At 42.6% G+C, this 133516-nt stretch overlaps 8 protein-coding genes across 10 annotated transcripts; 5 read left to right on the forward strand and 3 right to left on the reverse strand.

Annotated features, from left to right (window-relative positions):
* Positions 1 to 9379: 9379 nt before the first annotated feature.
* LOC139338848 (putative neuropeptide Y receptor type 6) lies at positions 9380 to 19369 on the forward strand. Its single transcript, XM_070974125.1, has 4 exons — positions 9380 to 9786; positions 12045 to 12384; positions 12427 to 12657; positions 19220 to 19369. Exons 1-4 carry the CDS (start codon positions 9380 to 9382, stop codon positions 19367 to 19369), a joined length of 1128 nt encoding a protein of 375 aa, XP_070830226.1.
* rem2 (RAS (RAD and GEM)-like GTP binding 2) lies at positions 19294 to 44021 on the forward strand. Its single transcript, XM_070974876.1, has 5 exons — positions 19294 to 20033; positions 22591 to 22927; positions 25141 to 25214; positions 33773 to 33950; positions 42375 to 44021. Exons 1-5 carry the CDS (start codon positions 20022 to 20024, stop codon positions 42701 to 42703), a joined length of 930 nt encoding a protein of 309 aa, XP_070830977.1. The 5' UTR covers positions 19294 to 20021; the 3' UTR covers positions 42704 to 44021.
* Positions 44022 to 49360: 5339 nt separating this feature from the next.
* LOC139338934 (nucleolar protein 9) lies at positions 49361 to 58630 on the reverse strand. Its single transcript, XM_070974289.1, has 12 exons — positions 58580 to 58630; positions 57442 to 57746; positions 56386 to 56622; positions 56079 to 56279; positions 54889 to 54996; positions 52236 to 52377; positions 51941 to 52133; positions 51707 to 51847; positions 51413 to 51532; positions 51024 to 51236; positions 50617 to 50722; positions 49361 to 50502 (listed from the first exon to the last, which is right to left on the reverse strand). Exons 2-12 carry the CDS (start codon positions 57665 to 57667, stop codon positions 50348 to 50350), a joined length of 1842 nt encoding a protein of 613 aa, XP_070830390.1. The 5' UTR covers positions 57668 to 57746; positions 58580 to 58630; the 3' UTR covers positions 49361 to 50347.
* Positions 58631 to 64029: 5399 nt separating this feature from the next.
* Positions 64030 to 81370, forward strand: tgm1l1 (transglutaminase 1 like 1). The gene is made up of 14 exons (XM_070974210.1): positions 64030 to 64149; positions 67668 to 67960; positions 68058 to 68249; positions 70665 to 70916; positions 74876 to 74994; positions 75239 to 75346; positions 75685 to 75862; positions 76489 to 76627; positions 77116 to 77308; positions 77676 to 77829; positions 78152 to 78436; positions 79688 to 79848; positions 79979 to 80115; positions 80208 to 81370. The coding sequence occupies exons 2-14, from the start codon at positions 67669 to 67671 to the stop codon at positions 80350 to 80352; spliced, it is 2355 nt and encodes a 784-aa protein (XP_070830311.1). The 5' UTR covers positions 64030 to 64149; position 67668; the 3' UTR covers positions 80353 to 81370.
* Positions 81371 to 82714: 1344 nt separating this feature from the next.
* abhd4 (abhydrolase domain containing 4, N-acyl phospholipase B) lies at positions 82715 to 86924 on the reverse strand. The gene is made up of 8 exons (XM_070975114.1): positions 86773 to 86924; positions 85590 to 85675; positions 85286 to 85390; positions 84882 to 85170; positions 84077 to 84264; positions 83882 to 83993; positions 83593 to 83779; positions 82715 to 83391 (listed from the first exon to the last, which is right to left on the reverse strand). The coding sequence occupies exons 1-8, from the start codon at positions 86814 to 86816 to the stop codon at positions 83302 to 83304; spliced, it is 1101 nt and encodes a 366-aa protein (XP_070831215.1). The 5' UTR covers positions 86817 to 86924; the 3' UTR covers positions 82715 to 83301.
* A 559-nt stretch (positions 86925 to 87483) lies between these two features.
* Positions 87484 to 89120, forward strand: dad1 (defender against cell death 1). Its single transcript, XM_070974563.1, has 2 exons — positions 87484 to 87790; positions 88941 to 89120. Exons 1-2 carry the CDS (start codon positions 87580 to 87582, stop codon positions 89069 to 89071), a joined length of 342 nt encoding a protein of 113 aa, XP_070830664.1. The 5' UTR covers positions 87484 to 87579; the 3' UTR covers positions 89072 to 89120.
* A 4857-nt stretch (positions 89121 to 93977) lies between these two features.
* Positions 93978 to 98130, forward strand: pigr (polymeric immunoglobulin receptor). Of its 3 annotated transcripts, none has more exons than XM_070974224.1 (8): positions 93978 to 94074; positions 94658 to 95002; positions 95108 to 95189; positions 95372 to 95598; positions 96673 to 96775; positions 97275 to 97363; positions 97501 to 97571; positions 97690 to 98130. In XM_070974224.1, exons 1-8 carry the CDS (start codon positions 94026 to 94028, stop codon positions 97759 to 97761), a joined length of 1038 nt encoding a protein of 345 aa, XP_070830325.1. In that variant the 5' UTR covers positions 93978 to 94025; the 3' UTR covers positions 97762 to 98130. The 3 variants fall into 3 exon arrangements, with proteins under 3 accessions (XP_070830325.1, XP_070830324.1, XP_070830327.1); XM_070974223.1 differs by having other exon boundaries at positions 93990 to 94074; positions 96670 to 96775; positions 97690 to 97889; XM_070974226.1 differs by having other exon boundaries at positions 93990 to 94074; positions 96670 to 96775; positions 97693 to 97889.
* An 11428-nt stretch (positions 98131 to 109558) lies between these two features.
* lrrc24 (leucine rich repeat containing 24) lies at positions 109559 to 125363 on the reverse strand. Its single transcript, XM_070974293.1, has 5 exons — positions 124970 to 125363; positions 115498 to 115692; positions 113462 to 113740; positions 112957 to 113125; positions 109559 to 111649 (listed from the first exon to the last, which is right to left on the reverse strand). Exons 2-5 carry the CDS (start codon positions 115657 to 115659, stop codon positions 110406 to 110408), a joined length of 1854 nt encoding a protein of 617 aa, XP_070830394.1. The 5' UTR covers positions 115660 to 115692; positions 124970 to 125363; the 3' UTR covers positions 109559 to 110405.
* Positions 125364 to 133516: the final 8153 nt, after the last annotated feature.

Genomic DNA, 133516 nt, shown 5'->3' on the forward strand with positions numbered 1-133516 from the left:
GGTTGCATTATAGCAAATGCAGCATCATTGGAGCTTGACATATACCAGAAGCTACAAGTCACAATTTCTCAACCCTTTGTTGCCTCAGTTTGAACCATTGTTTCAAAAAAATCTTTCTCCTCTGCTTCCCCTAACTTTATGGAAGTCCAATACTTAATTGGTGGGGCACTAAATAAGAGTTTCCCTTAAAATTTGAAAAAAATAAAAGTTAAGTAAAACTTAATTGCTAAGTGTAATAGTGACACAGGTGGCTCATTTTGAGCGTGTCTGACAGTATGATGACCCCTGATCCACCTTTTGTTGGATTGTTCCTGTTTCTGAGCAGCAGATGGCAGCAGAGACTGAGCGCCCCTCCAGCCTGAAGGCGCCTGCTCACTGCTCCGATGACATGTCGCTGCCAAGTCATGATGTGCTGTCACGACCATGGTTCTCAGCAGCAGTCGCTGTATTAATCAAGGCAGCGCATGCACGACGACACAGCTGATGCGATGTTGATTTTTGCAAATGGGATCGTTTGAAGGTCTTGGGGAAGCTCGCTAATGAGATCAGCACTTAATTGGCAGTATAAGCATGCTCCTTAATCATTCCTACCTCTGGCATGTAAACAGCAGATTAGGCGTGTGCAGGAGGCTCTCCCTCTGTGTTGCGTGCTCTCTCTGTCATGCATGTGTCACACAGGTGTTAACAGGCCTGGATGGTTCATCAGTTTTTCCAAACAACGCTGAGCCTGTTTATCTTGTGAAAATGAGAAGCTTTTCATTCCCTCCATCCAGTCACCTGATCTCCCACGCTGCCAGGACAGACCACAGCCAGGGGTGTTGCACTCACGTTCACCGGGTCACCGGATGAGCTCGGTTCATTCTTTCCATCCACACACAGTCCCACACACCATATGCTCAGCTGAATGTTTCATTACAGTGTATGTAAACCTACACGCTTCACCCATGCGTAAACACAGTGTCTCTTGAACAAAACTACGTGTGAGTGTGTGTGCATATTATTAACAGAGGCCACTCCAGCTTATTCATCTTGATGCATATCAGATGGTGTGAGGTGTGTGTTCAGTTATGTGTTTCCAAGCTCATTCATATCTGCAATATTTGTGTGTGTTCCTCTGAATGTGTATGCGCGTGCATGTGTGTTGCTGTGTTGGTGTGAGTCGCATGTGTGCAGCACCAGCAGATGGGTCAGCAGCAAGCCATTTGACTCGCTGTGTCAACAGTGGATGGCTGGTAATGAGTTTATATGAGCCAGTGCGCTCCACCGCTGCACCTACTGAGCAGCACAAAACCAGGTGATAAAGCCTGACACTGCATGTGCATGGTGAGGCTTCTGTGTTAGGTAATATAATAACACCAAAGAAAAAAGACGTCAGCTCAGTGTCACCACTATTATTCCAAACACCTACATTTTACCTGCATGCAGGTATTTTTATTGGGAGCATTTAACCAGTAATTTAAACACATCTATGTGCTCTGAAGGATCCTAATCACGCCTATAAGGAGTGACCCTGTTAACCGTAAAGCACCTGTCCTTATTCAGTGCATCCCATGTGCAAAAACTATGCTTGAAGTATTAGAATGCAAATGCCAGCTGACGTACGGCTAAACCATCACGACTCAGAGTTCATTATATTTGTGGCGTTTGGAGGCAGGTAATACTGTGAGCAGGAGCACGGCTGCAGCTTCACTTTGTTTAGCTGCTGACTGGTTTTGTTTGTGTTGTTTGTGTGGCTTTGCTCTTTAATCTTCCTAACCCAAGTCGAGCAAAATAGTCTTCAGCTCGATGAAGGTTTGGAGAAGTGGGTGAGTCAGTAGTGGAGTAGTGTCTTTATTAATCTAGAGGTGTGGACTTAATATAACACATGCAGATCAACAGACCTCTGATTGTATGATTATATGTCTGACTCTGGACTTGAGACCTCTATTTTATCAAATGAAATTTCTTCTGTTTAACCAAGAAACCTACTCAATCTACAGTAATATGAAACAAAGAAAAGCAGCAAATCTTCACATCTGCAAAGCTGGAACAATCATGCATTCTGCATTTTGCTTGTTGAGGGACTTAAAAAAATTAATCAGAATCATAAATTGTGCTGCAGAGGTGGGACTTAAAGTGCCAGTTAGTAGCATCTGTCAGCTGTAAATTGTAGAGGTACTTGTTTACTGTATAGAAGAGCAGATTAAATCACAAAAAGTTATTTAAAAATCAAACTGCAGAAATGAAGACCAACAACAACAACAACACAGTTAAACTGAGTTTAGGTTTAAACCCACTGTGCTGTAAATCATCTCAGAGGCAACAACCAGAGCTTCAGGTGAACCAGTAAACCCATAAACTTTACTGTTTCCATTTTCCTGCCACAGCTGAGCTTCACACCTTTATTTCTCCTTCAAAAGAATGAGCACGACGCACACACTCGACGCCACACACTTGGATTCCTCTGGCTCCATCCTGAACTCCGAACGACTCAGACATCTCCCACTGACGCAGCTGTCGCTGTGTTTTTCCTCTCAGGTTCATAAAAGACTTCTATTCAGTTTGCATCCATCTTTACGATCTGAGGAGGCGTGTTTGACACTTTCCACGCAGGCCTCGGTGGAAGCAATCATTCACCCTCCCTCCTCCTCTCTGCATCTGCCTTGTTCTTAATGCTCTCTCACCCTTTTCCTCCCCCCTGCTCGCTCCCTCTCGTATCTGTTTGTTTTCCCTGAGAACAAGGGAGCCTCATAATACCCACTGCCGGCAATTAGTGGAGATTAAAGCCGTGTGTGCATGTCTAGGTGTTTCCGCACTTGCGTGGGAGTTTCAATGTGTTTGTGTGCTCTTCTGTTAAGGTGTGTGTGTCAGTTTGTGTGAGTGAAAAGAAAGTGATAGTGAGGTCAGTGTTGGAGGAGCTGAGGCAGTGTTAGGTTTCGTGGGAGTGAGATATTTTGTAGACAAATAAATACCTAGAGGGAGAGAAGCCAACTGAGGTAACCAAGCCGCAGAGGGGAGGTGGACTTTCAAACTTGAAGCTGTAGAGTTGTATTCGGCAGATACACTATGTGGCCAAAAATATGTGGACACCCTGACAAAACACCATTGGTGAGTTCCATAGTCATGCTTGCAGCGTCACTTTAAGGATGCTGAAGTCTACCTGTCGGTTCGCTCAGTCAAATGCTTTGGTCTGCCAAACATCTTAACAGCTATTGGATGGTGCACGCATTCATGTTCCACAGATGATGAATCTCAGTGATGTCGGTGACACATTTACTGTACATTTGTCCAGTACTTTGGTTTAAGAGCAAATGACTGGAAACCAATGATATTCCCATCAGCCTTAGCTGTACCTTTTGCCAGGCGCAATTAGCAAATGTTAGCATGCTAACACGCTAAAGTAAGATGGTGAATGAGGTAAGCGTTACCTCCTGAACATCAGCATGTTGACATTGTCATGTGGGCATGTTAGCCTGCTGATGTTAGCATTTAGCTCAGCTAGCAGCTAGCATAACTGTAGACTCATAGCTTTATTGAAACCCGCCTGCAGTGATTTGCACCCACACAGCCACAGGAGCATTAGTGGAGTCAGGCGCTGATGTTGATTAAGACCTGGCTCTCTGTTGGTACTCAAACTTATCCCAGATGTGGTCGATGTGGTAGTCAGGGCTCTGCTGCAGGCAAGTTCTTTCACAGCAAACTTTGAAAACCTTTATGGATCTTTTCTCTTTTTCAGTAAAGAGAGGGTCTCCCATTGGAAGCAAGATCATAGTGTGCTGTGGCCTTGAGATTTCCTATTCACCATATAGTCATGTAGTGGACAGAGGTGATGCTGAATTTCTCTTCATTGATATGTTCAGCTGCTCATTGGGTTGGTACCTTTTCATTATCCTGACACTTTGGGTAGAGAGAAAACAGTGCAGTCTCCCTCACTTTCACATCACTATCAGTATACTGTATGAGTGTGTGTGTGTGTGTGTGTGTGTGTGTGTGTGTGTGTGTGTGTGTGTGTGTGTGTGTGTGTGTGTGTGCATGCGGCCAAAGGGCAGCATGTTAAGTCAAGAGGAGGAGGGGATACAGGGAGGAACGCAGGTGTGTGCCCTCTCTTTCTCCTCTTTATGCAGCACATCAGCTGATGGTGAGCGGAGGTGCTTCTCCCTTGAGCCGGTCACTCTTCACAGTAAGTGAGGCACATACATTTAACCTCTTTATGTTTCCCTGGGGCTCTGCGGACACATTTCAAACCTTTGCATTTGCTTTTATTTTCTACCTCCGGTCCACACCTGGGTCACACGGTTGTTGCACAAAATTCTCAGTATAGTTTGACTGTTTTATGGTGGTCTGAAATTTGTATTTTTTGATATTTTCATTGGATCCTCTTGTGAACTGCTGACTGCATGACTGTAATACATCTTTGAGTTACACTTGTGCACTTATTCATATTAAAGTGTGTCATTTAAATTCTGATAAGGATGTCCTGGCACACGTGAATGTGATTTTGTGATTATGATGGGACCGGTCATCTTGTTATGTAATTTCCCTGACGTGGGTATTTGTGCTGAGGAAGACTTAGTGCTGGCTTGAAATGTTGCCAGTAAAGCTGAAGGGAGGTCTGATATCAGTGTGTGCAACTATTCTATTGTATTTTTTTTATTTTTATTTTTTATTTTTTTGCATCCGGCGGCACGGTGGAGCAGGAGGTTATGTGCGTGCCTCACAGCAAGAAGCTCGCCAGTTCGATCCCCGAGTTGGGTGTGAAGTTTGCATGTTCTTCCCGTGCATGCGTGGGTTCTCTCCGGGCACTCCGGCTTCCTCCCACAGACCAAAAACATGCTCATTAGGTTAACTGGTGACTCTAAAATTGGTGTGAGTGTGAGTGTGAATGGTTGTTTGTCTCTATATGTCGCCCTGCAATCGACTGGCGACCAGTTCAGGGTGTACCCTGCCTTTCGCCCAATGACAGCTGGGATAGGCTCCAGCCCCCCCGCAACCCCGAAAGGGATAGTTGGGTATAGACAATGGGTGGATGGATCTTTGCATCCTGCATCGCCTCCACTAAAGTTTTGTGGGTGAGCCCATGACTGCAGTTACCAATGATTGCATTATCCAGTGTAGTTGAGCTATGAGCCATTAGCTTGATCTATTTAGCTTTAGAAAAGAACAATAAAGATAAAGCCATGTTATAGCCTATGTGAAGGCCATTGGACTCATTTCTGGTTTAAACTACTGGATATGAAATTATGCTACCAGTGGATTTTTTTCTGCTTTGATTTGAAATTCTTTATGGATTAAACATTGATTGTGTAAAGGGTAATATGATACTGACTGTTCCATAATAAACCTAAATTAAATTGCGTGCCTCTCAGTCCAAGCTGTGACATACTGATGGGTGAAAAATCAGGCGACCAACGAGACCAAGAGTCTACAGTCATGCTGGCCGCTCCGTGAGGCTGCACTTACTGTGGGCACAGCCAAGTTTGAGCTGACATGAGCATGTTAAGATGCTCACAATGCTAATACTGACAAACTCATGTTCATGTGTCCTAAGTAGCAAATGTTAATTAGCACTAACATGCTAAATAAGATGATGGTGCATTAGTTTTGCTGTTTTTTTGACTCGTCAAGGGATCACTTAAATTTGACATGAATGCATGTACTGCATTTCAATTTCATTCAAAATTACAAATGTCAGCCTCATAGTGGCAGTGAGGAAAAGTCAGGGGATCACCAGTGTCAGTCGGACTCACCCTCTGGGGACCATGCAGGTTAATCAGGACCAATGACCAACTGATTGCTCTCCCTGGAGCCATGCTCTGTCTTGGAAGAAGAGTGTTCATCGCTCATTCCAAACCATATTCCCTCATTTGGTGTTCTGATGATTGATTGTGGTGGAGAGTGCTGACTAGCGGTCGCTCCAAAGTCTCCCATAGGTGTTCAGTGGAGTTTAATTCTGGTCACTTTAAAGGTATGAGTCATAATATTCATATACCAACCATCAAAAGATCCATTATGCCCTGTATTGAAGGATCTTCTTTCCTTATGTTTCTCCACACACTGATTCAGGGTTTTCCTTTGTGTGGCTCATCTGTAATTTTGAATTACATTTTTCTCCCTACTTTCTGCTTTCCTCTGAAATCCTGGTTTGATTGATTGATTTTCATGCTACAGATGTATGTAAATGCACACTGTGGCCAAGGAGTTAAAGCGGTTGCACTGAAAATAGCCTGAAGCCGGTCACAGCGTCTAAAAATAGCGAATCGGTTCAGCTGGAGGCCAGTGTGTCGAAAATGAAACACAATTAGTTGAGCCTTGCATTGCTCAGTTTGTGTCTCTGTACCTCCCATCACTTGTGTTCTTGGCTGTCTCTCCTCATCTGTCAAGTTACATCTTTCCCTTTTAGCCCTTTTCTATGACTTCTGCTCTTCACTCCTCATTCAGATGCAGTTGTGTTAATAAAACCAGAGCTGATTTGTTCTATCCCCTCAAACAGTAACAGTCATGTAAAGCCTGTATTCAACATAGACATTAATAGTTAGTGATGACTCTTTGTTCAAAACTCCAACTGAGCTGCCGCGCTGACCTTTTTGCTTTGCGTGTAAAGCCACACTATCACCCTCCCCCAAAGATGAAATTTGGACATGGATGTTAAACTTGAGTGAGATACTGCATGAAAGGGACAGATGGGTGAAGGAATGAACAAATGTTTGTTCATTTGTTTGCCCATCTGTCCCTCACACGCAGCATCATGGACACAGTTGATCAGGTTTTGACAAAAGTGGGAGTAATGATGCATCCCACCACCACATTCTGGCATTTTCAAGTTACATTGATGATGATGTCACAATTAGCACAATTAATGGTTCAAGAGCTTATGGAGCGGAGAGAAAATGACTGTTGTCAGTAATAGAAAGTAACTGAGTACATGTACTCAAGTGCTGTATGTATGTACAGTTTTGAGGTACTTTACATGAGTGTTTTCATTTTAAGCTGCTTCCTGCTTTTTAGAAGGAAATATTGCACTTTTTACCTCACTACATTTATGTAACCACTATAGTTACTTATCATTTTTCAGATTACTTTTCAGAAGTTTCTGCACAGAGTATGTGATCAGGTTATAAAACATGACACCACCATCATTAGAGCATCATTACAGATTTAACTGCTTAACAGTCATTAAGTATGAAATCCCTTAAATTAGTTCCTCCACAACCAAATACAAAGTGCCACCTACACATGCTTCCTGTCTTTATCCAGGTATCAAGGTTTGTTACGCTAATGTACGGAAGCCCTGAAAGGCCATGGATCAACATATTTTTTCGCTCCGTTTACCGTTATAACGGGATAATATTCCACCGTTTTATCGTAATAACGACATAATATTCCACCGTTTTATCGTTATAACGGGATAATATTCCACCGTTTTATCGTAATAACGACATAATATTCCACCGTTTTATCGTTATAACGGGATAATATTCCACCGTTTTATCATTATAACGACATAATATTCCACCGTTTTATCGTGATAACGACATAATATTCCACTGTTTTATCATTATAACGGGATAATATTCCACCGTTTTATCGTGATAACGACATAATTTTCCACCGTTTTATCATTATAACGGGATAATATTCCACCGTTTTATCGTGATAACGACATAATATTCCACTGTTTTATCATTATAACGGGATAATATTCCACCGTTTTATCATGATAACGACATAATATTCCACTGTTTTATCATTATAACGAGAATTTTCCGGTGAGGTAGGATGTCAAACCAACCCGCCAAACCGGACGGTGCTCTGCTGCCCTGAACACCACCGACTAAAGCCAGGCCTGGACGTGTTCTCCTGCAGCTGCACACTTAGTAAGTTAAGCATGTTCATGTGTTTGTTTGTACTTTTGGCAGGTTGGTTTGACATCCTACCTCACCGGAAAATTAACTCCTTCTAACGATAAAACGGTGGAATATTATACCGCTATCACGGTAAAACGGTGGAATATTATGTCGTTATCACAGTAAAACGGAGCGAAAAAATTATGTTGATCCGTGGCCTTTTAGGGCTTCTGTAGTAATGTGTGTACAAATCGATTTTCTTGTTGTTCTCTTACAAAAACAGCAAATAAGCATATTTTCCACAGGCTTAAACTATTCTTTTAATGATCTGTGCTTGCTATAACTTCTTGATTTTCCAGCCGCTGTCTTAGCTCTTACAATCATTCGTGAGGTTTCTCAAAACGTGTCAGAGTGAAAATTGGATAATGTTCGAGAGTCTAGACATTTCAAATGTCTCAGCAGACAACTCCCCCGGTGTTTTAAAGAGCCTTTAGTTTAATCCATCTTCAAAGTGCTGTCGTTTGTTTTGTTCAGGATGTTCCGGTGGGATGCAGTCGAGACTTGCTTGATCGACCCATGAAGCCATCTGTAACCGCTGAAATTCGGTGCTGTCCTCCTGTTTGTTTCATCTGGGGTAGAAAATCCAGGCAAACGCTGGACATTCTGCACAGACATTGATGTAAAATCAATTATTGAGGAAAGCTTCCCAAATGTCAGTGCGCAGATCACCAAGTCATCTCTTTAACAGCACATAAATGGCTTGTTTGCTTACAGGGATAAGTGGTTTGTTTACTTGCGGGCCTTCACTCTGGTCAACTGCCTGCTCTTTACCAAAGACGGCACTTTTCCCTCTGCACAGCTAGTCTGTGTGTTTTGTTTATCCCCGCGGGAACAAACAAGCTAAGCTCTCTTCTTCTGTCTGCGTGATGCGTCTGCCTGTGCTGTGTGCCCGCCGAGGTGAGTTGTCTCGTTTCTGTCATGATGCAGCTGACTTGCTGATGTCATGAGTGTTTGCAGCTTAAGCCTCCTGAGAGAGAAGAGGGAGGACTGGAGCGTTTCGTGTGAATCATCAGGCTTGTCAGTCACAGGAAGAGCCTGGTGAGCTCTGAATTGCAGGTGATTCAGGTCCCAAGGAGTGACAACTATTATGAACATGAATAATGCATGAGAGATGGTTGATTATTAAAATGAGTTTTCAGAACTATAATCATGTCTCTCTAAATTCCTGATTTTGTCTACCTTGCGCTCACAGTTGTCGGCAATTCGTCTCACCTCTAAGTATCCTTCTCCCCTGTTCACGTTCTCATCACCTCTGGCTGCTCCTGTCTCATCTCATTTGGAATTTCTCACATTTTTTCTTGCATTTCCTCCTCTCGACCTCTGCATCGCCTTCAGTGCATCTCTTTACCTGGATTTCCCTCTTCATCCACAATCTTATTAAGTAGAACTGCTCCAATTTTTTTGTCCTTTCTGTTTTCTTCTCTCCAGCTGTTGAGCTGTCCTCCCTCTTCTTAGCGTCAGTGTGCTATCATACCTGCTCGAGCCACACCTGCACCATGCCTGCCATAGTCAACCTCCTCTTCAATGTGGTCTCCACCAACACCACCATCGCCTTCACCGTGGTGCTGCCCCTGGTCAGCCTGGTCTCTCTTGTGGTCGGGCTTGGAGGCCACCTCCTGCTGTGGCTGGTGCTGGTGAGGAACCCCCGCAGTCGCTCCAAGCCAAGCTCCATCCTGCTCCTCAACCTCAGCCTGGCAGACCTGGGAGCCCTGCTCACCCTGCCCTGTGTCCTCCTCGGTGCTGGTTTCCAGAACTGGCAGCTTGGTGGTGGGACCTGTGTCCTCCTGGGGTTCATGACTTCAGTGACAGCGGGAGGGGAAATCTTCAGCCTGGCAGCGCTGTCTGTGCTGAGGTATCGTATAGTTGCACCACGGAGGAGAACGTCTGCTAGCCTGACACAAGTGTGAGTATGACTTTGCATACAGAAGTGGAAAGAGAAGATAGGTGATATTATTTATTACTGTTAAGAAGAGCTGGAGACCCCTCACAGTCCGACAACCCTGAAATAAGTGCTCCTGAGCCCATGTAGTAATATCCTTATATACCCAATTGTGATACTATCACCTGTTTTATTTATGCTCTACACAGACTGTATGAAACATGTCCACAGGCATCTGAGGAGCCGTTGTAAAGCTCAGTGACAGCGACTCCAGCTGTCACCATCTTGGTAGTGTCTTTCCTGTCTTTCAACAGTGCTGGATATAAGTGTCAGCTAATTTAAGTTTTAATGTTAAAGTCTGCATAATTCTACGCAGTAGATAAGTTAATGTTATAGACTTATTGTTTGCTCTGTACCTTCAATATTTGAAGGTTGAATGATGACAGCCTCCTTTGTAACATCCTGGGAACCAGCACCTACAACTTTGGGTAACTGGTGAGCTTCAGCGTGAATTCATGAATTTTATCAATACTTATGATAAAGCAGCAAAGATTTCAACGATAAACTGTTATGTCTGAATGAAACAAATTCCCACAAATGCTGATAACATTAGTCTATAATAATTTTTTTAATTGTATATTTTGACATTTTTAATACACCAAATGATTGTACATGTGTGCAGTGTGTCTTTGACATTTAATTAAATGTCATTCAACAACAAAGCAGAAATAACAATAATAACAATGATCATTATGAGTAATAATTAAAGTGTGGCTCATGTTTTGGCAACACCTTAATAAAGTGGTGGCATATTGTGGTGCTTATTGTTGTAAGCATAAAAGCACAAAATTGGCGGCACGTTTGAGTCTAAAACAATGGGCCTGGAACTGCTGCGTCCTGCACTGCAGGGTCTGTCCAGCCCAGCGTGTTGATGATATTGACAAAGCTGTAACCAACAATACTGAAGGCCAAGCTGTCGCCCCATTCCCAGGTAAACACGTTTTGAAGAGGCACTGCACAAGCTCCATTAAAAGCATTAAAGCAACAATGAATTGCTCCCACTGACCAGCCTGGTACTATACTCACTGGTGCACAAAGTGTGTATTAATCCACGGCTGAAAACAGTCTCATAAAATTGCACTCTTAGGAAATGTGTATCCAGCTGTCTTAGGAAATCATACCTTATCTCATACTTTAAATGAGTCTTCCACTGATTTAGCAATGCACTCCTATAACTCATGACGGACAGTTAAAAAAGATCAATTGATACAGCAGAATGAGAAATATTGCCTTTTATTCCAGGCATTCTTCTTCTTAGTCAATATCTGGCACCTACGTTACCCATAATGCAACTTGACCACCAACAGTTTGGTTGGAGTTTTGCATGTATTCTGTGAGCAGCAGCTAACGTAGCCTCGAGCAGCCAACCTCTTGCAGAGATGAGGAGTGGGCTGCAGAGGTTCGGTAAGCTCACATCTGTTCACACATAATCTACAACTGTTGAGTTTGAATCTGATGAGGTTGAATGTCAGATGTCTTGCAGCTTCCTCTGTAGCCACAAAACACTTTTTCACAGAGTGTGATGTGTCAAACTTTGCTTCAAAACAACTTTATGGGTGAAATTATTATGTTTAGAGTTTAGCTCTGGAGTCTTTTTCAGCACCTTCAGCTCATTTTTCTGTTTTTACTGCCTGCAACGTTTCTAGTTCTGTTTTAGCTCTGATAAACCCGCTGGCACCAAGCCAGTGAATCTAGAAGAGCATTTAGCAGCTTAACAACCAATGTGACGTGCATGGCTGTTTGCAGTGCCTTCCCTTGTACCGCCACTGAGGGGCAACAAACATTCTCAAATTCTATGCATCATGGTTTTAGAGACTGAAGCATGATTGTGGCACAATAAACAACACAGACAACTATCTCAAAGAGCTGCCTCTGTGCTTTTCTCATCTAATCTGTTGTCGGCATGCATGTGAATAATCTCATTTTACATTACCGTCAATTACTTTACAACTCAGTGCAGTAAAGGTTAAATAAAATAGGCCAACAAAGAGTAGCTCACAGCAGAATATCCCAAGGATGCATAAGCCTTATATATCACAGGTCAATGTAGACATTACAGATTAATGCGGGAATTGCTGGCTGATGCCATCAAATCAAACCGTCAGCATCACTCCATTCAGACTCAGGCCTGTGTATCCTTGCAGCATGTAAGTGACCTATTTTTCTGAGCACAGATGTGATCCTCCTGCACAACACGTAAACCTATGCTCTGTCTTCCACAGGTTATGCACTGTCATAGCCATTTGGTTGGTCTCAGTAACCATGGCAATACCTAAGGTCACCTACATCAACTTTGAAGTGGGTTGCACATGGTCGGTGGGCCAAGACGAGTGGCTCTTCTTCCTGGTTCCTGCTTTCCTGGTTTACTACGTGGCCCCTCTTCTCTGTATTGCCGTCAACTGCGGCCTCATCATCTCTCAGCTGCATGGCTGCAGGGGCACTCTGGCTGCCGACAGGCGCAACAAGAAAGCTACCGCTCTGCTGATTGCTTCGACACTGGTTTTCGCAATTAGCTGGCTGCCATATTATGCACTTGAGTTCGTCAATGTTATGTCCCCTTATGTCAGCACAGCAGCTTCTCCCATTAGCAGATTTGAGCATGAGCTATCTTCCACTTTGCCTCCATCGCACGTGCCATCCACCTCGCCCAGCCCAAATGAGGAAACACAGATAAGGGTGTCCTTGCTGTGGGAGGTGGCGTCTCTGACGGCCATTTTGTTGGTGTGTCTGGCTCCATGCTGGAACCCGCCGCTGTACTTCCTGCTGTCACATCCGGCGGTGCGTCAGCTCCGAGCCCTGCTGCCTTCCTTTTTTCATAAGCACTTGGGGAAAAAAGTGCAGCGATGGCGTATTTTTCCTGCTCCTCCCCCACACCTGCCACACCCTCAGCCTCCTGCACATTCACTTACTCACCAAACTCTGACACACAGGCTGCCTCAGTAAAGCACACACACACACACACACACACACACACACACACACACACACACACACACACACACACACACACACACACACACACACACACACACACACACACCGCAGCCTCATGACATACCATTCATATTTGCAATCATAAGAAACGCTGTACATCCAAATACATGAGTCACAACACGCTTTATATACACATGCTATGCTGTTTGTTTAAATACTTTCTCGGCCATATAACATCCCATTTGCTTATGCAACATTACAGTAAATGCACAAAAAGGCTCCAGGCAACAGTGTGTGAGCCCCTCAGACAGACGACAGTGTATCATAAACACAATGCATTATGTGCCATAAAAACACTATATTTACACTCCTTATCAATTCCAGAGTCACTAAGCAGTTCACAGTCCTGCCAGTACGAAGCCTGCAGGGAAGAGCCTCCAATCCACAACTATTTAAGAGGAAATTTTATGGTAAAACAAAGGAGTTTCTCGTTATATCAAAGAGCACATCACCTTAAATAAATCCAGGTCACTGAACTCAAAGAGACGTCTTTACAGAGCCCACGTGGGACCTGAACAGCCCTTTCTAGGGACTGAAGGACGTCTGCTGAGCCTACATTGACGGAAATGAACCACCCAAGCAGCCATAAAGCAAATTCCCTGTGGAGCTTTTAAATAACCCTGAACTGCAATAAAAAGACTGTCTGATAAGTATGACATGTAGCATGTGCACAGTATGAAAAGAGCTTTGCCTGCTTCAAGAACCCTCCATAGGATGTCATTACACTGCATCTGGTAGATTACAGGCTACACAACTTTGTAACCTTATTGCGAAGCCATCTGACAGAGAAAAAACACTGCAAAGCTCTTGCAACATTATCTAAATTCAGTGTCATCTTAATAACCTGGTGAAAGGAGACCTCTTTAATTTATAAGAAGCATTAATAAAAGCTGGCTTGTTTTGTTCTGAGCGTGAACGCAGAGAACTGCTTATTAAATAGGGATTTGACACAAAGGATCACATCAGAAGATGACTGCATGGGAAAATTGCTTCTTAACAAGAGGAGCCCATCTGCATCTGGAGTGGTTTAATATCACAATGTGTGACGGGTATGTCATGTGCACTGGTCAGGGGCTGTGTTCGACAAATTGGCTGAGGATGGGTAATTGGAGTTTTTGTTGTCAGGGTGTTCATGCTAACCGATGTAAAGCAGCGATTCAAATTTAATGAGAAGCTGGAATCACATGAGCTGCCCTAAAATATTATGTAATGGGTTTATTCTGCAACTAATATAGCGATTGCTCAAATTTGACACATTTAAAGCACTACTTCAAGATCTTGGGAAACATGCTTATTGGCTTTCTTCCTGAGAGTTAGATAAGAAGAATGATACCACCTGTATGCTAAATATGAAGCCACGGTCAGCTGGTTAGCTTAGCTTAGCATAGAAACTGGAACCAGGGGGCATCCAGGGGGCCTACCAGCAACTCTTTTAGTGAACTAATTGACATGCTACATCTTGTTTGTTTAGTCCGTGAAAAAATAAAGACGATAAGAAAGACTATTTCTTGACTGGGTGCAGTAAATATCTGGGTGCTCCACTGCATGTCTGCCTTGGCAGACAAGCTGCTCCCCCTCACTTTCTTTCTTTATGCTAAGCTAAACTAGCCCGCTGCTGGCTGCATACCTTCATATTTAGTGGACATATCAGTTTATCTAAGCTATCAATGTAGAAAAATACCTATAATATATATGACAGTTGTCCAGAACAAATCTTCACATGCTCATCATAGTGATATTTCATATCATCGGATGGCAAAAACTAATCCACTTCCAGTGGTGTCATTAGTATGACCTGTGGATGGCAGGCATGTGACAATGATAAACGCAGAGTAATCTGTGACCTTGCGGGTGTCATCTCTCTGGCAGCCATAAATCCTACCTTGGTTACCTCTTGACCTTGTGACATCCCCCAGAGTGCACTGCTGCACATTCTGCTGACAGACTGGAGTGTTTCCATTAGCAGAGAGCGTGCGGTTTTCTGTCGATACCATCTTGGTGACTAATGAGAGCACTTATCTCTGTCATCTCTCTGCACTATGATCCTCTCACACAGTGCAAGGCACGAGCGAGCTATGATGTCCTGGTGAGACTTAATTAAGTCTGCAGATTAGTGACAGCTTAAAGTATAAGTCATTCTCAGCAGGCCCATTGAGAGGATCCTTCCTATTTTCATTCAGTGTGTTTACTGAGGCCCTGACGTGTCCAGAGGCCTGTTGAAGTTTTTGAAAACACTGTGAGATCAGTCAGCTAAGACCAGCGGTGAGCATAATGGGCTTCAAAGTGAGGAGATTAATATCCACGGGAATCAGGGGATGGTCATTATAATGGAAGGGACTTCTTATTTTCTCAATGGGCACTGCGGAGAAGTATTGATTCTTTGAGGGTGACAGCAAGAACGAACGCTCACCACCTAATAGCCTTCAGAGGATGTCACTGTCGTTGTACGCTATTTGAATCCCACAGAGAGGATCTGTTGAAAATGAAGAGCTATAGACAAGAAGTAATTCACAAATAAGCTTTTAGCCAGGCCAGCATGTTCCCACAGCATGATCGGCTCTGTTCCTTTCAGCAGCAGGCTGCTGCTGAGAGGATGGGGGTGGTGCCGTTCTCCTTGTTGGAAAAATGACCAACCAATATGCACCCCCCCATGTTAACCTGCTCTCCATCGTCTAGCAGAGAGTGCGGAGACAGAGGTGTTATTTAGTTGAATATGATAGTCTGGTCTGATAGCCTGATCCACTGATCCTTTATCTGACTGAGTTTTGTGTAAGTTCGAATCTATAACCTCGATGACAGCTCTGAGTATCATCTGTGCTGTGTGTTGACAAATCCATGGTGCTGTCCATGGTGCTGAAGGAGAAGACAGATTTATAATTGCTCTCTTTCCTCTTAGTACTTCCCTTCTGTCACTTTCAACTTGGATCCATAATATTCTCTGAACTACATACTATAAACCCTTAATTCTATTCTATATTGTAGCCTATACACTCATCATGAGTGAGACAATCATAGAGACACACTGCTGTCTGTAGTGTTCCTCTAATATTCCTGATGATCATTCAGTAGCATCTGTGCTGCTGAAGATACACGACCACACCAAACCACCTCTAGGACAAAATAGGGTCAGGGTAACTATTAAGATCATTTCATGTTTGCGTCCTTGGGACAAAATAAATGTATATAATGCATATATCCTTTTATTGGAAATTTCAGAATTTTTATGTGCTTCCTTAAAAGAAGCTGATCTTGCTGGTTTAGTGTCAAAGTCCTTGAATCATTAGGCTGTTACCTTAAAGCCTGTTAGCGTTAGTCTTAAGCAGTTTTAATTTATGGGTTTTTGAAATGGTAAACAGAATTAGCCTGAAGCTAAAACTTGAATGGCGGTGATGCTGGAGCTTGAATTTCACAAAACAAATGACTGATATTACATTTCCCTTTCAAAGTCACATCAACATGCTAACTGGCTAATTACTGCTACGGGCTATTTGGTCTCCATAATAGTTGTTTGGCCACTTGGGTGCAACGCAACAAGCACTTGACATTTGATCATGTGATAAAGTTGTCATGGCGAATGTGATAGCAAACAGTTGGCCGTTAACACAGCCTGAAAATACGGAGAAACTTTAGCAAATATTAATTTTAAGTGTGTCCACCTCATGATTGTAAGTCACACATTCATCTCTTTTAGCTTTGTTCTGCTGTCTGAGAAAAGCTTGCTCTTTAGGCCGTTGGGTGTACTTGCGTTAAACTCTGGTAAGGTTTAACCAGCATACTGCTAATTAACTCTTTCATTCATGTGCCTTTATTTGGCAACTTTAGTCTCAGAGTAGTGAGCTCCTCAATGAAACTATTAAAGAAGACAGGCAGAGGTTGTGAAGGGTCATAAAAAGTAACTCTGAATTAATCAATTGCTCAACTTATTGATTTTTTCATTCAGGGAACTGGCTGTAAAACACACTGCCCCACAAAGACATTAAATATTCACACTGCAGCTCATTGAAAGTCATCCTAAATGACAGAAGTCTGGGCCACAGGAAAAGGCTTCTTAACATTACCGGCAAGTAGCATTTCACAGCTCCTGGCCTGTAACTTCAATCTATTTCTGACTGTGCAAGGAAAGAAATTGAGCACTCTCATTCTTGCGGGATTCATTTTATATTGAAGATGGAAGATATGAGTATTCAGCTTGCAAACATCAGTCAAGTCTTCTTCCAGGTGGACCTGGGACTGAACATACTGGATCTTAAACACAGCAAGTCAAAGAGCAGGCTATGGGTTTTTGCATGGCAGGAGGCAAATAAAATATCTTCATGGGGACTTTGGAGGAATGGCATGTAATACAAACAGGATAAGAGTTTGCAGGAGGCAGCAGAAAGCATTCATCATAACATTGGCTTGGAAATAAACAACATTCAAATCAACAACAAGGACACCACTAAAAGCAACAGCAGCAAACATGCGTCACTGACAGGGACGCTTTTGTTTTATGCATTTGAGAGTCTTTTGCTTGCGTGCCAGTCAGTCTCTAAAAGGCACAAAGTGAAAGATGTTTCCCTTTGAATTTCAGTCCGTTCCCTGTGAGCAGAAAACTGGAGTGAGATATGACCAAAGAAGGCTTAAACTCTTAAACTCTGTGTGCAGCAGACGGACTCAATGTGTTATGGGAAGCTGATTTTATTTCTCACATATTTGACAGATATGATCTGTGGCTCAGATGTTGTCAGCCCAAGAGAGGCTTTGTAAATAAATTGAACCAATGAATTTTCCAGTGAGAGTGCCAGTTAGCTAACTCACACAGTCAGAGGGGTTTTATGTTGGCAGCACTGGTGATGGACTTGATAGCTGATTGGTACAAAACATCTGTTGGCTCAGAAACATCCTTCCCTGCAAAATGCCATGCAGTGCACATCTAGTCAGGTATAATGACCACAGATAGATGGATAGATGAGGCATGGAGCAAAGGACCCCGCCCAGTGTCACCAACAGGGAAAACTCAGGTATAAAATTATGACTGCAGCACGGTGGAGCAGCAGGTAGTGCGCGTGCCTCACAGCAAGAAGGTCGCTGGTTCGATCCCTGGGTCAGGCAGGGCCTTTCTGTGTGAAGTTTGCATGTTTTCCTGTGCATGCGTGGGCTCTCTCCGGCTTCCTCCCACAGACCAAAAATATGCTCATTAGGTTAATTGGTGACTCTAAAATTGTCCTTAGGTGTGAGTGTGAATGGTTCTTTGTCTTTATATGTTGCCCTGCAATCGACTGGCGACCGGCCCAGGCTGTACCCCGCCTCTCACCTGTTGACAGCTGGGAAAGGCTCCAGCACCCCCCGCAACCGCGAAAAGGGATAGTCGGGTATAGACAATGGATGGATGGATGGATGGATGGAAAATTATGACTTAAAGTGAACAAACTAAATATCATACACTAACTTTGTGACAGTTTGAATAGAAGGACACACTAACTGGTTAACATTTCAATGTTCTTCAAGTAAAACGGAGAGTATTCGTGACCAACAGAAACCCAGATCCGCAGAAAACTTCATTCTGAGGCATTTGATAACATCAGTGATTTGTGCAAGTTGAGTGAACAGTTTGAGGACTAATTATTCACAACTGATGTAAACACGCAATCATCTGCATCATTATCCAGGTACTGCAAACTGCTATGACTCACACAGCGAGGCTGAGATTTTTATATTGATTATCTTAAACTTTCTAATACTTGTCATGTGCTTCTCTAGCGAATTCTTCTGGACAGACTTAACAGACCTGGCCCTGTTCATAACAGTTCTTGATTAGAGGGTTATTTGTCTTCTGTCGTAGAGTAGGCTACAACCCATGTCCTCAAGTGAAAGTGAATAATTCACTGAAATGAAAGGGGCACACCAGCAATCCAACACTGCACTCACAACAGACAGATTAACAAAAGAACTGTCAAAAATCCAGGCAGCAGGCGCTGAGATATCCTGGGCCAAGATTAAAAAAAAAAGGGATCTTGTATTTCCCATAATGCATTTCAGTGGTGTGTGCTTATGTCATAAGCAAGACCTAAATTACAAGATCTAAATGTGTAACACGGGTTTCTGTTCATTTAACACTCAAACCCACTCCAACCTAAAGAGATGATGTTATTTTTTCAGACATATGAAAGCACATCAAGACATTACACAATTGATTGGAGTTGAGAGTCCACTTAAAACCCTATGAAAACTAATGTAAAAGCTCACCAACCATTATTTCTTTTTTTTTTATCAAAGGATATGATGAAAACATCACTTATTCCAAATCATCACGAATGCTGTTTTATTTGCTCTTGGTTTGAAAGTAACATCTTCTTCCTCGGGTTATTTGAGGTAGTGGCAGCACTAGCACAGTAAAACCCTCTGCGCAAACATTCATTTGCAGGCAGCACACTCTCTAAGTGGAGTCCCTCTGGCTCCCTCTGGCGGCGGCTTCAGCGCACAGCGGCAGAAACGGACAGTCCACCGTCGAACCTGCCAGGAGCACACCGGGAAAAGCCCACACCGGTGTGAAGACTTACTGATAAGCACCTGAGCATCTGAGCTGTTGTTTACAGCGGAGGCAGGAAATGAGGGGCACTCCTTCACCCTCACCATCCCTCCCTCCACCTCCAACTCAAGCCCACCCAACCCATAGTAGGATCACTCACACAAGGACGCGCCCCCCAATGTACTCTTTGTAGGAGAGAGAGAGAGAGAGAGAGAGAGAGAGAGAGAGAGAGAGAGAGAGAGAGAGAGAGAGAGAGAGAGAGAGAGAGACGCAGGTATTAACTGGAGGTGGAGAGGACAGCGCAGTCGCTGCTGGCCGTCGGGACACCAAAACACCAGAAGGGGATGTTTTCATGCACTGATGGCTTGCTTTCTTCTTCCTACAAGAACTCGCTTCTTCTTGTAAGCGGAGACGCAGGTGTAGCCTCTTTATCCGCCCTCCAGCCTCTTGCTACCTATCCCAATTTTCCATGCGCCGCGCCTCTCATTTCAAGTCAGCGAAGGGGGATTTTACGCGCCGGAGTGGGAAGAATAACATCATGTCAAATGAAATGCGGCGCGTCTCTTTTGTGCGCCGTGTGTTAGCGCCGTTGTGAGTGTGATGCCGGGTCTGCACCCAGCACTGATGACTTGAACCGGGCGGCCGAGGCGCTTGAACTACAGCACTTGTTCCATAAAGAGAAGGCTTATTGATAACCATGGCTGATCAGGTAAGGCGACACATATTTTCCGCCTCCATTAAAGCCACCTCGTGCGCTCTGCACAATAGCCTAGACTACACACACGCACACACACACACGCACACACACACACACACACACACACACACACACACACACACACACACACACACACACACACACACACACACACACCAGGTAGACTCCACACACCCTCTGGTGTGTATCCAGCACCACATCTGATCATTGTTTCTGTGCAGCACACTTTGGTTTCTCCCTGCCACACTATCTGTGCGTGTGTGAGGGAATTCAGTCCAGAATCTGGAGCATTTTTGCGTCTTTTCCCTCAGGATGTGATTTTTGGAATATTATTTCAGACTTCCAGCGTGCCTGTGCTGCTCAGCCGTGACTTTATAGTCACCTGTGTGTGCCTTGTAGGATTTATACGCTCTCTGTGCTGGATTTCTGTTACACGATGGGTCAAGGATGTGTTGTGATGCTGAATCGTAATGAGCCACGCAGGAAACATGTTTTGGAGAAAACTAAAGTGCAGTAGACATAACTAGGCTGCCGCTGGTAAAGAAGCAGCAGTCAGTGTAATTGGGCTGTAACGACGGAAGAGCAAAAACATTGCCTGTAGTATTAATTTTGTATTGTACACTGTTGTTTGCCCTAGTTTCTCGACAGCCTGGCGAGAGAAGGAGATTAACCCCTGACACACCGGCTCAGCCCGCGGTCAGAGTTTCCTGTCTCTGCATGTACAGCTCCCCTGAGCGCCGCTGACAATGAAGGCCATGCCTAATTGATTAGCTCGTTCAATTAACCCTAATGAGCTACCTGAGTGAGCCCGTGTGAGTGATGTATGGGTGCGCGTGTGCATGTGTGCGCGTGATTAGAGGTGTGTGTGTGTGTGTGTGTGTGTGTGTGTGTGTGTGTGTGTGTGTTACAAGAAACCACACCTTGTATGAAAAAGAATTATACTACAGTGTCATATAAAGTCATATAAGTTACTTCATTACACTACATACTGTACTATTCTACATTACACTGCACAGTTCAATACTACATTACATTACCATATACTATACTTTACTATATATTACACTATATGCACATAAACATATTATGCTGTACTTCATTACACTAAATTATACTATAGTATATAATACTATACTATAATATTGTATTACACACAGATATATCATACTTCATTACATTACACACCTGTACTACACTTCACTATGCTGTAACACTAATTACATTACAGTAGACTGTATTATACTACTATACTATAGTGTACTATACCACAGTCCCTGATACTGCATACTATACTATACAACACTTTACTATACTATGCTACACTACACTAAACACCCATAGTATTGATGCTACACTAAACTAAAATAATATTTAAAGGATGTCGTGAAAACAAAGCGAGAGCATGAAATGTCTGTGCTACAGGAGTCAAAGTTACCCTTTTATTAGGTACACCGCAACAGCCCTGAGATGAATCAAACTTTGTGAAGCTTAAGTAGTTTTTGTTGACACTGTCACAGAGCTGTGACTCAGCTCGTTGTGATTTGGGAGACTTTCTTCTGTTCGCTCTCTGCTGAATTAGAATGCATAATATTCTAATGTGTTCATGTTCTTGTATCATTCCTCTTTAATTAAGCACCAATACTGTACTTAGCGTTTCCACAGGCAGATGCCGGGCCACAGATGCCCAGGGGTATGGCTGGAGTTAGATTAATTGCTGTATTAATATTGATGAGGGTCTTCTGCGGTTGACCTGCTGTGGCTGCAAACGCACACACTATTATGCAAAAGCACGCACACACTTACCCACACACACACACACACACACACACACACACACACACACACACACACACACACATACACAGACTTTTCTCAGCCAAACTATTGTTCTGGAGAGAACTGCCGACAGCTTTCCCTTTCTTAAATGACTTGTGATGGAGATCAAGACTTTATGTTTCAGACCTATTTCAGTGTGAATTCATGCTGAAGTCACCATGTGCGCACTGTACAGTATAGAGCCAGATGAGCGCACTTATGCCTTTATTACACACAGCTGCAGCCTCTTTTCCTCTGTCCCTTCCTTGTGTTTCTTTCTCTAAAAACCTCCTCTTTCTCTTTTCTTCGCCTCTCTCTCTTTGTGTCCTTATCAACCTGTTGTCTTCGAGCATCCTGAACATCTTCCGTCATCCTTTCAGCAGACCCACCTGGCCTCCTCTGTGCCTCCATCTCAGCCCCCACCCCCCACCTCCCTCCTCTCTCGACTTCCCTCTTGCCATGCTCTGAATCTTCATCAGCATCTTTCTCTCACACTGCCACTTATCTGTCTCACCTCCACTGTAATCACCTCCCTCCTCTTTACACACGCACAGTGGAAACACCCCTCCCCCATTCCTTAGTGATAACATTTACTAGAATCAACACTGTTACACAGATATGCAGCCAGACCTCTTGGATTATTCTAAAATACTAAAGACAACAATGCCAGATGTGTGTGTCTTGACTTGCACATACTCTATGTATTCTGTTGTCTCTCTCACTTTCATTCTAGTACAGTATGTTTCTCACCACGGCGGCCCCCCTCCGCCGTGGAAGCACACCCCTGCCTGTCAAACACCAGCTGCGGAGGGAAGAGGCCGTGTCTGAGGACTGCGATTGGATCCCAGGCTTGGAGGAGCCTGCCACGTTGCCTATCAGTGACACAGGGGTGCCTCGAGATGAGTCCTTCAGCCAATCAGCAGCTGCCCAGCCGGCTTACCACAGCCACGGCGGGGCATTGAGGATAGTGCTTCTGGGACAGAATGGCGTGGGCAAGTCATCGCTAGCCTTATCTCTGGCCGGGCAGTCGGACAGATCCCTCTCTATAGACTCTGAGACGCAAGCATGTGGTAAAGACCTGCACAGGGATTAGTGGTGTGTTTTTGTATGCATGTGAACCTGTGTGAGGACCAGAAAAGCTTTTAAAATCAGGTTTAACATTGGAAGAAACACAGTGTGGAGTTCAAAACAGTCTCAATTCCTTGCTGACTTAGATGAGAAACTTGATATCGCACTCACGTCTGTTAGCTAATTATGTAGCTGGAGCTAGCAACTGGTTAGCTTAGCAGCTTATCTGAGTGGACACAGAGAGCCACAGCTAGCCACAGGTAACACTATCTGCCTACCAGCACCTACCAGTTTAGGTTTAATCCATGTCTAATAAAACTTGTGTTCTGGATATCTTGGCAACTGGTCCCAGAGCCAGGCTAGCTGTTTCCCCTGGTCTCCAGCCTTTATGCTAAGCTAAGCTAACCAGCTGCTGGCTTTAACTGCATATTTAACTTGCAGACATAACAGTGGTATTGAAATTAGCATTGCTTGGTAGATTTTTGTGTTACATTTCAACAGGGCCATGCTAGTCATCCTCCGCTTTTTCAATCTTTATGCTAAGCTAAGCTACCCATCTGTGAGCTGCAGCCTCATATTTAATGGACAGATATGACAGTGATATTGAGCTTCTCATCTAGTATTCAGGAGCAAAGTGATTAACTGTGTTTTTCTGTGTTGGTGTGTTCTCTTTTATCTTTTCCCTCTGCTTTGGTACCTGTCAGTCAGCAGGTCTGTCTGTCAGACAGCTCACCGCAACACTCAGGATAATCAGCTCTGGTCCTCAGCCGTCCAACCAGCCAATCGATGACTCATTGTCACTAAGACATGACTAGTCTCCCTGATGCATAAAGCTGCCTTGCCCCTGACTCATGCCATACAGTATTCATTACTGCCCGTGTAGTACCCTTGGATTCATGCATCATAAATGGACAGAAAAAGCACTTTCATCCGAGGAGCTTGTGCACACTTCCATCATGGTGCTCTCATCTTCATCTGGAATTTTAACAATGCGCTATATTAGTCTGTAAGCTACATGTCAAAATTGCAAGGTGTGAAAAAACCCTAATCAACACCTATTTAATTACATTTTTTGAACAGATGCTCTAGCACCGTACTATCTCTATGTGAGGGACCACGGCTCACCGATCAATACGTGTCCTCTCAGAGTAATTACCAGTAAAAGACAGCACTGATTAACACCAAGAGATGTGGTGTGCATGTACCTAAAGATACACATCATTTCCAGTTTTCACAGTCTGTTTCAAGCTGTGTTGGGTTAACGTGTATTTTAAAAGCTGCCATCCAATTATAGATAGTGTGTCTTCAAGGGTTGTATTGATACAGTCAGCTCATAGTTTGGTACGACACACAAGGTCAACCATTTTTACGCTTCACCTTTTTGACTTAATCACTGTAGATTTTCTTTTTCATTTTCATGTAAAATGAAGCAATTTCCTAAAAGGATGCAGCATTTCCGACATTTTCTATTTTTTAAATTACTGTCAACAACCAACAAAGAATTGATCCTATTACCAAGTAATATGTAGTCAAGTTCATTTATTGTCATTATACAACACAGGCTTGTACAATGAAATGACAGCTGTAGCACCATCACACTACACACATGGAGCATATATACAAATATTTAAATCAGAATAGAATAAAATAGAAATAAAATAAAACAACAGACAGTTGCTTATGTAGATGCTATATACCCATACACATATTCACAGAGAAGGTGTGTACAGTATTCAATTACAGTATTGTGTCTCAGGACACTTTCCACATAGAGCTGCTACAGACCATACTCTTTATCTACAGAGGCCCATCAGTTCCCTCATGATCAAGCACTTGGCGACAAACCTCAGGCAGAACCGTGTGTACCGTGTCAGTGTAAAGTTCCATGTCATTTATTTATGGTGGAGTGCGCAGGATGGAGGTCCATACTGGGTGTGCACTGTGACATTCTCCTTCATTCCAGTGAGCATGGATACTGTAGATGATTTTGTGTCAATCCCACGTACATCATCCATGCGTCACATTCTGTATTGCAATATATATACATATATATGAGTGTGTGTGTGTGTATATATGTATATACATATATATGTATGTGTGTGTGTGTGTGTGTGTGTGTGTGTGTGTGTGTGTGTGTGTGTGTGTGTGTGTTTTGTAGTGTTTTGCTTTACACTCTGTGTGTGCCGATGTGTGTGACATGGCTCTTTGCTTGCAGGCGAGGGCTACGAGTGCACAGTGACAGTCGATGACGAGGACAGCAAAGTCATCATTTTCGACAACTGGAAACAGGTGAGTTACTGACCGTCAGCTTCACACCTCAGTCACTCTTCATCCTTCACGGTTTAGACCAGCTCCCTGTCTTTTTGAGCTCTGGTGACTTCTCGCTCTCTAAGCCACCTTTAACTTTTTCGGTTTTGACATTTTTTGTCTACACTTAAGTAACGGAAAAAGCAATTTGTTGAGTTTGTGTGATGGGCAAATTATTTGTGTGTATTCAAGTGTAAAGAGTGTGTTCATACTGTTGCTTTTATGTGTGTTTTTTATGTGTATTTGTGCTGCACTGTGCAGGGAATCCTGCAGGAGAAGCTGTGCTCGCTGTACTTGAGCTTTTTTAAGTTCTGTCATTTGGAAAAGTGGAAACCACTCTCTTGTTAACCTTACTTGTTTCATTTCAAATCTGCAGTTAACAGCAGGGCTAAAATTGCTGCGGCCATGCATCATCAACCTTTTGAGCAGAACAGTGCCAACGTGGTAATACGACCCTGCGGCGATGATGATTTTTGAGCTGGAAAAAGTTGAGCTGCAGCAGGCAGTGGCAGAGAGCAAACAGTTTGTCAAAAAGCTCTTTGTGACACTGAGGACATTATGCAGAATCAAAAAGCATGCAGTCATTAATGTTGATTAATAATGTGATGGAATGGGACAACGCTCAAATTAGTGAGTAGGGTGGATCATCCCTGATGCATGTCTGCTCGGTCTTCAGGGGCTCTCCCCTTAAGGTTAAATTATTCACACGCAGCTACTTTCGCTCTGGGGAACTCCTCTGAAAGCTAGCTCATTTCTCCACTTCATCACTTTTCCACTCTTTCTCACCCCAAATTTTGTTGCCCTTTCTTCCCGCAGCGGTCATCGTCTCCACATCTCCATGTCCAGCCACTGTCTCTGTTGCTTTTTTTTTGTGGCGCTTGCTCGCTTCTCTCCACTGGCCCTTTTCTGCCATGGTTAAATCTCGCTGAGAGTTAATTACATTTGTTATTCTGTGCGTGTTAATACAAGGCAGCGCATTAAAGCTGAAGCAACAGACGCAGGCCAGCGGGAAGCTTGGAATAACTCCAGGGCTGTGAGCAGTGGGGGGAGGCGCAGAGGACTGGACAGCATCCCAATTCATCCGCCAATTCATGCTCATGTTTTTGTGCTTTTTTGTGGTACATGTAAGAGACACATACACACACACAGATACACAAACTTACACACACAGAGTCAGGTGTGGAGACAGATGTTGCCCAGCTACCTAATACATGTTGTGGCGTTGAACTGGCACAGCATTGACTGCCAGTCCCAAGATGCAGGGCTTCTGGCCTTGCAGCGAGCTGCAAGTGTTCTCCATGGGGCACCCCAACCTACACCCAAGTTACCATAGCAACATGCAACGACACACACATTCACTCTCACGTACACACACACACACACACACACACACACACACAGGGCTGACTTAATCACTCACTCACGCATAAGATCATGCTAGAACAGTCAGCATCCGACGCTGTTGGCTGTTGGGCTTCGTCCGCTCTCTGGCCAGCCCAATCAGCGCCTCATCAGTCCCTTGCAATGCAAACTGCCAAAAAAGATGAAAAGCTGCTACATTCACATTCAGTGATTGTTCCTTCAAGTGCCTTCTTGGCTTGACTAACAGCTGATTGACACATGAAGGTTGAGCTGGAGCTGTAATTTTCCCAACTGCAGTGCAGGGAGTGGTGCCCAACAAACTGCAGGTAGAGCTTACTGTAAGTGCACAGACATGTAAATATATATTGGCTGTGGCTGTGTGCGTGCAAATGTAAAAAAACACGCTGGTGTACACATGCACAGAAGGCTGAGAGTCTGCTCAGCCAGACGCTGGGATGTTGTCAGTGTTGTTGAAGTCACGGGGCTTGGATGGTTTAAATAAGTCATCCGTGTGCTCAAAATAGAAACACTGGCACACTTGGCCTTGACCTAGCCAGCCCATGCTCTCCTTTGCCTTTACAGTGACATTGGTTGTGCAAATCAGCTCTTAAACTGCAAACTGGGTCCTGTATGTCGGGAACCAAGTGGGAGATTGAGGTCACTGAGGACCAGAGGGCCCTCTCACCCTTTTCTCTCGTGTGTGTCTGTCTGTCTCAGACAGTGTGTCCGTGCATGTGTCCGAGCTCTGAGTTTCCATTATTATTTGATAGTTTGAAATTAAAATATTTATTAAAGACAAACAAAAGGTCCAGCCCGAGGCCGGGAAAAATGTAGGCCATGTGTAGGCCAATTTTAACATTCAATCGGGAATGTGTGTATTTATCAGCGTGCAGTGCGGAGAATTTGCTGCTGCCCCAGAGGACAGGATCATTTATTATGTTAAAGCAAATTAGAGAAAATGTTCAGGATGTAATTTAGAAGAAGATAATTGCTGCTTGACCGCATTCTTTTGCTCGATTAGGAGGGAGGAATTTGTGATTGTGTGTTGTGTCCCGGGACTTCCTTCCCTGGACATTTTTCTCTCTTCTGGTTTGCTGTTCTGCAGAGTCATTCTGGGATATTTACAGTGTCTCATTTCTTGCCCTAATTCATATAAGCTATTGTACCTAAACATTTTCCACTGGGAGTCACTTCTCAATTTATTTTTGTCAACCAGAATCAAGACCTAGAAGTCTGTTGATTGCAGATAGCATCTTCTTATACACAAACTGTTAATAATAATTTCAAAGAAAAGTGTGATTTGAGTAACCTCAGGTACAACCTTATAATCATATGGTCACAAAATGTTTCTATTAGTGATACAATGCTTGTGTCCTGGAGGGAAATCCTCATTTATCCTCCCTCCATAGAGGTCAGAGGTCAACCACAGAACAGCGTCCCTGAAACTGGTAGGGATTCAGGGATTTGCTAATGCATCAGCAGGGTGGAGGCTCTGCATGCTACAACATGATAAAGCTTGAATCTGGGTCATGCAGGGACACTCACTACACCAACCTGTGTGTGCGTGAGGTGGTTGGTGGTCATGGCATACAGTAGTCTGCATGATGCGCTACAGTATGTCTGTGCTTTGATGTCAGCTGCATTTGGTGATGATGTGGTCATTCATGGCTATTACTGCTCCGCTTACGCAGTGCTTACGTATGTGTGTGTGTGTGTGTGTGTGTGTGTGTGTGTGTGTGTGTGTGTGTGTGTGTGTGTGTGCGTGTGTGTGTGTGTGTGTGTGTGTGTGTGTGTGTGTGTGTGTGTGTGTGTGTGTTTGTGTGGCCTTAACCAGAGCAGGCCAGATGGCCTCTGTAATATATTTCCTTGGGGAAGCTTTGTGTAGAAGAACATAAGCGAGAGAAAAAGAGCAAACCCACCAACTCTGCATTCCATCTGCACTAAGCCGTGTCACCATGTTATCAGATTTGTTATCAGCTACCAGAGCAAGGTGCTCCTCTGTCTCCTGGCTTCTGCTTTTCCTTTTTCCTGTCATTCATTTCATCCCCTTCATCCATCACCCCTGCAACTTTATTGATCCGCCAGCTCTTTCATTTTGATCCAACAGGCAGTCGGACAGATAGACCGAGGCCAAAGATTGAGATGTGTGCAAAGCACACGTGTTTGCTTTTGATAAAGCAAAATGGTAGCATGAGCGTGTTGTGTATTTATCTATGCTTGTGTGTGCACTCGGCTGATGTTTGTGCAACCAGGTGGGGATGTGTTTGACCTTTTGTTTCCATGCAAAGGCCGTAAGCTGCTTTGCTCATGTATCTTGTTCTGCAAGGCAAATGGCATGGGAGCCAATAGATTGCAATAGTTTAGGCTCTGTGTTCAAGGCAGTGGGGAGCATGTTGTATAATGAGGGATGCACACACACACACACACACACACACACACACACACACACACACACACACACACACACACACACATGCCCACACACTTGCTCAAAATATGGCCAAATGCTGTGTTTTCTGCCTTTTTTCACACCTGGAGGGAATAATAGTTTGAGTGCTCACACAGCCACAGCATGTTATGCAAATGATGTCTGATAAGTGATGCTTTGCCCTCACTGTTAATGGTTGCTGATGTAATGCCTGCATCCAGCAAGTTGATGTGCGAATGTGTTTTTGAGTGCATGTTAATGCATGTGCGAACTGCAGAGTGTGTATTGTTTCTGTATATATCACAAACGTGAAAATTCAAGTCTATTTTAGCTCAGTGAGACGTTAGAGGCTGTTTTTCAGCTACTGCAAGCTGTAACTCAGATGCAGCGTCTCACTGGACTGTGCAAACCACAATAAATCTCCTATTTAAAAAGAAAAGTCTCTGTGCGCTCATAAAAACAGGGCCAAAACCATGCATGCTGTAAGGTTTTATTGGATGTGTTTTTCTTATCTAAATCTGTGCCAGAAATAGGAAGTCTGTGGCTAAATGAATTTTTAGAAAGCCTGGTTTGTGACACTTTTTAATGGTCGAACAGAAATGCCTGCCTGACTGTGTGCATCCTGTTTTTGAAAAGCAATATTTATCATGCTGTTTGAAGGCCTGAATAATTGCCCTATTGAACTGTGTTAAAACAGAATGAGAAGAAGAGCTTGATCATTATATCCACATTGTGTATTATATTGTTTACCTTATGTGTGTATGTTGTGTTTAAGGCTTCAGAAATTCAGCATTAGTGGTGTGTTTCATAGGAGGATAATTGCAATACACAGTCATGAATGATGGCATGAGGCATTTGGCAGATATGTATCAGGATGTAGCTCAAAGTAGCAATCTCCCACCCAAAATAAGATCATTACTGATTCATAATTTCAATACGCAGCCAATGTTGTAAGTGCAGCTTTGAATACAAATCAGTGTCATTATCACAGTTGTAAACTTACTGCTGCGTGATAATCTAAGTATGAGGAGCTCATCCTCAGTATCTGGAAAATCTAAATCGTGTGTTTATAAGTATTGCAGTTTTAGTGCGGTAGATGTACTTATTACAGCCATGAATGTGATCAGTGAACATATTGTCCCATAATGATGACATTTAATCTGCTGCTATAACCGCCTCCACTCTTCTCGAAGTCTTTCCACCAGAATTTGGAACCTGAGGTTGGGCACTAAATGCATGCAGATCATTTCTTTGTGTTGAAACAGACTGTATGCTGTAGCTTTAAAGCTAAAGTATTTTCCATAAGACTGAATATTCGCTGCTAAATGTGCAACAATTAGATTTAAAGTTTGGAAAGTTTCGGTTTATTTATTATTACTTTAACCATTTAAAACTCACCAGATCTGCTTCATCAGGGCTTTATGGGTGTCTGATTTAATGGACAGAGCGGCTAACACAGGCCTACACCTGTCACCACACTTGGACTCAAATATGAAATAAATCCTGACTGCTGCACAGACAGAAATCTCTCATGTAAAATAACCCAAACTGTTTGAACCCTGGCTGGAAAGTGTCCCTTTTTGTTTGATCCCATGAGAAAATGATTAAGAAAAGAGGCTTTCAGGGTCTTTAAGATGAAGATCCCTTAATTGGATCTGAGGGTCTTAGACCAAACCATGAAAAACGGCCCCACACCAACAGCACACTGAAGTACATGCAGACTGAATGTGTCCACATTCTTTTGTCCACGTCCTGTAGCAAGGTGATGAGCGTGCATGAAGATGTGAAGTGAAACCAAAGCAAAGCAAATCTGGTCAGCCAGATTAGTTCTCCGTGATTAACATGATTTAATGAATTTTTTCCTAAATGCTCGCTGATCTGTGCGTGTGTTGTGAATGTTGCTGCGTGTGGGCTTGGCTTTAGTGTTTATGTATTAGTCCATGTGAATGTGTGTGTGTGTATGGGGGTAGTAGGTACTGACAGATGGCCTGCTCTCTGTGGACCGAGAGGAGCTGCTTAATCTAGAGAAAGAAAGAGAGAGAGAGGCAGGCAGTTGGCACTGTCCTGTGTTGCTCTGCCTCTGTTTGATAGAGAGGTGTATTTACTCGGCCCTGCTTTTCCTCCTGAAGTGCTCGCTGACACTCCTAATCGATGTACGCTCTGTGTTTGTACTCCTTTGTTTACAAAGATAGGTCTCTCCCTCTCTCTCATTCCTCTCTGTCTTGTTGTGTCCATTCTTCCTCCTCATCCCTAAATCAGACAGTGACAGGTGGCGGAGCCGCCTTGCACGCCAGCGCCTCCCTCCCCTCCTCCCGTCTCCGCTCCCTGTCTTTTCCTGTGCTCCGTCAAACAGACAGAGTGCCAAGGGGCTCCCCATGAATTTCCTGCTCCGGGGTCTGAGCCGATACTACTTGGCCGCTTGAGACAATGTGAATTTTTCAGTCGTCTGAAACTCCCCGGAGGGCAGGAATTTACCTTCGGGGCTGTGGATGTAGGGCAAGGGCATCCACGAAATCACACACACACACACACACACACACACACACACACACACACACACACACACACACACAGGGACAATACGCAGCTGAAAACAGATTGGGTTTTCTGGTGGGAAAGCTCGTTTTCATATTGATTCAGTCAACAGAGTTTATGGCTTCAGAGTCCCAGTTCAACTTGATTATGTTTGCTGTCCTGTGGGTTTGCAGGGTTTTGAAAGAATACAATGGAAACTTATAGATTAAAGCATAAAGAAACCTTCAGATAAAATTTTACCATTTCCCTCTGAGCGTGTTTACAATAAAGTCAAGTAAAAAGCTTCTGAGCTCAAGACTGTAATATAAATATAAACTCTATTTTCTGATATTTCTCCAGACACAGTGAACAGAACAACTTTGTTGACACAGTGGTAATACTTCAGATTTCATTTGTAGGCTCCAGTCACAGTCTAATTCTACACTGGCTCTGTTTCATCGACACAGACTTTGACTGGCGTAACACTGTGGAGTCTGCTCTCAGGTTTCTCTCTTTGGGAGAAAATAGTTTGTATTGATTGTGCTCGTTCAACTTAAGATAAAATATCTTTTGGTTGAAGCTCTTCAACCCTACAGGCAATGAGTAATGTTGTTAAATCCAAGCAACTTAGAAGATACAGTACTGTACTTCAAGAGTACAGTGAGGATGGAGAGGTGTGTGATGGTGGATTAAGTAAAAGCAAATGTTTCGAATATGTTCCATTAGATGCAACGTTCCAGACATAAAAGCACAAATCCTAGTTTTGTGGAGTCACTGACACTCTGGATAAAGCAGGTAAAATGTGTCGCTGTTAACCGGAGTGGAAAAATATTTCTGTATCTAACTTTGCAGTGGGATACTCAGCAAACACAACATTGAAATTTGACCACTTTAAAGTTCTTACAGCTAATGTGTTAGCAAATAGTTGCCTGTTTGCACATCCAGCAGACGTTGCTAGCATTTATTTGCTTCTTGCAACCTGGTACTGTAAGTGTTAGTCCTATATCCATTCAAATGGTCAAATTCATTCATTTTACCTGTTTTTTTGATCCCACAAGGGACACATCTGGCTTTTTAGCAGTGAAATGCTTGATTAAATTAGCCAGGTAGTTGCTCTCTGCCTGCTTGGCATGTAGTGTACAGTAAGCTGATAGATGCTAAAGCACCTCATGGAGCTGAAGGGAACTTTAAAGTCAGGTGTTAATGCTCTGTGAGTTTGTCATGAGCGACGCCTTTCATATTACACATTTGACCTATTGTACATATAAATAGATTTCTGAGTGCAGCTGCAAGGGGAATGCATGGTTGATGTTTGGCCATACTCTGAACAAAGACAGTTAATCATCTTAAAAGCTACAACGCTGTGTGACACAAATGATGCATGCCTAATCCACATGACCACTGGCTTCAGACTTAAATCCAAAATTGGATTGCATTTCACCCTGCAGGGAATTCAGTGCACTAAACCATAAGGCAGTCCCTGCATCTATCACTCATCACATTAGCAGACCTTTGACTGATACAATATTGACAAGATATTATTATGTGGGGACTGCGCTGAATAATTAGGTCAACAAACGATGAGCTCAGAGGGATTTGACCATGAATTCTGCTGAGATACGATCACTTTAGTTGAGATTTCAGGCAAGTTACAGCCAGGTGAACCTCGCCATGACTTTTTTAAAAAATTTTTTTACACCCATGACCCACCTTCAGTGCAATGCACAAGTGGCAGTCAGACTCAGGAGAGGACAAAGATGGTCCCAGGCAGTTCCATGCTGCTGTTTCTGCTAGAGCCAGCCGGGCTAATTGAGCGTCTGTGACAGGAAGCCCCGATGGGATGTTGGTGGTCACTGCTAAAAGGGTCAGGAGATTCAAAGTGAAGCGTGACATGCATACAGTGAAGCTGAGCGAAGCCTCCTCTGCGTCCTCTCACGGGACAGTGATAAAAACTTGAGTGCTGCCTGCTTGCCATTGGCACCGATGTCCTTTCAGTGGCTAAGCTCCAGCACAACAAAGCAAGGACCTGAGGTGGAGTCTGACTTTAAAACTGCTGTCCAAAGACAAACTGTCACTTTGTAGATAGCATATAAAGGAACTTGTGTAACGTGTCGGAGCTATGTGACAGTCCACACCTACTTAGCTGCCATTGGATCAGCCCTATATGTATGCAGCACTAATATGCTCCGCTGAGCTGTTGTTTTATTCATGTGTATGTGTGCGTTTGTATCCCCAGGACCTGTCCACTCTGCAGTGTGATGTGTGCATCCTGGTCTTCTCAGTGACTGACAGGCGAAGTTTCCACCGTACCGCCCAGCTCCGCCTCCTCCTCAGGGAGTCCCAACCACACACACCAATCATCCTGGTGGGCAACAAGAGCGACCTTGTCCGCTCCCGTGAAATCAGCTCAGAGGGTAGGTAGAGGGAGGGATGGGGTCAATTAGCTGTTCGCTGAACCCCTCTGCCTAAGAGCCATTGTCCAATCATAGCTCAGCACCCATAACTAGGCATGGCAGGTCTAGCAAGCTATGGATTTCTCAGCATGCTGAAGCGGCATGCATGTGCACGCAGTAAAAGAGATGCAGGGCAGTAATGCAGGGGATGGATCTTACAGTGTGTTTATATGCTCGAGGTAGGCTCTCCAGAATAACTGGGTTGCAATCTATGGTCGTGTTTGGGCTTTTGGAATGAGATTTTTGTATTTCTAAAAAACTCTGACTCTCTTTTTAAGACGTCCTTAACCAGGTTCTTGTTTTAAAACGAGTCAGCTTTCTTGTAATAAAGCTGCCACCGTTATCAAAAATAACTAAGAGGGCCTGTTGAGTTTAGGAAATGATTATTTTACATCTGCCCAGACACAAGCAGTGGTGGACGAGTACCAGGCTGCTGGATGAACGATGCAAGAACCGAAACACACAAGCAAGATTTGAAATGGACTTTCGTCTTTCAAATGCCTTTCGAGCTGCTCTCCAAATGGAACGTCTCAAATAGAAAACAGCTTGTAATTACAGTGGTCTGGTCGATTTTGGTGCTTTTTTATGCTGGTTATAATAGAAAAGAGTGTCTAAATGGCCAAAATGCAAATGTGTAGTTAATATGCACACGCACACTTACACACCTTTTCCCCCAGAGAACAATGGTTAGTGTGCTTTGTGCAATTACTCATCTATGCCTTCTATTTACCCTCTTCTCTGCCTTTCTGTGTCTTACCTCATCTGTCTGTCTGCCCTGGTATTTTCCCATAAATCTTCTGCCAAGCCTCCATCGCCTCCATTAGATAGACTCTTTGGGGATCTATCTTTGATCAGCAAAATCAATTTCTTTTCTGTTAACAATGTCCAGGGATAAATGCTCTGATGGTAAACTCCTTGTGGGAAGAAAATTCTATCATCTGTTGTTGTTGCAAATGGGCGCAAGTATACGCAGTCTATAGAATCCATTTACCCCCATGGATTTTTTTCAAGGTTTTATTGTTTTACCATATTGAATTACACTGTGGGTGACTCTGCTTTCTGACAATGATGCACAGACATGTGCCCAACGGGATGAATTGTAATCACTTTGATGATCCCCTGACTTTTCATCTAATACCATCATCCAATAAAAATGGGAAATTGTCCAATACTTTGGTTTCTGACCAAACAATATCAAAAAAAAACATTGCCATCACCCTCAGCTGTACTTTATGTGAATAAGCAAATATTAGCAAGCTTATCACTGAGCCAGTGAGTGAAAACATTGAGTAAAAACGATGCCTCGTAAATGTCAGCATGTCGGCATTAGCATTTAACTGTGTTTCAGCTGCATGTGGGGTTTTTATGACAGACATTAATCTGTCATAACAAATTAATCATGTCTGTAATGCAGGTGTGCCAGGTGGTCTCAGGGTAAATACACCTGTGTTTTGAAGGATAAACAGTAGATTTTCACTTACATAATAAAGGCAAAAATTAATTGCGATCAAATCCAAAAATTAATGATTAACAAATTAGATACAAGAAATTAGACTGCTGCCAAAGTTGCCCCTGTTAAATATTGATGGACATGAATACTTGATGCAGGGGATTGTTTTGCATTTTAGATTTTTATTTAATTTGGATACATTAGTTAGAGGCTTGCTGGGTTTTTTGTTTTTTTGTTTTTTTTCAGTTGATCGATCTCATTTCATTCACTGTACTAAAAAAATGGAGTAGGGATATGGTTATAGAGATAGGTACATTAAGTGTTGTTTTCATGCAATTCACAATATAAAATGAATGAATCCTGTGAGTCTAAGAGCTCATCTTTTTACATATTTTGGCTTGCCACCATGAAGCAAGGTCTCTGCAAACCAAATCCACTGAGGAAGAAGCACACTGCTGAACTCAATCCATTCAGTGAGCCTTTAAAATCCACTCAGCACAGATCAGACCACAGCACAGGCAGGGTCTAATTTTGCCGGACTTTATGAGCGAATTTTTGGATGTAGCACTGGCAGGCCGTCCCATTGGCAGAACTCCATAAATGTTTCAAATATAAAGTGGGTACAGAGTGACTTTAATCGAAAGCGAGGAAAGACTGACAGCACGGTCACCTCTGCAGTTTCTGAGAACTCACAGCATCCATTCAGTTTGAAAATGCTTCCACTGTCACATACCTCAAATATAGAGACACATTTTGCCGTTGTTGCAAACATTACCTTATCCTCCCCTATCTAATCCTCTGGAGGGGCTCCATCTCTCTGTCCCTTGCTGCCTCATTTTTTATTTTTTATTTTTTTTGGTTTTGCTTTGTTTTTTCCAGATGGCACATCTCTGTTTGGATTATCTCCCCCTTACAGGATGCTGCCGCTCTTACTATCTTTATGTATGTTTGCACTCATCATACACGCACAATTGCATGTATACCCAGACGCGCATACACCTACGAGCAGACGCACGGCCTCATCTCTCTCCATCTTCTCACTGCCTGATGTCACCGAGGCTGTTTCAAATGGTGGGCTGCGATCAGAGGGGCGGGGGGCAGGATGAATGTCTGAGAATCGTGTGTGTGCATGAACAGGAGTCCCAACTGTGGAGATTGTGTGTGTGTTGGGAGGGATTGGAGCTTTGTTGTCCTTGAAAGACACACTTTGAGTTTTCTTTCTTTTATTAAGGTTATTTTTCTGGCTTTATGCCATTTTTGGCGGTGCAGTGAAAAAGAGATATGGAAATGGGGCTCAGCCTCAATATGCGGGCCTCACACTCTACCAGATGAGCTACTGGGGTGACCCTACTTGGAGTTTTCTGACCTTCAGACTGAGGATATTTTTACAAAGGGTGCAACATCAATGCATTGGTTTTTCCATAAATCAGTGAGGAGATACTTCTTATATATCTGTCTCCATATCTTTCCTTTCCACAATATAAGAGGTTATTCTGTGGCTCTCCTTTGAAAGACGATCCTGGCCTGACAATTTTGTCAAATTCTGCCCTTTAGCAGCTATTCAGAAAGGACTTGAGAGGCTTTAAAGGTAAATTGTCTGATCTGTAATTTGTAGAAATTGTCAGTGACCAGAGGTGAACTCAGCTTTCAGATACAATAAAAGTCTCAATTATGACTCTTTACTCGAATCTGTCCAGAAAGTTAGCCTTCACTTGACTCGGCTGTTATTGTTAAAGCATTTTTGAGGCTATCACTGAGTCAGCCGTCACCCTGTAATGTAAAAAGATTGCCAGTCAAGCCGAACCCGCTGTGAACTCACTCGTTGTTTTTTTTTTTACAACTTTTCCAACTGCAGATGTAGGCCCACTGCTCTCACCTCCATAATAAAACCACAGCAAAGAAGCTTGGCTAGTCGAGTGTACCAGCATCACAAAGCTGGTACAAAGTGATCCAGACAGCTAAAGATTGGGATATTTTCTTGAGGAGCTGATGCAGCAGAGCTGAAAGGAAGGGCCAGAAACATGATTCAGCTGGATGGTAATGCTCCGATGTACACTAGGAAGACATGACCCTGATACCAGGAAGTGAGGTAGTAAAAGTAATAGGACAAACATTCGTAAGGTATTTTACTCTTGCATATGGCACAGTGGCGTATTTACAGCAGCACTTAGTGCAGCTTTAATGTAATTTGAGTAAACGACTGCAAGTTTGGGCTGTCAATGCTAAGAGGGCTGTTAGTTAAGAGGGTTATTAATTAACAATCAAGCTCCATCTGATAAATCAATCTCAACTCTTTAAAGTTAGCAGTAAAAAAGGCTCTTAAACATTTTTATCAGATGCCAGAATGTGTGTGTGTCTTGCATTTGCAGTATTTTTCTACAAAAAGGGAATGAGTTTGGGAATGTGTTCTTGTTCATCTCTGCAAAGTGATTTTCAAATTTAGGATTATAAATTTCCCCTCCAGCCTAAAATGTCTTCTTGTTCAGACAGTTAAATGTTTGAGCTTCACCGTGCAGAATGGCGTATGTGCAGAGTTTGACACTACAAGGCTGTTTTCACACTCATCTGCTGAAGGTGGAAAGTTTCTCTGCGCTCACTGAGAATCCTGTTTTAAAGAGACAGGCCTACGAGCAGGATTTGTGACATCAGATATAATTTGGAAGCCAATCCTGGCCCAGTTTTCGGCTAACATAAGCGTGATGTGGAAACCCGAAGCCTACAGTGCACACACACCGGTGGGCTTTTCAATGAAGCAGGAGACATCTTGTGTCTGACAGTTAAACCTTGGAAATGAAAAATAATTACAAACTCATAGATTCTGGAATTTTAAATGAGAGAGGAGGAGTAGGTGTCATTTTAGTGATTTTAATGAGATGTGTGGGGGGGATCTTGAAATAGAATAATCAGCAGCTGTCATTTAAAAATATATATACTATCAGTAACTGTATTGTCTTCATTACTTTAATAATATATTATTATAACTTCAGGCTTTTAATGGTGAGAGTTGAGACAGAGAAATGGTACAGTCACTGGAAGCTTCTCATAAGGACATAGGAACACAGTGTGTGTGTGTGTGTGTGTGTGTGTGTGTGTGTGTGTGTGTGTGTGTGTGTGTGTGTGTGTGTGTGTGTGTGTGTCTATTGTGCGGAAGTGTGGAAACCACAGTTTGAGGTCAACTCTTGTTTGCTTTGCTTTGCTTTGCAAGTTAAACAGAGGCAGCAAGTGTAAAATTTGTGCACATCGGTGCCTCCACATCGCTGTCGACTCAAGTTCGCTCTTTGGTGTTTCGCCTATTCAATGACATGAGTGGAAGGGAGAGGGAGGGAGGGAGGGAGGGAGGCAAGGAGGCAAAGAGTGAACAATGAGAGATGCCTATACTCAGCATATTCTCTCTTCATGAAAAAAAAAAGAAGAGGAACCCAGGAGCAGCGATGTGGTCAGCGATATGGAAATGCCCCGTCTCTGTTCCCGCGGCGCCTGACAAGGATGTTCTTATGTTCTCTCCGGACAGGCCACATGTATTCTTGCTGATGTGTGAGCCTGACGGAGGAGGCTGACTGCTTAAAGCCTCCTTACAGAACCTGGAGCCCGAGAGCGCTGAAGTCATAAAGTCTATTTATGGCATGTGCGGTGACACTTCTATTCTGTTATCTCTCACCTTCCCCCCTTGCTACATCTCTCTCCCCATCCCTAACACACACAGTGACACACACACTGTCACGCTGGTAACGTTTTTATCATTGGCTCAATATGGCTGTGGTGTGGCCCTGCTCCTTGGGGCTTTGATTAATATGCGCTCCGGCTCTGTTTGCTTAGTCGACATTCTTTCTGTCTGTCTCCTCCCTCTGTCCATCTGTCTCATTCTGTCTCCTTCCTCTCCTCCTGCTTGTTCATTTCATCTGCCGTCTTGCCTGTCATCTCCTTTCAGCATCTCGCTCCTCTGTTTTTGTGACTCATGTTTCTTCCTTCCTTCTTGTCTGTCTCTCTCTCCTTCCCTTGATTCCTTTCTCTGTGTTGGAGCACAGGTATGGACCTTTGGCCCTCTGCCTCCTCTTCTTGTTTTCTTTCATCTCATCTTTTCTCCTCTCCTCCTTTCTTCTCTCCTCCTGTTTCCTCCTCTGTCCTCTCATTTTTTCTCTTGTACCCTTCTTTTATCCTGTCTCATCTCCTCTCCTTTCCTCCTCTGTCCTCCTTTTTTCCTTTCCTTGTTTCCTTTCTTCTCCTCTCCTCTCCTCCTCTCCTCTCCTCTTTTGTTTCCTTGTTTCCTTTGCTCTCTTTGTCTCCTCTCCTCATTCCCCCATCTCCTCTTCTCTTGTCTCATGTTTCCTCCTCTCTCCTCATTTCCTTTTGTTTCCTCTGTTCTCCTCTCTTTGTTTCAACTCATCTCCTCTACTCTCATCTGTTGTGTCCTTGTTTCATCTCTCCTCTCCTCTCCTCTCCTCTCCTCTCCTCTCCTCTCCTCTCCTCCTGTCACTTGTTTCCTCCTCTCTCCTCCTCATTTACTTTCCTCACTTGCTTTCCTCTGCTTGTTTCCTCGTCTTTTGTTTCCTTCTCTACTCTCGTCATCTCCTTTCACTGTTTCCTCTGTTCTCCCCTTCCCTTAAGTCTTCTCAGTGTTTCATCTCCTCTCCTAATTTCTTTTCCATTTCCTGCCTCTCCTCGTCTCCTTGACTCCTCATCTTGCTTCCTACTCTTCTCTGCCTACTCCTGGTTCCTCCTCTCCTCTCCTCTCCTCTCCTCTCCTCTCCTCTCTTTAATTTAACAGGTCATAAAGACTCAGTTCAATTCAATCAGCTGTCCTGAGTATTAGGATAAGCCCTGTTGATCTGGTTTGGGGTATTTTTTCTCCTCACTCTTACCTCACCCACTATTAGGTGACACAGCTTTGGGTCAGCAGCTGCTGTGCTGCTGGATTATTACAGCCAGATCAAATCTAGCTCTGTTTTTTGTAATACCTGTGTAACACTGTCACATTCAGCATGTTGATGCAGCCTCACAAAAAAAAAAAACTGATTAACAGGTTACATTGCAGTGACTATAGCTGTGAATATTAACAAGGCGTTAGTATTCAGTAAATCATATTCTGGTACAGCTTCTGAAGTCCTTTCTGTAGTTTCAAATGTATTGCATGGTCTTCATCAGCAGGTGGGGTTTCAGCCCCATTCCAGCTGATCTCCATGACAGCTGTAAACTCCACCTACTGATAAAGAGCGTGTGGTTGAAAGCTCTGGGAGACGTTAGTGAGACGACTTGAAATTCTGATTGTCATATCTTACCATGCAGGAACATTTTGTCATTCTCCAACCCTCTTCATTACTTCTATTGATTTTTCTGAGAAAATCTTCATCTGACCCAAAACACACCATACAATTACACCTGACAGTTTGGCTTATTATTTTAATATCCATCATCTTTCTCTCAAAGAAAGCTATAATTCCAATTTTCCAGCAGAAAATCATAAAATAAGAACTAATGGTGAGAGATAATGGAAAAAAACATGTTGTCTCCTCAGCAGCATTCTCAGTTCAAAATCACATTTTGGGCAGTCGCCACTTGTTCTTCCTGAAGGAATTTCTTATTGAAGTTTTTAAGTGCTTATCTTATTTAATTTGCTTTACTTTGTTCTGTGTTTTTATCCGCTTCAAGCTGATGATTTGAATTTTCTTTTCAGTACTTACTGCAGGGTTTTGTTGTGTACTTGAATTGTTTTTTCTAAACAAAAAATCTTTCCGAACCCACCTAAAATTCATCCGTGGCTGCAACCTCCTCCTGCTGCCTACACTTTGCAGTCATCTCGAATTCATGCAGTGCAAGTTTCTGCAGTTATTAATTATGAATATTCTGAATAATAACCCTAAAAAAAACTCATGACCTCTTAGATACTGACTGAGCAGTGCGGCCCCAATCAGAAAAGCTGAACTATGGTTGAAAAGAAAATGCTATTGGAGATGACAGTGAAGCCGATCTGCTGCACAACGATCCGTATCTGTCAGCTGTCCTTACATCCAGGTTTGTTTGACCAGGAACAAACAGACACTTTTAGCTGAGATGCCGAGAATGTCAACAACACGTTTAGTCACCTGTCCTTATCCAGGAGAGTCACATTGAGACAGACAGCGTTTTCCCATTTGTGCTGCAGCCAAGAGATTTGAGCTTAAACGACTCAGCCAGTGGCAACATTAACTCCATCCTCCATCACTCTCTCTCTCTCTCTCTCTCTCTCTCTGGCTCTTTCAATCCATTTATAACTGTTGATAAGGCAGATTTGCAAAAGCAAGACACAATGTTAATTTTTAAACATTACAATGCAACGAAGGCAAATGAGGCGAGCAATCCTGAGGTCCTGGAGGTCAGTGAGTCACATGTAAACAGATCTATCTCCATGACAACAAGGCAAACCCCTTCCAATTATGCAAAGTGTAATACCCTTGAATTGGGATTGTTTTGTCAGTTTATCATATTTACTTATTTTATAGGTGATATCAAGCACACATCATGTACATAAATTAGGATAATTCTTCAGTCTGAACACAGAGCATCCATTGTAATAAATCACATCCTCCCAAAGCACTTCTCTCTCACTGTCGTGGCTATCAGACAAGATTCCAAAATCACACTAAACACAGAGGAGTGTCCCGTCCTCACAAAGTGAGATGCTGTAGATTGACTCCATTTATCACAATCTGGTGCTGAAGAAGTGACAAATTAACACTTCGGTCTAACAGAGTCTCCCAAACAGCAGTGAGGGAGCTGTCGATCCAGAGGTATTATCTCGTGGTGATACAAATCACACAGCAGCTGGGTTGCAAACGGGCTGTGGATAGTTTTACAATCTAATGTCCTTAAATTTCACACTGCTGCCTTTAATTGTCATTTGCAACTGCCAGTGTGTGAAGCCTCAGTAATTTAAAATCTATCTCCCTCTCTCTCACCAGAGGCCCAATCCAGCGCCATGATGTTCGACTGCCTCTTCATGGAGCTCTCAGCCTCCCTGGACCACGGCACCAACGAGCTGCTGGAGGCCGCAGTTCGGACTGCAAGGGGAGACTGCGTGGGCCCGGGCTGGACCGACGGCGACCCCGGGGCGGGCCGCAGGGAGAGCCTGACCAGTCGGGCCAAACGCTTCCTGGCAGGGCTGGTACCACGCTCCTATGGTCGAGACCGGGACCGAGATCGGGGCCGCTACCGGGAGATGAGCCGCCACCGGGGCAGCAAGATCCTCCGCCAGAAGTCCCGCTCCTGCCACGACCTCAGTGCACTGTGACACACACATGCATACACAGGCAAAGAGACACACTTCCTCATTTGTACACACACACACACACACACACACACACACACACACACACACACACACACACACACACACACACACACACACACCAGGTTGAAGGATAGGGGGGAGGTGCAGAGGATGGAGGAGTAGAAGAAGATGAAATGGGAGATAGCAGGGAGGAGCAGAAGACTAAATGTACAGACAGCAAAGAGGAGGAGACTCACATGAGCGGGACAATTAGAGGGGTGGGAGGAGAGAAATTTAGCAATGGCAGATAAAGGTCAAGGGAGGATCAATTTTAAAAGAGGAGGAGGCCAGGTTTGATGGAAAAACAGAGGGACAGATAAGGAGGTGAGCAATATCTTACCTGATGAGAACAGGAGAGAGAGGCAGTGAGAGAGGGTAGCGTCGCATTAAGATGCTAATTGGACGTGTGGTGAGGTGCGGGGGGGCAGGGGTCACAAGTAGACACACAACCAAGTAGCACGCACTGATTATGTAGAGACTGATAGCAATCTAATGTGTACGTATTGTAAACCCTGTTTTATAGCATGCCGAGTAGACGATCTAAGACATGACCCTGTAGGTTTTACAGTTACTGTACATGATACTGGACTGACTGTGTCCTCAGTCAGCCAATAGCTAATGCACAATCTAGCTAGTGTCTCTAGCAATGCCATCTCCAAGGCAAGACCCTTTATTTATTATTAAAAAAAACACCTCCCTCTCTGCGCTCTTTTTAAGCCACACTCTTCACACTGCATTCACCTTTCGTGTCTCGTACCGATCTGAAGAAGTGTTTGATGATTCCACCAATGGCATCCGTTCATCTGTGATTTTTATATAAGGATAAAAACATCAGCGCCCAAGCCATATTTTCGCTGAATGCATCATGAGCGATCAGCACAAAGAACCCTTTACCGCAGGATGTGGAGCGAAAGAAAAAAGGTCAGAAGGAATAAGACATTAGCAGGGCTGACCAGACTGAACTGTTCTTCAGCAGAAGCTGAGTCACCGAGCGCCAGGATGTTCTTGAAGCACAGGAGGACAAACGAGAGAAAACCTAATCTACCTGTGGATGTTTGATGTTTTCATTTCCCTCCTTTTACCCGCTGGCATTGTTATGTGTGTTGACACTGAATTCTGTGGGGGCTGGCCACACAGGTGACCCGAAAGAGAACGTTCTGGAAACGTTGTTCGGATATCTCGTCAAGTGTGGTGGCGTCACTGACATGTGCACGCTCGTTTGTCACCGTCTACTAAGCACTCCTGTCTTTCCACTGAGAATAAATGATTTTTTGTTTGACATCCTGAGTAGGCGTCTTGATTTCTTTTTTTTTTTTATAACGTTATGAAATGAGTGTCTCATTACAGCCGTTACCAGGTTGAGGAATGGCATGACAGGTCAGGGAATGACTCACAGGTCCTCCAGGCAGACTGTGAGACGGCCTCTCAGGACACTTGTTCCATTAAGGATTAAGCAGCAAAAAGATGCAATGTCGACACTTTGCAAAAATAGGTCATGTCAGGGGAGAATATGAAAAGAGACAAAGCAATTTATCGCTGTCTTGACCTCAAGACATACAGAACACTTGCATTTTGGGAGATCTGGGAAGTTATTTCAGCTGTTTATCCATTACTTTAAACTGACCAATATTCTCAATATTTTTTATAATAATGTCTAACGATGTGGAAAAGTTTCATTGTTTAGCTTTCCAGCCCATAACGGCTCTCATAGCCTTGTTTTCGGCCTCAGCAAGCAGCACACAGAGACAATTAGCAACAAGCTGCTGAACACAGTGGAGCATTAACCAGCTGTTTGGTGGCCAGAAACACTCTGATCAATGACAATGTTGCTCTGGAGTGGTGGATCTGTAAATAAGCAACTGTTGCTAAGAGGGTCACCACATCAACTTAAAAGGTGGTGATTTGTTGAATAGAACTTTCTCACATCAGACATTTTGACTTGTTTTGTCATAAAATGCTGCATTGCATTGTTAATGTTTTTGGTCCCACGTGCTTTTGCTCCATTATCAAGCCCAAATATCTGCTAAAACAACCACATCAGTGCTCTGATGCTGCAAGACTATCAAGAGCCCGGCTATGAAGATTCACTCAGAACACCACATGTAAAGTACGAGGTGGTCAGTCTCATTGTCAGCATAGCAGGAGACCCTTATTGGTTTGTTTATTGTGTAAAAACTACTAAACTAAAGTCCTTTTTTTACTTGTTTCCCCAGTATTGTTACAGATTGAGAAGAAACGCATGCATCTCGGAGTATGAACTGGGGTTATCAGCCTAACAGCTTAGAAACCACTGCTCTGAATAATCCACCAAGGACGCTGTGAATAGCTTCTTACAGGGACCGTGTCTTCAGCAGAAAGTAGCTCCAGTGGAAAGAATGTTCAGAGCAGTGATGCTGCCCTTGAATTTTTGTGCTTCTCAACAATAGAAGGAACAAAGTGTTATTCTGTTATCGTAACTGTACCAGAGGTAGGCATGTCAAAGAGTGATGACTGAAAACAAACAACAGCAAAACTATCTGCATGGCTAAATAGCACCAGAGGAATGTGAGAAATTAGATTTGAATGAAGTGACCTTAGAATCTGTCCAGCACCTCCAGCTAAAGCGACCGTCGTCTCAGATGCTGCATTATTACCTTCTTGTGTTTTAGTCACATTTTCCATGCAGTCTGGTCTAAAAACAAAACACAGGTATTACTTTCCCTCCCTCCAAAGGAAGTTAAGGAGACAGGCCATGAGGGATTGTCTCCACCTAAAAATAACCATGCAGCGCTGGTTATACCTGAACTAGCTCCAAAAACAAAGTTAGCATCAGTTACGTGAATGATTTATGGATCGACAGGCCTCAAGACAACACATTTGGATGAAGCAGGATTCAAAAACAGGAAAAGCCAGTCACAGGACACAGCTAATGATGTGAAGGAACGGGGGTTTGATTCTCCATCATAAACCTATTCCTTCAATGACGACAGATTTCAGTCGACAGGCTGGAAAATAATGACACAAATAACTATGAGAACGTCTCCCCTCTCTCTGCTCCACCCTAATTTCAAGCAAGTGCACAGAAGGACCTCGGGCCAAAAAGCAAGAGCACCGTTCCCCACAGCCAATCACATGAGATCACATCAGATAGCTTTCAGCCTGTGATGCTGCTACAGTAACTATCTGGAGTGGATACATGGGAGGACTTGAGAGGAGCGCAAACTGGCAAAGAGACAGAGGGGTTGAGGAGGGAGAGAGAGAGACGGGGTTGGAGAAATGCTTTGAGGAGTAATGGTTGCTTGGAGACTGTTGTCAAGGAGACGATGAGTCCTCGAGTCCTTTGGCATCTCAAATGTCCTATATTTATGTTGATTTTCAGAAAGAGGGTGTTTTTTTTGTTTGTTTTGCTTTATTCCCTCAGTAGGTGAACGCGAGGCAGACGGCGATAAGCGCACAGATAAGGTGAACTCTTCAGAGACGCTCTGGATTTTCTACAATGCGCCTCGCAGAACGGGAAATGACACATAGAGGATTTCATCATACTTAAACAGGTCAGATAACTGTCAGATAATAGCATGCATTTGACAGCTGCACAGAAGCCCGCAGGAAATAGAAAGGGAAACAAGGACAATATGATACAGTTTCTTTTTGTGACACCCTATCAGTCTCTCAAATCGTGACAGACACCCTCCCTCTCTCTGTCTTTCCGTCGCTGACTCATTCTGTGGGCATTTACTGTGAATTTCGGGCAAAAGACGAGAGCAGGGAAGACAGGGAGCTTAGAAGACGACAAACCACCTACTGTGCGCCAGTGAAAGCCTGTCGAACTTACTCCTCACTTTGCACCAAAGAAAGACTATTTTCAGTGAGCACTGTGCATAATGAGATGCATATTTTCCTGAAGCGTGGGTGTAGGCATGTAAGCCAGGAGGTAATATTGGAAATGTTCTAGTGTATCTGGGGATAGGCCAGGGCACGTGGAGGCTACAGTGAGGGCCAGACACTGCTGTGGCCAGACGCTGAGTGGCATTGAAGGAAGCATAGCTGATTCCCCAGGGAAGCCGTGCAATGTGATTTGTTTTCAAGCGGCAATGGCTCATTGTACCCCAAAGGTCATTGTTCCTCCGCTTTGTCTCCCAAGTGCACAGAGCTGATTACACATGCACACAGCTATAATAACCAAACCACAAAAGAACAAGCCAGACCAGCCTCACTTCAATATCACGCTCAGAATGGAGCACGAGGAATTAAACCCAGTTTGGTCAAAGCGAGAAGCGCTCAGGGAAATATCAGGCCAAGCGATTGTAATGGTGAGTTGAGGAGGCACAAATCAGCGTCGTTATGAGCTGAACGCTGCAAGCAATTCCCCACATGTTTACAGTAATGTGGATTAATGACAGAAGGTGAAGGGAAAGCATGTGTTCTGCAAAATATGACTGTAATGAAATGGCACCATGAGATTAGTATTGATTTTGATGTAAGCTGACATGGATGTGAAGGGGAACATGTGCAATGCATCAAGAAGGTTACAACTAGTATCTTAGAGCCTGAACTGGGAAACCATGACTGCACCTCACAGATCCTTTAGTTCAATAAAAGTGCCAGACTGTAGTATTAAATAAGATATAATGTTTTATAAGTAAGCTTTACAGGTGCTGGGAAGTGGATTCTGCTGTGTTTTACCAGGGCCAGACGTGAGATGTCTCCTACATTCAGCCGCAAAGATAACTGTCTCCTTGCTCCATCTTAATAGTCACAGAGACAAACAGTATGGAAGGAGATTCCACCGTCTCATTTAACTCTCAGAAAGAAAGTGAATAAGCATATTTCTCCAAATGTCAAACCATTCCTTTAAATCAGGGGTACAACAATATTATCACACACGACTTTTTAGCCTTTTTATCTCCTTTGAAGAAATTCTTTCGCTCTTTTGATGTTCTATTGCAGCCAAAATTCTTAATTTTGCTATGGGAAGCATGTCACCAGTAAAGCATGACTATGGTGCAAAACAAAGTAAAAGTAGCAGCTTTGATGGAATAAAAGTCCAAACCACAGAGATATCATTACAAGTGCTAAGTACAGAGACCTGAAAACATGAGGATATTTAAAAATGGAGCCTTTTCTCTAGTCACATGCACAACCACTCGTTTTGAGCCAACTGAAAACAGCCTGTCGGGGGCTCAGTGCTGCTACCAAGCAAAGCGATGAGACAGTGCTGCTGTACCCTGATGTGAGGCCGACTGAGCCAGGCTTGGTGTGCAGTTGGACAGCTAAAGAATGTTATATCAGAGCTGTGCAAAAAGGCCTTTTCACGTCTTCATGAGCATGAATGTACCTCCACGACAGCCTGACCTTTACACTATGAAATATCCAGTACGGTTTTAAACTGAGAGTACACATCACACACTGAAGTCATTCATAACCGATGTTTCACTCAGGATGATTTAATATGTGATTGAATGCATTGTGTATGCATCATATATCATGAACTAAGAGTTAATGTGACTCGGTGGAGCATCAATTAATGATCATTAATTTGCATTTACCTCATACATTCATTCATATGCCACCAAATTAAAAACAGATCAGGGGGAAGGACGCACATCTTTGGACATACATCAACAGTTTACACTGGAATGAAGTGAGAAAGGAAACCTGGCTTTTAATATTGTGTCATGACTGTGACTTGTCAGCATTGCCAGAGCAGGTCTCTGCTGACCGATGGGTCAGTCAGCCACATGTGGGTGCTCGCTTGTCACGACCGGTCCGGTGACGGAAAGGTTCAGCTCATGTTTCTACAGGAACAGGCAGCGTTCTGTTTCAGCACCACTCTGAAATGTCCTCTTCTGTGTCGCCCGTTTCCATCATGTGATGGAATAGGAGTTAATGTATGCATCAGCCATTATAAACTCATAGTGACTTGATCATTTGTTGATGGTGAGCAACAGGAAGTCATTATACATACTGCATGAAATCATTTTGAATCATTAGTTATGCATTAAATAAGCATGTGATTGGAACCTTTATCATGAAGTATTAGCAAACGTCTCTGCGCATAATTGACAGTTTGGCTTTATATTCTGCAAAGGTGACAAAAAACCATTAAGACTGGTCCTCTGAAGAGCATAAACATGGTGGTCTATCATCTGCAGGTTGTCCTGAGTAACCAGGCCGGTGTTTAAGCTCAGATACTCTGATGTTCATAGTTCAGTACTACTTTAGGAAAGTTTTTTTTTTTTTCTGATTTGAGTAAACTTATCCATTAAATATGCTTCAATGGCAGATGCTGTTTCAAATGCTCTCTACGTTGCTATGCTTTTATGGCGAGCAGACATGTCACTGTACACTCTGTATGCTCACTGAGCCGAAAAATAGAAACACTTTAATGATGTAATCAAATGCAATGCACATCCTGCATCAAATAACGACCTCACTTCGCTCAGGTTCCTCTTTACTTGTTTATGTTTTGGAGCATGAACCTTGGCGAGATGGCTCTAATATTTTTTTCTCACTTAATGCACACATGTGGTAGTGCAACTATTAAGAAACATCCTCTCTGCTGAATCAAAAAGGTTGCATTTATCTTAAACAACCTCTGTGCTGAAGTGAAATATGTAAGATGTTTTTTTTATATTTTCTGACTTGTTTTCTTTAAGATCGTTGGATTGAAGATGAATCTTTATTTATTAAAATGAATTGTAAAAAGGCACCAGAATTGGAGCCTTATACCTGCCATATGGTCCGTACTGTCTGTCCAGTGTGGAAAGCTGCAAGCTGATTGGTGGTCAAATCAACCTGTAAATGCACCGTCGTGCCTTTATGACCGAGAAGCATGGTGACCATTGTTGTTGTGTCCACGCTAATAACACATGCCGTCTTTCAGCGTGACTCTTTGGGCTCTGTGCTCTTTTCTCTTCTGAGAAGCTTCCGCCAAGATGAAGGCTTCCCTTCTTCAAATCAATATATAATCAATGTCCTCCTGTGTGATGAAGCAATGTGTCTCCAGCAGGCCTGCGACAAAACAAGCTCACTGCTGAGGCACACAACGATTCCCAACAGTCTGGATTTGTTTGTTTCCTTGTAGGAAGCTGTTAGGAAACATGACATTCAGGGGAACAGAAGAGTCGATGATGGCTTCAAAGATCATTTTCACATCCACGTCAGACTTCCAGTTTTTATCCAAATGTATGAAATGTACTAAAACTGCCGTTCCATATTCAGCGTATGTATGCATACATTCACGTCACGTGTGTTTCTTCAGCAATTACACATCCACAAAACAAAGTGAGGAAAATCAGATGTAGTGTCAGCTTTGTGTTTCTGGGTCAGTGTTTCAGGCAGTTTTCTCAGTGACTGTGTTCACACATTTGAGCGGGTGTTGCTCTACTCATCTGAAGACCTGGACCACCACCAAAGGAGAGTAAGAGAATGACACGAGCTCCACCTAGTGGCCAAGCTGCTCCTTACATTAAATAGCACAAACGTGGACAGAACTACCTTACTGTTCCTTACTGCTCGATTTGATGAGTGACAAACTCTCACACAAATAAGGACTATTTTATTTATTTTGTTATCCAATTACATAGCAAAAAGACACTAAGAGATTATTTAAATATAGATTTTGTTCTACTCTAGGATGTCGTTGAAGAGCTTCCGCTTCTTGGACTCGCCGGTCTGTATTTCCTGCCAGTGGGCTCTTCTGTGGGTGAAGTGGGAGAGAGCAAATTTGGCCCACACATGGCGAGCAAACTGATCTGCCCTCAGCTGGCTTTCACTCCCCACTGGAAGGGAAAGGAGAGACGATAGAGGATGCCGTTAATGGGGATGTGACCGACGGGCAGTGTGTAAAAGCAAATGAAACAAATATCCAGCCACCCCTTCAAGTCAGGACCTACCCAGCTCCTGTGCGATGCTCTGCCTGTGATTGACTGAGGCGCTGTTCCACACGGCTTCCAGCACCCGACTACCCAACCTGGAGCAGGCCATCTGGACATACTGACCCTGAGGATAAACAATAGAGAAAGGGTGATGAGCTTTAAGACTACGACAAACAAGCACGCTAGTTTACAAAGAAACAAGCATGACATTTATCTATTGATACAATCGCAAACGTTGGATGTCGAAGGGGGCTTTCTTTTTCATGAACACGGAAGCTCCATTTTCACTTTGGTTCTCTATTCGCTGAAACTGGCCAATTTGTTGCCACCTTAGGGGCGGCTATGCTTAAGTTATTCCCTAAACCATCTGGTCTGCAGTTTTTAGCGAACAGTAACTGGAGCATTGCGGAGGACTGCACTCGTACCTCCAGCCTCTTGAGGATCTTGCCTCTCCCCTTGTCGCTGGACGTGGTGATGAGGGCCTGGAGGACGTGGCTGCCTGCAGGGTCGCACGCCAGCTTCAGGAGGTCAGCGGGGGTCAGGGTGCGCAGGCTGCTGAGGAGGAGCGAGCGCTCCTTGAACCTGGCCAGCGCCTGGACCAGACGGGAGCCGTGGTAACAGATGGAGGACAGCGGGACCTAGAAACGATCAAGAAGCCCAGAACTGTAGCTCGCTGCATGCGCAACATGTACTCAGTGTCAACATTTTTCAACATCTGCGGTGCAGCTTTGTGCCAGTAACTACACAGAAATGCCAAGACTGCAGTTAAAACGCAGCCATACTCGATTTGATTGGACGTCTCTCAGTTGTTTACCTCTGTCTGTGTGTCGCCCTCTGCTGTGTCAGAGTGGTAATACACCTCATAGGTGAGCAGGGACATGAAGAGAGGGAGGCAGTTGACGTGTCGAGAGCCGGGCTCGGCACAGTGGAACGCCTGGGAGGCAACACATCAGCAGGATGTCCATTACCCACAAATCAAACATGAAGCGGCTTCATTGTGCTTTATGCACTTTTAGCCATAAAGAAGGAGAAATAAACAGAAACAAGGGTATTGTTTTGTTGATTTAAGACCCATGTGGGCAAGAAACAACCGCTCCTTGACGCTTACTTGGAGGAGGCACTGCATCAGCTCTTCCTGTTTCTCCTCACTTTCTGCACAGCTCTCTGCCAGCTGGACGATCACACCCATGTGACCTGCGGCTAAGACGGCCTCCACGCCCTGGATCAGCTCATCGAACAACCTCAGGAACTACAGGAGAGCAACAGAGAGAGAAAATGGAGTCACCCTTACAGTGACAAACCTCCTGTCTTTTATCCTGCCCTGTGGAGACTCATGACCAACCACTTTGTGTTTGGCCGAGGCCGCAGTCAGCCTCTGTATGGGGAAGTTGGCAATGGGATGCAGGGCTAAGTCGACCAGCTGACCCTTGAGGTGGTTCTTGTACAGGTCCCGGAGAAGGGACTTGTGGGACAGCTGTATGATGGTCTCGATGAGGCGGCTGGAGGCCTGGTCCTTGAGAAAGACCAGAAGTGGACTAAAAGGAATGCGAAAACAAAAGCAGCTGTTACACAACATTTCATGGCAGCAGCGACTCATTCCTGGACCAAAGGAACACAGTGTGAGAGTCGCCCCGGACCTAACTCCTGGTGCGGCGCGGCAACTTGTCAGATACTCCATGATGCGTTTGAGGAGCTGTTTGCAGAGTTTGGGCCGTTTTCGGTGACACACGGTCAACATGGTTTGGAACACGGCGCTGGCAGCAGCATCAGTAACACTTACTGGAGAGAAAAGACACAGAAAGAATACTTCTTAAAACTTACAGCCAATTTAAAGGCGCCCTGTAGCAAACAAACAAAAAAGAAGATATGTTCACATTCAGGGTTTGGCATACAAACACCCTGTTTGGATCCTTGAGGTCTGTGCTTGAATGCATGTCTTTGGTTTGAGGTCATTTAGAAGTTGTTTTTCAGCTGTAAAATGTCCTGCTCAGTGTGCTTCTTAAAAAAACAGAACAAAGGGATCTGCAAATTTTGATTTCTTTTTTTAATAAAAAAAATAGCTACACTTCTTTGTGTGTTACCATCAGCTGTATATCAGTGGTAACTCAGCAGCAGGCACTGTGTGCACACAACAAGACAAACAAGGACCCAGCTGTAAAAAATATATATTTTCTTTTTTTTTAAATGTTGCAACTGGACCAAAACTTTCAGACCACCAACCACTAACCAACACCAGAGAACATCTGCACCAAATTAGACTAATTAATGTCCTTATTTACCAGCATGCTCACAGTGCGTTTCGCCTCTCATTTGGAGAAAATTGAATGCTTGTAAAATGTATGTTTAATAGCTCCTGCTGCGCCATACTATCAGTTCAAAGGCAGACTGAAAGAGCTGCATATGTGTCTCTCCCTCCATTTATCCAGACACCTGTGTTGACGAGACGCCGCTCTGCTTTATGGGTACGAAAATGTGGACGCAACACAGTTTGTCCCTGTGCAGCAGAGCTCCGGTAAAAGCCACTTAGGTTTCTCTGCGGCATGTGCGCCTGCCCCGAGGTTACTCATCGACTCTTTCATTTTGTTTTGATATTAAACCCGCAAGGCTGAATTTATCGTATGAATTCTAAACACAATTCAGACAGCGTTCTATTTAGGAAAGCTGCCCTTGAGCACTTCCACTCTGACTCTCCTCAGAGCCCTCACTCGCATTTAACAGGCTTCAGTGTTTTTCTGATTCCAATAGAAATGTCAGAGCCGTAAGCAGAGTTCAAGAGGAGGGGCTGACGGCGTTCGCCCGCCACATTATTTGAAATGCTCCCTTTCAAAAGAGATCACGGGGCTCACATACTTGACCCAGGATTCGACAGGCTGAATGCACAAATTCTTTCTTCAAAGACAGCTAAACTGAAACAGAGTATTCAAACAATTCTGATAATAATTGAAAGAAATATGGAAAGAAAGAGAAATAGAAATGGTCAAATTCAGGACACTAAATTTAATCGTGAAAGAGTGGAAATAAAATATTAAAACCAGAGTAAGTGGTGTGTGTTAGAGGCATTTTTGTTATGTTTTTATGTGAGATTAACGCTCTTTTATAAGCTGTGGCCACTGCTAGTAATGTTAGAAAAACTACAGGATCCGATCGTAAACTGGAAACAAAACAATAGGCACGCCCCACGCATGTGTTTTGTCTTGTCTGCTTGCTAGCTGTAAAAGAGTAGGCGAGCGGTTTGTGCGGATGTCAAGCGCGAAACGCTGAAATGGATGCGAACAAGATTCTGAATGGAAAGTTTAGTTTCAAAAAGTTGCCAGATGGATCGACTGACAAGACCAAAGTTATCTGTGTGTATTGTCGGTGTGAAATGAGTTATCACCACTTGATGGCCAAACACACGGCTAATGCGAATTCTCCACTGCCTCCTTGTCAAAACCAGGCGACAATGGATGGCTTTCGACAGAGGCATATGGACACCGCAACTAAGAACAAGCTTACAGTAAAAAAAAGTTGAAGTAGTTAAATTGTGAGATTTGATTCATTCAAATGTGAATGACTGCTCAAAGTGAGAATGTTAGTGTGAAATATAACACTACACATTGTTTTCAATAAAAAAACATTTGTACAAAGCAAGCCTATCCACTTTTCCATGTTGATAACAGTATTAAAATGATAATTAATGGGACATGGATAAAAATGTGCCATTAATTTGCGATTAATCGTGAGTTAACTATGACATTCATGAGATTAATCACGATTAAATATTTTAAACGACTGACAGCACTAGTTTTTACGTTATGTTTTAAGAGCTGATCCCCTCATCGCGACTCTTCTCCTCCACCCTCTCTCGTGGACTCGTCCTCCAGCAGGAGTCAGGCATGGACGCTCCATGAGTTTTGGGGAGTGGCTTTGGACGGAGGCCTGAGGGGATGTTTTTTGGTAGTCTACTTTCAAATTCGAGATCAGTCTTGCGGGTTTCTCCAACGTCACCAGCTCCAGCTTGAAAGGTCAGTCGTTAAGTGTTTTATAAGGCTGCTGACTCTGACTCCATCAGTCATAAATGAACTGTTTAAAACCCAAACTGTGTAAGCAGCAGTCATTTTAAGACTGAAACCTGGACAGTTTAGTCTGTTCACACGGTGCAGGTCTTTTTTGAGTTAAATGAAATAAACACAACACCCCGTGCTTTGCAATACAAGCATTTTCTCCTCGTGACAAAGCTGAACACAATTCCAGTCTGTCAACGACTACTGCGAATATGCACGTCCTTAGGTTTGATGAAAGAAGACTCACGATTAACGTTGTCCATCAAGGTCTCTGTGAGGCTTTTGAGCTCGTACCAAAATGACGTGGGAATCTCAAAGTCTGTCAGCTGTGGAACAACGGCACGTTCTTTTGTACCTGGGTGAAAAAACAAGAATGATAAAAGACAGAAGTTGACATTAAAACAAGCTTAAAGCGACAAGCCGCTGTGTGTAGCAGCCCCGACACACTGGACCGGCCTCTAAGCCCGAGCACTGACAGGAAGAAAATAGAGCTTTTGATCTGCTGGCTTTGCTGTCAGAAGAAAAAAAGTGGAGACTGATGTGAAAAGCACACATAATGGGTGAAATCGGTTACTTTCTAGCAGCTCAGAAAGCTCTCTGTCTGTCTGGTGAGGGTCGACTTGTGTCACTGTTGCCAGACACTGGGTAACGTAAGGTCACAGGCTTTCAACAACAGCAGCAGTTTGATATCTGTTTTCCAACTGGGAGGCACGCACAGCTCATGGAGGCTATTAGGTACTTTAAACCCTTAGTGATTCTCAGGTCGCCTCTAAAATCCCTCTCAGAGTCCTAAGTACACTCACAACTGAACTCATAGATGTTGTGCACATATTTTTAGATTCTGCGTGACTGAGACATCATTATCTCCAATGTCCATTGCAAATAAATACTGCTTAGAATTCATCGAAAAAGACAGAACTTGCTTTAGAATCATCACGTTTTTAATTTCTTTTCGGTGTCAAAACGATCCAGTGACAGTTGTCTGTACATCTATACGTTCACTGCAAACAGGAGCTGCTAAAAGCCAATTTGGCAAACTTTTGATGATGCCAGTTTGTTGATCAATAGTCTACAGCTAACCAGCTGCAGCTACATCATACTTTTGATTTACATCCTCCCAAGCCCACAAATTATTGAAACTGTGTGTCCAAAACTCGAAGCACGATTACCGATCAAACAGTAATCAAAAATCAAACAAAAATCTTTTTTTATATTGCACTATAAATATTTTTTTCGACACGACTGAAGCTCAGAAGTTCTGACAAAAACTGAAGGGTTTGGTGCAGTTATCTCAATTTTGTCTGTCAGTGGGTCCACAGCGTCAGACCGTGAAAACCCTTGTGCTGGGCCAGCAATGTTTTCTGTGTGTGTGTGTGTGTGTGTGTGTGTGTGTGTGTGTGTGTGTGTGTGTGTGTGTGTGTGTGCGCGCGCGCATACCTGGACGTGACTCGGTGCGGGGCGGTCCGAGGCAGCCTGCCAGCACATGTAAAAGTGTGCGGACCACATGTGAGCCATGAACATGTTTGATGAACTCTCCGCAGTTGTCTCTCACCACCTGGCTTAAAGTCAACACCTGGGCCTCCAACACCGCACAGCTCTCCTCCTCTTCTTCTTCTGTGGTAGCAGACGGCTCCTTCTCTAGCGGTGCATGGACACAGAGGAGGCACACAGAGCTGAGTTGTTAGTGTTGTTTTTGTGTGATTTCACCTCTTTACCATCACCTAAATGAAACATGTAATCTCACCCATCACCCTGGACATCTGCCGGACTGCACTCTCCACCACGTGACCGCCGCACCGGTCACAAGAAACCGGCTTAAACTTGGACCCTGATTCTCCTCCCAGCTCGGCCAGTACCTCCCCTGCCTGGTCAGGACTGGACAGTGGGAGCAGCCGCTGCAGAGTGATGCTTCCTGTTCGGTCCATCGCCACCAGGGTCGCTTTACCTCTAACTTCTGTGAGGACGTTCTCCACAAACATCTCTGTACGAGAGAGAGTCACACATCAAGCAATTATACACAGAGCGTTTGATATTTAATGACAAATATCATATATTTAAAAAAGGAGAAATGAGAAATTGGGGTCAGCTAAGAGTACACAGTGACTCTAATGGAACCAGACAGATGGAGACCGCACAGCTTGGTGAAATGAAGCAATAAGGCTGCAACAAGCAGAGTAATGTTAAACCTGGTCACATATATACATGGCAGAGAAGTCTGCCTTCTCCAGGAGACACCTAGCCCCCTCCCTGATTACAGATACCAGGGTCCTCATTTACACAACATTCAAAAAAATCAAATGCGACTGTAACCTGGTTACAGGTTAAGTGATTGCAAACACACAGTCTCCAATAATGCAAGGGATGAATACATCCAACTCTGTGCATACTGACATCCAGCAGATGTGTCGTCTCATCAATCTGATCACTGAACAACAGCTCAAGGTAGCTTATTTACTCAGCCCAGCATCGATCACTGGCCAACATAACATGCTGAGCAAGCTGAACAGCAGGGCACTGACACTCGGCCATAATGAGATTTTATTATTTGGCATTCTTGTTTGAAAAATAACTACAACAATCAAGCAAATAGTAATTAAGTAACAACAGATTAATAACAGCCTATATGATTCCTCTCGACTAGTTGTACAATGTTTTAAACTTCACTCACTTTTTCCACATACCAATCACTATAATAAAGCACAGATTTTTGTGTGAGGAGTCTTTCTGCTGCACATTCCCAACTTTAATCAACTTCCACTCCTCTGCTGGCTCCCGTCACCAGAGACAGAATCCCTCTCACCTCTCTCCTCATTATCTTCAAAGCCTTCGCTGAGCCTTTCCCCGACGCGGCGGAAATAGCCCACACTCAGAGCGTCCAGACGCTTCCTCCCGCCGTCTCCCTGACCCTTTTCTCCTTCTTCGCCTCCCCTCCTCTTCCTCTCTCCTCCATCTCCATCTTCGCCGGGGTGTCTCCTCTTCTTTCCTCCCCCTTTCTTTGGCTTCCTCTCCTCTGCTTTTGCCAGCATAGCTTGGACCTTACAGCATGCAGGTTACAAGTCGAATGTATTGGTCTTGTTAGAGAGATTGCTCAGTTTGATCCTCAGGCTGTAACAGGGAACAGACGAGGGGAAAACATGACAGAATCATTGGGATTTGATGGTGACGTTCACTCTCACCTTATTCATCAAACCAAAGTATTTTAATAACATAACCGATAGGGTACTTGTAGATATGATGAGTATTGTTTACCTACAGTTTCACAAAATTTTGTCAAGTTAGGACTTACAGGTTAGTCTGTATTTGATCATACAAATCACATGAAACAAGCAGGCCAAAAATTCATTAGAAATTACAATGAACCTGTCAAATGTGAATTAAAAAAATAAATGAGAGTCAGAGGAAACACTTCTTTTCTAATCAATATAATTTGGTAGATCGGTATCAAATAAATTTTCATTTTCTGTATCTATTAGGTATCTTTGTACTAATTGTTGTGTTTCTGATTTGCCAATCCTTCCTGACAGCATGCTCGAAGACTGAGGAGAACGTCAGTGAGACCAAGATGGAAATTCTTTGTAAACACAGAGATCTTTATTTGTTGGGCCACAACAAGTATGCCGAATTTACCTGTAGATATTAATGATTCAAGAAATGTCATAAGTCTTGTTATACGAGGACAACATGGGATCCGATACGCTGTTACACGTTATATTGACACATCCTGGAAAAGGATTTGGCTTCGAGGTCTCCATATACGAGCAGGCGTCCATGTTAGCGCTCAGCATGAGAACCACAAACCAGCTCGATCGTTTTCGAAACAAGTGGAAATTTTTAACAGACTGTTGAAAATATTTTACTGACACATTTAGCACAGTCAGCTGAGGATGAATCGATACACACAGAATTCATGGAGAGCATTAAAGTGTAGTTTGACTCACGTGTGAGAAGTGTAGACCGAGCAGAGGGGCGCTGTGTTGTGGACGCGGAATGATGACGTAGTAGAAGTATGGGGCGGTGCGTTTGACTTCATTTTTTATTTTATTTTATTTTTTTATTTTTATTACGGCTAAGCAAATTTTTATGGAGGCTTTCGACTTCTTTGTCTTTTTTTTCGCAATTATTTATTCAATTCTATTTAATTCCAGTCATTTGCTAATTTCCCATGTCACTTTTGGGCCCATACGTGTTCCATTCCTCAGAAAAAAACTGAATTGTTATGTGTTGGATACGCACCCACACAAAAATGGTTTAGTTCAGAAGATTCACATCATGTGCATTTGTGATGTCTCACTGAAAACTGTCTTATGCTTCAAAATGCACGTGATTAACTAATTAACAGAGAATAGCAAAAAAAGAAATGAATCATGTTTGGGAAATTAGAGCATATTCAGAAATAGATTAATAATAATGTGTTCCCTTCATAAATCATGACATATTTATCTCTCTTAGCACAAGAGCTGCTTTGAATGATGTTGATGTTGATATCAGTATGTGATCCTCGCCTGGTATTAGTTGGTATTGGATCAAAAACAAATCTTTTGGTATTGGCCAGTCCCATTGATAAATGTGTGTCCATATGTCGACTCTGAATCCCTGTTGCATTGTACAGTATGTTAATCATACTATCACAAAGTGCACTGAGCTGTGGTTGTAGCCACCAGAGGGCAACATGGTTACTTCAGGTAAAGAACCACATTCCCCTGCCCTATGGAGAGATTCACTGACCATGTTCACCGAAACCTCAGTGAATGAGATAAGATCAGAGGTGTTAACTCCAGCCCAAAACAAACAACTAATTTAAAAATAAGACCTGCACCCCAGGTGACACATGACTTTATCAAGGCTTTAGAAAGACTTTCCCCACGCACAAAGCACAAGAACCTTGGAGGGTGCCCGCCGTATATTCAAGAGAAAAAAAACGACCAGTTTTCAAGTTGCAGGCGGACTTGATGGTCATCAGCACTTGTTTCAATGAGCCTTTGATGAATGAATGTTTATCGAATTCTGAAAACTGAAGAGACTTAATTTGATATACCATTAATCGATGGCAGGACATGTGTCTGCTCTGCTGCTGTTCACATCTTAAAACTTCCTTTGATTCAGATTCATCAGCACATCCAGTCAGCACATTTAACACTCAAAATCTACAGTTCAAGAGTTTTGACTTTTGACTTGCTTCTGACTAAATGGCACAACTGCCCCCCTCTGTGACCATGACGACAGCATGCTGCTTTCTCAGAAAAGTGACATACCCCTGCCTACAATCTATGTATGGGTGTGCCTCTAAATGAATCAGGGGTGAGGCAAGTTTAGACGTTGTCATATCTGATCACGTTGGAAACAGGGGCTGTGTAATACCTTCCACAGGTGAACTGCCAGCGCAGAACAAAGAATCTCTGAATGAATGATGTGATGTCAGCATTAAGTTCAAAGCCCCGCTGTGCCTAAATACAGCCTCACAGAGCTGTAAGCATGGCTGAAGACTCCTAATCCTGTTAGACAGTTGAAATGAGGATGGTTCAAATGAAGCTGCAATACAATTTAAGAAAATCACAAAACTGTGTGCAGAGAATGTATATGGAGAGAGCAGAACGCCTGGCATAGAATGTGAAGTGGGAGAATATAATAAATGAATAAATTCTGGTAAATCTTTCAACGCTTTTCAGGCCAGAAGGCGTGACTTGTTTAAATTGTGCTCAGAAGACACAAAAGCTTTGTCTTTTCATACGCAGAGGACAAACTGAATCTTACACACTAAAGATTTTTTTTTTTATGTCTAGTGAGGACAGGGGGTTTAGAGCAGAGAGGCACAGCGACAGATAAATCATTTGTTCAACAGCAGTGCTCCTGTTGGCTTTGTCTGTTTGTGCTCATCTCCAGAGCAACTGCAGCGCACGCATCAGCCCCCGCAGCAAACTGTGAATGAACACTGCCATTGATTAAGACTTTGAGAGTCACACAGACGTAGCCAGACGCATTTCATCACACCGCTGTACAGTAAAACACACACAGCTCTCGATGTCGCAGGCTGAACCGTGTTATGAATCACAAGAATCGGCAGTAATCCACAGAGTGAGCAACGCTTTACAAATGATTTAGCTGGTCTTGTCTGCATCACATACGAAAGTTACTGTAAGCTCTCTCTTTGTTGTTGTCTGGTTTGGCTGCCTGTCAAGCAATAGTTAGATTTGTCATAATAGTAATGGAAACAATATTGCGAATGCTTTTGATATTACAAGCGCTGAACTTAACACACATTTCCATTTCCATTCACATCATACAGACATGAGTGCTGCCAAGGAAGAAAATGAACCTTTTTTGCACAATGTCAAACTGTTCCTTTAAGACCAAGCTGACATTCAATTTGAATTGTTTTTAACCCCTGCATTCTTTATTTTTAATGAAACAGGTAATTTTGTGTGTGTGTGTGTGTGTGTGTGTGTGTGTGTGTGTGTGTGTGTGTGTGTGTGTGTGTGTGTGTGCCTTTTTGATCTTCATAAGAGGTCAGAGGAACTTGGTTATTATTTAACAGAGATGTGTCAATACAGCACATACCAAAACTATTCTCACTGACACTCCTTGACACCGGGGCGGTCCTGCTGTACGGCGTATTTGCAGAAAGATTGGACCTCCTGTTTTGTCAAGATACAACGAACAACAGCGATTGATTCCTATATTGTATTTTTCCTCAGCTGTTCTCAGTGAAAACGTATACCATGTAAAGGGCACGTATCTCCACAATCCTAATATGTCTCCCAAAGCCAGGAAGTTTCCTTTGGCTGCCGACTGTTTGGTTTCCCACGTACAGTGTGAGAGCCAGGACCCAGGCCCATCTGTTATGCTCAGATACTCAGCGAACCCAAGTCACCTTTATGTTTCCTCTCACGCCCACTGCTCTGCAGAAGCCACAAACGCTGTCCATGCTATTTATCACATCGGCGTGAGGCCAGCAGGATGAACAATAAGATCGGTGAGTGCTTTGCATTTTTCAAAATAGAAACAGTCATGACCAAAATGTAATGTATGGCTCGAGGATACAGTTCTCATAGAAAAATCATTTTTACAAATAATTCAGCAGCACATTTATAATTCAGTCATAAATTCCTTGTGGGACCTTATTACTTTCGTGTTTTGAACGTTTTGAGCGTTGTCTTCCATTTAAACGCCCCAGTAAGGCGCTTCAGTGAGCCATTATACACAATACACAAACCTGAAACTGGAACACCTGAGAGGAACTCAGCCATTATTAATGTTATTAATTACACATGTGCTTTTCCTACTATGACATGTCATACATGAAGAAGGAGATGTTGGATCATTACAATCCCATTAAAAACCTCACTGCTCTTAGACAATGACTGATTACATCAATTTTAAATGAATATATTATTTGACTAGTAGCTAATATAGATTTGTGTTTAACTAAATTTGAAACTTTTACAGACTGAAAATCCATTATAATATATTCTGCATGTGTTATTTTCCTCTTGGGTCACCAGTAAAATGCCTCTAAATTACAAACATAAGCCTCAGTTATCCCTTTGGTTTGTGCTAATTAGCAAATGTTAGCATGCTAACACATTGCACTAAGATGGTGCACATGATTAAAAAGATCATCTTGTTAGCATAATCATTCTGAGCATGTTAGCATGCTGTCATTAGCATTCAGTGCTGCTGTGCTTTAGTGCAGCATCACAGCTCTCACTGCAAATAAACTTGATCTTATAATTTCATTTCATTATTGCTGTAATTCTCAGATGCAATGATGCAGCCATTTAACGCTGACTGGCAGTGGAAGGCAGGTTCAGAGATGTATCCAGATTTCAGGTTTCCCTTGTAATCATCTGATCAGATGTGACATCATTATGGTCTCCAGCCAAACCACAAAGTTGGTGGTGTACTTTACTCATTCACACTGCCTGCTCTCATTGGTTGGATTTCACATTGACAAATGTGGAATCTATGAGACAAACTGCCTGGAATAGACATTTCATCACTTTGTGTTTTATGTTTACCTGATGAATAGCTGCTTTGGACTGAAATCAAAAACATGCAATGCAAATATACCATCTTCTAAATCTTTGCCCTTTTGGACTTGTGATCAGATGGTTTATATTTAGGATGTCAGGGGTCAGCTTGGTTATGTCCTCCAAGGTTTTCCTGTAAACTGGCCAACAAAAGAGTACTGAAAGTTTGCAGGGGAAGTTTCACAGCATTGACAGAGGGGGGTTTCCTACGGAGGAGGTTCAACCTCGGATCATCAACACATCATCCAAACTGTGCTTTTGGTTTATTTTGGTGGTTGCTACTATGAATGACTATTATGCTGAAACATAGGCTTTTTAATTAATATGATTCACATTATGATTGTCTGCTCTGAGGTGCAGGTTGTGGTTGTTTGAAACAAATAATTTTATACATGACTGCAGGTATTGATTTGCTAATTTTATTATGTGATTGGATTAAGACTGGGCGGCATGGTGGAGCAGCAGGTAGTGCGCGTGCCTCACAGCAAGAAGGTTGCCAGTTCAATTCCCGGGTCGGGCTGGGCCTTTCCGTGTGAAGTTTGCATGTTCTTCCTGTGTGTGCGTGGGTTCTCTCCGGGCAACGACTGGCAACCGGTTCAGGGTGTACTCCGCCTCTACCCGTTGACAGCTGGGATAGGCTTCAGCCTTGAAATGGATGGATGGATTAAGACTCATCATACACATTAAATGCTTATTTTCCTGCCCCCAACTGTCTGACCTCTGCCTCCACCAAGGTTTTTATAGTTAGCAAAAACTAAACTAAAACTGAGAGTAAAAAAAAAAAAAAAACATTTTAGAGAAAAATTTTAAGTCAAATTTGTGAACACATCAGGCATGAGGCATTGGTGCTTCAGGGTAATTGAGACTGGGATGACGCTCAGTCAGTCCCTCCTACACCTGCCTTTCTACACACCTCTGCTGAACTTCTCACCCCTGTCAAATACATCCCATAAAACTAAAACTGATACAGAAACTATTCAAAACTAAAGAAAAATTTACTACACTACACACACTTTACTAAAAAGTAAACTGAAACAAGCAACTCTGGAAACTAAAAGAAAAGAAAGACGGAATAATCCAAACTTTTATCAGCTATATTAAGTCTGGCTTCCACTCCCTGTCTGCACTGGAAAAAAAAAAAACGCTAATCATTGCGTAAAAACTTTATCTCTTCACTGTGAGTGTGTGTGTGCGTCTCATCGTGCATCATGACACACCACGTGCAGCCGCGCAGCTCGCGCTCAGCGGAGCGGTGGGAGTGGGAAACTTCAGGCCGCTCAGGGGTGGGACTGGGTGGGCCGAGCTGCGAGGACGAGGGGTGTGTGTCCGCTTTAAGTACCGCGCAGTGGGATCCATTTCATAAATAAACTGATCCAAGATCGGAGCGAGGGAAGAAGTAAAACTTTGGACGCTGAGGGATAATTACTGAGGACGAAGCAGAAGACTCACCGCTGACCCAGAGAAGAATCCGCACAGATCATGTAAGAGATTCAGTGGCTTGTCTTCATGGCTTTCTCTGTCCTATCAGGGGGGTCTTAGGTGAAGTGAAAACTTGACCTCACAGCTTCTTTTACGCAGGAGAAAGTGGTTAGAGTTAAAGGGACGAGCCTCCCATGCAGAAGAAGAACAAAAGGCATGTATTTGCATTTTCACTGAAGGCATATTCATGCCAAAATATATCACAATATAAAATCTGGATTTGCTCCATTCAGAAGGGCTTTTCTTGAACTTCAGCATCTTTCCAGTTCTGCTTGAAGTTTTGGGTTTGAACTTTCTGAAGTTTGGTTGCTACAAAAATCCAGTTAATCAGTTCCCCAGGTGGGTTTCCAGCAGATAAGAAGTTGGTTTGCTGTTCTCCTCACTTTTTTTAGTCTTTTCCATGTTCAAGAAAGAACACTCAGTGAGTTCAGGTATTTCTATGTCCTCCGCCTCTTTGGTTGGTGGCCAACCAGCTGCAGCTGATCCCATTTTCTTTCATCAGAGACCTTGAGGTTGTGTGCAGTGCACAGGCTTTCTGTTTCCTTTGCTTGTGGTGGCATTCCAGGCTTTATTTATTCAATACATGAATTAATTTTACATGGGACCAATCTCACCAGACAAGCAAGCAATTGACAGCTGGTGTTGTTTGGGAACTTGAATTTGAAGCACTTATCTCAGGGACCAGTGTGCATACCAGCCGCGCTGGCATGCCAACACAAACCGACTGAACAGAAGTGCAGAGCTGCAGAGGGAGAGGGCATAATGGAAGAAGCGATACATGTGGTAGTGATAGGCAGAGGGGGCGAAAAGATGAAGTAACACTTGTTTTCAAGCTTGGCTGAGGTTTGTATTAGAAGTCCATTTAAGTTTGTGCATTTAAGTGTGAGGGAAGAGCAAGGCTGCCAAAAAATTAGTCTGGTGGAATGGCTTTTCAAGGTTTTTTTGGAAGAATGGATGACTCTAATTGGGCAATTCTAGGCCACCTAAGGTGCAGTACTGAGATAACTTGGCCTTTTTTAAAAGCCTCTGAAGATGCAAATTACAACAAAACAGCGTGAAAAGCTTTTATTCAGTTGTAACGTTTCAAAAGAATCCACATTTGCTGTGGTATTGGGCCAATTCTAATTTCATCTTCCATCCTATCACCCCAAATATTTGGTCTCCCATCGTCTGAGTGAGAAGAAAAAGGCACGGAAGCTCAATTTTACACAGTGAGCCTAAATCCATCGCTTTCTCACTAAAACCTGTTCAATCCTGTCAAGCCTTTCACTTCATGCCGATCCACACGCTGGTTCCTTTTTTTTTTTACTAAAATTAGAGGTGGAGCAAAGGCAGTACAGCATGGGTCAGAGAGCGTGACCAGTTTTGGGTGGAGATCATGTTGCAACACACTCAGCTGACTTGATCCATTGTGTCTGTCACAATGATTATGAATGTATGCACCAAATATTTGGAGGATTTGGAAACAGTTGAAGGGAGGGGAATGTTATCAGACCTGCAGATGACCTCAAGGAGTAGAAAAATCTGGAGGGAATGATAATGTGCGCCCACACCCACACACACACATTCTATACTTACACACATCGATCTTGAGGGTCTGGTGCTCGGAGCTGCCCCTCTCTACCACCTCCTCCTCAGCTGTCGTCTGCCCTTTGAACTGACATAACTTCACTATCGCTGCCTTTTTCCCAAAACCAGTCACACTCACAGCTGCTTGTCTGTATGAAAGAGGTGTAGCTTTCCTTACATAATCCCATCACGTTACCTGTCCAGCCTGAACTTTTAGCTTTACTTTGCAAAGCAGAATGCTAAAGTTTAACAAAGACCACACAAAGAGATACATTGACATCGGCCCGTGCACACAGCTAAGCAGGCATGCACAGATGCTATTTGACCATTTGCTAAACCCCTCGCCTAAAGAGTGAAGTTCAGTCAGCTTCACCGCCGTATCTAGGAATGGCAGTGTGTTTATCTGCTCCAACCACCTGACTGCAATTACCTCCAAAGACATCCAAACAAGGTTATGTTAGAACAAAATAACTTTTATTGCATTTTATACATGCAGTATATATATATTGTACTTTAAAGATAGGGCTAATTAGCCTTAGCTAGCAGTGCAAGAACATGATACAACACATGGATCATCAACTGGTGAGGATGCTAACGTTTTGTGTGGCTATAACTTTAACCTCAGTCTTTTAGCATTATGTCATGCAAGCAGCCATTAAGTCATTTTTAAGACCCTTTACTTAAGTTTTATAAATTCAGTTTGCGGGGAAAAGTGAAAAACGGCAGCTGGAAGGGTGTTTGTAAAAATGAGAACATCACCCTATAAAGCAAACAAAATGTGTTTACTTAACAACACTGCATTTCTCCTGATTCTGTGCATTACTGCAGCTCATTACAGTTTATGAGTGTTTAACAAGAGCAAATAAAACTGCACTGCTCATTTAATGTCTGGGTAATATAGATTTATTTTTGCGTGCAGCACAAAAATAAACGTATAACGTTAAGATGGAGAAGGTGCAGATGCTGAGAAAACAGGCAGGAAGAGCAGGATCGGAGAGAAGGTCCTCCTCTCCCTCCCTCTGCTTTTCGCTCTTGTAAACATTTTTTGTTTTCATTTTCCTCATGTTGACATTTGGTGTTTGACATTTGACCCTGATTTTAAGATCTGAGTATGGACAGGAAGGAGCGGCTTATGTTCAGCGTGACAAATGATCAGCTTCAGCTGTGATTATTAGTGCCCTGTGTGAGAGTGGGGATGTGACACTGTGATGAATGTCCACATCAGCTACAGTACCGGACACCTTCACCCGCAGTGTATGCACAGGCACAGAGACGTGCACACAAAGTGCATTATTTCACAGCTTGGGTGAGGCAGATGGAATCCAGCTGCATGTAGGAGGTACGTCAGATCGCTCAGGGAGTGTAGCCGACGAGGATGAAAGGTTAAATACCCCCGAATGCCTTGGGAAAGCCTGGTAGAGCCGAGTGCATTTCTGGAACGTGGTAATTGTGGGAAAAAGTGAAATAAAAATTGCAGTGGCTGGTCCATGATGAGGAGATGAAAGACGAATGTTTTTTAAATCAGATTATTCTGAAAACAAAGTCTCGGTACACTGAAATGTACTGTAGCTCGCCGCCATCTGCCACATGTTCCTCTGTTTGCATCTCTTTCTGTTTACTGTGCGATGTTTTGAAGCTGTTGGACTTTTTCTCACTTTACTTCTAGTTGTTGCAGATAGGTTTGGTTTTATTTGCACCTCTCTGAGATTTCTGCTCTCGAGCTAATACATTTGTAATGAAAGGAATTTTGTTTGTGATTGTTATTATTTTCTTTTATTAGATTCCATTTTGCCCTTTCAGTTGGCCATTTACACATGCATCTTAATGTCAGCAGAGGCAGGATGATTCACTCGTCTTGTCTGTGTAACGTAATCAAAGAATGACTCAATATGATGGTTGCTGCAGTTTTACTCCTGAAATCGAAATAGCAATTTTCTAATATGTCTCCTAGAATGCCAGGTGAGAGGTTGACAGTAAGAGGGACGTCGGAGATTGGGCGTTTCCCGGGAGCAGCCCCGCCCACCAGGGTGGAGCTGACCATTCACAAAGAGGGCGAGAAGAAACAGGAAGAGGGAGGCTGTCGCCGCTGGTTCAAGAAGATGTGTCCATGTTGCTTGAAGCGCCAGAGCAGCGCCTCCTGTGATGTTACAGATAAGGTGAATTTGATCAAACCTCCAGCCCCTGCGCCGGCCCCGGAGCCTGCCAAGCCGAAGCCTGAGAATGGAGAAGCAAAGGAAATGGAAGGTACAGTCACAGACCTTTGGGGTGAATTGTGGTATGAAATTGTTTGGACTAGATACAGACACATACTTAAATTTTCTGTTAAACCTTCCTGTCTCAGAAATAAAACTGACGGTGCGATCTGTGGACCTGCTGAGCTCCAAGACGGGTCAGAACAGACAGGAGCATCACACTGACCTGTATCACGGGGAGGAGCTGATCATCCGCAGAGGACAGACTTTCCAGATAGAGCTGGAGCTCAACAGGCCCTTCAGTGCTGACTCTGACAAGTTGCACCTGGACATGAAAACAGGTATGGAATAGATGGACAGTGTGTGTGTGTGTGTGTGTGTGTGTGTGTGTGTGTGTGTGTGTGTGTGTGTCGTCATGCCCTCCAACAAAATCTATACTTTATATGATGAAGAAATATCAGTGTGATCATTAGCAATGACCGAGGTGAGTAGCAAAGCAAAGCAGCAAAACAGCAAAACAATAAAACAAACAAAATAAGAAAATGTCTGGATACAACTTTCCAGCAATTTCAAGCGAGCAAGAGACAGATTAAAGAGGAAAAACAACAGAAGCAGTCGATCCAACAGTTCCAGTGTTGAAACTTGTCATTGTTTAGTTAGACTCTCCCTGTCTGTTAATCCAGCTAACACAAAACATTCCAATGACATTATGTATGATATTATTGTTACAACAGCAGAACAATAATGTTGGGAACTAGCAGTCATACCTAAAGTAACTGAAGAAAACAGAAATGATATTGTGATTAGAAATAAATTCCACATGTTGAGTCAGCAAGTGAGCATAGAGGTCTAAAGCACTAGCTGAAAGTAAGGGATAAACAGTTGGAATAGTTCACCAAACAGATGAATAGTGACACAGCCAGGAGGAATGTCTAAACAGAAGAAATGAATAGCTAAAAGTAAGAGATAAACAGTTTGAATAGCTGAATGTGTCAGACAAATCTTTGAAGTAGAGCAGATTTGGAACATGATGGGTGGTGTCGATGAAGGGGTTGAGCCCATCTGACATGGTTGTGGTGGTGCGTCATTCAAACAAACGTGGGAGCCGCTGCTCTCAAGCCACAGAGGACATTGTTGCTATTCAAGGTGAAGAAACTGATCTAACGTGCAGAGCTGGTGGAGTGCACCTTTAACCGGCTTTCGCTGCAGGCCCGTGTGAAACGCAGCGGAATGAACGACTGACTCAAAACAAGCACGGGAAACGTGGTTGACATGCCACGCATAGCGAGCACATTTAAATCGAGCAGCAGTTCAACCATATCTCCACCACAAGCTTTGGATCCCACCCACCACCCCACAGCGTTAACAGTTTCCAGACCTCAGGACACCGGACACCTCTCTCTGGTATTTAAAGGCCTAACACTGCAGCGATCCACTGCTCACTTGGGAATAAACGGCTATTACATCACCTCAGAGAACGCAGCACATCGTTACATGGGAAGAGGGGATGGGAAAAAGAATTGACAGGCACAGATAACTATGCAAGCCACCCCCATCCGACAGGTTGTTGATCCCGAGTCAATTTACAACAAAGTCGCTCCCGCAGAAAAGAGACAATTTAACATTGATTTCCTTTAGAACGGGTACACATATGTGAAAGAGGAAGTCCTGGCTGCAGTCGGGTGGAGAACAATGGTTTCTTGATAAACTCCACATTCGCTTCAGCAAATGGCAGCTAAAGCCCAGCAGGGTGCCACAGAGGAAATAGCTCAGAGCAAAGCACCCAGTAAGTCTTAATCCAGCAAAGAGGTTAGAATTAAAGTTAGTGCAAAGCTGTTTTAGCTTTTTGTTTGTTAGCCTTCAGCGAAACATGAAGTCTTGTAAAAGGAAACATTGGGGCTAACTGTCATAAGATGAAACCTTCACGAACACGCTTTGCCTTCTGCAGAGATGTGTGAGTGTGTGTGTGCGTGCGTGCAGTGTGGGAGGTTTTATAGCCCTGAAATTTTGTTTACTGAGACAAACCATGCACAGCGGGGTGAAGGGCTGTGATGCATATGTGGTTTACAGTTTGCTATGGTTGTGTGATCCACAGTGGAAAAAGACTAACAATCACTGTGACGTGAATAATGGAGTTTACTTCGTTCTCCATACACATGTTGCGGTGACGTCCTTCCACTGCTGCCTCCACTATCAATCCAAATTTTCAAGGTTACTTGAGAATCAGAAAAAGGAGAGAAGTGAAAAGCACTTTGCTGAGCTGCACCGCCTTCACCCACACATAAAAAGAATGGTTTCAAAATGCTTTACACAAACACAGAATGTACAAGTTCATGTGCATATGCATTCAAGCAGATGGACTAACTAATGGATGTTTGTCATCTTGTGCACTGGAGGTGCATCAGTTCTGTTGCTTTGGCCTGAAAGGTTGTTCAATTCAAATATGAGAATCTCTACCTGAATTGCAAATGTTTTGCTAGTTTTTGTTGTTCTTTTTTTTCACTTAAAATGTTTTGCTAGCTGTTTTGTTAGCTGGACATTTCAATAGCTCTGGTGGTTCACAGCAGGTCAGCTGCAAGCAGTTAACTTTGATTTAAAAATTTTCAGAAATGGACTCTTTCCAAGAGTTAGATGAGAAGACAACAACTCATCAGGTTTTTGTCTGTGCAACTTCTATTGCTGTGTTTTTCTTTCTGTTTCTTCTTTGTTGGAGCATTCTGGTAAAACATGACTCAAATGTAACCTGTGCGCTGTAGGTCCCCTGCCCACGGTGTCCAAAGGCACCCACGTCATCATTCCACTGGTGGATCACCTGGAGGATGAGCGCTGGGAGGCCAAGGTTGTAGAGCAGAACGGCAACAAGGTGAAGCTGTCCGTCAACTCCCCATCCAATGCCGTGTGCGGCCTGTACGGGCTCACGGTGACCAGTAGCTCTTCAACAGGCGAGACAGCAGCTACTCACAACTCCAGCAAGAACATCATCATGCTCTTCAACCCTTGGTGTGAAGGTAAGATTGGCAGCGGGTGTGAACAGGAACGTGGATTGAGGGCAGGAAAGTGGAAGAGAGACAGGAGAGAGGACAAGTCGTATAAGTGATGAGAGGAGAAAAATAATGGAAGACAAGGCAGCGTTGCATAACATATCTGGAATGATTTACATACTATCTGGCTTACTATTTGGTTTGAGGCCAAATAGCTGCAAAAAGTCAAGATTTTTCTTGCTGGAGAACTGTCTGACACAGGCCAATTTCCAGGGAAAGTGTTCCAAGAACATAGCTGCTGTATTACAAATCGCGTCATCGCTCTGATAACAAACACTGCTGCAAAGTAGGTTTCTGTTCAGCCATTTCATCTGCCAGAGGAATCCTGATATAATGTTACACAGGGGTGAGAAAGTCCACCACAGTCCATGAGTGTGTTGCTGTCCATCAAACAGCCACAGTGTGACCCTGAGTGTAACTATGGCGCTTATGTAACTGCACTGGGTATGATTGGTTATGCCACTTACTCACCACACTGAAGTGTGTTTGTGTGTATGTGTAGAAGATGAGCAATACCTTCACTGGAATCATTCATAACGTCTATGCATACACATATGATTTTTAACCTTTGCTCATGCATAAATCAAACACTTATGTGCGGATCTTCATCATATTTTCAAAATGAGCTTTGTATCAAAAAGGTGATACGAGCTGTAAACACGGTGCAGAGTGCAATTAATCCACTCTCTTAGTAAATTAAGACTTTTCTCAAGACAAATATTCAGCTGATGGAGCAACAGCAACAAACTGCTCAGCTTGGTTCTCCGTCCGCGAGGAGAAAGTGCTTTCCTCCAGTAAAAATTCAAGGGTTACAAGAATGTTGACCATGAAAATTCAGCAAAGTGTAACAATACAAAAAACGTTCAGTAGCATAAAATCTAAATGCAGTTGAGACGCGTAGCAGAGCTGTGATGGTGTGGCTTCTCAATGTGGCATGGCTCAGTGCTTTGGTGAAAATGATCACTTGCTGCTGCGTGTTTCCAACATTTAAACGGCGATCTCTCTGGGTTTTGTACACTCAGATATGATTTTTAACCTGTCCATATGGCGTTCATCAGTATTTTTGAAAATAATTCTTAAAAGAAAAATGGAGGTCTTCTTATTCTGCTGTTTCTTTCAGTTCCCTGAGCACTTCAAACCAAGCACACAGGATATTTGACAAAAAGAAGTGTGTTTGCAACACAGCAACATAAAAAAACCGTGGACCTGGATCTGATAAAAATACATTCTGTCTTTCATTATGGGGTTGCTGTTTTTGGCAGCAAGCCCGATCTCCTCTTCCCTCTTGCAATCTCTTCTTCCCAAAACCAATCCTACCCTCTTGCTCATAAAAGTCAAAATCCCACAATTACTGTATGAAAACGCCACGGGGCGAGCTCAGAGTAATCCTGCAGCTGGTGACAACCTGTCCTGTCCCTCGCCTTTACTGCCTCCGTGTGTATTTCCTGCCTTTCTATGCCTCTCCCGCCCAGCTTTGCTCACGTCTTGCTATCTGTTGACCCGATCCTCACTCCATCTCCGCGTTGCTCTGTTTTCTGGCCTCCCCCTCCTTCCTATCCTCCTGTGTGTCTGCGTGTGTGTGCCTGCTTCTGTCTGCATTGCAGAAATATTCAGTAAGAAGCGAAAATCACAATTATCACAGCTGCCAGATGCTGTCAAGCTCACCTCCCTCTACTTTCTCCTGTAAAATCTCGAGACACTCTGTTATGCTCCACTCTCCCTCCACCCTTTCCTTCTCAAGCATAACTTCCCCTCTTTCTCCCCCTCGTCCCTCATGACTTTGTTAAACCTCTTCCTTCCACTTAGTTTTTCTCATGTCCATCCTGAGTACTCCGATACTCGAACCTTTCTTTCTTTTTGTCACGTTCCTTTTCCCCGCCTACCGGAAATCACGGTGGCAACAGCGAGAGATAAAAGAGATGGAAAAACAAAGATTTCTGTAGCTCATGGTAGGCGTGCACGCCCAAGTCTGGAGGGCTGATGTCACTCAAAACAGACCTTTTCCCATAAATGAATGTGGGCCCCACTGCAAGGTCCATGGAGTCATTGTGTTTCTTAACCATTTCCTGGCCTTGGGGACTCCTCATTTGTGAAAAGAAATCACATTCTTCAGTGATTTTGTCACTGAAGAGTTAAATAAAGCAAGATTGTGGCTCACTTTCACAGAGACGGAAGGAGACAAAGTCTTTACTTGAGTCTGTGTCATTAAGTTTAATCCAACAGTTTTACGGAAAAGGGTTTAATTGTTTGTTTTTCCTGTCAAAGCTGCTTTAATAACACCAACATTGGAGATAACTATATACACTGCATAACGGGAAATCTGAGTAAGACGAGAACTTTTGTCTGACAAAAATATTTCCTCTTTCCAGGCAGTTTTTATGTTTGAGGGTTTCCCTTGTTTTGAGCTTTTTTGCCTTTAATTGTCTTGATGAGATATTCTAACTTCTTAGACATTTATTTCTGGTTTTGAGTCACTGAATGGGTGGCACAGTGGGGCAGCAGGTAGTGCACGTGCCTCACAGCAAGAAGGTCGCCGGTTCGATCCCCGGGTCAGGCGGGGCCTTTCTGTGTGAAGTTTGCATGTTCTTCCTGTGCATGCGTTGGTTCTCTTCGCGCACTCCGCTGTCCTCCCACAGACCAAAAACATGCTCATTAGGTTAACTGGTGACTCTAAATTGTCCTTAGGTTTGAGTGTGAGTGTGAATGGTTGTCTGTCAGTATATGTTGCCATGCGACCGGTTCAGGGTGTACCCCGCCTGTCGCCCGTTGACAGCTGGGATAGGCCCCCCGCCACCCCGAAAGGGATAGGCGGTATAGAAAATGGATGGATGGAGTCACTGAATGCTTGAAACTAGAATTTCCAGACTTTTTTGATCGACACTGACAAGTGCAAACCTGCTCTGTCAAAGTCAGAATTTCTTTGTATCCAGACAAATGTACTTGTTTTAGTCTGATGGCACTACTTTTAAGACAACTGTGGGCCTTTGAGGCCAGATATTTAAGATTTTCCCGTTCTCTTGGGGATATTTTTGCTCATTTTAAGTAGCATTTCTACCATTTTATTGCTTTGTTTTCAAGTTTTTGCTGTGTAGTAATATTTAAAAGTAAGGAATGTTGAAGTTCCTCTCTTAGTATTGATTAAAGCCCTAAAAACTCACTCTGTCGATCAGATTTATGTATGCAGCAGTTTTTTCCATGAAAAAACAAAACCCTTAATGCATTAAAATGCTATTCTAGCAACTTCTGAGGACGTCCTTTCTCAAAACATTTTTTCTGCGTGAACAACCCGTAAAGTTTTCTGTAATGACTGTAGTCACCATCTAATTCAGCAGCTTAGCTGTATGACAAACCGCTGGGTAACGTTAGCTCTCACGTTACAACTACCCCAAGGTATATAAAACGTCCCGTCAGCGTTTGAATCATAATGGAGCTTGGCAGGCTGACGTAGGCTAACATTAGGTATGTTGACTCGTGCTCGCTGTGTCCCCAGGTTAAATGGATGGAACTGCGTTTTTTTATTCAGTTTTATAACAATCCCAAGTTTCTTCTGTCTCGGATTTTCAGATCCTTTGGCAATAAAGGTTCACCATTTCTCCTTTTGTGACTTTACAATCGAAAACAGAACACGTCTCCACATCATTTTGAAAATAGTGAAACCTAGCTGTCAAAATACTGATACATAGCTACACCTGGCGTCCTCTCTGATACCCCCACAGAAAGCCCCACCCAGAAATTGACAGGATTGGTTTGTTATATTTATGTCTTTTAGCATATAATAAAACCATATGGACATGTTAACATGGTTCAAAACTTGCTTTTCTCTTGGAGTTGGTCTTTAAATGTATGCAATGCATGATGAGAATCTGGACTCTCAATGCTATTAAAAGACAACAGTTTATGGATGCAACGTTTTCATGTCTTCCCAGAGGACACGGTGTTCCTGGATGACGAGGAGGAGAGGAAGGAGTACGTGCTGAATGACACAGGGAGGATTTACTACGGCACAGAGAAACAAATAGGCGCTCGCACGTGGAACTTTGGGCAGGTATGGATTAACAAGACAAGATGTGACATGAAAGTGCTGAGCACATCTGCTTTTGCATGTCATTATGTCACTGACTGTGGCACTCAGCCCCTTTGCTCCTACTGATCTTCAAAACAGCCATTTTTGATATCTCTCAATTACTGTACTAAGACGTGAGTTTAACCCAAGATATGATCCAAATCTCTGTGTGAATGAGCTGTTTTCTTTGGCTGATGAGGGTTTTTTTTTTTTTTTTTTTTTGTAGTTTCATGATGGAATCCTGGAAGCATGTCTGTTTATCCTGGAGAAGAGCGACATGCCTGCATCTGGTCGAGCAGATCCTGTCAATGTGGTTCGAGTCATATCTGCCATGGTGAGTTTTAGTTTCTATTGACATCCATATCAACGTTTAGGGGTTAGCCAGGATTTTAAGAAATGCTGTCATGAGTCCCCCAGTGCTCAAGTTTCATTTAATGAGTTAGCTGTTAAGCTGTATTACACCAAGCTTTGAAATGCTGTTTCAGAGTCTTCTTTTGAATAACCTCAGGTTGCTAAAACCCCTAAATTTCCAGGAAAAATGCTGACAACACAATCTCAGTGTCTTTATTATTAGCTATGGCCTTAATCATTGTTCTGCTTGGAAAATCATGACTGTACTTTGTAAAAGAGAGCAGTCACCTGTAACTGCCTGTGTCACCGTCCTCTTTTCAGATAAACGCTCAGGATGACTTTGGGGTTCTGGTAGGGAACTGGTCTGGGGATTACTCTGACGGAGTGTCTCCCGCGGCGTGGAGCAGCAGCGTGGAGATCCTGAGGAAATACCACTCGTCCGATGGAACGCCTGTGTCATATGGACAGTGCTGGGTCTTCTCTGGGGTCACTACAACAGGTGAGAAAAAATACAGGAGAGAGAGCTTGTGATGGTGTGTGTGCAAGAGAAAAATGTGTGTTTATAGAGACAGTTTGGAGCTCAGTGGGCAGTAGCAAGATTGCACATTGTGTGTGTTGTGTGTGTGCATGCGCAAACACCCAACGGGATTCAACAAAGGCCAATTTGATTAACGTGATCATTGCTTCCTGTCTATCAGGCCCTTTTCATTAGCTCTCTGTGTAACAGAACACTTCATTCATTGTGCGGGCATGCAGGGTCACTCACGTGATAGCTAGCTGACCCACACACACACACACACACACACACACACACACACACACACACACACATACACACACACACACACAGCGTTTCCCCCGACGCAAACCATAGCTCATATACACCCTAAATACCTCACACTGGCATTCCTGTCATATCTCCCACTTCTGTCGCCGATTGAGCCACATGTGTTGCTTTCATTCAGCCAGGATATAACCGTGCATTTAACCGTGCAAATTCCATCTCAGCAGGAAAATCTGAAGTGATTACGCTCAAGCTCTAGCGTCTGGGAACATTATTGGAGGATTAAATGACCTTGTAAACAGAGTTTTAATTAATCTATCGCTGTCTGCCTTTGTTTCCAGTGCTGCGGTGTCTTGGCATACCTGCCCGCAGTGTGACCAACTTCCAGTCTGCCCATGACACTGATGTATCCCTCACTACAGATGTCTATTTCGATGAGAATATGGACCCGATCGACTACCTCAATAGTGATTCTGTCTGGTAAGATGTGTCACTTTACATGGCCAGGACACCATGCACCATGCTGCTAAATCCAATCCTTAGGAATGCACTATATATTAAGATCTGCTCTGAAAGCAGTTCCCTCTAACTTGAAACCCCAGAGATGTCACGCTCTTTCAAATATTTGCAACTCCTCCGATACTGCAGAGACTAATGTGGTACCTCTCTGCTCTCTGGCAGTAAAGTAAAATTCTCCTAGAATGATCTGTACTATTTCTTCTTCCTTCTGGCTACTTTTTACACTTTTTAACTCAAACTACAAAGCAAAATTACACCAGGTACTTGTGATGTAGCTAAATAGCTTAGCTCCAATTAGCTTAGCTTTTTTTAGCACAAGAAACTGAAAACAGAGGAAAACGATGTACAAACATGGACTTTCATTGTGCTAAGATAAAATAGTTTATTTCCCAAATGGTCAAACTATTCCTTTAAATGACCCCAAATTAACATCATTTAATCCCATCTAGGAACTTCCATGTGTGGAATGACTGCTGGATGGCAAGACCAGACCTGCCCCCTGGACATGGAGGCTGGCAGGCTGTTGACTCCACTCCCCAGGAAACGAGCCAGGGCACCTTCCGCTGCGGCCCCGCCTCTGTCAGCGCCATCCGCTCCGGCCAGGTCTACCTCAAACACGACACGCCGTTTGTCTTCGCTGAGGTGAGCGCTAGAAAGTGGCAAGTGTGCTTTAACAGAGGTCTTCATTATTTAGTCCACTCTAGGTGCGTTACCAAAGGGAGAGGAAGGTGGTCAAACTTCATTGTACGTACACACAATTTAAAAAGGTGTCCTTGGAGCTGGAATAACTATGTGAGGCGTAACTCGTGAAACGTATAGATTTGATAGACATAATTTATTGCTTCTCAGCAGACACCTTCTCCAGCAGTATGCATTGTTTTCAATACTCAGCCATGTTATTCACAGAGGAACCTGTACAAAGGAAAGATAATACATCTAACTGATGCATACTTGAAAGTTCACCTTCATCATCAGGACCTAATGGTGCTTGTTGGTACTTTTCTATAAGGTCAACAGTGATAAGATCTACTGGCAGAGGAACCTGGATGGCACTTTCAGCCAGATCCACAGTGAGAAGAAAGCTGTCGGCCACTTCATCAGCACTAAAGCAGTGGGCTCTGACGAGCGGGCAGACATCACACACCTGTACAAACACCAAGAAGGTAGCGACAAGCATATTGTACTTTGCTAATGGTATTTTGCCCCAGATTGATGCTCCAGAACTAGACAGAATTATTTCTACACTACCAGGAACTATCTTAAAATGTCATGATTAAATATTTTCTTGCTGCATAGATCATTTCACTGTACATAGATTCCCCTCATCTGACCCCTCACCAGTTCACCTTCTCTTCACAGTTTTAAAATATATGTCTCTGTTTGCTTTGTTTGGAGGACTGTGGGCCATATCTCTTGTATCTGTCAATAAATCCTCAAGCATCAGACAGGACGAGGTGCACTCACCGTCTCCTCCCTCTTTACCAGGTTCGGAAGAGGAACGTATCGCCGTGGAGACTGCCAGTCGCTATGGCAGCAAGCCAAATGTCTACTCCACGCCCATGGCAGAGGATGTTAGTGTGGAGGTGAAGATGGAGGGTGAGGGGCCCAGGATGGGTGCTGACGCCCAGCTGAGCATCCTGGTGAAGAACCTGAGCTCGCAGCCTCGTCGGACCACTCTGCACAGCCAGGTGGCCGTCATGTACTACACTGGTGTGCTGAAGGGCACCATCAAGAAGGAGCAGATCCTTTTGGAGCTTTCGCCCAATGAAGGTTAGCTTTCCAGCTGAGGTTAAAAGCCGCTCTATGTCACAAAAGGAACTTTCCTCTCAGCTCTGCATAGAGTTTTAGCGCCTTGCTGCTCTCATCAGTGTTGCTTCCAGCTGCAGCAAACAGCTGTTTTCAGCAAAAAAGCCAGAAAAATTGAGCGCACACCGCCTGTCCAGAATCAAAAATGGACAGATATTTTTTCTCGTGGAGTCAGTGCTGCTAAAAGGAGAGTGATGAATGCTGATGTTGCAATTGTTAGCTAACTTTTCCACTCCGCTTTAGAGGGCAATAATAGCTTGGTGTTGTGTTTACAGCTTGTTTCTGTTGCCCCTGAGTTCATTCAGGTTTAAAACAACCTTCCTTAGCTCAATGAACAGCAGCCAATGGCTGCAAGTTACAATCACAAGATAATGGTAAACCCTGGTGTTCGATATCAGCCCCAGAGAATATTGAATTGAGCAAAGGTGTGTTTTTTTTGCTTATTACTTTCATTTGTAAAGGGAAGAAAGTGTCATTTCTTGTTTCAAAAGTAAATGCTGTGATCTCGCCCTGATGCAGTCTAATGCACTGGAACAGCCGGAAAGTCCGGGCTGTAAATTGGAGTTATTGTCAAATAGATTTTTTTGCATGGCGGCATTAGCAGAGTGGAATAGATTTAGGCAAAAAAAAAAAAAAAAAGTTAAACTGTGTCATCTGATACGTAATGGAGAAAATAATTTGGCAAATTGTGTTCATTTTTAAGTCAGCAGAATCACAATCCAAGTTTACATTTTGGGAAACACACATATCTGCATTCTTGCAGAGAGTTAAACGATCACTCTCATGTCTGTACGGTAAATATGACGCTACAGGTAGCAGCCAGTTAGCTTAGCTTCGCTTGTCTGTACAAAGACCTGCAAAAACAAGTTGCTTTGTTATGGAGGATTATGTGTGTGTATCTGTGACTATTTTGGACATTCTGCAGGGTGATTCACTCTGGAAAGTCATGTGTCTGGCCATGAAATAGCCAGACACACACCCCCCATAAAGCCGCAACCTTTTTACACCCTGGCTTTTGCTTGGATTAACAAGCAAGATTTAACATGTTAATTGGTGAACTTTGATGGTGCTGGTAAATGGATTGTTACATTTGGACAGAGCCAGACTTGCTGCTTCCAGGTGTTTCCAGTCTTTTTGTTTAGCTACTAGGCTAATAATGTACACAGTAACAATGCTGAATACTAAGCCCAGCCCATTTTCTGTACTTCCATGCAGAAAGGACCATTGAGTTTATGCTGCCCTACCAACAGTACCAAAACCAGCTGGTGGATCAGGCAGCTCTGATGCTGACCCTCTCTGGAAGAGTCAGCGAGACCCAACAAGTATTAGCCAACCAGACCACCTTCAGGCTCCGTACACCTGACCTCACCATCACGGTAGGTTTTGTTTTTATATTGCAAATAACCATTTGTAGGATCATAATATCACTCCATCTGGATCAGAGAAAAATTATAGGAAAAGGTTTTGTTCAGGCCTCCTGACTCATTTTCAATGACCCTCTGACAGCCTTTGGGAGACGCTGTGGTTGGTAAGGAGATGGCAGCCAAGATTACCTTCACCAACCCCTTGCCACGCATGCTAAAGGGAGTGGTGTTCAGAGTGGAGGGCCTGGGTCTGCAGAAGGGCCACGAAGTGGTTGTAGGGTAAGAACATGAGACACCTCCCTCTATTTTTGCCTCCTCATCTCTGTCATCCCCTCTTTTGTACTAATATCCCACTCCTCTTTCCCCCTCAGTGATGTCAGCGGCCACTCCACCGTGACATTGACAGAGCACTTCATTCCCACCCAGCCCGGACCCAGGAAGCTGGTGGCGTCGCTCGACTGTAAACAGCTCACACAAGTGCACGGAGTGGCTGATATCGTGGTTCTGGAGCAGTGAGAGTGAGCAAGCATGATCACTTCCTGTCCTGCTCCTCTCACGTCACCATTTCCTGACAAAACAGAAACATAGAACCTCTGATTATATGAAAACTGTTTATGTATCTTTAAACTATCTTGTTTTTTTGTACTACAGATATATTTTAAATCTATGAATAGACCATTAACAGCTATAGCATTATTAGCATTATTGAGTTGAAATGATAGAAATTCACACTTCTACCTTGCTCTTAAATGTCAAAGCTGTGGTGCATGCAGTGGGGTTTAAATGCACGCACAGCAAGTGAAGCGCTTTAATTAACCGCCATTTGTATGTTGATTGCATAGACTGTCCTAACACTAGTGCATTTCAAGACACTGAACAAATGATGTGAAGGTGGTAATGTAAATACTGTATGTGTGTTATTCATATAGCTGAAAAATATGTGAAATGCATTGTCAGACAAAATGAACCTCACGTGGCTTACATGAAGTTGGGGGTGGGGGGTGGGGGGGTTACTGTGAGATGCTTTTATAGGGAATGATGTCAACATTGGCAGTGGCATTTTGTAAAGGGCACATTGTAATTTCCCTTTTTTTTCCTCCTGTTACATTTGACTGAAGAATTTTTAATCATTGAAAATGATTGTTTGAAAGATTAAGATATTTTTAGATACACGCGGGATGTAAAAGGTCATTGAAATCATCAGATGAAATGCAAATTCATACCATCCCCTTTATTTTGAAAATCAGTGAGTTACCGCTCACAAAACTGGATGCAAACCTAAATGTTCCCTGAGGAAGAAGCCTGTGTGTGTCTGTCCGTCACGTGTTTATAACAACACTGACGTCAGCGTTACAGTGTTTTAGTTATCTAAAAAATTGGCTTAATTCACCCAAGTGTGTCATTTCAGCACTCTAACTACTATGTGAAGGAAACTATTTTAATGATATGACACTATTTATCTACTTAGAGTGTTTTTGTTTGTTTGTTTATTTTGTATTGTGTTGTCTTGGTAATAAAACTTACACTGACATGATTACTTGACCTCTGAGTTCTTTTCTACTCCCATACATCATCAGACAAGTCTTAACTGGAGTGAACGATGATGGAGATGAAGCGACGAGCGGTTTCTTGTATTTTTCCATTTCTGCAATCGAACCTTTTTTCTTGTGTGTAGCATGATCGGTGATCTGCCGCGTAGTGACTCATTTCAACTGTGCGACTTTACGCAGGTGACACACCTTCACCGCATTTCATTTTTCAGGATAATGCTGATACAGCTGCAGGGACAGGAATGTGTGATTGTGACATCTTCGACCTGCATGCAGAGGTTTTGACTGTCCTTCTCTGACATGCTGCGGCTGACACACTGGACAGTTCAGGCCAGGCTCGAGGTCGGGGAAGACTTGGCTTGTCTCCACTCTTCATCTCTTTTGTTTTGCTTCCAACTGTTTTATTTGTTGCAGAGTGTAGAGCTCTAATCTCTCATTTGACTGACGGCACACTAGCTTAAGAGCAGCGGTGGAGTGGAACTAAGTATATTTACTTTGAGGTGGATGTACTTGATGCTACTTTATACTTCTACTCGACTGTGTAATAGAGGGAAATACTGACTTTCTACTCCAATGCATTTATTTGACAGCTCTATTAACAGCACTTTTCACATTAAAACTTAGCTAATAAAATCTATGATGACTTGATAAAACATGAATAAATCCATAATACTTTTCAAATAACATATGATAATACAAGACTTACGGGGGCAACTCTACTGCCTAAGGAGTACTTTTACTTTAAATGATTTATTTTGAGGAAAACACTTGTGCACCAAGCTTTTTTATTTAGTTTTTCTTTTGAGCTTGTAATGGAGTATTTTTATATTCTAGTATGACTTCTTCTACTTAAATAAAAGATTTGACTTTTTCATCACTGCTGATGGGTTGACAGAGTGAAACAAAAGGAACAGGCAGCCGTGGTGGAAGGTAATCAAGTACAGTTACTCTACACTCTGCACTTATCTACTTGAATATTTCCTTCTTATGTCTACTTTTCAGGGAATATTGTACGTTTTACTCCACTACATTTTCTGACGTGACCATTAAATGAAATTCATTATTTTAGACTCAATTAATTATTAAAGTTGTACAATGGATATAACACTGACCTTTGTACCTTCACAGTGAGCACTTGTGCTCTATATTTTGCTGATTATATTATTGTGCTTTTACTGATACAACAGTTTCACTTCCACTATCCATTTTTGACAGGCAGAAGCCTAAAACACACTAAAATCTATTGGAAATGACACTTACTACTGACCTCTACTGGTTGGGCGACAAAGTGCGTCACAGTGGATTTCTACAGTAGCACGGGAAACATTTGGTCCAATAAGCTTTTATTGTTTTCAAGGTATAAAATACAAACAGCTCTTTGATACGGTGGGAAAGATGTGAGAGCCAAGCATGAATCAAAGAAGAAAACATCTCATACAGTACTGAAGTCTGATGTCAGGCACATGTAAAAGTGGGAGTCAGTAGCTATTTGGCCGCTTTGTAATGCAGAAACCCAGAGCAACCAGTGTAATGTTTGTGTTTCATTTACTTTTAAAAATGCATCAATGGGCAACATAGCTTGAATTCAACTATTACGGAACATGCTTATAAATAAATTTGCTGACAATTAAATTAAGTCATGTTATAAATAAATCATGTGCGAACAATACTAAATTGAAAAAAGCTTACATCAGTTAACAAATGACAAAATAACTATACGACAGTAAAATGAATCAGGACAAATAACATTCAAACTCATGTTGAGCTACAATATGCCCACAAATGCCCGAATGCAAAACCAACCATTGTGCTTCACATGCAAAGGTTTCAGTGCGAACACAACATGAACTATCTGTACTCTTTCAGTCCTTTCACACACACAATCATACGAAAATACAAACACTCACACAGATGATCAGTTCACAGAGTTACATATTTTTTCCACCACTCTGTTGAACTCCTCTGGTTGATCAGCATACACGTTGTGAGAGGCGTCATTTATCAGCTGCACAGTGGACAGACAAGGAAATAAAGATCACTACAGCGGTCAGCAGTAAAACACGACATGAAGCTTCTACACTGAAGAAAAAATAAACAGGAACTGAACTAAAATTCAATTAAATGATCTTTTAATGCGGACTTGCACATCTTAAGACTAATTTGATAATCTCTCCCTCATAACTCTTCACTCTGCATCTCTACTCACCTGCACTTTGGTGTGGGCCTGGTTCCTGATCTGGACCACTCTGTCCCCAGACGAGCTGTCCACCCAGGATCGTGCTCCATACAGCATGGTGAGGGGCATGGAGGGGGGCAGGAGGTGAACACGCTGCAGCATGGGCCTCTTAGCCCAGCCCAGAGACTCTGCCATGGCCCGGAAACCCACCTCACCACTGGGAGGAGGACGGGAAATGGAAAAGGTTGCAGGAAACTGGTCGGCTTTTTGAATGTTCTGTTACTAAAAATGTGACAAAGTGACGCGGGTGTTGGCTTACCTCGGGGTTTGTGCATTACAGTGGTAGATGTACTGCGTCATGGTATCATCATCAAACAGGTCTTCGAATTTCCTTTTGAAATCAGGACGGAATCTGTTCACCAGGCCTGGACCTGAATCAATGGCACACTGTAAGACGATGGAAAGGGTTTGACGAGGCACAGCGCTCTGTCAGATAAACAGGAACATGTCTTACCCCACGGGCCTGCTGCTCTGATCACAGCCAGTGGGTTGAAGAGGGAAACCACCGCTGCAATAGCTTTTACCCAGCGTGGAATGGGCGGCCTCTTCACAGTCTCTGCCCCCTGACCCTGACTCTCTTGGGTCTGAGTCTGGGCTCGCTCAGGGAAACCCCAGGGGTCCACCAGGATAAGATGTGACACTCTGCAGGAGGAGAATACATTATAACATCTTATCAACTGGCATATATTTGTTATCATCATATGCACAGCAGGAGGTAGTGTGCAATGCTGTTTTTCTGGATGCTACCACTAGGAGGTGCCAAAGTCAGGCTTTTTTTTACATTTCCCATTTTAAATATTTTGCTAGTTAACAGACCTGTTAACTATGCGTGCTCCCTTTCACATTAAACATTGTAATTTGATCCACTGTGCATATATTTATATATATATATATATATATATATATATATATATTAGCAATATAATGTCCTTGTATGTGGACACCAGGCCCTTGTAGAGCAAAATTGTTGTCTAGACCACAATACTAGGTCTAGACTGGCAGGCTGGCTGTTTCCAGTCTTTGTGCAAAGCTAAGCTCACTCCATATTTACCATACAAACATGAGAGTGGTATTGAACTCTTGCCCAGTGCTAATAAGCTAATTTCCAAAGATGCCAAACTATTCCTTTACTAGCGTGACATTTTTATTGTATTGCTAACCAGCTCCAATAAAATACCATAAATTGGCCAAACATCCAGCTGCAGCTATTTGCCCATGATTATTGGATATTTTATATGCTATCCTAACAGTATTATTACCTAGAAGGGTACTGGATGGCGTAGGAGGTAGCCAGGTACCCCCCCAGACTGTGTCCCAGCAGAATCATGTTCTCCAGACCCACAGACTGCCTCCACTGCTCAATAGAATCCACAAACTGCTCCTCTGCCTTGGCAGCATCTGAGGGGAAGGGGGGCCTGGAGCTCCTGCCAAAGCCCAGCAGGTCAAAGGCGTAAACAGGCCGTGACCGACTCAGTGCCTCAATGTTCCTGATCCACAGGCCTACCCCTCCTCCAAAGCCGTGGACCATCACCAGGGGAGTCTTTGGGGCTTCAGAAAAAAAAAGACGTAGAGGAGTTATAGCCGAGGTCTTACACTGCATGCAGCACTGTGGGATTCCAGCTGCTCTTCCTGATAAACAAACAGATTGAAGGGAGGGAGATACCTTGTTCTGCAGGTTTGCGTGCCATCTTGTTGGTGACGGTCAGAGTCCATATGCGATCCTGGTTTGGTAGGGTCACAAACCTCGCCCACAGGTCATTCTGAATACCTGTTGGAGCAGATAAAGAGGAGCACTGATTACTGTCACTACCCCAGTGACATAACAGTTACCACATCAGTGTCACATCACACAGAGAAGCTCCACACGGGGAGATAGACATTTCGTATGTCATTCAAAGTGCTTGGCTACATTGACATTAGCTCGTCGTCTTGATAGAATCTGCCAGTAAAAGTCAAAACATTCTCACAGGCGAGAATCTTGGACTCGGTAGTCTTCAAAAGGGACATGGAGGTTGGACGCCAGGAAGGCCACCAGCTCCAGACTGGACTAGATCTGACAGGAGAGACAAAGACAGAGGCATGAAAAGAATGAGCAGATAGCGGCTAGCACAGGAAATACATGCTGAACGTGTAATACTAACGCCACTGGTGAGAGTCCAAGGTTAAAGTCAGTGTTATCATTACTTGAATGGAGCGTTGGTACTGCACGCCATCATGCTGTCAATCAGAGTCACTGCTGAGACCCACAGCACTGATGTAGTGCTCAACATTTATCATTACTGCCTCTAATCACTGAAGAGTGATCATCGTTTAAAGTCCACACAGTTTACTGTGTGACGCATACTTCTACAAACTAGGGTGAAGCCAACCTTTTAATCTTTAGGGCAGAAGCTACAAAGGTGTGTAAACTGAGCTGAGGTGAGGTGGGTTCATACCCCCCACTTCCTCTTTGATTGGAGGTAGAAAGAGGCCAGTGTCACGTTTCTACCTCCACCATCAACCCACCAGGTACACCGCCAACACCTTCCACCTGGCTATTCAAATTTGCTGAGTCATCCTAACTCACAGCTGCACTTTTCCCCAGTGCCACTTCTCCCACTTCAAAAGACCTTTTGACAGGAGTGGCAGATTAGGGTAATCTCCCTTAATCAACATTATTTACAGTGTACCAAAGCTGTGGCTACTACTAAATAACCCAAATATTCTTGCAAGACTGATGTAGGAAGTTACAGTGAGCCAGTGACTGGCTACTTTTTATGGTCAATTTCCACTGATTACACTACACCCTTTTCCTATTCCTGTCACACAAAGCTTTACTGGTCATTGTCTCAGTGTCATATTAATATAAATGGAGGCGGCTGCATTTATAGAACGACAAACTATTTGTTGTTTGTTTTTGAGTTATGTCACATTTGACATACGTATGAAGACAAGAACATTTTACACAGGATTTAGGCACAATGGCACAACACTGCAGTAAAGTACTGTATTACAAAGACCCCAATAAATGTGCTAAAGACGGAAAACGACACAATGAACACGTCCGTTTTTTTTTGTTTTTTTTTTAAGTTTACCTAGCGTGTGATGTAACAAACGGACAGTGTGCTGAAGGAGAGAGTATTCGGCTGTATGGTTATCTAACTTACTTACTCTGTCTCACAGTCGGTGTGTATCGGAGCTGTAGCAGGATCCATTGGTGATCATATTCCAGTGACTATATTCAGCTAAACTGAGTTACGAGGTTGTCAACACGATCCCTTGGTCCTGCTTTGTAATTAAACTACTGCAGGCTAGTTTCTAATGTTTTGTAACGCATACATTCCTCGGTCAGCTGACCGACCACAAAGATGGTCTATTGCGAAGATGCATCAAAATCAGGCATAAAGCGTGACTCATACCGCAACTAAAAGTCTGACGAGGCGTTCACACGACATGAAAAAATAATATTAACCATGTGAATTTAGCAACAGGAGCACTTTACAGTGTTTATAAGCGATCAACGGTCAAAAGGACGGGCCATTACGAGTGTTATTTTAGGGTACTGCTGTTGCTGTAATTGTCACAGTTGTTCCGTGTGTTTTGTGTGGATTATTAATTCGTGAAATTCAAAAACGGAAAAAACGTCACATTTATGTGAATCTGTAATTAACAAGTTAGGCACTGGGGCCTGGGGTTCAGAGAAAATTGGTAAGAATACAGAATGCAGTTGACACAGACACATCTCGAAAAAATGTAAGAGGAAAGCATCTTCTCATGTTTTACACTTCTCTGCTGGACAGTGGGCGGCGACAGTCATCAACGGCTCGTTGCTCTTCTTTCCGAGCGACTCGGAAGATATTTTTTGTAACACCAAAGCCGCTTCCGGTTAATGGGGACACGTCACTCATTCTACTGAGGAAGAGGACCTGTGCAGAAGTCGTTTGTTGACCTATTTTGTACAAATTAGACAGCAAAATCATGTCGAATTCCGTCATATCGGTCATTTCTCGGTTTCTAGAGGAGTACACCACCACGACTCCCAACAAGCTGAAAGTGGTGGATGCATATCTGCTGTACATCTTGTTGACGGGAGCGCTGCAGTTCCTCTACTGTCTGCTCGTCGGTACCTTTCCCTTCAACAGCTTTCTGTCGGGCTTCATCTCGTGTGTGGGTGCTTTCATTCTAGCAGGTAAATTCTTCTTCAGTGAAATGTTGTGATGTCTTGGTGAATTGTACAATGCGTCAGTTGGAGGGTTTCAGTCAGTCCCTGGACTTCGGGCCCACCAGTGAACATGCGTGAAGACACAAGTTAGCTTCCGAAGCTAAAACGTCATGACTCAAGGTGTAACTGCGTAAGAATGTAATAGATAAACATTACTTAAACATTATCATTTCCAGAATTAAAGTGTACACTCAATTTAGGCGCACATACCTTAAACTTAACTAGTCTAACAATGCAAAAGCTCTGCAACACATCTTAACTTCATGAAGGTTATAATGTTCAGTTTTTGTTTGTACTCAGTTGTGGTTGTAGAGAAATAATTAGCATCAAACAAAAGATACTATACAATGCAGTACAATTCAACAGCACCACAGACTGAAGCCATAATGAACACAGAGTGGATTCAGTTGTGGGACTGTTGCACCAGTTTTGCCCAGGTGTGCCTAATAAACTGGCAACTAGGTGTACTGTGGTGTTTTTAGAAACCTTGTAGATAGAACCGTGCTCCTCAGAGCTCCTACAGACAGCTAAATAACTTTTGAACTTCTCCATAAACTTTCAGCCAGATGAGCTTTAGCTGTGATAAGATGGCAGTGAAGCATTGAACTGCATGATTAATCCATTTGATTTATCGTTTGGCTATGAAATGTCAGAAAGTTATGAAAAATCACCAAGATGACCCAGAGATATTCAGTTCACAGCGATTAGAAGACCGTTATACCAGCAGCTCCTCACAGTGGAGAAGCTGGCACCCAGAGTATGTTCAGCACAATAAATCATTGGATCCATTATTAAATTTGATAGATTATCAAAAGAGCATAAATCAGACACAATTATGAGGCTTGTTTGTCTTGTTTCCAGTTTTTGTCTTGTCCAAACATACCGATGCCCTGTAGTTCTTACATTCAGAGCCCCGTCTGTGAAAATGTAACCACAGCAACAATAGCAGAGCTTTATTGTCATTTCAAAACATGACCTGAACATCCCATTTATGACGTTTTATATGCTAAACTAACAATTATCAACTGTCTATCAATCATCGTGCCTTTCAGTGTTGATTATGGGTCTAAGGACTTCGACTTGAATGCTGAATCCATCATGTCTTCTTTTTTTTTAGTGTGTCTTCGTATCCAGATCAACCCACAGAATAAAGGAGAGTTCCTGTCCATCTCCCCAGAGAGAGCCTTCGCTGACTTCCTGTTCGCTCACACTGTCCTCCATCTGGTTGTGATGAATTTCATTGGTTGAAACAGAAGCGCACCTGACTCACAGTGTCCCGCCCCCTCAGAAGGTGCATATTTCTCACTTGTTTTTCTTTAAAACTGCTGTGGCAGTGCGGTTTAAACCACAGTGGAGATATGCATACTTTATTATTTTTTTTTAATTTGATGTGTTAATTGAGGTTTTAACAGCGTCATCATCATATTGTTTTCTGAAGATGGTTTCCCATCCAGCTGTAAGCTGCTCAGAGTATGACATTTCTGCAACTGCTGGTTAAGATTACTTCCTTGCTGGAGTGACTTCTCCCTTATAACAAGTTGCAGCGAGCCCTTTCCGGAGTCTTGAAGCATCTCACTGCTGAACATTCTTCAGCTGAAGTGAAAAGCAGAAGGGTCAAGGATGAACGGCAAATAGTTAAAAGAATGTGGTTTTTTTAATGAGTTTCATACTGTCAGTATTTCTAATATGAGAAACTCTCAGAGGTGGTGTGTGTGTGTGTGTGTGTGTGTGTGTGTGTGTGTGTGTGTGTGTGTGTGTGTGTGTGTGTGTGTGTGTGTGTGTGTGTGTGTGTGTGTGTGTGTGTGTGTGTTAATACATCAGCCTTTATAGTGTAGAACCTCTCAATGGACAATAAATGGGAGATTTCATGAACTCGAAGGATCTTTGAGTGGGTTTTATACAGATATATGCTTTACTGTATTGGTTTGTGCTTGTAAAACTAGAAATACACCCCTGCCTTGTGGGTGCTCTCAGTCGCATTAACCAGTCCTGCCAGTTCATCACTTCATTTTCAGTGGAACCGCTCCAGACATATCACATGTGAGAAGATGGACTTCAGTCTCACTTCTCTGGGGATCCATGTGATACCACATATTGCTTTTGCTGTGCTATGAAATGATGCTATTGAATTTTTAGACGAGTGGAAGGGCGGCGCTGCAGCCTCAGTTGTCTCCGAATAATGACTCCCATAACTTGTCACTAACCCCACCACCTCTTCTTTTTTTTTTCATAGACCACAACAAGAGAAGTTAAAACTCCCCTTCAAGACACGATGCTACATCTGCTTTTGTGCAGCTGGTTTGGAGAGTCCCATCCTGCCATCCACCCTGAATAAGTTGCTTCTTCTCACACGTGATGCAGTTCAATTTTCTTACTGACAGAGGTTGATTTTCATTCTTTTTTTATGTTGAAATTTGTAAAGCATTCCCTTTTGCACTGAGAAGAAGAAAATAAAACAACTGAAATGGTGACCTTGAGTGAAATGCTCTCCATTCTGTTTCATTTTCAACAGCAACAGACCTTTTTCAATAATACATGTTTTCAGAAGAGAAAGATACAGAATGATTGTTCTTAGACTTTTGCATGTTCACTCTCTAAAGACCCATAAACTATGCATCTAATTTTTTTAGATGCATAGTCTTATATAAACACACTAAATTATTTATTTTTATTATTAAATTAGAATTACATCACATAAGTCAATACCACAATCATCAGACTGTGTTGTACAAGCATACTCCCCCAACCCTTACACCTTCAAATATAACTTTTTACACCTGGTTTTGGGAGAGCCGCATGCTACATCAGGAGCTGATTACAGAAAAGGAAATACCTGTTAGAGGTTGACAGCACAAAAAATTTAACTCGGTGAAAATTGCCGGGAAAGGGCTCCATCCCTTGCAGAAGTTGTTTTGAACTCCACAGATTGCAGCATTTATTAAAAGTTGAACTGAGACTACAGTATATTCTGGGGCCAATGAGAGTGCCACAGCTTGAGCAGCAGGCTTACTGCCTATCATGTGAAGAGAGAGGGGAAAGCAAGAACATTACACCCCAGAGCAATGAGAGGCTTTGCTTCTATTACTTGCTCTGGAATAACTGATAGAGTCAAACACATTCCAGCTCAATTGCTTTAAATGGCGCAGAGCTGTGGGTGTGGATGTGTGGGCCAGTCTGAACTGGATATGAAACTTGCATACAGAGATGAAAAATGGACTGAATCATGTTGGCTTCACAGGTCTCTCCTGTAAAGGTCAGACCTAAATCTCCTTCTATGCTGATTTAATAGCACAAAGAGGTACTCTACCTACCTTGACATATTAAATAGATAACATTAGCGTCAGTCCTTTTGAAAAGGGCTTCGTATAAAGAAGTTAGAGTGGTGATTCTGGGAAATGAGAGGCGAGATTTTGAACACATCTGAGCTGAAACAATCGAAACACAGAGGCAGGGGGTACCTCATTTCCTAGATTTTCCAGGAGGAAGTCGAGCCCTCTCTGCGTGACTGATGTTTTGCTGGATAATGGGTAAAGGTAACTGGAAGCTACTTACTGTCAGGGCTGGAGGAAGTATTTAGATTCTTTACTCAAGTGCAAGTAGCAATACCACTCAGTGAATATACTGTTACAAGTAAACACATACATTTACAACAAGGCTTAAGTAAAAGCACATTGGTCTTAACCTCAACATTTACTTAAATTTAAAAGTAAAAGTACCCACTATTCAGACCCAAAGCAGGTTTGCACTCGTATTTCACTCGAGTTAAATCTTCCGCTACATTCTACCTCACTACTTTCAAAGAGATATATTTAGTTCACTACATTTATGTGATAACTTACTACAATCCCTGCAGGTAAACTCACAAGCTGCCCAGCGGTCTATAAAGTGGTTAAAATTAGCTCCACCTTCACCAGCTGCAACATTAAAGTGATCCAGCAATAATTATAGTGTCTCAATAGGAGATATGTATTATTCTGAAATGGGCTGTTCTGCATAATGAGTAATTTTACTGTGGGTACTTTAAGTGTATTTTGATGCTAATACTTTGCTGTCTGCACTGTAGTATTGCTACTTATACCTATAAGTAAATGACTTCCACCTCTAGTATAATGGCCTCTGATGCATTTACATGTAAGCCACATTTTAATGTTGTGATTGGTCGGGGTGTGGCTTTTTTATATGCTGTTTGGTGGCTTGATGTAATGTATAAGGCTGTATTGTATTTCATATGCTCATTATGGGCCATTAAAATCTTAATCTGTAGTAACTACAGTTGTCAAATGCATGTAGTGAACCAAAGAGTACAATATTTACATCTGAAATTTAGAACTACAAAGTACCATAAAATTAGAAAGAATGCACAAGTAAAGTTGCTAAGGTCAGTGATTGAGTACATGTACTTCCAGCACTGCTTATTGTACTTGATGCATAAAGAAATCAGCTTGCAGTCCACGTCTTCTTAAAAATAGACAATATTTTAAGGGAGTAATTTATTCTGTAGACTTACAGTTTGATTGTGGTGTGTCTTTTTGACTGAACTGCTCCTCTGTGCGCTGGAAGAAAAACAGTCTCATTAAATAGTCTCTATTTAGAGGAATAGCCTGTTGGGCAAAGCACTGGTATCACACTGAAACCACTAAGCAATAGACATTAGAGCCTCAGTAATAAAAACAAACATTAGGAGGCATCATGGCACCATTTTGCTTAAGCCATACATAAGCAAGGTCTCTTACCAATACAAACATGAAGACACTGCAGAGAATCTGACGTTTTAATCGGGTTTACATGCTCTGTGAGACAGGGAGGAAAGTTGGGAGCATCTAGTTAATCTTACTTAGTTTGATGCAGCAATTCACCAAAATAAAATATGTTGCAGCTCTTGCAACAGAGACAAACTAATACCTTAGTCAGTCTTTCGTAACGCTGGAAGGAATGTCAGGATGCGCCGTGGAACTTGACCAGCTGGAAATAATTTATTTTGGGAAAGTTAAGTTTCGATTCTCAGATCTGCCTGAACGCTCAGTTTCAATTCTGGCTACTTCTCTCCAGGAAATGGATGACCATAAAAGGCCTTGTAGCCACAGCATAAAGGCAGGGACTTTAGGGACATCCTTGACACCCTTCACTGAGCAAATTGAGAGGCTTGGAATAATTGTTTGTTAATTCAGTGGCTGAGGGGGCTGTGTGTAGAAGCTTAATCCAACAAATGAAGACTGGACCAAATCCAAAGTTTCCAGGCATCAAAATCATTTCATTGTAGTCTGCCAAACGAATTCTCTGCATTCATGGAGGGGAAGCACTCAGCATTTGGTTGCTTGGGAGAATAAAAGATGGCTAACACTGAAAGAATAGAGATGACACGTTGAAATTTACAAGCCAAATCCTTTATTAATAGAATAGTTGGACATTTTTGGAAATATAAGCACATTCACTTTGTTGCCCAGTTAGATGAGTGGATTGATACGACTCTTATGTGTGCTAAATATGAAGCTACAGCCTGGGGGCAGTTAGCTTAGCATAGCGCACAAATCTGTATGTGAGAAAAAAAAAAGCTATGCCTGTTTAAACACGCTCATTTGTGAGCTTTGGTGGTGCTGGTGGGTCTGGTGGTGGTGAGCCAGGCTAGCTGTTTTCCCTTCGCCTGCAGCCTTTATGCTAACATAAGCTGTGTTGCTAATGCTAATACTAATTGCTAAGCTAATGCTGAACTGTTCCCCAAAAGTCTTGATTTCTTGAATGCCAGGGAGCGTTTGAGTATAAATAAATCCTCTGGGGTTGTTGAAGAATTGAAAAGATGTGAGCAAATGGGTCACTTCACAGAAATACAACTTTTTTTTTTTTCTTTTTTCATTTTTACAGTTTTTCCATTTTTGGAAGTGAATTCAACTGTTCAACTGTGTTAGTTTGTTCCCTCCTTTATCAGCTTCTCATGAGACTCACTTTCCAGGTTATGGAAGTGAGTCCACATCAATAAAGAAAGTCATACGCTAATGGTGATATTTTACATCAGAGCCACAGAAACACAGCTCATTTGATGTTTGCTAAGAACATTCCTCACTGGCACCTACATAGTTAACATCTGGAACATCTGGATCCAAGTAGTGGTCACATGACTGAGTGGAAATTGGCATTGCGGAACCTAAAATCTGTGTTTAGACAAGGGAGAGCACTCACTTGGTAAACCTCTAAGTGACGGTGAAACATGCCGAAGCCCCTCGTACTCGTCCTCGGCCTGTTGCCATGGATCCCAGGTAATGACTGTGACTACTGAGGATATATAATTACAAAATGTGCACAATAACTGATGAAAGAAAGACTTCTTATGATGATTAATGTCTGTTCCGCAGCCCCCTCACTATGCAAACACTGCTGCTACAGTGTAGGATGTTTCTCATGCTTCACTTCTTTACTATTTTATTACTTTTCAGTTTTAATCATTTGTTGAAGACAGACTAACCGCTTTCTGCCTAAGCTGAGGAAGGCTTTTATGCATTTTCTAAAGCTTACAAGCATCTGTGCTGTTTGGCCCTTGGCAAGACTATGTTTGATGTTTATTTTGTCAAGTCTCCAAAGGCTTGTTATATTTGTCCCCCGAAATCTCTATTATGGAGGATAATCCAATTTTGGAATAAGAAGTATGGAGAGAGAAGTTAAAGGAGGAAAACTGTTTTGTTACAAAGGAGACTCAAACCATAGATGTGGTACAAGTACAGCTGAAGGCCACTTTCCCCCGTTGCTCAATCATATGAGTGTTGACTGAGACAGTTCTGTTCTGACTGAAAGTTTAAGTTCAAGGGCAGTGTGCAGCATTCAGTCATCTCCACTTTGCATCAGCCCTCCTCTGCAGGGTAACCACCGTGAGAGAGCATGTAGTCCTGGAGGGGGAATCCCTCACAGTCCCGTGTCAGTATGAGCCCCAGTATGCCAGCTATGTGAAATACTGGTGTCGGGGGAGCATGAGGGAGTTCTGCTCCAGCTTAGCTCGGACGGATGACATCCGTTCGGACGACCCAGCTGAGGACAAACTGAGCATTTTCGACGACCAGGTCCAGCTGGTGTTCACTGTGACCATGAACAACCTGAAGGAGGCGGACTCTGGGTGGTACATGTGTGGCGTCGAGATAGGTGGTGCGTGGACTGCTGATGTCGTCACTTTCACTTACATCAAGGTCATTCACGGTGAGCAATGGAGATATTTTGAGCGGAAAATCCTCTGTTGAAACCTGAAGTAAAAAGAAACTTTTTCATGCAAACTCTTAACGGAAGTTGGTTCTTTTCCTGCAGGTTTGTCTGTGGTGAGCAGCCAACTGAGTGGCGAGGAGGGGAGTAGCATCACAGTTGAATGCCTCTACAGTGAGAGATACAGGTATCTGATTGTCTCATTCATCGTATTAACATTGTGTCAGTTCTATTTACCATCATTAGAATCCAGCATGTCAAGAGCAGGAAACCCGTGAAACATGGTTATTTGTTTAAGATTTCCAATTCGAGCCGAACTCTGACGGACAGTCAGTCTTCCCTGACTCCCCTGTGACTGCTTGTCAACAGGCAAAGTGAGAAGAAGTGGTGTCGGAGTGGAGATTGGAGCTCGTGTCTGCTGACAGGCTCTGAAGGGAACTACGAAGACACTTCAGTGGCCATCAGTGATGACAGAACTAGGACTTTCACTGTAACCTTAAAGAAGCTGCAGTTGAGAGATACCGGCTGGTACTGGTGTTCTGCAGGACAGCAGCAGATAGCCGTGCACGTGCTGGTCACACCCCGGCCCACGACTAGTAGGTTGATCTTAATATAAGAACGTTGTGTTACAATGTTTTCTTTCTTGGTGGAGATCTTGCCAGTCTTAATTAGTTCCTACTTGATTCATTGCTTAAGCAGCACCAGGAAAAAGAAATGTAAGCAATATTAATAGTTTTTTTTTGGCACGTGGGTGCCACAGAACAAGCAAACACAACACTGACATACAGTATTATACTAGTGTTTTTATCAGCCTATTAACACATCCACAGATGCAATGTTAGCATTTGTTTGTAATTATGTGTCTGCCCCTTTGGTGAATGGAAGTCAAATATTAACTCTCCTTTTAGCTTTGTGTTAGTTTCCACCAACTGCTGAAAAAAGTGTGAACCAAAACAGTAAAACTGCAGCCTGTAAAACCAAAGCAGTGAGCTCAGTCAGAGTGCCTTAGAGTTTACGGTCACGCTAGCGGCTCTTTGAGGCTGTACTGACACGCAGCGGTGCTTTAAGCTAAATGCTATCAACATGCTGTTTTTGAGATTGTGTAATGTCTTATGAATACCTGAATTAGCGACGAAATTTCATGGAACTCCGTCCAGTGGTTGTTTTTTTCACTGTGGACCGACACACTGACTGACTGATGCTGACATCCCTAGGGCTTTGCTGCTGGCGTGACTAGAATATTGACATGTGCGCCTTTAAAAATACATGTTTTTATCATCCTAGTCAGTTTTCTCAGTGTGAAGAATCTATTGGAGGCCTATTGATCTGAGCAGGTGGAATCCAGACCAGTCAATGCACTATGGGGAGTTGAGCTCTTGAATCTTGTTGAAGACTTTTTTTCGAATGAAAGAAAGAGTTGTGTCGACTGTGTGGCCTTTCCCCCAGCGTCAGTGTGTGGCTGCTGAAATGAGACGCTCTAAAGATCAGTATGTGTTTGTGACAGATGGCAGGGGCTCTTAGGTCTCCAGCTGTACATGCTATCGATTATTACGAGTCACTTATCAAGAATATTGATGTTATGACCTCTGCGGGCGCTGCTACAAACACTGCTCTGCTTACAGTAGGGCATCATTTCTCAGCTCTGTGTGTACCATCTTTGTCTTCAGCAGCTGTGTCTGTGACATCCCGACCAACACCAAGTCAGTCTGTTGCACCGTCGCTGCCTCCACCCAACTCCCTCACCGAGCAGTCCCGGACCAGCCGCAGACAAGAGTAAAGCCCTTCTTTGTAATCATGCTTTAAATAGCCTTTTATTTATTTATTTATTTATTTATTTATTTATTTATTTAAAGTATTTAATGTAAATCTGCTCCTAAAAGGCAGAGTGACAGTAATAGTCAGATCATTTGCGCCTTATGGCAACTGCTTTAGATGAAATTCCTCCTGGGGAACATCATCCATATTTCAACATAAATTTACACATAAAATTTCTCAGTGCCAGCCCTCTACCACACCTTCCAAATTTGATACGATGTCTTTCACACTATTAACCGTTATGGATGCTTATCTACAGCGTCATGAAACAGTTAACTCAAGTTCAGCCCAGTCAGGCACAGATAATGATCTACCGTTCTTGCCCAGGAGTATCTTCCTGTCATCTCTCATCTTGGCCGTCATGTTACAATGTGAGAACAGATGTAGCATAAGCCTGTGCTGCTCATGAAGCCGGCCTATCTGTTCAGATCACTGTGTCTTTCTGTCTGTGTTTCAGTCACATTTTGGAGTGGTTGCTGCTGTGTACTTCTTTGATGCTCCTCGTGGGCATGGTCATATTGGTGAGGAAGTTGTGGAGACTGCACAGTAAGGCAACATCTCATTTCTTTGATCATTAAATCAGAGAATCATATCACTAACCCCCTCTATAGGTCTATCAAACATTTTGTATTCATTAAATAAATATGGGTAAAAGCTTTGCATTATTTATTTGTGGCTTGCAGATCCTCGGAATCCATTTCTGGAGCAGGATCCTGTGTTGAGACAAGCCAACGAGGAGAAAGCAAGGATCAGTGTAAACACCTATTAAACACGCCCATCATTGCTCCATTACACACCATTTCAAAATGAACTCCACTATTGAGGATATGCTGTCGTGATTATCGCACTCATTTTTCTTTCTCTCTCCACAGAAGTACTCAGACCTGCAACACGCTGATGTTGTTTTCCTGAAGAGGAACTACCAGGATGCACATATGTGCTGAGCTTTGTCAGTCCAGTGTACGCTGTCACTGTTTGTCACTGAATGTAATTTTTGTGTTAGTTTACTGCACATGCTTTATCTGTAGTGTCTTTTGTTTATTACGTATCATCACATTTAAAGATATTAATGATGCTTGCTGCTTTCCTTATGTTATAGGCTGTAGATCTTATGAGAGTGTACTTCTCCTGTAACATGACTTAACCAGAATATAATCATGTTATCTTTGATGTAATTTGGTCAGAAGCAGCGCTGTAACTACTAGTAAGGACACTGAGGTCATGTCTTCCGTATTGACTGAATGAATTTGGGGTTTGAAAATTTAAACACGATATTTCTTTAGATTTTCAAAATAAATACATATTTAGATTCTATTATTGATTATTATTTCTCTCCCTTTATTTATGTGGGAAAATAAAAGAGTAATGCTTTATTTTACAGGTCCATTATCCACCGATTATTTTCTATGAGGGGACGATGTTTGTTATTGTTGTTTGAATGAAACCTTCCATAATGGGTTTTTGGTCACTTGGGGGGCCGCAGAAACAAGTGACCACAAATGACCTATCTTTTAGCTTTTCATTTGATTTGGTGAACTTGTTAGCTAATCACACAGCACATGTGGAGCAGCATTAGCGTTCATTAGGAGTTGTGTTTATGTCCTGATGAATCCTCTCCTTTTTGCTGAGTACTGATTTCAACCAAATCCTGCAGGAAATATCTGGCAGGTTTACTAGCTAGTTGCTAACTGCACCTGTCTGCCCTTTGGTGCCGGGTAGGTAGCACTGAGTTGTTTTTTTGAGCTCCTCCTCTGTAAATAACTGTGGCCAAAACCGAAGCAGAGCTCCGTAGAGCTGAGGGAAAAGAGTAGAGTGTGCACTTTCCTTGAAATAACTGTGCAGAAAATCGAATTCAGCAGATAACTCAGTAACATATGCAAAATATTAATACATGTTAGAGACTCTTTTTGGTGTCATTGGGGGGATATCGACTCATGACCTCAGTATCTAAAATGCTGGCTATTGCCCTGCTGACATATCTACACTGTAGATGAATGAATTGTATTCTGCTTGTTTGAACGCAACATGCCCTTCAGGTCTAATGATTATTATGGTCATGCACACTGACTGCCCCTGCCTTAAAGATAATAATGGGCTCTGTTAAAGATGGACTTAGACAAGATGGTGGGAATTGCTGTCAGCTCCTAATTGCTGTTTGCTGCCTCCAACTCCAAAGAAATAAGCCCAATGTGAATGAATAAGAAATGCAAGATGGTAAATCCTGTCTGCATGGAAAGCCCATGGGACTGACAGAGGTACATTTTCAGTTTTTTGTTGCTTTTTTAGTAGAACTAGACCGCTGTGTTTATTTCATAACAAAATAATGAGATGGCTAATTAACACATGTAGGCACGGATGCAGACTGTCTGACTTAAAACTTGTGGAAACAAATTCAGGCACCATGAGCATTGTTATGAGGCGCACTTATCTTAAGTGAGAAGTGGGCAAATGAAGACAGAAACCATTAGAAGGAGTTTACAAATGAACTCTGAAAAGGGAACAGCTCTACATTTCATGCCTGAACTGTCTGTTCTCATAGTGAATCTCAAGCGACGTGTTAGAATTGTAAATTGAACGAGCTAATGAGACGACCAAAGCAGCTGTGGAAGCAACGAGAGCTTGGAACTCTTAGCAATAACTTCGTCTTACCTTCAAATGAGGAAAGGCCGAGTTCTTTTTTGTGATTTGGGCAAAATAAAATTTCAAAGGTTCAGTGTTCCTTCATGGTGTCGTGTCATGACTGTGAATTATTGTCTTTACTAAGCATTTTATATTTTATGATGTTAATGTAATATTAATAGCCACATTACTTGATATTCAAGAAAAATGTTAGGTTGCTGGTCTGTAGGCTAATAACAGCCAACAACGACAACAGCACCAGATGGTTGTAGTGCTTTTAGCAATGCAGACTTTGCTCAGTGACACAGTAACAGAAGAGCTTTTACTTGATGTTGAGTCTGCATTCACTTACTTACTGTCGATGAAGTTTACCGAGTCATATACATTTATTTATAATGCCATTCTGGGCGAACGTCCATCATCTCTGTGCCAGTGTCACAGGGCTCATTTTGCAGTCATTATCTGAGATCACAAGACATACAGTATATCTGCAGTCTGCTCCAAGTGGATGGGCAAAAATGGGAAAGAAAAGCCTTGAATTTGAAAATTAGATTGATTAGATTATCTGACAGAATTCAAGATGAACATAAACACCATTGAAATTCCTGCTTTGTTTATTGTATCTTACTGTACCCTCATTATAGTATCATTAAATGTTTTTAGAGTTGTTAAATTTGGGATCTGATTTCATATGGTTTCGTCTCGGCCGGGTCTCCCTCGCAAAAGAGGTTTCCATCCTTAAAGGGACTTAACAGGTTTAATAAATGTGAAGTTAAAAGTAAAATTAGAGAAAGGGGGTCATTTTATCTATTTATGAAAAAAAAGAAACATCTCACACAGCTGTGAATCATATACTCTTTATGCTTTCATCCTCATTAATAATCACATATTTTGGATTTTGTTATTTTTTCATAATATTAAAGGTTTCCAGTCATACATGTAGGCCTACATGGTAAAACTCTTAAGTTTACACCAGATTGATTATGTAGAATGCTAAATAATAAATAATAAAGTCTCTATGCCCCATGATTTGATGATGCCACTGCACATCTCCAGTATTACATAAGTTTTTAAACATATTATGATTTCTTGATGTGTTTTTTTTAAAGAAACTTTAAATATTCAGAATCTGTTCTATTCTATTCAAATCTATTATGCTCTATTCTCCGCTTTTCTACTGTCTGTAGGTCACTCAAGTTGATTTCACCACTGCCTCGATGTTACAGGGACTCAGTCGTTAATCTAAATGTGTTTCAAGTGGAATCAGTTCTGCCACTAGATGGAGGTCACAACCCTGTATGAAATATGTTCTTTCTGTTATGCATTGCGGTTATGTATTGTGGGTGTGTGTGAGTATGTGTGTGTGAGTGTGCAGGGCCCATGTATTACTCACATTGTGGGGACATAAATCTGTTTGCACAGTCACATTGTGGGGACTTGCAGTACTTGTGGGGACAAAATGCATTCATTTTTAGGGTGAAGACTGGGGTTACTGTTAGGTTTACGTTAAGGTTGAGGTTAAGGACAGGGTTAGGGTTAGGCAAGAAGTGGTTATGGTTATGGTTAAGGTAGGTCTCCAGGAAATGAATGTAAGTCTATTTAATATCCCTGAAAGTGATGAAAACCTAAGGTGTGTATGTGTGTGTGTGTGTGTGCGTGTGCGTGTGACAATTAATGCACAAAACATTTTCCTTTTTTTCCGACCAAACACCACAGACATTCTGCAGAATAAACCACAGAGCTCTATGCAGAAAAACACAGGATTTAAACAACTTTAACGTTCCTGCATTTCTTCCACCGCTTGCTGATGTTTGCATACATTAGAAATTACAATTCTTTAATTGTTCCCTCGGGTTGTGCCATTTGATGCCATCACCAATAGGTTTGTACACACCTCATGTGCAGCTGCTGCAGATAATAAGGCTTAAGGGCTCGTCTATGCCCTGTGACAATTGTTTTGAAGGCCAAGTGTTGTACAAGCATGCTGTCCTCATTAAATATTGCATTATTCTTATTCACCCAGACCCGAGTGGACTGGACAATTAGGGTGCCTCTTAATTAATGACTATAATGTACCTGAGAGCTTGAGATATTGATAATTATCTGCTGTTTTGGAGACAACAATGTAAAATCTTAGTAGAAGCAGTCATAGTATTGATCAGAGGTGTTATATATCTTTTTGTAATTTGACTGAATTACTCCTTTACACACATTCATTTTTATTGTTAAGCATGATTTCATCATTTTATACTCCGTCTAGGTTAAGTTACTCTATCACAGGTCCATAAACTGTGTGGAGAAAGAGGCATAATTTCCCTCAGTGTTTCTATAGTAACGGTAGATTAAAAACAAAACACAAACAAAATGAAATGGCACGTACTTGCCAGATCCTGTTCAACCATAAGATCCACTGTGACTTACCAGAGTGCCTCCCACCCACTGAGAGAGCATGACAAGGCTGCAAATGAAGGGAACAGACTGGTCCTGCTCTGGTGCTGCAGATCAGAACCCCCCTGTGTGCATCACTGTTAAAGGTACATCTTCAAACCAGACGTCACATTAAGCCTACTGTAGAAAAACATCCTGTACTCCTAAACAGATGTCTAATTTAACTTAGTTCATTTTCACTTCTGTGAAAATGAGAGCAGGACTGGAAACAACAACAAATGAATGAATTCACAAATGAGTTTGTTGGTGTGGATATTCACAGTGAGGCAAAAATGTGGTGTTGTTTGTTACATGATTTGTCCTAGTTTCAATGAAGACCCAATGTCCAGCCTTTCATTCTGTGAAACATAGTGTAATATCAAATGAAGTCTTGTTAGAGCTAAGAGCAAACTAGAGACAGAGGTGAGCTGCTTTATAAAGCGCTGTCTGTGGAGCCTCATGAATGGATGATTACAGCTGTTGTAGTTTTTGCTGCCCTGTAGGTTAGCAGTCAAAGAGGGCCTAACATTAGTCCCTGAGGAACACCACAATGCATCTTGTTATCAAAGCAAGTTATCTGAATATAATATTATGAGATTTGAGTGCCATTTTATTTCAGATGCTGCTTGAAAAAGGTCATTTTAATGTCAGCTTGATTTAAGATGTTGCAGTGTTGTGCTGCAGACTCAAGCCAGCAAGAAGTAAAGTCATATATATATATATATATATATACAGTATGTGTGTGTGTGTGTGTGTGTGTGTGTGTGTGTGTGTGTGTGTGTGTATTGATATCTGTTAATTTAACAACGGAGTTATTGAAAAGACATACTTGAAATGACTGGATGTGAATAGCAGCTTTAAGGATGCTGTACAGAGGATATGTTAATGCTTCATTACATAAACATTCCTAAGTGTCACCAACATCTTATTATTGACATTGAGAGCAAGCATATTTCTGCCCTGATTGCATTACATCGTATTATAAATATTATTCTAATGCCTTGCACACATTCATTTGAGATTCTTCTGACATTTAATTGAGGTTACGCTGGATTTTTTTAATAGTAGCAGACTAGCTGCTTCTTATTGAAACAGCCATGGAAAATGCCAGAGGAAAAGAGACTGTTTTGAGCATTTACTGACGGGGCTACATCAGGGTTCAGCTCCTTCAACAATGAGGATTGTGATTTTTAAATGTCATTGCCGGCATGAAGCAGGAATCCTGCGATGTCGTCCAACTGGGTCAAGAAGCATTGTGCTCTCATCGTCTGCAGAAAATGCATAATCATAACAATGGGCACTGAGCGTAGACAGCCAATTGTGCATATGACATTGACTATCTATACTTTGCTAAAAAAGAAGAAAAAGACTGAAATACTATCCATCTATATTCCGTAGTTTAGCAGTTTACTTACACATCAGCAAATAGTTTGTGAAATGTTTGGGCTTATTTCTCATTTTCGCAGACCCACAGTTTGACTTTGACAATACACAAAATGGAGCCTAATTGAATAAAACATCAACATTTCAAATGAGTTGCTGCCTCTTGCAGTCCTCTTGGAAAAAGACAACTGCTGAGCCACTTTCCACAGTGAAAATCTGAATGCTGGCACACAGCTGTCCTCTATATTCGCAGACAGAAAAGCACCACAAGAACAATTTCAGTGCAGTTAATATCTGTTTGTGTGACTGAGCAGTGCCCTTGAATAACATCAATTATCCGTGAAACATTTATTATGCTTTAAAAATATTGAGAGATAACTGTTTCTGTCAGCCTTACGGTCTGACTTTGACGAGTTTGGTGTGAGTCCTTACAGCAACAGTGCTGGATTTCAGAATCCTATCAGAGAGATATAAATCCCTGATGTTGGCTATTTGCATATAAAAACCCTCTGACTGTGCACTGTAGACAGATGCAGCATTGACAAATCTGTCAAACTCCTGAAATGTTCTGTCTTGTGGAATAAATTATTCAGTGAAAATTAAGAGTTCATTATTCAGAACAGACATGCAACATGCTTTGTTTATAGTCTTCAAAACACATTTTAAAACAGTTATTTATCATTTAACATGTGAGAGTTTACTTGTAGCTTGATCATAAACAAAGCAAAATACAATCCAAGTAAACGTGGAGTCTTGTGGGAGAATTACTTTAGTCTCTATTATATGCTTAACATCCACTGCCCCTGCTGGAGAGAAGACACTGACATAAATAGAAGCACACGATGGGATCAATATCAATTTCATGGTTCCGTAGTAGCATTGACATTGTGCAATTTATTGGTGCAACAACTCTGTTTTGTCCTGCTCTGAGTGTATAAGTGGACATTAAGTTGAGTTTGGTAATTCAGTCACTGATGACGCCCGTGGTTTTTTTACTCGAGGAAATAATAGAGTCATTTTATGGTGACAGCTCCAGCTCACCAGGGGCCTTATGTGTTCTGGGACGATGCACTTTCTGCAGAGCTCCTGTTTCACTTCCTCACTGTAAAGCTCCAGTGTATCACACTTAGGAACATTTTGTATGATTACAGGATGATGAATTATAAAACATTCTTCTGCCTGTGATGATTAAATACTGTATGCATTTATATCAGTGAAATGCTGCCGATTCACCACCCACTCCCTCTGCCACCACTGCCTGAGGGGTGCTAGCGCTAAAACTTTCACACTGCTGAACAATTACATGATCGTGTAATCTGGGCCGCCTTCTATTCTTGAAAACTTTATGCCAAGACTCATTGCGAGGCTCTGTCAATCAAAAATAGTCCACTTGTCTGAATTCAGGTGCATCACCCCAACAAGTGACGTGGGTGTTTAAGAGACATTGTGACAATTTCCATTTCTATGAAAAAGTTGTTTTTTATTTAATGCTAATGCCTCTAATGAAGGATTACGTGGTATTGTGCAAAATGAAACAATCCTCCTCCTGTTCTTATGAAACCTTTTCAAATCCAATTAGAACTAGATGAACTAAAAATGTGTATGATCCATCATACAGGCTGTTATTCTTCCTACAAAGTTAACATTTTTAAGATTTTCTACCCAATAATAGCTGTATATATGGTCCCTGACTAAACATAACCACCTTCCAATGACAAAGCAGTTGACTTTCCTGTTAACCTCTCTAACATATGGGTTATGTTCTAGTCTATGGCCCATTTGTGTCGGTGGTCACCATTAGGCTGAGTGGAGCAGAGGAAGGCAACATCACTGTTTGGTGTTCAGTGGTTCGATACTTAGCTGCTATCAGACGTGCTGTCAAGGTCTGCAATCTTGCAGAGCTGTTCACATTTCACTATATGACATTCGCCTGCTGAGGGATGATGGGAAGCAAGCACCCACCGTGACGGTGAGGGATGAAGGACACACACTGGCGCTAGAATATTATTTCCATCAGTGTCACATGGACAACTACAGGTTTCACCTATACTTTATTTACAGCCTACTGACAACAATGACGTGTGATAGGAAATCATTTAACTGCAGCCCGTTTTCCTCTTTACCAACACGTGCAATACTTTACATACATTATACAATATTACAGTCTGTTTGATGAAGCATCGTGTTCCAAATCTGTTCACTCAATCTGATTTTTAATTGAATGTCATTATCACCGTTACTTATATATTGCTGTGTGTTTCAGCAACAAGGCAATGCTCAGACTGCATGATTTTGTCGTTTAACCACAGACTTGTACTCCAGAAGTGGGAATGTGCCATGTGGTGTATATCAACATCTGCTACATATGATCAGCCTGCATCTACATCTGAGCAGCTGTCGGACCGGTTTTGTAACATACAGCGCGAAGGAGTGTCAGAGCTGGAGGGAAATGAGACCTTCTTCTACAGCAGTCTGACAAATGCTGACCAATATTTACATGGAGGTACTAATTAGATCAATTCTTACTGCTATAAGAGACATTGTGACTGGTCAGTGTGTTGCTCTTTGGGTTTTATTATAAATTTAAAAATATAATATAAAAACATAATAGGTTGTCTGTGGCCACTGAAAATTAATTAACGCAGTATTTCTTCATCCAAAATCCATTCACAATAGTTCTAAGCCTATTGCACAGTGTGTTTATATTGCATGGGCTTATCATAAAACAACCCAAATATTGTCACCATGGAAAACTGATGTGCTGTGCTGATGATCGTCCTTTTAATCCCATATCTGCAGCGTTCAGCTAATTAATTCAACCCATTGTCAGATACATGTATCTGAGGTGAATGTATGATTTCAACCAGTTATCTCACAGTCTGCATTTAACTGTTTCAACCACTTATCCATCACTCCTAGCTATATGAACATTTATCCATTACTTTCTGTAACCGGGCTACATTTTAGCTAAGCATTGAATTATTCTTTGCTAGCCTACTTCAAGCTATCTAGTTCAGCGATTTATGCTTCAAGCTTCTTCTTCTCTGCTTGCCAACTATGGACATGCATAGCAGTCAGGTGTTACAGCTATGTGCACATTTTCTTCTGATCAAAACCAAATTTATATATTTTTAATTAGTGGCACTACTCTACATCGAACCAGCCTACTCTATGTTCCCCCTGCACCTCACCTGAAGTACCCCCTGTGGTAGGAGTTGAATCACTGTTGAATTATGCCAAGCTGGTTGAAAAGTTCTATCGCTGATGACTGTGAAATGCAGAGTCACATCTACCCAGTGTTAAAGACCAAATCTTAGTGTGCGTAATATATAATAAATAGCCATGAAACACTGAGCCTGTTGGGACTTTAAACCAAACAGGCTGTACTATTATGATTGTGCTGAATTCCAAAATTCTTTAATAGATGTTTCTGCACTGACCGCAAGTTCAGCATGATTCATTGCCTTTTTCTCTCCACAGGACTCTGCCAGCCCTGTTGGGGAAGAGAGAGGCATTTCTTAGATGTGTATAACTGTTGTCTGTTTGACAGACTTATTTTTGGTTTAAAAAAATGTAATTTTGACAGGAATTGATTTCCCAGCATTCATTCATGTAGTCCAGGGTGAGAAATCACATGCCGTTCATTCATGCTCTGAATAAAAACTACCATGTATAAAATTGTGCACTCAAACAAAACTATGCTTTGGGAAGAGTAATGAAAAAACACTTTGAAAAGCATATTATTAACACAGGCCTTGAATCAACACACAAGGGGGCTGATTGCAGTTTCTACTCTGAGTCTATTTTTGCTTCACTTTCCCTGCAGGTGCGCACAGGCATTCAACCCTTTAGATACCTGCTCGGATATATATATTCTGAAATATTTAAACATAATTTCGGCGCAATTAAACAAAGCATCAAATCTGAATTAATCCAAAACAAAATTGCGTGGACAGCATCTGTGCACAAAGTTAATGACACTGAACATTATGAAGAAATTTGCCCAAACCCTTCTTCTGGGAAAAGCCATTGAGGAGGCAGTGCAGAAATGCATTAATAATTCAGTCCCAGATATCTCATATTTGACCTCATACAAAAATTCATTCCCTTGTGTTGAACCAAGTTTGAAGAGGGAGAGAACGGATACTTGAAAGAAGGTGGATGGGCAAAAGTAAGCAGGAAAAAAAGAACAGCATCAGTATGAGAACCATGAGGTCTCACTCTTCTCTGATGCATCCTCACTCCACATGTTGATTGATGGGATCACAGGCAACCTTCACTATAAAAAGAAAAGCCGAAATCTCATTGGTAAAACATCCCAGCGATGAAGATCGGTGTGCATCCATTTCCTATATAGTGTGAGTGTGAATTGCGATTGTGCTGCTGAATTTGTGTTAGATTTTCTTGCTTCCTCTTTTTTTAATGAAAATAATTTGAGGTCTAATGTTGATAGCTGTCCTTGACTGTCCTTGAGTGTTTTTAATATCCAAAACTGAAATCTCCCCCACAAGCTTATACAACATTCAGATTTTGAAAACAGCTCTATAATGTGCTTTCCAGAATCTTAAACATGCAGCCATAGATCTCTTTCTGCATCAAAAATGGTTGAATAATCCACTTACTGTTCATAGCCCATATACAATTACCTCTGTGGCATTACAAAGGTGTGAGTGCATTCTGGAAAAGGTAAAACACGTCCTGTGCTTGTTATTGGGGGGCTTTTAGCAGCAGCAGTACTTAAAAACCTTGATTTTCACATTACTGCTATCATTAGTATTATTTTTGCATAATTTTCTGCCTGTTCAATCAATTATGGAGGTCTCTGATCAACAGCACACGCCTGCAGGTACACTGGTGGAGATCTTTGAAAATAATACAGAGTGATTAGGGGAGGTGCGCCCTGTATAAAAATGAAACAACAGTTTAGTACGCTCAGCATGTATGCAGTGATAGAGAGGTTGTGCAAAACAGCAGACACACCTCAAAATGACAATCAGGCTGTTAGTCTCACCAAAAACTGGCCATTTTGAGCTTTTGCCATTGTGCCCATGACAACCATTGTAAGCACAGCTTTGTTGGACATGTAATGACACAGCCTGAAAATTGTACCGCAGTGGGCACAGAGGAAATCCATTTACTCCATAGGACAACTGGAATATTTCATTGTGTGAGATGGGCAGCGTAATACACCTTCAGCTGTGATAAGGGGCTGTTGTGGTGGGCTTCGGTCAGGTTGTTTTTTTTCAGTGTTTGGGGCATGATCTAATTTTGTCCTTGTATTAGCTCAGCTGTCTGCTGTGAGGCTGCTGTTGCTGAAAATGTACATACAGTGTCATCTGGGGGCGGGGGTTACAGTAACAATACAATGGTTCATCTCTTCATCCAGCACTTCTGCACAGAGCAAATCCAGAGAGTCGCTGCACCTCGGTTTTATTTGCAAGATATAGTTGCACTACATAACTTGCAATTTGTCAGCGTCAGCTCCTCTGCAAGCCCTCATGCTTATGTTTATGTGCATCTTCTCAGAAATATAATTCCAGTTTAAGTCTTGAAAAAAATGAAAGTGAGCATATTTCTCAAAGTGTTGAGACATTCTTTTAAATTAGATTTCTCTATGAACGCTTCGCCTGGATGATACAGCAAATTATTGCAATGCCTTATCTCTGTACTCACATAGGTCTGTAAAGTTTCCAGCAATTGAAAATGGAAAGTCTGTCATCACTGAAGGTTAAAGGTGCATTCCCAAATGTTTTACTCCACTTCACAGACTGGTATGGCAGTGATGCAATACAGTGGCCATGACAGGCAGTATTATTAATAAAATGCCATTTTTGATGCCCTCCAGTTGTTCCTTATTGGATTATCATGAGATAGGCATGGCATGTAATACAGTTTTAGGATACATCCACACAAACTGAAATACCATTCATTTTCTAAGAATATTGACCGTTTTTGAGTGTCAATATGCCTCTTGGTCTTGGGATGAAGCAGATGTCTTGCTGTTTCAAAAAGCCTTTCCAATAGCACTCTCCTATCTTAGTCCACAGGCAGCTTTGAAAGCACACCTGATGCTACAATGCTTAGCAGCAATGGGGAAGAATAAGAGTTTATGAACCATGGATCTCTCACAGACCGACCTCTACACGCTGAAAGCCTCAGACTTTCTATAAAAACCCATCCTTTACACTCACCTACATCTCATGGGTTGAAGGGAAGAATAAGAAAATACAAAAAGCTCTTTCAGCAGACAGTTTGACAATAGAATTAGCTGTCGATTTGACCGACTGTCCTTGTAAGAAAAGAGACAATGAATCTTTTCAAATACATTTTATTATGTAGAAACCAAAGACAGAATGTACAATATTCACATTAGAGGGGTTGTTACAGACTAATGTTAATGGAATTAATTCTACCAAAGAGTCAGTTTCAGACAATAAAAATGTTAATCCCTTGTTCTAGTGATGCAACAAATAATTAGAAAAAACATGATGTGTTAACATCAAGAAATATGCTGTATAATGTTATGGTAGATATGTAAAAAAATACCCACCAGGCCCACTCACTCATATGGGTAATGACAATGCATTTTCAGTAAGAGCATTGGTGTGGGTCTAATTCTAATGAAAAATGAACCAGAGACCACAAAACAACTGCACTTCACAGTGAAAATTAGCTTTATCATATTCACACAAAACACTGACAACACACACAAAACAAAACAGAAAGAAAAGAACAGCTACAAAATATGGGTTTAATCCACATTGTTAGTTGCCACTATGTCCTGCACAGTCTCAACATCTTCTGTGAGGAATCAGATGAACTGTAACACTTAACCATTTCTGGTGATGTTTGCCACATAAAAGTATCTTTAAAGGGTTGACTTGGAGACAGAAATGTATAGTTCAGTTGTTATTTTCTCTTTAATTATCACTGTTCATCCCACTGATCCATCTTAATGTCATACAATCAATCAGATGAGGATCTCTGAGATGCTGATTGTGATCCCGGTTTCCCCCAGCAACCACTACCTAACACTCTGCCCTCTTTTGAAGACCACATAATCATATGCTTCAAATCATTGCACCTAGGTGATTTCCTTTAATGTCTTTAATTAAGTCCATCCACATATTGTTTCATGTTAAAACACAGTTTAAACCCCTTAGCAGTGGATCTCATAGGCAACCTGTGATCCAAAAAGTAGATTCTGACTGAGGAAGAGCTCCTCTGGATCTGTTGTTAGGGGTCCCTCTCCTCCGTCCGCTGGGTTTCTGCGAAGCCCCATTCCTGATCTGGTCAGTGTCTGCACCATTTCATGGTCCAGAAGAGCCTCCTTCATACCTTTCTGCTGGACAAACCCACTCATCATGGGACACCGGGATGAAGTGGAGCCCAGAACAGGCTTGGTTCTGTTGAGTACATACATCTCGTGTCCATGGTCGTCACGGTACTCCTCTAGCTGTGCAAAGGTGGTGGGTCCATCAGAGTAGTCGTTCACATAGAGGATACTCTCTTCCTTGCTGGTACAGTAGGAACCACCGTCTTCTTTGCGGTACTGCTGGTGACGAGTGTAGATCATAATCAAGAGGAGAATGGCAGTGAGTGCCAGCAAGGAGATGCCAACAGCAATGGCGGTCTGCGTAGCAGGGCCCAGAGCATTGAAGTCCATGCTGTCCTGTTCATAGAGTGGCTCCTGGCTAACATCCAGAACCTCTGGCTGATAGAAGGAGTTAGATGAAGAGGAAACAAAGGACTGTGTGTTCAAACGAGGCCAGAAGTGAGATGAATATGGAGAGGAGGACATGTTGACAGCCAGATGAAAGGTAACTCTAGCTACACCACCGGGATTCCAGGCTTCACACTCATAGCGCCCAGCATGCGCTACAGTCACATTGCTGAGGAACAGCATGCCACTGCCCATGTCTGGATCAAAGCTGTCCCTCTCACCACCTTCCTCAGCCCCACGCACAAGCCCCTGGATTCCTCCACGACCTCCAATCTTGATCCCTCCACTACTTGGCAGTGCTGTCACCACTCCTCCAGCCCCAGGTCTGAAGAACTCACCACTGGGTCCAAGCTCTTGAACAAGACCTCGAGGTGATAACTGGGGCTTGCCATGGGAGGCTTTTTTCCAGGTCACCTGCGGCTGAGGGTATCCTGAGGCCTGGCAGGAGACACGAAGGCTCTCCCCTAGTCGCACAGTCAAGTGGCTAGGTTCAAGCTGCACCACAGGGGGGATGCAGACCAGGCTGTTGGGAGCAACCTCCACCAGGCTGAGGTGGGACAGGCGAGGTGGTTCAGAGCACATCAGCCGACGCTGTTCAGCAGAGCTCAAAAGACGCTGACCATCTTCTCTGATCCAGGTTCTCAGCCAGCCCAGAGCACAATCACAGCGCCATGGGTTCTCTGGAGGTTAGGAATGGAAGCAGACAAGGGAAACAGATAAAACAAATGTGTGGTGTTGTCAACAGCTGTTTCCAAGGTCAAGAATGAACTTCAAACCCCAACTTGTGAGCCAATGTGGATGGGAATACTTTAAAGTGCCCAGAAAAAATAAAAATTTGAACAACTGCTATTCCAGGACAAATTCCATCTGCATCTTGTTCATTCCCGACTCATCACATACGGATGCTTGTTCAAGAACCCTTGGGGTCACTTTTTAACGCACTATCCTATCCTTTTAATGCAATTTTTCAGTGTGCAGAGCAGTCCGTAGACTTCAATAGAAATGGTGCATTTTGAAGAATGAAAAAAAAAAAAATCTACATATAGAGGAGGTTTGGGTGTTCGGGTGAGTCAAGTGCAGGACTTCCAGAAAACCAGGGTTCATGTCCCATGTGAAAGAAAAAGTAAAGGTTGATTTCTTTGTAAGTGAATAAACATAATTATTTTAAGCCAAACCTTGGTGTTTTCCTCAACCTAACCAAGCTGCAACCATTTCACAGTGCTATGCACAAGTTTATCATTGTTCTCAGGAAGCTTTTTATTTATTTATTCATTTATTTTTATTTAACTAATGCTAACTTGACCACAGAGTCGTGCATGTGCAAACATGATGCTAGAGGGGTACCCAAAACATCATAGTTTGAAGCATAGGCTATTAACCAATGTGTTGCCATCTGAGGGTGAAGCTCATCTGATGAGATTAGAAGTTCAAAAAAAAACCCCAAAAACAAAACAAAACAAAAAAACGCTAAATGGACCTTGAGGTGGGATTGTTTTTTCAACTACGGTTTGCAAGATCAGTTATTAACTTGGAGCCCCAATGTTTAAGCTAATAATGATAAATCTGTGAAGGATAAAAATACGGTAGGACTGAAAGCACCAGAAGAGCTGCTTAATTGCCCTTAAGGTGTTATTGTTTCGTAAACAAATTTATTTTGTTTATGATAATTTAAACTTTGTTTGAGTTCTTATTGTCCTGGATTGGAGGTGCCTTTGTCAAAGACCATTCCTTCAGTCTGTTAAAACTGTGTCTTTGGTTGATTTTTTTCCTCATTAAAGGTTAATGGTTGGTTGAAAATCTGATGTGTAGCACATGTTTAAGGGCACTTAATCATCATTGACATGAGTCTTTCGGTTGTGGTTGTCGCAGTGCATTCTTGGGTAGTGTCAGTTCTTCCGTAGTATGGGAGCGTTTTTCAAGGCATTTTGACTTGTTTGACGTATTAAGACATAATGTGTTCCAGGAATTCTGTCCTTGCTCTGCTTACCTGTGACACGGAGCACCTGCAGGCTGACAAGCGGCTTGAGGGATGACGCTCCCAGTGTGCGGAGGTGATTTCTGCTGAGGTCCAGCAGGGCCAGAGATGACAAGCCAGACAGAGCCTGCTCTGCTAGCAGCTCTATGCTGTTTTCCTGGAGATGGAGTTCTTGCAGACGCTGCAAACAGCAAAAAGTAGTAAAGCAGGCTAAGGAAAATGTGAAACGTTCAAGTTTAATGAAGAGGGAAAGACATGTAAAACATGTCAAATGTATTGCTGTATGGTATGGATTAGTCAGACATGTTGTCATGAATTGGATTTACAGTTGCACGCGTCATTCTATATAATCCATAAAGAGGCATCCCATATTGGAATAGCTTCAGCTTTGCTGGCAAAAGCTAAGCTTTTTCACTTTACCAAAATGGATTACAGTGAAGGTTTTTGCAATGCTTACAACTAAATAAGCATTAAACATTGCTGTCCATTCACCCATTCATTATGTCAGCTCACCAACCTGCAGTCCCCTGAAGGTGTAGTCCTGCACTCGAGTGATCTGGTTCCCAGCGAGGTAAAGGATCCGCAGGTGCTCCAGACCACGAAACATGTCTGGAGTGACCAGGTGAATGAGGTTGCCATTGAGGGCGAGCTCCAGCAGCTGGCCCTGGCTGAGAAAAGCCCCAGGCTCCAGGGCAGAGATGCTATTATTCTGAAGGTAGAGGTAATGGAGGCTGCCCAGCCGAGTGAGGTCCTGAAGACGGATCTGCACTATAGTGTTGTCCTGGAGGAAGATGGTCTATAGGGGAGACGGGGTAAATGAAAATTGTAGAGTGGTCACAAATTGATTGCGCTAGAGGCACAGAGGAGGGGAAGTGATATTTGAATTGGTGTTTTGTTTTGTAATAGAAAGTGAGCCTGGCCTGTTGCTGTGCTGTGCTCACAGGGCAGAAAAATGTATCAACCATGAGGAGACATTACATTAACAATGGGGCCACCTGTAGAGCTTTCTGCAGTCATGGGCTGTGCAGAGCTTTGGGCATTTGTTTATATGGGTATTTCAAACTATGTGAAAATGAGCTAGTTCCTGACCATAGTGATAAATATAAATGTAGCCACAAGCAGCAATGATCGAGGCCTACGCAGACTGCGAGAATTTGAATACTTATTTCTTATTTATTTCTTACTTTCTTATTTAATTGACAAAACACACATACATGAATTGGTATATTGTTGGCAAGTAAGACTTGGCCACCTGGTGATACAAATCCTGGACTTTTGTATGTTCAGAGAAAGTGACTTATTGACTGCAGCATTTAAAAAATAATAATAAAAAGTCTAAAAAATGACATTTTTAATGAATGAATGAATTAATTAACTAACCCAAAACGAACACTGAGCTGCTATCTTTACTCTAAACAGGGATTTTTCCAATGTAACCTGCAACCTCACAAAGCTCAAATAATATGCCCACCGCCTTTGGACGTAATGCTTGGTTAGTACTTTAGGAAGTAACAAGCTAGCATTTGCATCTTATGTTGGAGCAGATAAAGACAAAGTTTAATTCATTCCGCACATGTTAGCTTTCATGTGTTAGCTTTAAAAGACCAAAAAAACGACACCACCTTTCAAACTCTTGAGATAACGACAGGCCTGTTGCTGCCTAGGCACAGTTACTAAGTTATGATTGGACATTTGCTGTTTGGAGGAGCTGTCAGGGAAAGGGTCAGTTGAGATGCATATTCTGAATGCGCTGGATATGTGTCCAAAGAATGCTGAATGATGACAGCATATCCCATGTGTTAATCTGAAAATGCTACATTCGGAATAAGGCCTAATTCAAATTATCCAAACAGAATACGCTGTTTACGTGACCCGTATAAATTTGGAATATTGTAGAATATTAGAATGCATGTGAGCATAGCCAGAATGACTTCTGCAGCATTTCCCCCCTTTTTAGTGGTTCAGTTATTTTGCCAAATACTGCAGAAATCACAGACCTTGTCAGCAAACATCTTCAAACAAAAAATGTTTGAGTGATTGGAATTACACAAGAGTATGTGTTTGATCCATAATGCATGTCTGTTAGCTTGATTGGTGATGTGCATTCATTGGTGATGTTTTCAAAGAAGTAAACACAGGCCGTGAGGTAAAGCATGACTGAAGAGATAGACCTGCTGATTGAGGTTAATGGAACAATTTATCCGGGACATGCTTTTTACTAATATTCATGAGCTGCAGTAATGTTGGGGGGCCTGAACACAAGAGGAAAAGATGGTGTAATGTTAAACATCTTTTCAACAGATGATCAGAGGGTGTGCAAGAGTCACTTTCTGAGCAAGAATGAATAATTACACAGCTAACAGCGCAGCCCCTCCCTCAGGCTTACATCAAAGAGGGTCACGGCGAATTGATTAACCACAATCATTTCAGGGTAATAGGAATGGATCAGAGAGGGAGTCAACTGATACAAAACCACTGATGCGGGAAGCGGGGGGGTCAGCTGCAATACACTGGCAGCTAGTGCCCTAACTAAATGCTGAATGCCCAACTGACCTCGGTGACAGAGGAGACACCCTGTGGGATTTCTTTGAGCCCAAGAGATCCGCACTCCACTGTGAGGCTGTAGCAGCGACAGCCGGAGGGGCATCCCAGAGATGCTCGAGGGATGCAGGCCAGGATGATTAGGATGAGTCTGGAGAACCACAGGAGGCCCATGGTGGTTTTACAGTGAACCTTCAGGGACAAAACCTGGAGAGAGAAGGTGGAGGAAGAAACTAAAGTAAGCGTCAATCACTGCAACACCAAGCCTTTTTCCCCTCACAGTATTGCATTGCATCGCCAAAGCAAAGATAGACAGTAGCTGCAGATACGTTGTATAAGTAGATATGTGTGAAGTAGCGAGGAAGGATTGATAAAACACCAGCGGAACATAGGAGTATCTCCGCATCCCTGCCTGTTTCCCATTCAACAGCGTCTATTCAGTGGAATTGCTGCAGCTTCTATTATGGGCTTCAATTAATTAAAGATGTGATAAAAGATGTGCAGGTTGCCTCAAGGACCTCTCTCTTGTCTTTTTAATGCATGCGCAAACACCCTCACACTCTCCCTCTATTTCAGTCTCTCTCTTTGTCTTAGGTACACACACACACACACACACACACACACACACACACACACACACACACACACACACACACACACACACACACACACACGTGTAAATGTGCAGCAAGGAGAGGCTCTGTTTTGACCCTTAATCTCAGAAACCACATTTACCTCCTTAAAGCAAATCTCAAGTGGTAGCCAGCTCTAATCATCCCATCAAAAAAACGTCAGCATTGGCTGCTTGTTGCACCTTGCAGCAATATCTCCCTTTGATATAAACCCATCACCAAGCAACTCATCCATGCACATTTTTTATTTCTATACACCCCAGAAGGGATTTATTGTTCTGCTTGGCTGTTCACATCAAAACGGCCGCAGACTTGCTGTCCAACATCATGTAGCCCAGCAGTGTTCACAACAGTTCATCTGGAGCAGATCGCATGAAGATACCGCAGGGCTGGAGATATAATACGCGTTGAAATGTCACACTGAGCCCGTCATTCTGCTGCGCTGACAGCAGGTAGATTTATTGTGCTTTGCTGAGCCGCCTGCCTCGTTCTATACAGTCTTCATCCGGTGGAGAAGCAGACATCTCATTGATCCAATCTTAAGTCTCACAATGTTATAAAACATTCATGTGCACCCCGGCCGTGTCTCTGTATCCCATTAAGCTTGTCTGTCTTGTGAAATCTCTAGTTTGCTTAAGATTGCAGAATCACCCAGACAGATAATTGATAGCATTTACATCTCCCTCTGAGTGATTTGGAGATCATCGAGTTTATTAATTATTAGAATGCACACAGATCTCATTACAGCTAAGCGATGAAAGGGTCCTGTATCTGAAATAAACTGTGACTCATATTCAGTTTGCAGTGTGTTTGAACTGTTCTGTCAGATTGATATCAAGCATGTCTCATTTGCAGTGTTATAATCCAGACCAGTAATTTAATGTCCAAGCACTAAAGCAGTAGGATCACTATTTCAGTGGCTGAGGAGTCATTCTCAGAGCAGCCACACTACATTATTGAGCAAATGAGCAATGAACTGGATTTTAATATGGCATGTTTGATTTAGAGCGCATTTAGGAGGATAGCCAGCCAGATTAATACAATGTGACCTACATAAGCCGTTCAATCATCTTCTCTCAGCAAAAACAGAGAGACACTTATTAACAAAAGCGTGCCATTTCCTCTCTAGAGCTCTCCAAACAAGCGTGGAAAGAAATTATGTGTTCTATTGTTGGGGAGAGAAAGCACAAAAATTGAATTTTGAATAAGGCCTTGGTCTGTCATTGAGCTTTTGTTCCTTCTCACAGTGAGATGACTTTTAAATAGCTTTGACTTGCTCGAAAAGTGTCAGAAGGGAACCAGAGAGGTAGAGACTCGCCTGCCCTCGGCTAAGAATACACACAGAACAGGATGCACAGCCTGTTATTTGTTGTTAGAATATGAGACCAACATCAATGCAAATGACACCCTGCCAGGTAGGGAAAATAGCTTATGCATTTCTCTGCTCATGTCAGTGTTACTCTGTCTTTCAAAAGCCCGAGCGGCAATCATGCCACGCACTCAGCACGCAGTGTTAGTACAGGGCTGATGAGATGTAGAGACAGGGATAACCTATGGAGTTATCAAGGTCTGCAAACAGAAAGGAGACAATGACAAAAATAAAACACCATTTGGGGAGCGGTTTCTTTAAATAATGCTGCTGACTGCAACTTGTCTTACAGTATGCACTGCGCTATTTCAGATTCAGTTTGCCCTCAGTGTGCCTGACTCTCATCTTTTGTCATGCTGATGTGGGATTTCAGTGGTAAGAGGTCAATTTGTTCATTTCAGTCTCAGTAATCCTCCGCGGAACATGCGTAATCTGCACAATCAGATGCTTGTTAGCTAAGCTGCTCTCGGCACAGTTGACGTTTTCATAGAGGGGGCTGCTTTGTTTGGTTTTTAAAAACGAGGTCGGCAACGTATCTCTATTGACTGTGTGAAAATGTGTAAACACAATGATTAAGGCCTCCGGTTGTGTGCATACGTGGATATGAGAGTTAAAGGAGAGTGGCTGGGAAGACCTGCCAGGGCAGATGTCAGTCAACAAATGCCAAAGGGAAATCTAATAAACGACTCATCACACATAGCCTGTTCAGCATTCGGCATCAGCGTCTACCTCCTAACATGCATCCACACGGTGCGGCTCTGCAGACAGTGTTTTGCACTGTACTCTGGAGCAGCTTGGAGTTTGTTTATTTGGACATTTCTGAAATTACAATTGTCTCTTCATTCTTGACATAGCACTTTGTTTTCACACCCCACACAAATAATCTTCTGCTGAACAATCACAGCCCGGCCGGCCAAACACTCGCAGCACAGAAAATTCTCCACATAATGCTGTTTTGTTATTCTCTTATTTTTCCAAGGAGTGCAGGGTGTTGATGTGTCGGAGGTGCAGCAGACAGCCAGAGTGCTGGAGGCAGTAGCAAAGTTCACATCCCTGTGCTGCCACTGGTGCAGGTCGGCCTCATTCGTTGTTATGGTAACTCTTGTTATGAGGGAAGGTCTGTGCCCGAAGGCCAGTGCACAGTTCCTGTGAGCTGGTGTTAGGCAAACAATTCTACAGAAATAGAGGCTGTCATTTCCTGGAGAAAATTGCTCACAGGAACTTGAGCTATGTGATGACCCAGAGCTAAATCGTAAATTCTGTTTTAGTCCAACTCTCTCTTTCTCCCCACTTGAACTTTTTCCTCTCCTTTAGCCTTTCTCTTTTTTTTCACTCCCCTGTTCCCTTCACGGTTTGTCAGAAAGCCTCCATCATTTTCCCCTTCCCCATCTCTGACCTCTTTCTTTTCTCATCTCTCGTCCTTCTGCTCTGACTGACAGGTGCTAAATCATTTGTCTCAGAGCATCCTTTTGTCCACAAATAGACTGAGGCCAAGGCAAAGGAAGAACGCCGTGGCACTAACCCAAGAGTAACACACTGACTTTGAGCGATAGTCTCCGCCACGCACACAAAAACGCACACACACATGCTCATAGACATGCAGAGCACGCCTGCAAACTAGCACTTGTACACAAGCACTAGCCACCAACATTCAGGGACACACACTCTGACTGGCAGACACACACATACAGGAACACACACGCATGCTTATGCGCTCGCACATCCTGTCTTCAACCAGCAGCAGCCATCATCATTCAGAGACACAGACGAGTCAGATACAAACTGGCAGCCATGTACGTACTCTCACGCACTGTCGCACGCACACACATTTTTTGTGTCAGCGGTAAAGGAAGCACTGCTCAGTTAATAAGCCTGCATTGATTTCTTTATTTTTCCTCTACTACTTTGTCCAGCTGGGCTCCACAGCCATTGATTTTCAACATGAAAGCAGATATGGAGGAGGGGGTTCGGGATTGCATTTGTAAATGTCTGTGTTGAGGAGAAACAAAGTAAATGAGTGCATGTTGCTTATAGCCAAGTGTGCGTGTGCATGTGTATGTGTGTGTAGCTCACTGTCAGGCTACCTGAAGCACAATCACCCTCTATGCAGCAGCACTCCACCACCTCTCCTAACAGAGCATTTAGTCTAAAACCCTCACTGTGTGCTTAGACAAACTCGATAAATCTTCGCATCTTCACATGATGAACTGCTGTGACAGGTCTGTCTGCGATGTAGAGACTGTTGTTGGTAGTGTAAGCTGGCCAGCAGAAAAGCTCAAAGGTTATTGAGATAAACTGCAAGGAGGCCCACAGCAAGCCAGAAACTCTGATTTTGTGTGGGGCAATGTGATGCTTCACAGGCGAGCTCGGTACCAGTGACACATTTTACTCCATGCACGTTGAACAGAGGTGCTCTTACTTCAGCTGTGAGTGCAATGACTTAGGAAGGATTTATAAAAATGAACTGTCTTTTAAGGTTCAACAACTTCTTGTGTTGGAATTCTTCTCATGCTAATTTGATTTGCAACTGATAATTGTGAAATAAAAGCACAATGGCAAGTGTATGACTGCATAATCAATATCCATTTTCCACACAAGATTTACTTTCATGCACTCGCTGTCATCATTGCTCAAAGCATAAAAGGGGATTTTAACCTCCTGTAGCCTTAAGAATTTCTTTGTTGTTATTCTGTGCTTTCTTTTCTCTAAAATCCCATTATTTACCAGCATGACTAAGCAGAGCCAGCACAGCAAAACCTTTTAAAATAATGTTTGACCCCAAAACATCTTAAGTATCATGCACACAAATCACATTGCTCTTGGAGAAGAACATGTTTATATAGATACAATTAATAGAACACGAATAAGGTACCGCTTGCTGATAAGGCCGCCTTTATAAAGGACAACTCAGTTTCTGAAGCCGCTGCCAGTCTGCTCAATACAATGTGAAGAAGAAACACACACACAGACATGGTCACAAGTCCCATTCACCTTTATTGATTCTCTAAGAATCTGTTGTTTGGGCACCACTTTTACACAACAGCCTTTAGAAATGATTTATAAGTAGTAACTAATGGCTTTTTTAATGGTTAATGAGTCATTAACTAGAGCCTTATAGATCACTTATAAGCCATTATTAAGGCTTTTGGGGTGCTGGGGTATGAAGAATCTGTCTGACTGATTGGACTGCATGATATTTTTCCTCTGGAAAATGGCTGGACCAAAATCCATTTATTAACAACTTATTAAGCCTGTATAAATATCTTGTTAGCATTTCTAACAACAGTTAAAGGATTTTTTACAACCTGGCAATGCAGGATTTTATTGTGATTAATGGGTTATTACTTACCTTGCAAGACAGCTGGATTCATGAGATCATGAGATCACATGAGATCACATGAGATCACGCAAGATCACGCAAGATCACGCAAGATCACGCAAGATCATGCAATGCAATAATCCATCTTGCCAGTCTTCAAGTTATGGGTATGAGGCCTCAGCACAGTGTCGTATGAGGAACTGCTTGCTGCTACGGGCATTGCTGGGTGTGGCAAAAACATAAATGGGAGCTCCTAAAGGGGTTAGCCTAGGTATTGCTGTAACGTTAGTTATATCAGAACTGGAGAGTGGAGAGCAAAGAAGGGCAGTGAAGGCTTTTTTCCATGGAAAAGATGTTTTTACTTTCCTCCCAACAGGTACTGGCAAGAGTTTCGATCTCCTACCACGTTGGGTGGTTCGTTGTTTTGATTGGTTGATATTAGCCTGTGATAGACAGATGGTCCTTCCAATCACCTGCCAAGTATTTATTTTATCAGTTTCCATGGATGATGTCCCAGATGGCTCCGTATAGCAAACCATCTGGCACGTCGTGTTCAGTTATTACTGATCTAAAAATGATTTGTATTGGATTCATTTACCATTGATTAAGCAATTAGTTACAAATTATAAATCCTTTAAAAAATGGACAGGGTAATCCTTATTTTGGGAAATATGTGTATTTGCTTTCTTGATGAGTGTTAGGTAAGAAAATCCTTACAGCCAGTTAGCTTGGCTTAGCTTATTTTATCTTAGCTTAGCTTAGCTTAGCTTAACTTAGCTTAGCTTAGCGTAAATACTGGGAAAAAAAAATAATTCAAGCAGCATCTATAATGCTCATTACTGTAATTAACACAGTACGTCTCGTATTTAAACAAACAAACAAACAAACAAACAAACAAACAAACACAGAAACACAAAAAAGCAAAGTAAGACGTTTTCAAGTTGTGGTTTTACAGGACTTTTTATTTCAGACTCAGCGACTTCTTTGAGTCTTGTTGTGTCGGTGTGGTTGCCAGGCAACCAGCGGAGACTGTGCAGAGTGAAATTTTGAGTGGATTTTGTTACCTTTATATTTACCATTCACACATGAGAGTGGGATTGCTGGTGAGAAAACAAAATAAGCGTATTATCCCTTTAAAATGATATTCAGGTAAATTATTGAAAAACCACTAAACGTGAATTAGACATCAACCACAGTCTGTGTTTGTATATGTGTGTCTTTGTCTTTCATTGTATGCAGGCATTTTATAAACACGTTGGCAGCAGTTTCATGCACTCTTTCACCTTTTTGAAACATAACTGTGAGTGTTTCCTGTTCATTTCGCTTCACCTCTCTGACACTTACTCCTGTACTGTATTTTCTCACAATTTCTTGCATTGCCCCTTTTCAGACGTCAATTTTCTCTAATCTCTGGTTCTCTCAAACACGCACACTGCCCATTCTACTTGTCAAGGTTGGTTGATACAATCGATCAGAGCAATTTCATTCACAGTAGCTTCATCTGACAGGCTGCAGAATTTATGAGTCCGTGGATTATGCCAGAGCAGAAGGAGTGGTTTGATTTTTATATTTCTTTTGCTCCATTTTCATCAATCTGACTTCGGCCCACACTTATATGTCACTGACGGTGAATGTGTAGTTTTCTGGGAGGCAAAAGTGAACACACACATGCGCACCAATCACATGTGACGGTTGCTCAGTAGCTGTGATTCACATTGTAATGGATGGATGAGATCAGACAGGTTGGAAGATGGATGAGGGGGAGTCACTTCCTCCTCTACTGAGAAACAGAACAATCCCTTCCATTCTAATACTTTCCCCAGCTTTAATAAAAGTCTTCACATGAATGAATTTGTATTTGATTCTGTTTTCTTTAAAGCTGTTGCCTTATTGTGTTTCCCACGATGTTCCAGATGGGTGAATTTGAATTGTTAATATTACTCCTTTTTATGGCAGTTCAGTTGAAAGTGCAGGTATTACTCAAGCAGCAATAACAGTGTGTGTGTGTGTGTGTGTGTGTGTGAGTTCTAAAATGAAATGAATACTTTGCAATGCTTCGATAACGATTGCTTATCATCTCGCTATTGCATTTCAGTAATACTGGGTGTGCAGTAGTGTCTGCAGAAGGAGTCACTGAATGCTCATAAATTATGTTTCTTTGTTGCCATGGAAGTGACAGCATCTGCTGACTGCAAGTGATGGATGTCAGATGTATGTCAAATTACACTCTGGCATGTTGCCTGCATTGAGGTTATCTGTGTGTTGCATACAGACGGAAAATAGGGAAATTGTAAAAGTAATCAGTTTTTTTCTCGTCCGTTTTCTCATGCATTTCTTATTTCAGCTGATCTTTGCCATCTTGCCCATATTGTTCTCAGGTCAGACCAGAATTGTGGGTGCTTACAATTACAGCCAAGAGAGATTTCGCTCATCATTGCCTGGCAGACAGTAGCCAATGAAAAATTCAACATCTCTGCGGGCATAAGAAGTCAACTTGTCCATACGGATCTGTCCACACAAGACAGATACCCCACCCTCGGAGTTTAACCAACGAGGTCCTCTCTAGGGCCCGCTGTTTGGCTGCACTCTGCTGCATGTGCAGAATGGCAATTAACCAAAGAGACATGCATTAAAACTCTGACCTTAAGGAAGAAGCTGTGACGCTTACAAGTCAGAATGAGAAAACATGACGGAGGGACAACTAGTATGGAACAGCAAACCTGCAGTGACCAAATCAAACTGTATTCTTCCGGGCATCTCGTAGGAAAGTCGTAGTGTACTGCAATATTCCTGCCAGATTCCTCAAGGATGTGTACTGTGCTTAGCAGTGATCTTATTATACTCCCATATACTCCCATCACAACAGCATCACTTTAACATTCCCAAGTGATCTGAAAATACAGGGGCTCCATGGTGAAATATCTAAGGCATCACTGTTGTGACACTTCTGATATGGAACAGTAAAAAAAAATTGCCTTTTCAAATTGTGTATTACTAATACAGTAGAAACCTCAAGACCATTGAACAATAGCACAACAGCATGGTTGATGAGTGACTAATAAAGGATATAAAGTAGATGCAGACTCCAGTTTGTTAGGTACACCTCACTGAAACGAATGCAGTCTGAAACAACAGCCCTGCAATTAATCCAACATTTGAGATGATTATACAGTTCAGATTTGTTGTGTTAGAGAGGCTCGAATTCAACTTGATGCTGCAGTTTGTGGTGCTGTTGAACTGCATGTTAGAACATACATGCATATATCCGCTGTGTCCACTTCATTAAGTGCACGTCCTCCATCTAATGCTAACCAATCCAGCTGTTCTATAAAATCTACTTTCATCATGCCTGTGATGTTCAGTGTTTACTGACGCTGCCATAGAGGTGTTCATTCAGTGCTGTAGTGGACTGCGTTATATCCTGAAGTGTTTCTATTATTCTGACCTCTTATGTAAATGGGAATGACAAAAATAAATAAATAGACCTCTCAGCATAATGTCGCCCGGTACATCACCATCTTTAACTATGACCTCCATAATGAACATAGAATTTCATGTACACATTGCCAGAAATGTGCCACAGGGGGTCTCTGGTTTCTGCTGCTGTTGTATTGCATTACACTGAGAAGTGTTTCTAATATTTTGTCCACCCCATTCATATCAGTAAGAGTAGACTACATTTTGGACTCATTCTACCCATTGACGTGTACTGGATCTGTACTCTGTGTTATACTTATTTTTAATTGTTCACGCACATTAACGTGAAATCATGACTGGATGAGCTACTGATGGGCAGCGGATGTCAGTTTGAGGCTTGGATGCCTTCAGGCTCAAATAATAACGTTTCAAATCATTCAACTTCTTTCAACAAGATATAATCCTCGCCAGAAAAAAAAAAAAAAAAACACATGAGAATTCAGATCTGTTGTTCCACTTAATCTCCCAAAGTACACAGCAGCCAGTTCCACTCTTCAACAGACATAAGCCAAAACAAGCTTCCTTCATGTGATCTTTGGGATCCAACTACGTCAAATGCGAGTACGTGACCCTACATGATGTCTACAAAACTGCAGTCCCTGACAAACAACATCTGAGAAGCTCTGTGTTACTATCCCAGACGCGAACTGTCCCCTCTTCTCCCCCCGACACACAACTGCAACCTACCGTTTCCCCGCGTACGTGGACTTGATCTCGGCGGCACTCTCCTCACTTGCTCGGGAAGACAAAAATTAATAATAACAAAAAGCATTAAAAAAAGAGGAATCCCACTTGCAATCAGTGCAGATAGATGAGCTCGGGCATTGTTTCCCTGCCTCCGCTCCGCTCCGCTCGCAGCTGTTTAGAGTCCACACAGGCTGAGCTCGTCCACCGTAACTGGACGCTGAGAGCAGACGCCGGACGTCAGCGCTGATGGTGGCAGACTTCCACTCTGATCCCCCTCCTCTGATGTTGTTAGGCGGCTTTGATTGGCTTTCCCCTTTTTTTTCCTGCCTTTTCCCTCAACGCGGACGCGATCTTCCAACAGTGACCCACTCCTCTAATTATCCCAGCTTGAACTGACTCCCTCCCCCTTTCTGTTTCTCTCTCGCTGTGCATCAGAGAGAGAGAGAGAGAGAAAGAGAGCGAGGGGGGTTGGGGACTTTATTCTCATTCATTCACTTTCAAAACATAAATTCGGTTTTCTCATCGCTGCCCGGGCAGCTGCATTAAAAGTGTAATTCCCGCTGCTAAATGAACCAGGACAAACAGCGTCGCTTTATTCTGAAACAAGACATTTGCAGAGAGTGATTTCAGCACCGCGGACAGCGGCCTTGTCTTTTATTATGAAGGGTCACGGGCTTCAGATCCGATCCTCCACGCTCAGTCCCTGATAGAGGGACGCTCGTCCCGGTGCTTCCTGCAGCGGCAACGAAGAGAATAAGCGTGGAAAAGCACGGAAAAAGCGTAATTTCTGTCTAGCCAAGGGCAAGTGAGGCTGAACTCCGCCGCTTCACTATCACACCAAACTATAGGCTGGTGCTCAGTCACAGCAGGCGGCTGCAGTTCATGAGTGGTGGTGGGGGAGAGAATGAATTTGAGCAGAGGTTACTTTCTGGTTTGCAGTCCTCTCGGGGCCCCTACTGTCCAGCATTTGTAACACTGAAATGCTTTTAGGTCAGGGCTCATTTCCCTCGGTTCCCATAGAGCACAAATGCACTCAAGTGTCCCCTCATCAACACCACCCATCATGTTCCAAAGGCGTTCATAAACATGACGTTTTCTCTTCATACTTCAGTTTGGTCAAGTTTGCATTCATACTACTATCAGTTAGAGTTTCAATCATTTAGCCATGTTTTTAGCCAACAATTTCAACTGCTTTATACTTTTGGTAAGCCATTTCATTTATCCGATACATTTAACTGGGTAAACTAGTTATCCTCTTTTTAGCTAGCTAATACACTCAATTCAGAAGATAGCTTATACATTATTATAAAATAATGTATAAGCAGTTAAATTATGTTGGTTAGCTAAAATAATGTGCTCACAGTTCAAATAGTTAGATAAGTAGGCAGAAAACTTGCTTAAATGATGGATAAGCAGTTAAAAAGTTAGCTAAGATAGTGGACATGCAATTCAAATAGTTAGCTAAAAGTACGGGTAAATAGTTAATATGGCTAATGCTAGCTAAAAAGTAACAAAAATGGTTGAATGCTAGCTAGCTAATGGGTTAACAGATGAAAGAGTCACAGGTCCTACACAACTGGAAATGTATCTGTTTTAGCCCACTTTTAGCTAACTGTTTAGCCCTCTGGCATGACTCAGCTGAATATGTAATATTTTCTCTAATCAGAACAGAATTTTAATAGTTGAGCTACTCTGTTGCAATCTCGCCACTACCTCCTGCCAAGTAAAATAATTGAAATTACTGAAATGAATTACTGAAATAAATTGCTGAAGTACCCCCGCTGGTGCACCAAGTTACGCCTGTGATGATGACATGATCACACACTAATCACACGCCACAGCGGTTTAAACCGCGCTGACCCACATTTAGCATCGCTTGATTAACGCCTGCGTGCGTGTGCATGCGCGGTGATGCGTGGCCACGTGTGAGAAGGTTCCCATGCTTGAGCAGGTACATCAGTTTGTGTCTAATTGCGATACTGAGAGGGCGGCAGTGTGTGTGTGTGTGTGTGTGTGTGTGTGTGTGTGTGTGTGTGTGTGTGTGTGCGTGTGTGTGTGTGTGCGTGTGTGTGTGTGTGCGTGTGTGTGTGTGTGTGTGTGTGTGTGTGTGTGTGTGTGTGTGTGTGTGTTTGAGCTCGGATTTTAATGATCTCCTCCTACCCCCTCTGGGCCAGCACGAACCTATTTCGACCCACATCAGGATAATTAACATCACACTCAAATGTCTGTAAGAGCAGAGGGCTCCTTTCACCATCTTTCCTCTCATCCTGCTGCTCTTAACTCTCCCTTTTTGGCTCAGAGGAAAAGCAACAAATGCTAAATTGCAACACACGGGCTATTTGTATGCATGCACAGTCCCATCCACATTTTATTTGCACATAAATTGGTCCATAAACTTTGCTAACAAGTTGTGTTTTTCAGCCATAAACAAAAAAAAAGTACCTTATTAAACCATTGTAGAGTTAGATAGTTGGGCTTATAATGTCATGGTTGCCTGTTGGAATCTGCAGATCTGTGGGGAAATCAGCCCTGTGCCTACTGTCCAACTGCCTAAAGTGCACTTGAACTAATCACAGTTCCATTAGTGCTGCTGTGTGGCCAACCTAAGAATACTGAGGTTGTCTGAGCTTCCAGGTGCCTGTGTGTTTGTGTGTGTGTATACGAAGTGTGTGCATGCGTGTGTGTGTGTGCATGTGTGTGTGTGTGCATGCACGCACGTTCTTGTGTGTGTGTGTGTGTGTGTGTGTGTGTGTGTGTGTGTGTGTGTGTGTGTGTATGTTTGAGTAAAAACCCTTCATCCCTTTTGCAGCTCCTCCCATAGGGATTTAATGTAATTAGGAATGTTCTCTTTCTCAACTTGCCTTGTAAATGAAAACACCTCTATATCAAAGAGGGAACACATTGTGTGCAGCCCTGCTATGGATTTCCACTTCTAATATTGAAATGATGTGTCTTTTTTACCATGTGGTTTCTTTGTTGCTCAGCTACATCAAATAGAAAAACAGCAATTTCTTTTTCCTGAATCACAGTCTGTGAAGGAAGCTTGAATTAAGATGAACAAACGAGCACAGAAGAAGAATGGAAACACACACTCCTTGTTATTGTGAGAAATATAACTGTGACTGAATCATCCATCTCTTTGTTACTAAAACTGATAGGTTTCAACTATTTGCGAAATGGCAGGCAGAGACAAACTTTGACAGCTTGATTCACAGTCAGACCGACAGATGGAGATGGAGCAATATAGACTGGAAAATTACCAGGGCACTATAAGAGCAATTTGCATATTTTACAGAGCAATATAAATGAATGCAATTTTTCACATGAATACAAAAAAAAAATCCAGGTGAGGAAATCACAATGTGGTCTGCATGAGTTATAAACAACAACATGCGCAGACAGATGCTAAGGAGATAACAGCAATTTAAAGCAAACCTAAACACACACACACACACACACACACACACACACACACACACACACACACACACACACACACACACACACACACACACACACCGTATAATGTGATGATCTTCCAAGGAAAAGCATGCAGGACATGAAAGCTTTACAAAAGGCCGCCAAAACAACAGCTGTAATGCGACAGGCAGATATTTGTTCCACTAATCACTGAGGGGACTGTCAAACACAGCTGAATGGAGGTTAAGAGAGTCTTATGTTATTAGGCCCTGCTGCTGTGCCTCTGCCACACACACACACACACACACACAGACACACACACACACACACACACACACACACACACCGTGGATGAGTCAGTTGTCCATCATCCCTTGCCTTGGCCCTCACACCTTGACAGCTGTCAGAGATTTTGACATGCGAGATCACAGAATACAGGATTACACTAATCTGTAGAGAAAAGGCATGTTCCCTGCAGATATTTCTGAGGGTGCACATGTCAAGTAAACAACACTGGTTTGTACAAGTAAACTCATAGATTAAGGGGTTAGGCTCATTCAAACTGCCAAAAAACATATTTAATCATTTATCACAGTAATATGTGACTATGCAGATAGTTTTGGGTGTTTTTAGCAGTTGCATTTGTCTGCTTCTGCTCCCAGTCCAACAGAGAATGGAACTTCATTTGTGGTGTTCACAGTATTGAAAGGTGACATTTATGAAATTCAGCAGCAGCAATGTCCCAGAAACAATGTCTCAGCTAATTCGTTGACCTCTCTTTCAACAGTTTTCAGTGGAACTACTTTCTGCACAACAAAGCTGTTGACAGCATGTTCTATGGATTATCCAGGCAATGCTGGAGAGAGATATTGCTTTTTTTTTTTTTTTTTTAAAGCTGCTCTAATCAATATTTCCAGATTAATAATGGATAACATCAGCATGTAATGTGAAAGCGTTGCTTGTCGTTACAGACCACACACTATATAGATAGTTCACATGGCGAACCCACAGACAAATACAAACCAATCACCTGTCAAGAACATCAGTGCTGGACTACTCTGCAAATCACATTTCATTTCTCTAAGTTTGTCACTGTGACCCCTTTCACACAGTCACGCTGTTATGTGATACTCTGCTATCCTATAATATGGTTTGCAGCTGTTTTAAGGTTAGTGAAAGATCATAGTCATTTCAACATTGGGATTTAAAAATACAGGAAATTTTCTGGTGCCTGGGCCTGGGCCATCCCACTGCCCCTACCTCTGTCCACATCCTTACATTTAGACACACAGTGAATCTTAAAACCACCACTACACAACCACTCGCTTTAAAATATCAGAGCAACAATTAGGTGGTCAGATTCAGATACCAGGTTGAAGTTATATGATGTGAGCATCCCTGCATTATGTGAATGAAAACACTAAAGGGCATATCAGTTCAGCACTATTTATGTATTACAGATAATATTAGGATATATACACATCACTTACACATTACATTTTGGAGATGTGTGATTTTGAAAGAGGCCACTGGCAAGGCAGGAGAGGGTGATGATGGAAATGGATGCGATAGTTTAAATGCAGTCATTGGCAGAGCGTGTTTCTGCTCCTCTTGGGTGTGCTTATGTTTGGCAGATTTGTCACTTTTCCCTTCGTGTGATGCACTAAAATCTATGTAGCACATTTTACAAAAGCACAACTCTGACCGACACTGCTCTTCATTAAGTACGGATAAGCCTCCTCCCATTCGGTGAGATCCGCGCACAACTTTTAAACCCTTCTTCGTCTCCTTCGCTTGTTTTGTTTTCCACTGCTGTGAGTTTCACAAACAGTGAGAGTGACAACATATTTTTTGTAACATGATGAAGTGATAATTCAATAATGTGTTCTCATTTTTGTGCTTTCATTTCTTGATCTGGAAATATTAATAGACAGAAGAGGTGCAGGCACACACACGTCCAAAGAGATGACAGAGTACGAACAATCAGGGCAGAGGTGTCTCCCTCCTCTTGGATATCCCCTGATGCCTTTTCATCTGCGATTCTCGGGAAGTCCATTACTATTGCAGACGGGTATCGTGCTTCTGCACCACAATCAATACTCTTCCATTAAGGTGATGAACGGTCCGTTTCCCCAACCCTCTGCAGTCAAGACAAATTCTCAGGAACCACTGATCCAAATCAGTCAGTGTGGGCATGACAGCACTCCCAGGCAATGTGAAGGGTAAAGAGAGCTGCTGACCGAGGAAGTCTGACCAACTCTTCCATCCCTGCTGATGGACGTCTCCTGTGTAAAGCATGCCATCCGGTCATTTTTTAAAATGTAGAGCAAGGGATGACTTTTTATCTATCAACTCTCGAAAGGTAAAATCTTACTTTGGAGGTCAATTGAAGCTAAATTTGAACTGATGAGTCTGGCGCATTAAGTTATTTTGTCTAACATTGGGCCTTCTCGGCGAGAGGTGAGATATGCCTTTACTTCTTGCTGGTCCAGGTAAAGATGTTGAATTTTGAGAAACAAATGGTTTTATCTGGGCTGCACGGTGGCGCAGCAGGTAGTGCGCGTGCCTCACAGCAAGAAGGTCGTAGGTTCGATTCCTGGGTCGGGCCTTTCTGTGTGAAGTTTGCATGTTCTTCCTGTGCATGTGGGGGTTCTCTCCGGGTACTCTGGCTTCCTCCCACAGACCAAAAACATGCTCATTAAGTTGACTGGTGACTCTAAATTGCCCCTAGGTGTGAGTGTGAATGGTTGTGTGTATGTGCCCTGCGATCGGCTGGCGACCGGTCCAGGGTGTACCCCGCCTCCCGCCCATTGACAGCCGAGATAGGCTCCGGCCCTCCGCGACCCCGAAAGGGATAAGCGGCATAGAAAATGGATGGATGGTTTTATCCAAAAATAACACATCACTCTTCAAGTGTGACGTGATTCAAAAGAAAACCTGAACAGGTGATTTTTGTTTTCTCTCACTTCTTTAGATGAAACAATACATCATTTTGGTTTAAAGGACAAAACTGTGAAGGACAGTCATTTATATTCCCATTCTGGCATCAACAGGGTGACATGGTAACCAACTTGGCACCTGTGGAAATTAAAAGCAAGTTAAGTGCCAAGAAAACATATTTCCCCACAGTATTCTCAGTAAACATTAGTATCCTTGCCTACCAGCTGACAAGAGCACTCACTGTGATTTAATTTATAGAAGAAATGCAAAGTCACCCTCCAAGAAACAGGAATTAACTTACTAATTTTTACAGAGATGGACATGTTGTGAAAACCTTGGCAAAGGCAGCGGCATGTTAATTTAATAAAGTCAATGCATTTAGCTCCCTCCAGAAACTGTTTTCCTTCAGTTTAACAGCTGACATGTTCCGCTATCCTGCGGTAATCTGAAGAGAAATGCAGAGTGGCAAAGCAATTACCGGGTGACTGACAGGCTCGCAGCTGAACATTTTGTTAGCCAACAAAGCAAATACTGCATAATATTTAAACATTATATTATATTATAGCAAATACTGCATAATGCTCAAACAAAGTTTACATATTTTCTGTGAAATGGAAAGAATGCCACGAGTGTTGGTGATGAACAGTGTTGATCACTAAAGAGATCTACTCTACAGCACTGAATGAATAAAAGAAGAAGTAATGCCACGTCTTTGATTAAACTGTTTACACGTTTGGGCCTCCAAAATGGCAGAGCACTGCTAAAGCTCCAACAGATGTAATATTCCCATATAAAAACACAAAAATGAATCTGAGGTATCCCAGAAGTGGCACTCCACCCATTTTTCATGTCAGTGTAAATTGGTCAGTCATGGGGAGGACTGATAAGCTCAAGAAAACAGTCAAAAAATGTCATGTAGAGCTCAGAGGGACGTTTGTCAAGTCTGAGAAAACTACTGCAGTGGCATTGCTTGTTTTTTTTTCCATGCAGGTAGGCACGATCTAGAAAAAGACATTATTGAGTAGCATTATGATACTTAGGGTTTTTGCAGCTTGACCTATATTAGGGACTAAAACAGGGCTGCGACTGATAATTGCTTTAATCACCAATTAATCATTTAGTCCAATGCCACAAAAAAAGTACACAGGCAAAAACTGTGCTCCGAGCTACATGCTAACATTGCTAGCATGCTGATAATTAGCCAGTATTTGGCCTTCATGGAGGACATTATCAAGAACCTCTCAGAGCTGAACCTCAAGCTCCAGCCAGCTTCTCTCTGCTTTCAAATGTGACATCATTTGAAGAGAAATTAAAGCTGCTATGACGTCTGAATATGCTGCTGAGTGGGAAAACTCCTCCAGGCTTTTGATGAGAGGTTTCAGGATGTAAAAAGTAAACAAAGGAACTGAATATATTAAATATATGAAAACAGCTGATGTGTCTGACAACCTGCAACATGAAACCGTTGAGCTGCAAAGCAACGACCTGCAAAACTGACTTCCAAAGACTCAGTTCTGCTCAAGACTGACTGATCCAACCCTGGAAAACCAGCTGAGAGCATCATCATCATCATCATTTCTACCATCTGACATCAGACGCCTCGCCAAAGAGAAGCAGTTCAAGCCATCACAGAGGTTGGTGTGATATATGTGTTAAAGACTCTTTTTGGGGGCACCACTGAGCATGGTCCTCGAAGGATGTTCTAAAAATTGAAATGGCTCTTGATGGGACAAAGGTTCCCCACTCCTGCTGTAGACCCTATAGGTGTGAAAGTGGGTGTAAACAGTTTGTCTTTATGTATTTGTCCTTATAGTAACTCGCCCTGAACTGATGCTGAAGCTTCAACACATGATGGTAAAAGTCCCAACTCTCCTCTGTTTTAATGTGGCATGCCTGCACTATTTCTGCATTGTGCATGACCGCATGGAAACAAACAGATTGATGGATGACGGGCTGACATCAGGGTGAAGGATTCTTCAGTTTTGTCATTAATCTCTGGCTTGTGTCATATGATCTGAATAGCAATAACAGCCACTCGCACTCTCCACCCAGCCTTATTAATGAAAGTATAACGCTGTGGTGTCACACTGCAGATACGTCGTATATTATAGCTGACAGAAGTGGGGGACCAACAGCTTGCTCGCTGTGACCCTGAATGATGATTGTATTTGTGAGAAAGGTTGGGTT

Source organism: Chaetodon trifascialis, chromosome 11 (assembly GCF_039877785.1).
Source record: "Chaetodon trifascialis isolate fChaTrf1 chromosome 11, fChaTrf1.hap1, whole genome shotgun sequence".
Lineage (NCBI taxonomy): Eukaryota > Metazoa > Chordata > Actinopteri > Chaetodontiformes > Chaetodontidae > Chaetodon > Chaetodon trifascialis.

What these genes read in the sequence shown, in the direction of transcription:
- LOC139338848 (XM_070974125.1), top strand. Translation starts at nt 9,380, where the DNA reads ATGCCTGCCATAGTCAACCTCCTCTTCAATGTGGTCTCCACCAACACC. An exon ending in TCAATGTTATGTCCCCTTAT is followed by an intron (nt 12,385 to 12,426) that starts GTCAGCACAGCA and finishes TTTGAGCATGAG; the next exon opens with CTATCTTCCACTTTGCCTCC. An exon ending in ATAAGCACTTGGGGAAAAAA is followed by an intron (nt 12,658 to 19,219) that starts GTGCAGCGATGG and finishes ATTCATTTGCAG; the next exon opens with GCAGCACACTCTCTAAGTGG.
- rem2 (XM_070974876.1), top strand. An exon ending in CTCTGAGACGCAAGCATGTG is followed by an intron (nt 22,928 to 25,140) that starts GTAAAGACCTGC and finishes CTTTGCTTGCAG; the next exon opens with GCGAGGGCTACGAGTGCACA. An exon ending in CCGTGAAATCAGCTCAGAGG is followed by an intron (nt 33,951 to 42,374) that starts GTAGGTAGAGGG and finishes CTCTCTCACCAG; the next exon opens with AGGCCCAATCCAGCGCCATG.
- LOC139338934 (XM_070974289.1), bottom strand. Translation starts at nt 57,667, where the DNA reads ATGCTGGCAAAAGCAGAGGAGAGGAAGCCAAAGAAAGGGGGAGGAAAG. An exon ending in CTTGATGGACAACGTTAATC is followed by an intron (nt 52,378 to 54,888) that starts GTGAGTCTTCTT and finishes TTTTCTCTCCAG; the next exon opens with TAAGTGTTACTGATGCTGCT. An exon ending in CGCGCCGCACCAGGAGTTAG is followed by an intron (nt 52,134 to 52,235) that starts GTCCGGGGCGAC and finishes CATTCCTTTTAG; the next exon opens with TCCACTTCTGGTCTTTCTCA.
- tgm1l1 (XM_070974210.1), top strand. Translation starts at nt 67,669, where the DNA reads ATGCCAGGTGAGAGGTTGACAGTAAGAGGGACGTCGGAGATTGGGCGT. An exon ending in CTTCAACCCTTGGTGTGAAG is followed by an intron (nt 70,917 to 74,875) that starts GTAAGATTGGCA and finishes ATGTCTTCCCAG; the next exon opens with AGGACACGGTGTTCCTGGAT. An exon ending in GGAGCTTTCGCCCAATGAAG is followed by an intron (nt 78,437 to 79,687) that starts GTTAGCTTTCCA and finishes ACTTCCATGCAG; the next exon opens with AAAGGACCATTGAGTTTATG.
- abhd4 (XM_070975114.1), bottom strand. Translation starts at nt 86,816, where the DNA reads ATGGATCCTGCTACAGCTCCGATACACACCGACTGTGAGACAGA. An exon ending in GCCATCCAGTACCCTTCTAG is followed by an intron (nt 84,265 to 84,881) that starts GTAATAATACTG and finishes CTCCTCCTGCAG; the next exon opens with AGTGTCACATCTTATCCTGG. An exon ending in TGTAATGCACAAACCCCGAG is followed by an intron (nt 83,780 to 83,881) that starts GTAAGCCAACAC and finishes TCCTCCTCCCAG; the next exon opens with TGGTGAGGTGGGTTTCCGGG.
- dad1 (XM_070974563.1), top strand. Translation starts at nt 87,580, where the DNA reads ATGTCGAATTCCGTCATATCGGTCATTTCTCGGTTTCTAGAGGAGTAC. An exon ending in GGGTGCTTTCATTCTAGCAG is followed by an intron (nt 87,791 to 88,940) that starts GTAAATTCTTCT and finishes CTTTTTTTTTAG; the next exon opens with TGTGTCTTCGTATCCAGATC.
- pigr (XM_070974223.1), top strand. Translation starts at nt 94,026, where the DNA reads ATGCCGAAGCCCCTCGTACTCGTCCTCGGCCTGTTGCCATGGATCCCA. An exon ending in TTACATCAAGGTCATTCACG is followed by an intron (nt 95,003 to 95,107) that starts GTGAGCAATGGA and finishes CTTTTCCTGCAG; the next exon opens with GTTTGTCTGTGGTGAGCAGC. An exon ending in GAAGTTGTGGAGACTGCACA is followed by an intron (nt 97,364 to 97,500) that starts GTAAGGCAACAT and finishes TGTGGCTTGCAG; the next exon opens with ATCCTCGGAATCCATTTCTG.
- lrrc24 (XM_070974293.1), bottom strand. Translation starts at nt 115,659, where the DNA reads ATGGGCCTCCTGTGGTTCTCCAGACTCATCCTAATCATCCTGGCCTGC. An exon ending in GTGTCTCCTCTGTCACCGAG is followed by an intron (nt 113,741 to 115,497) that starts GTCAGTTGGGCA and finishes TCTCCCCTATAG; the next exon opens with ACCATCTTCCTCCAGGACAA. An exon ending in GCAGGTGCTCCGTGTCACAG is followed by an intron (nt 111,650 to 112,956) that starts GTAAGCAGAGCA and finishes CCTAACCTCCAG; the next exon opens with AGAACCCATGGCGCTGTGAT.